The sequence below is a fragment of the Periophthalmus magnuspinnatus genome, chromosome 4 (genome assembly GCF_009829125.3).
Source record: "Periophthalmus magnuspinnatus isolate fPerMag1 chromosome 4, fPerMag1.2.pri, whole genome shotgun sequence".
NCBI classification, from domain to species: domain Eukaryota; kingdom Metazoa; phylum Chordata; class Actinopteri; order Gobiiformes; family Gobiidae; genus Periophthalmus; species Periophthalmus magnuspinnatus.
Window position 1 is genome coordinate 14,668,652 of NC_047129.1, and position 144,179 is coordinate 14,812,830.

At 41.0% G+C, this 144,179-nt stretch overlaps 1 protein-coding gene across 8 annotated transcripts; it reads left to right on the forward strand.

The window, feature by feature from the left end:
* The first annotated feature begins 19,993 nt into the window (after positions 1–19,993).
* Positions 19,994–78,211, forward strand: LOC117393984 (ephrin type-B receptor 3-like). 8 transcript variants are annotated; one of them, XM_033991966.2, is made up of 16 exons: positions 19,994–20,640; positions 48,905–48,969; positions 52,535–53,207; positions 58,483–58,638; positions 59,648–59,983; positions 63,119–63,243; positions 64,445–64,607; positions 65,620–65,728; positions 66,881–66,933; positions 67,284–67,556; positions 69,166–69,413; positions 69,812–70,027; positions 70,739–70,888; positions 71,572–71,771; positions 74,344–74,499; positions 76,647–78,211. In XM_033991966.2, exons 1-16 carry the CDS (start codon positions 20,538–20,540, stop codon positions 76,753–76,755), a joined length of 3,135 nt encoding a protein of 1,044 aa, XP_033847857.1. In that variant the 5' UTR covers positions 19,994–20,537; the 3' UTR covers positions 76,756–78,211. The 8 variants fall into 8 exon arrangements, with proteins under 8 accessions (XP_033847857.1, XP_033847861.1, XP_033847860.1 ...); XM_033991970.2 differs by having other exon boundaries at positions 67,284–67,472; XM_033991969.2 differs by having other exon boundaries at positions 67,338–67,556.
* The last annotated feature ends 65,968 nt before the right edge of the window (positions 78,212–144,179 follow it).

A 144,179-nucleotide genomic window follows, 5' to 3' on the forward strand; every position in this document is an offset into this window, starting at 1 on the left:
GACATAAAAGCAAACTTTGATGTGCCGCTGTCCCACAAAAAAGTAAAAAGAAACAACACTTGGAACATTTCCCACAACTCCGAAAATAAAACAGTGCTGCTGATGATTAACTGCAATAGAATGAGCTCAGGAAGCGTATAAAAAGGCTTGCGCAGACACTCCAATTGTGTGTGAATGAGAGCTAGAATGTGTCAGTATGGCTCGATGACAGACAGCGGCGGTGTAGTCTCTGTCAGTGTGAAGGCATGCACTAACACGACAGTCTCTTATCACGCAGGTGTGATTCAACCAACACAACCAGACTCTACTGTTTGGGGAAGTGGCTGCAGGGATGAGTCAAACACCCTCAGGTCAAATACGGATATTTTTGTATCTGTGTGCACCATTCACGTTCACTCCTAGACTTTATGAAGCTAACTAAAGTATGTAAACTGTGACAGTGTTTAGGTATCGTGTGTTTTTGGTGGTGCAGTTGCAATTGTTCAGTCTTGTCTTGCTTATGTGATCTTAGTTGAAGTCTGCAGGGTTCTGGCAAAAAGCAGTGTGATGTTGGATCTCATAAAAGCTGACGTAACGCAGCGCACTCTGTTTCTTCACTTTGTCTTTCTTGCTGAATCAACAAACTTCTGACAAATACTGTTCACATATTTATACTGTGAGACTATCTCATCTGAGCCTCAAAAAACTCATTGGGGTGTGAAGAGAATAAACTTAAAGCAGGGATTTGCCCAAAGAACTATGACATCTGCCTCATTTTTCTCAAGGGTTTATTCTTTGTGTAATATCAGAATTCAGCTCACAAGAACCACTACTTTGCATTTGTTTATTTCTTGGAGACTAATACTAATACTAAACCCTATAATCTTAGCCTATTTTAGCCCATATCTGAACTGATGTGAGTGTGTACACAGGCAGTCCCCACACTGTGATAAATACCCAGAAGACCCATTTTCTTAGTTCCACAGCATGAAGTGTTGTTTATGTTCTCCTTATTGTAATTTGAATCAACTATCAGAGTGAGACTATTTTGTCTATTCTCTTGAGTTAGTATTCCGCCCCCTTGTTTCGCTTCATACTAGCTTAAATTCTTCCTTTGAAACCTAATCTAACTCTAGATGACAAATGTCCTTTTTAAATTCCCACTTTAACACAAAGCAGCAGACAGGCCACTTTCTCTTATCACAGTGGACCCTCAGATGGACAATATGAGTGCACGGCCTCTGCTTTAGCTCCATATGAGCCACCGGCCTGATGACAGGTTACAGCGTTCCATAGGGACAAGGACAGGCAGTCTTTGACACTCACCATGCCTCTGGACAGCACCACCTCTGAGCTCTGCAGTAATCCACGCGTATACCATTACACAGTGTATAGACTAAACACACAGCCAGGTGAGAAGATGACAGAGTACTTGGTTCAGTTAGTAGCCTTTAACTAGGGGCTATAATTATGCATGGGAAGTTTTTTTTTTCAGTTGGTTAAATTAGTAATTTGTTAAACCCAGCAAGGTCAAATATAGTTTGGTCAAGTATAATATGCATATTCACCTCTTTGCAATATGTCCACATTTAGAGTTGTCTTTTTACGTGATTAGGTCAAATGTGCCAGTAAAAATAATAAATTTACATAGAAAGAAATGGTTACAATCATAATGCAGAATTATGTATCTCTGTATTTTTATACATATTTATCAGACTTTTTTTTTTTTTTTCCAGACTAAAGTATTGAAAAAGAGTGTATTCCGGATCCCAGGCAATACAATGCCAGGATATATACATGTATATATTACATTAGAGATTTGGTCTGTAACATGTAGCAAAGCATGAATATACAAGGCTCATTGTACAAATTGTTTTCCAAGTGTATTAATTAAATTAATAATTAAATTTCAGTTAAATAAACACACCAGGAAAAACTTTGAAAAAGGTTTATTCTTACCTATTTTAATATAATTTCATCACGTTCGGCGGGCCAGATTAATAAGCCCAAAGGGCCGTGTGTGGCCCCCGGGCCGTAGTTTGCCCATGTCTGTTATAGAGAAGCAAAGCTATCAACAAAAATAAGACACAAAACAGGACATAAAATCTAACCAAATGAATGAATAACTAAAAAAAAAAAAACATTTCACAGTATTTTACAAATTTTCACTGCACTTCCCACCTACAGTCTGTCTGCAGCTCTTGCTCTGGATATGCGTGCAGTGCTTGTGCATGTGTAATGAAGACCAGGCTGGCCTTTTACTCCACAACATGAAAAAGTCCCAGCTTGGAGGCCACTTTGAAATACCAGGTGCTCATTTGGCAAATCCAGGCGACCGGGGTGTTTACATTTCAATGACTGAGAGAGAAAAAGACCAGATGCCCCGTCCAGCAGCTCGCGGGCGTCCACCTAGAGATCACTCACATCGCCACGGGTGACACAATTGTGGGAGTGGGACGCAGGGTCTGTGTTTTATGCAAGGGGGGAGAGGATGTGGGGAACGCTGGCCTCAGTCACTGAACACCTTGTGATGACTGCTGCGATGAAATTATGCTCCAATGCTCACAACTGCCCGGCTAGATTTGGTTGGTGAATAGAAATGTTTTTGTTTTGTTTGTTTGTTTGTTTTTTATCAACCTTCAAAAGAGCAATACCCCCTCACCACTGTAATATGTGGCCTCCCACTGTCCTGTTTAGCTGGTTGTTTTTAACTATTTTTATTATATTCATACACAATTCAAAACTTATTTAAAGGTGAACTATGTAACTTTTCTGGTGGGGGGTCTGCCACTCGTTTGTCCTGCAGATTCTGATACCAGGTCAGGGTTAGGATTAGGGGTAGTGTTAATGCTAGGATTACTGGTCAAATCTGTGGAGAGTCAAGCCTGCCTCAGCAAGCTTTTCAAGGCTTTTTTGGGCATTAGTAGCACATGTAATTCAACAAATACAAACTAGATTTTCTAAGCAAAGCAACATGGAGATGATAGACCAAAAATGTTATACACTGCACTTTGTATGTAAAAAAATGATATAAAAAGTATTTATAAAGTGCCATCATTTGTGAACACAGTTCACAAACGATGGCAATAAAAGGATTCTGATTCTGAAAAATTGACGCCATAGATTTTTTTAAATATTATTTTGCATTCGCCACCAAATATGACTATTTATTTCACAACAATTTAGACGAATTGCTTTAATCATATGTGACTGTCAAATAAATTACACAAATATTTAGGGCTCTAAAAAGGTTTTTATAGTTCACAGAAGATATCATTGCAGTATTTGTGTTTGTGTTAGTAGCATGCGAACGTTGCTAAATGCTGCTGGAGATTATTCACTTGTTCATGTATTGTAACTTATTGTAATTGACAAATGGATTCAGAGGTTTTAAAAGACGTATAGCATGTCCATATTGGTGAAAATGGACACAATTAATGGTAAAAGTGGCTCGTTAGCAGTTAAAGATGAAGTGTAAATATTAAAGCCAGGTGCTTCTCTAAGTAGATTATATTGGAATTATTCCTAACTACAGTAATTTTGGTAGAAATTTAAAAAAGCCTCTAAAATAAGTATTCTAGGATGAAAAAGTAGGCTATACTATAACAATCCTATCAAAAGAATTAGATTTACCACTATACTGGAAGCAGTGTAATAATATTGTCTGGTTTCGGTATCGGTAAGTACTCACAGTGAAGTACTAATGCCCGCGCTCATTTTGGAAAAAGTAGTATTGGTGCATCCCTAACATTCTTCATATAGTTTGCAGTATATGTGTCCTATAATGTTTGAGACTTGATGTATTGTACACACATTCTTGTTCCATTATTTAGTGATTCATTATCTGTCATTTTAGCCACAGTAAATTTTGCTCTGCTACATTTGCTGTCATTTCTTCCCTCCAGCACCTGCTCATAAGAAATCATGAGGCTCCGTGATGTCTTCTTGGCTCGTGTTGGTCTGGGAGGCGGGCGGACATGACGTGTGATGTGTTGTGTGTGAGCTGGCACTGGGGCTGTGACGGATGGGATCAGCACAATGTGTCATCACTCGTAAACAGGTAAAGGGAAAGAGTGTAATCATGAGGTGTCTATTGACGTGGTAAATGGCAACCTTCCACAGAAATCAGACAGTGACATAGAGCGATAATAAAACTTGTGTCGTGTCACTTTTTAGTTCTGAGTTCTAAGATTGGTATGGTTTTTCTCAGTACTATATGGATCTTTTTAGCCAAAACAAAACCCCAAGGAACTGTGTATCTCCAAAAAATGTTGTGTAATCCCAAACAGTGCCAAACACAATCAAATGCATTTCTTTTGGGGCCATTTACCATTTTTTTTACACTACACTCCCAGTCCAAAGTTTGAACACATCCTTTCATTCAATGTTTTTTTTTCTTTTCCTTTTTTACAGCTTTCTCCATTTTAGATACATATAGAAGACATCGAGTATATGACGTAAGATATATGGATTTATGTAGCAAACTTGTCTTCCATATGTATGTAAAATGTAGAAAGTTTTAAAAAGAAGAAAAAAAAAAAGAATGACAATGCTGTTTAAACATACACTATCAGTCACATAGTAATTCAAGAAGTAAATAGAATTTGGTGACACTTGTGACATTAAGCTGCCTCTGTCGCCACAACTGTCCTGGGGCAGACAGATTAAAGTGTGGCTGGTCTTTGCACAAGAACAAACATTAATAGGCTAGTGCAATGAGCATAAAGGCGTTGTACAACTACACAACAAACCACAAGGGCCTCATGTATCAAGCATTTGCTCATGTGCTAAACAGCTAACCACGCTAAAAGTGAAGACCTGAAAAACCTGAAGCAATTTCTCACAGAGACACTAAAGAAGACGCAGCACAATTTTGCTTCTATGAGTGAATGAATATGCAAACGGATACCTGGCCGGCTAGAGCCACATGTACAAATGTTTACAGAAATGAGTGGGTCTAAAACTATGTCCTGTCTCCCTGATTCCAGAGGGTGTGATTGACAGACAGATTAACCAATCAGAGAGACGCATTCTCTGTTCCGATAACAACAAGTAAGGAGTAAAAAGGAAAAAAAAAAAAAAAAAAAAAGAGAGAATTAACAATGGAATGGAATTAATCTCAGTTAAAAGAAGATTTAGTGCTGAATCTTCCGCATTTGAGAGACGTGATACAAATGATCAGCTGTGGTTGGACTGTTCCACATTAGGACAGAGTTTTTTACACTCTGTTTGATTCTGGACCCTTTTGGGGTTAAACTGAACATAGAAGGGACTGGCTGTAGTCCCTGTCTCTGTACCACTCTGATGCCACAGGTGCACGTTTACGTGTGTGCATTTCCATGATCTGTCATCCCACCCTTTTTTAAGTCCTGAATGAAAACGATAACACTGGTTAACCTACAGTTGAAAGTCCCTGTCAGAAGCTCCTTAATCCAAAAGCTATGCAAGAATGTTCTGAAGTAGGGCAAACATTCATTTGCACAACACAACATTTCAACAATTCAACAGTCCATAGGAGCAGAGGCAGGCAAACTTTTGCACTCGCCGAATGTTCTCATTTACATATCAGTTTTGTGGCAGAAATAATACATGCACTTCCCAAAGGTAAATCACACACAACACACCCACAAACTGCACGAGCTATTTTTCTGTACAGACTCACAGTTTAGGAAAAAATCTTCTTAAGTAAAAGTACTTGTTTAAAAATGTACTTAAATAGTAAAAAGTAAAAGTATTTCGTGCAGATTTTGAGGCCTTATAAGGCTTCAAATATAGTGAATTCAATTGAATCAATATGTGTTTTAGCAGTTTTTCGTTGTGTATTTTTGTTCACTCAAACTATGACCCCCTCATCCTTTTCAGCAGGTCTTTTACTTTTCAGTTCAGTTAAAAAATGTAGTGGAATAAAATAAAAAATAAAAAAACGTATCCACTTTAAAATATACTTAAGTACAGACACCTACAATTTATACTTAACTGCAGTACTTTACTACTTTCACTTTATTACCTTGCACTGCTCTAACTGACCTATAGTGACCTTACGAATATTCTCTGCAAAACTTAGAATCATTGGATCTTGCCCGTGGACTTTCTGTATGTTACCGTGTGTCAAACCATGTTTCCTCCTGAAGCACACATCCAGAAGCGTGCCCACCGTGCACTGTACAGGCCTGTCTGTGCATGGCTCTACCTTCTTAAATTACATATTACCAAATGACATTCTTTTAGCAGAGACGCGGCTTTCTTCTCGTTCTGCTGCTGATCACAGAATGAAAAGGACAGACTTGCATGCTTCAGAATGACCGAACACCCCCGCCAGCTGTAGGACCCATTTAGACCTAAAACTTTGATTTTTGTGTGGCATTTACACGGTACATGAAGTCATAAAACACAATAACATGTTTGACAGTCAAGCATAGTTTAAAATACAAGAGCTTTTATTGTTGGGGGGGATGGTTTAAAATTCTCGTAGTTAAACTTAAGATCCTTCACTATAGGACCAAATGGACATTACAGTTTTGCAGTTTTCAGTATAGACCAAAAATAGCAGAAGCGTATACACCTGTATCTATGGCAGCGGGCTGTTTGTGAGCCACATGGGAGGATAGGATGGGAGCCATGGTAGCGGTGATTTGACTTGTAGCTCTAATAAAACCTGATGTAATCGTGGGTAAGAGCACAAACATGCAGCCGGCTCCAGGCAAAAGCAGAATATTGTATTGCGAAGCTTTCAGGATAATGCGTTTCATCGAGAGATAGACTTTTATGGATTGACAGGTTTCCAATTATTGAATGATGTCAATGTAAACGTTTGGTTACTAATATGGTGGAAACTGGAAATGTTTTGAGAAATACACTGTCAATATTTTTTCAGCTGTCATCTAGGACTGTTAGATCTAAAATGTTTATTTATTTAGGTATTTATGTATTTTAAAAAAGTAAAGTACTGTGTTTAAACTCGACTTTTCAGAGCTTCTAACCATGTTGTAGTTGAGTTGTTTTCCCTTCATGTTTACCCTCTCGAAGTTGTCGTTGGCGTGATTTGTGCACGTTTGAGCAATCTTTAATCAAATCGCTTATTTCCAAGACGCCATATTTCCAATCAATCTCCGTTTTCAAAGGCATACGTCCACTGGTCTGTACTTATTTTGTTCAGTTTTATTGTTATAGGCAATTACACATGTAGGATTCAACTGCATCACATAGTCATTTTGGTGCAAAAAACCCCACAAAATCTGCATTTTTTGTGATGTTTACGGTGATACCAGCTAACATTGCGCACCACCGTTTTCTAACTTGTTTTTAGTCATTTTAGATGAACATTATGATTTAAAATGTGAAAATTACAACCCAATGATTCACTGGTGTCATAGATTATAAGTATATAGCAGACACAAGCAAAATAGACCTTATTTAAAGTTTTTTTTTTAAAAGTACAGCGTGGCCCAAAAGTCACTGACAGTTGAAAAAAAATCATAACTCTTTTGTTTCTAAATATTTTTATTTTATTTTTTCAGAGCATTTAGAACGACCCTTCCGACATAAATATGAGTAAATATAGCACAGAGGAATGAACCCTCATTGTACAGTGGTACTTTGAGTCACATGGGTCAAATTCACAAACCCAGTGGTGTCACAGTCGACATTTTAATACCAGAAATGGCCCGAGCGTAAATGCCATTAAAGGAATAATAAGTGTTTTTCAAAGACAGGGGGCAGTATGTGATCTCCACAGACCTGACTAGTCCTGATTTCTTCCTGTGGGGCGAAGGTGTTTTTGAATAAACCTCAAACAATAAACAACTTAAAACTTGATATTGAAGATCAAATAAGAGCCATAAGCCCAGAAATGCTTTCAGATGTTATGCAAAGTGTGTTGGATCGGGCTATTCAGTGTGAAAACGAAAATGGTGGACACTTAAAAAACATTATTTTTAAAAATTAGGTCATTTTTTTCTTCCCCTAGTTTAAGTAGTGATAAGTTCAAGTGTAAATGAACAATTATAACCGTATATATTGACAAAAATCTCAGAAGGTTCAGTTTACCTACTGGTAAAACTTGGTGAGTATAACTCAAGAATCATATGAGCTATTGAAGATTTAAAAGTGTACTTGTTAATACATTACTTTAGATCAGGGGTCACCAACCTTTTTTAACCTGAGAGCCACTTTATGGGCACTGAGTCATACGAAGGGTGACCAGTTTGAGACGCTCTTCTGAAATAACACATTTTCTCAGTTTGCCTTTAGTTTTACATTATTAATAATGATAAATGATAATCATCTATGTGAACACACTGATCACGTTGCAAGACACAGACACACATTAATGATTTGTGAATAAATTTGTGAATGATTGTCACATTAATGATTTCTCAAAACAATTATCAACAATGAGCAAGGAGGGAAACAGATATCAGTATTCAGCACTTTAACTTTACTAATCTTAGTAATTGTTACATTTCCAGATGACACATCACTACACCTCATAGGAAAAGTGTCCCATTTTCACTATCCATTGACAAACCTTTTTAACAAAACATAAATAATACACATTGCACCGTGTTTCATAAAGTTATCAATTATGTAATGTTAAAGAAAAATAAGCTTACATATTTTTAAATAAATCTCGGTTGCGTTGTGTGACTTTGACTTTGTGGTGAAAAAAGCCTGTTGTTTACCCAAAGCTGCGTTTAGCTCTGGGCTTGTCCTGCCCATAGTGTGCGTCCCTGTGGGTAGTTAGTGTGGAGTTTTGTGAGACGTAGTGAAATGTCCCTCCACATTGTGTCGCTTTGCCGTCACCACAGTCGCTCTGCAGATGAGATGACTACTGACCTTTGAAGTGAGTAGGTCAAAGTTCACCTTAACTTATCTAAACTTCACGTATAATGAACATATGTTTAAGATATGGTAATTTTTAAATCTATATAAACGCAAGGGTGATAAAAAAAAAAAAAAATAGCAACAGAATAAAATTAAATTTTAGATGCAGCTCATTAGTGAGTTGTGCTATTTTTAGAACCGGTCTGCGGGCGACTCATGTGGGGCTTGGGGGCGACATGGCGCCCGCGGGCACAGGGTTGGTGACCCCTGATGTAGATGTATTTGACTATTCCAAGTACACAACTAGTACATATCACCTCTACTGCTACTGATACTGATGCTTTTTACTCAGTGTACTTAGAAGCAGCTCACTTTCACACTTGTAATACAATACAACAAAAATTGCTGCTATAAACAAACTCCCTTAGGATCTTTTTCTAAAAGATCTTTATAATATCTGGCATGTGATGAATCGAGGTGCGTGTTCATACATACCATATACTTAAACACGCACTTGTTGGCGCCAGGTCTTTTTTCTATAATATCTGTAAAACACTTACTTTAAAAGTCACTAACCCAATCAATTGTTAAATAATGATTACTTTCTCTTCGCCTCAGGCACACTGACGTTTTCTGCTATAATTTAAGGCGTTGTTTACAGGATGTTAATATCTCAGTATCAAATGTTGCGTGAAGAATTAAAGCCTTATTTCACGGCTGAGTGCGTTTTCTGACAGTTATACACCTGTAGAAAGATGAATGATGCCTGTTCTTAGCATCGGGGGCATTCCGGTCCTCCTTCTAACTAGTACTTAAGCTGTATCGTCTGGTTAAAGGGAACATGCTTAAGGACGAACGCATTCACCCTAGCGTGTCGGGAAAATTACAGAGCTGGCTGCATTACGCATAAGGTAATAGGGAGGTGGCATGCACAAACACAGACCACCTCTTACCCACAAAGATGAGGTAAGCAGAAGACTTGGCCTATAGGATACTGGGACTATTCATAGAAACACTACAGTTCACACAACTGTAGTGTTGTAACACTTTTACAGGAAGTTTCTGTAAAATAACAAGAAAGAAAGTGTTAGAGCATCTGCGTGCTACATGGCACCAATACTGATACTATACTGAGACTATGCTTAAAGGGTCTGGATTATGCTATTTACTGATCTATGATGTAATGTTGTTTCCTCATCACAAACACACTGTACCTGGAGTTGTGTTTTGTTTCATTCACACATGCTTAACACACAAACGCTGCATATTTAGGCTGAGTTCTTCTCTCAAATAGAAAATACTTTCTTCCAGCTTGTGATATTTCTTATGTTGTCTGATTTTTCCTGTTGTGTCTGATTTTTCCTGTTGTGTCTGATTTTTCCTGTTGTGTCTGATTTTTCCTGTTGTGTCTGATTCTTCCTGTTGTTTTGTTTTTTGTGTCTTGGCGGCACGGTGACTGAGTGCCATCACTCATGTCTCACAGCAAGAAGGTTGGTTCGATCCCCGGGTCACCAGGCCTTTCTGTGTGGAGTTTTTCATGTTTCTCCCCGTGTCTGGATGGGTTTCCTCCGGGTACTCCGGTTTCCCCCATCAACCAAAACATGAACGCCCTTCGAGACAACTGTTGTTGTGATTTTGGGCGTTACAAAAATAAATGAATTGAATTGAAATTGTGATGTCATGTGGTAATACAGGAAGTGCTCCACTGTGTTTTTAAACTCCATACACCTTCACTAGAATCATTTGGATGATTTCAGCCTTGGAATTGCCAAACTCTACTGAACAAAAGGTAAAAAAATAGCTGTTAGCTTGAAAACTATGGCTTCATTACATCACAAGGTGGAAAAAAACATTTTGAGCTTTGGAGATGTAGACAGACTAATAATAAAGGAAACAAAACACTGCTCCAGGTATGTTTTTGAAGAGGTAACAGCATTATAACATGGCTTAAACCTCACACGAGTACATTTTGCGTAGTAAGTTTTTTTTTTTTTTTTAAATAAATGTTATCTGTTTTAGGCGGTTTTGTATTATATTACATTATTTATATTCTATTTTTTCTTTTCTTTTTTTTTTTTGTTTGTTTGTTTGTTTTATCATTTTTTATATTATTTATTTAGCCTGCACATATGGTTGACGTTTGATTTTTTTCATAAATAATAGCTTGTCTAAAAATCCCGGCTATAATCAAGATATCTCTTTACACTTCCAAACGATATGACGGAATGTTCCTGTTGAACTCGGATTACAAAGCGACTCAACTGTTCCTAAATTTACTGCCTTTCACTAGTTAACATAGAGATGATTCAATAGTGGTTAAACCTCTCTGCATCTTGTTACACCGCACTAGGGGCCGTGGTGTGTCGTACAAGAGTGGTGTGATCCTGCCCCAGTGAGAAGCAGGAATCAAAGCCATATTGGAATGGTAGCTCCACTGGCCAAACTGGAACCATGTGCTTCTGCGGTGAGCCTTTTGTCATGACTAACTGCGTCAGGAAGTGCTAAAGCAGCTCCGGACAGTAAGAGGGGAAAAAAAGGCCTTTTAACTCTGCCGACAGTGACTAGACGGGGATGATTTGTAGCAATTTGATGCTCATAAAGCGTTAGTGGCGTAGCTATTGACCTCTGCTTGGCAAGCTAGCTTAAAGACAAGTCTATTTTGTATCTTTTTCCCCACTATGAACGCTACTGACCTATTTAGTAAAATATCTCACGATCATTATAAAAAAAAATAAATAAATAAAAATAAATTTAAAAATAAAATCTGTAGTATTTATGTATGTTAAGATTACTTGAGATTTCACTACTAGGACATTTGGTCCTTGCTTGGGATCTAGATGGTTCTCTGCATTCTCTGCCATGTTTGTTTGATGTGTTTCTCTGATTGGCTAATTCATCTGTCAATCACAACTATCTGAACATAATAATATCGAGTCCCAGGTCCAAGAAAAATCTGTTTATTCCTACATTTAGCTACTTTTTACTACCTCTGCTCATTCAGTCGTCACAACTGTATGCTACTAAAATGTGAGTTAAGTCTACTATTTCTTTATTATAGAAATATACCATAGCGTAAATAAATAGCTCGATGGTGGAACATGTACAAATATCATCCAATTTATTTGTCTCTTTAGAGCTTAAAGAGACAAAGTTGTTTGAGTGACTAGAATTCCCAGCAAGTAGGGTGAATATTGTCAAGTGTTAGGGTTAAGGTAAGTATAGAACTGTAGAATTAACCACAAAAGTAAAGAATTGTCATCATATAGTTTTATTTGAAAGATGCAAGTCAGATTGTTTGCAACTTTTTTAGACATCTGACACATAATTTTGTTTTAAACCACCCATATTACACTATTTTGGCTGAGTTCGTCTCCTAAACTTTGGGTCTCAAACTCAAATTATCTGGGGGCCGCAGGAGGCAGAGTCTGGGTGGGTCAGGTATTCCACAAAAAAACCTTTGTCAAAATTTTCTCTGTCATTGCTGTTTTCAACATACATGAGGAAATATGCCAATTCTTGTGGCTTTTTTGGATATGCATTGTTATTTGTTGAATCTTTTGTGATGGGAGTACACAGAGCGAGTGACACGTGTGTTTGGAGTTTACCGATTTGGCGTAACCTTTTACACGCAACACGGTTATGCCACACTAACATTAAACTTTCATATCGTCCTGCGGGCCACAAAATATCGTCTCCCGAGCCACAATTGGCCCCCGGGCTGCGAGTTTGAGACTCCTGTCCTAAACAGAAAACACTCCTTCACATTTGAACTCCTACAGCGTCACTGGAATTATTTGAATGATTTTTGCCCTGGAATTTAATCCATACTGAACAAAAGGTAAAAGGAGCTGTTAACTTGAAAACTACCGCATCATGACATCACAAGGTAGAACAGAGCATTTTGAGCTTTGGAGATGTAGACAGACTAATAAACCAGGATTACGCATGTGTGAATGAAACAAAAGCAACTCTAAGTGTGTTTTTGATGATGTAACAACATTATTACGTATCTTAAAGCTCACAAGAGTCTATTTTATGTAATATAGAAACTTTAAGAACAGCATTTGATTTTACCTTTTCGATGCTCACAAAAACTGCAGCTAGCTATTGACCTCCTCTTAACACAGAGAAGCGAGCTACAACTCCATTTTGCCTTACACTCCTCCATCTTGACCACCGCTAACCTACATCACAAAGTATCGGCCACTATTTGCCACCGTTCTGAACCTTCGGGGGCACTCTCTTAATGGAACGCTGGAAATCCCGCAGCTGTACACATTGGCGGGTCAAAGTTCACGACAGGATTTCTGGGTAAGGAGGAAGAGCCGAAGCCCGGGAGGGAAGACGCGGTGTTGACATTAGGTTTGGACACTTTGAACCATGTTATCTCAGACAGTGTGGGGTTCGGAGCCAATCAATCATTCTGTTATTGGGCCAGCTTCGGTCATTTTTCATTCCAGACCTTTGATACGAGCCCATGTCAAATGCGTCTTGTGCGCGCCCCGTTTTCCTCACCCCGAAGTGAACCGCGGACCTGGGAATTTGCCTCATGTATTTCCTTCGAAGCATTTGTTTTTCAGCCTTGGGAGGAAAATAGCTAAATGGCATGTGGTTATAGGTTTCACAGTGAGACCTTTGACCAGATGAGACAACAATAAAGCAGGCACATTGCATTCTTTGTATTGTGTAGTTGTTAAAAGCTTAATTGCTGCGTGTCTGCTGGGGTGTGAGGCTTGACATTCCAGTTTACAGAAAGAAAACTAAGATGGAGTAATAGAATACAAAGTGGTTTAGTTGTAGAGCAGCAGCTACCAACCTTTAACCTGTAAATAAACAGTACAGTTTTTCCCTTTTGAAAATGCTAATTTGTTAACGATTCAGTGACCAAGAATTCAAGGACATCTGGATTACAATTTACCAAACAGATCTGAAATTACGGACTGCACCGGTGAGGGCACTGTAACATCTGGTCTTCATGGAAACCCTACCGTAAAAGTTCCACAGTAAGCATTAAATTTGTCTTCTTTTACGTGTTAATTACCTTAAAACACAAGCTTTCTTACCGTGAACAACCTCGCCTCCTCACAGATCTGACCTCACTCGGCAGCTTGGTCACATGCTTGTCTCCACGCCATACTCTCCGTGCAAGCAGGCCGCAGACCCGCAACCACAAAGTTCCTTGGTGCAGCTTTAACTTAAATGTAGATTATTTGTTGTTGGGAACCATTGGAGAACCTTTTATCAGTTTGAAAATTCTATAATCGCTGATATATTCAAATCTTTAATACATTTCAGTTTTGTTTTTGATATTTGGTGTACCCGCTTCCCCTTCAGAGCGCTATCACATTGTACCAGGTTTGTGAAGTTGTAGTGTATGGTTTTGTATCCTGCTTTTGCACGTTGTATGTTCTGGATAAGGGAATAACATTATAGCATAGTATAAATAGTAGATTCCGCATAATACCCCACTACTCTACATTGCATCAGGTTTGTGAAGTTGTAGTGTATGGTTTTGTATCCTGTTTTTGCATGTTGTATGTTTTTGATGAGGAAATAACATTATAACATAGTAGAAATAGTAGAAGATTCTGCATAATACCTCATTACTCCACATAGCATCAGGTTTGTGAAGTTGTAGTGTATTGTTTTGCATCCTGCTTGCGTATGTTGTATGTTTTTGATCAGGAAATAACATTATAACATAGTAGAAATAGTACAATTTGCATAATACCCCCTCTTTAAAATTGAATGACTGGGACTGAGATCGACGGTGCGTTAAACTGCTCCTTGCCGTGTATTTATTTGTATGCTACATTCTCATAGACAGTGGTAAGGTTATCTCAGATCCTACTGCCATATATCCATCAATACACCCGAGGCAGCCACCCGTCCCACCCTATACAAACACATATTCCGATGCACCGTCTCAGCTCCACCTCACATCCTGTCACATTGACGGGCCATTACCTTTCATTTGCGTCCATACGTAACCCCTTTGTCACATGTCTGTTTTTCTAGATGAGCGTTACTATCGATGACTGGCCGTCTGCTCCGCTATCAGCTCACTCACAGCGTGTTACGGGGCTGACTCATGAACCCACGTGCGGAGTTGACATTCAGGTTTTTAACTGTGAGGTAGTGGACCATCAAAGTCGACAGTAGCTGTGGGTGACAGAGGCGGGGAGGCGTCTGGAGGCGGTGACGGAGGATGAGTGCGATGGGGTGGGGGGTGGGGGGTGAAGAGGGGTAGTGTTACAGGAAGGGAACCGAACGCCAGAGAAGACATGGAAAGTTGGGTTTGTGTGACGGGAGGGGCTGCTGGCTGCTCTTTAGGTGTTGCTGTAGACAGTTTGAGTTGAAATGTACGGTTTTATACGCACAAAAAGAACATTGCATTATCGCCGTGATTTGTTGAATTTCAGTGATTCTGTGTTGGTCTAGTTTTTCTTCAGGTGGAGATTGGGGAATGGGGCACACCACTAAGAGTAATGAACAATTTTAAGTACTCTAAGTGTCAAAGTAATATTAAAAAAACATAATAAAAAACAGCACTAAATGTATATTCATATGTTCTCTGTTTGTTGTTCCTTCCATATTTCTTCTCCTATAGGACATCCATCCATCCGTTTCCTTCCCCTTATCCGGGGCCGGGTCGCGGGGTCAGCAGTCTAAGCAGGGACTTTGAAACTTCCCTCACCCCAGACACTTCCCCCAGCTCCTCCGGTGGGACCCCAAGAAGCATTTGCTTCGTCTAGTGTATGTGAGGATAACTGGTCAAGTGAGCATTGCTACTTGTGACTAAGGATGTCATGATATAAAATTGTAGTGTTACAGTTATTATGAGAAAAAAAAAAAAGTGCACAATATTATTAACAAACAACAGGGAAATCCTTCATCCAGTTTTATTCACTCCTGTTGTTCATGAGTAGCTTTATGTAATCAATCGTTCTGAAATATTAAGTAAAATTAATGTGACATAAACAGATGTATAATAATTGAATTTTGCCTCTTAAACAACTACATCTTTCTTTCGTTCTTACTTTATTATATTTATATTGTGACCTGAACGTCCCAACTTGTGACTCAAATGCGTACATCACATCACAAAGCCTCGCCGTATGATTTAAGCAGTCGTTGGGTAACTGTTTAATCTTACAAATGTGCAGAGCTATAGGTGAATCACTAATAGCTTGAATGCCTGCCACCGTAGACACGTGAACAAGCGAACAGACACGAGTGGTCTAACCCGTTTCCTGAGTGCGCACTATACTTGAAGTGCACTGTGCATGTAAAAGTAGTGTATGGTGAATGTCTGAAGGATTAGCCCCCCCCCCCCTGCATCCTCCACCACCACCACCACCACCACCACCACAGCCCCCCTGAGAACAGAGCTCTCTCCCACACACTCGCACACCTCCCTGGGCCTGGAATCCATCTGAAGTGGGTGAGACTGTCCAGAACCACCCCCTATAGCACATCCTCCCTCCCCACGTCCCTGCCCAGCCCCGGTCACAGCAGTGCTCTACAGGACTGTAACACGGGCCTACAGTTCCAACATGGCCGACCTCTCAGACCTCGTAGTGGGAGAGGAAGCAGGCCACGCCGGTTCTGATGCCGAGAGCGTAAAGAGCAGAGAGAGTGTGGTCTCCTGGTCTGCGCTGTGTATGTTGTGTAGGATGTGTCTCTAATGTTTCGGACGTGTGTGTGTGTGTGTGTGTGTGTGTGTGTGTGTGTGGGTTTGGACTGGTAGGTCATAATTACTTTACTTATTTTATTCTACTATTGTTCGTTGTGCAAAATTCCCAGTGCTTTTTGTTCACTTCCAATAGACAAATGAATTCTTACACATTTTTATAAGTATGTAATCGCCAGTGGTGGAAGTTAATGAAGTACAAAAAGTAAAGTACTATACAAAAGTGGAATTATTAGGTATTTTTACTTTACTTAAGTACTTTTTGCAGTGGATACTTTTATTTCACTACATTTGAGAGCAGGTATCTGTACTTTCTACTCCACTACATTTTTAAACCGGACTGAAAAGTAAAAAGTAGTTTTCATATAAATTCTGGGGTTAATTTTATGTTCATGTCTGTGGTAACATCCTGACTTAAGGTTTTGATAAAAAATAAATTCACAAAACTCATTCAAGGAAAATTGAGAAATTTATTTGTATTTCTGTTGAGCAATATATTATTTTTATCACTACATTTAACACTTTAACAAATTAAACTTGTGTGAAATACTTTTACTTTTTACTCTTAAAGTACATTTTTAAACAGGTACTTAAATTAAAATTAAGTTACTAAGATATTAATTGTCACATAAAAAAATCTACTTGAGTAACTTTTTACCTCTCTATCGGTACTTTTACTTAAGTAACAAAACTGAGCACTTCATCGACCCAATGCATTTATTTCATGATGGAACTATGTCTGGTTCTTAATATATAAATATGGCCACAGGAGACAAAAAGTTTAGATTCATGTTTCATGGCACACACCAAAGCACTTAAGATGGCGCAAAACAATTAAATGCATTTGTCTTTGTCTAGATTTATAAATAAATAAATAAACAAAGACAAATGCATTTATTTCATGATGGAACTATGCCTGGTTGTTAATAGAAATGTAAATATGGCCAAAGGAGACCAAAAGTTTAGATTCTTGTTTCATGCCACACACCAAAGCACTTAAGATGGCGCAAAACAATTAAATGCATTTGTGTTTGTCTAGATTTAGAAATAAATAAACAAATCAAACTCAGACATTATTTGGTTTCATTTACAATGCGACAGTCTATACTACAATAATACATTATATATGATGTGTAAATTGTTTAATTTCATTCATTTTTCTTCTCACAGAGACACACACTTGGCCTGGGATGAGTAGGACAAAGGACAAATGAGGTTAACAAAGGTCTGGCCTGAGCTGAAACGGTATAAGCTTGAGAAATTTCCACAGGGCAGTAAAATGTCTGCCACTTTACTTATTAAGTTTTTAATGTGCGCCATGTGCCGCTGGGACGTTCTCATGAACACTGCTCATTCTCTGTTTGGAATGTGTATAGATGTGTTTATTTTAGGTTGCATTGGGAACCAAATAAAAGTCGATCTAAAACAGAAAAGTGCTGTGGGAGGAAACATGCAGACCACTTACATGAACTGGTTTGACTGGCAGTGCCGTCACATTTAGATTTGAGTAACACAGAATAATAGACACCTCGCCCAGAGCTCTGAATTCTCAAAGTTCCTTCTAATCCTAACTTACAACAGTACCACACGCTGTACGGTTTTACTGGTGCCATTCATAGACAGGAAACGTTCCCCAGTCAAACAGGACCCGAACGACTCGCACTATAAAACAACAGGAAAGAAAAATAAACCTGTACTATGGGTTTTGTAGAAACTCAACCTGTGCTGTAAAACACAGCTTCGTCCAGTTAATAATGTTTCACGTTTGCTCTGCACACTGCTGCTTTTGACAAGGGAGACACAGGAGTAAAAGTTTTATAAATAACCAGTACTGGATTTAAAAAATATATATATATTTTGTAACATCACACTTGAAAGTATCCCTCAGTATAAGTGATCATAATTGTGCAAGCCCAGAGCAGTTGCAGCTGTGTTTATGGTTGGATTTTGAGTTCTATTGGATGAGACCGGTGGACCAAGAAAATTAAAAATAAAATTAAGATTTATAGTTTTATTTAAAATAGTCATAGTTCTATTTTATTTAGTGAATGAATGATTGAATGAATAAATACATAAATAAATAAATGTTCACTTATTGTTAATAATTGTAAAATATATTGACATATGCCTATTAACAAATGGCTTTATATTAATGAAAAAAAAAAAACAGCTTTTAAAAATAGCAGTTGTTTTGTTTCAGCTGAGCCAAATGGAGGCTATAAAGTTCTATTTCTTTATCACAGGAGGGGCATCACTCACGTGTGAAAAAGGTGCGTGCGCGTGGCTCATGTGGTGACATTAGCATTAGTCTGCTGACAGGAAATTACCTCTATTTCAGCTTTTAACACAAGACTCCTTTTGGACTGAGGCTCATACTCTTAACACGTCCGTATATTATTTGTTACACCTCGTGCGTAAAGGTAATAGTCTGGTTGTAGCCTGACAGTGCCACGTCCGCGCGCACAGGCCTCGACTTGACTCATATTAACGACACGAGCAGTCACCCATACGCTCTGGAATATGTAATACTCCCCAAGAACAGACAGATGAAACTACTGAGTGTCTAGACGACTTCTAATAGGCCTGCCAGATTATTATTATTATTATTATTATTATTATTATTATTATTATTATTATTATTATTATTATTATTATTGCCAACCAAAAATAACGATGATATTGAGACGTCTTCAAATTCAAAGGGCAAGTGTCAAGACAGATGCGTAATCGTGCGTAATAATTTAAGGAAGAGAAAATAACCACGACGTCTACACATTTGAATTTGCGCTTCATACCAGGAAAAGTAGGTCCACGTGCAAGAGGTGACTTTTCTGTAACAAAATAAAACCCACTTGACTGAATTCACTTTTAATCTGTCTTTGTACTGGACATGTGCGTGCGTAAAACCGACAGTGCAGCAACAAACGCAGGGAAGATGACGCACAAAATGACACATAACTTGAAAAAGAAGTCTAAAAAATTGAAAAATAAATAAACTATAGGCGACTCATACGCTTTGGATTAGAATTGATCCGCAAGGAGGCGCTGTGTGTCCATCACTGCGCCTGCACTCAGAGCCCAGACTGTAGACAGCCGAGGAGTGAGGAGTGAGAGGAGTGAAATTAAGAATAAAGTTCACGGTGAATAGATCATATACAGGTATAGGTTTTGCAGCTGGTAGTATGAAATAAAAAATGATTTCACATATATCTTGCTTTGAGTCGTTGTGCCTCTTGTAGCTCTGAGAAAATAGTTCATTTCTAGAGGTGATTACAAATTAGACCGTCAAATGTAAATGGTTTTATTCATGTTTTGTGACAAATGAATGTGTTTTATTTTAATCATGAGCGTGTGTGTAAATGACAGTCAAGGTGGACATGTTTTGCATAGCAGCTGCTCCGAGATAACCCCTCCTCCCTGGCCGTGCGCGCTCTCTCTCTCTCCTTTCCTCGCTTCTCGTTGCGCCGCCGTGTGCTTCATTCCAACGCACCGCGCCGAGCGAAGCGGACGGCTCTCCAGCAGCACCAGAACACATACACTAAGGACTCATTCGCTCAGGGAATTACATCTATCCACAACTGAAGATACATACTGTCTGAACCTTGGCTCAAGTGCTGCTTTACTGGAATAACTTGCTCTGCGGACTACAACATGGTCTGCCTTGTCCAAACGCGACCGTCTCTGCGTGCGCTCTGACCATAAACTCTGAAGGATCACTCTTACGGACACACGAGTGGGAATATTCTCCTGGATGGTTACCACGACCTGGACTACGGCTGCGTGAACGGGACTGGGGGCCATCCATAAGCCCCACACAGAGTGTGCTTTTAAAGTGACACTTTGGAGCACAGTGAAAAGGCAGAGAGGCAGCTTCTTTTCACGCTGTCGGGTTTTATTTTCACCTGGGACACTCAGAGCGAGGTGAATGGGGCTGGAGCTGGGGGACTGACACAGCGGTGGGACACACCAGCGGGACTCGGGCAGCACTTGTGCGCTGTTTGGGGAGACGGATCAGCCTGAGGATTCTATTCCCTACTCTCTTATGTGCTGGCTCTATTTACATGTCCGAGCTGCTCGCTTTATGACAATGGATTACTTTCTGCTTTTATGCAGCTTCCTGCTGCCCACCGTGTCCGCTGTAGAAGGTAAGATAGTATTTTACAGTATTTCTGTGCAATTTAAACGCGCAGGATCCTGCACAGAGGCGAGTGCTCCGTGGAAGGTAATGCGCGTGCCAAAATTCGCACTGTCGGACAAAACAGTTCAATTAGGCCTCTATACAGCATTACTGTGTTTTTTAGTTTCTATACGGGACACAGGTTTTAGGAGCGTTTTTCAGCGATACGCTCCTGTCAGTCTCCCCACGCGAAGTGCAGCCTTGAGTGTGCGCGTTAACAGGACTCATACATTTCAATGGTACTTGTGGATTGCCTTTTTTCTGACACTTAGGAAGAAATTAGTGGAACTCTGTGCCGGACTCATCGGGGAGTCCCGACCCCTGAGCCCCCACAGCAGCTCGGCCTCGTGCATTTTAGTGGTCACTTTGGTCATGTACTGACAGTTGAGCAAGTCACATAAACATTAGTTCAGTATTTAAAAGCAGCAACGAATCGTTTTTTACAATGTATAAATTAATAATAACGTTTAAAACAGTGATATAGAAAAGTGACGTAGATATTTGTCACGGGTTTGCACAAAATCTACTTTAACGCACAACTGCCTGAGCCTCCAGTGCGTCTGAAGGCGTCTGATTTTGGAGGAGACACATAAAGCTACTGCGGTCCTACAGTAGGCCTACACTTTAGAATCAGAATACGTCTTATTCTGTAGGACTGAGTGAATGAATCTCAAATGTCGAGTCTAGAATCGAATCTGTGATGATGCCAAATGAAAACTGGGACAATGTGCCGTTGGCCCAGAATAGTTTGATCGTGCTTTTTCCCGGAGCGAGTTGTGCATTTTGCCGTTTGAAATCTCTGTCTCTCGTAATTTTGAGGCTTGGAAACTTTCAAGTGGGATAATGTGATATACGCACAGACTGTGGGTCAGGTAGACGTTTTTAGTTGGGCTTTGGGGATGTTATTAAAGACAGGCGGGCTTGTTGTCATTTATTACTGTTATTGTGTTGTTCTGAACCAGGCTCGATGCAGCAGCTCTCTGTGTGTTGACTTGACATGAGACGGCAAGTTTGTAGTTTTGCGCCTTTCCTTGGGGAGACAGGGAGTCGTCGTGGCTTCGTGAGGTCCTGAATCAACATTTTGGTTTAAAGTGTTTTTCAGTCAAACCGCACTGTCGCTTCCCGTCTGGCCTGAGGTGTCCAAACATACACTCACGGTGAAGGGAAAATAATCTTGCCCTTATCTAATCAAACGGCTTGTTTTGTTCTTATCTTTAGATAACAAGGCGAACTATTAAAACTGGAGCCACATCCTTTTTAGATGACCCCTGAACCACTCAAAACAAACTACACAGTTATTGAACAAGTTGTGTCAAATTAGAGAATACATATTTTACTGGCCAGCTGGGTGTTCAATTCTCAACTTTTTCCACTAAGTTTTGGTTTCTAGAAAATCGATTTCTCTCACCCCCAAAGGTCAGCGCAGCCCAGCCTGGAAACAGCCACTAAAACCTGGTTCAAACGAAGGGCCCCTGTGGGTAAATGTGATGTGCAGGGACAGGCCCAGTGAAATGCCCTGTGTGAGTGTTGTGTGTGACGTGTGCGCTCTGTCCTGTGTTCTTTGTCTCCCGCAAAATGTATCCAAGTTTTCACCAGTCTGACAAAAGTTGTATGAAGTTTTGGTTCGTTTATTGAATGTTTGGTACTTTTGTGTGTTTGCATGAGTTTTCAAAAGAACGTAGTCTTGTGTAAGCTCCATGGCCTGCGCGCATATCCCTCCACCCGGGCTATAATGGCCCAAGAGTTGCCGACAAAGTTTTTGTTTAGTTTCATCTACAGTTGGATATCTTTATTTTTTGTACTCACACATTGTGTTTTAGAAACTTGTATAGGGCTATACCACGTGACGGTGTATGCCTTTACCTTATATTTTATTTATAAAACCACCATTACGCACCCTTTTAACTGACTTTGTGCATGGATGCCTAGCAGGTCTTGTGTCGTGTGTATATCAGTTTTGTTTTTTTGTTTTTTTTTTTAGGTATAAACAAGTTATTACATTGTTTGTATCTTACTCTTTACGTTTTTCGTGTAAATTATGAAATCTACACTTTTCAGTTATGCCCAGTTTTACTAAGACTAATCTAAAGTAGAAACACACAGGGTGAATACATTTGCGCATATAGAACCGTTCACCTTACAGCTGGTCTCACGTTGAGCCGATGACAGTGGCGCGTAACAGGGCCACCGTTTTTTCTGACGCAAAGATGAAAACTACTCATTATTTATTGTGATAAACATAGAGGCCATTATATCGACACTATTTAACACAAGAGCATTTGCATAATTAATCATCGAGGAACGTAACACTTAAGTCTCGATCAAGTTTACGCGTTCTTCAGTCTGTCCTCTAACGAGCAGCTTTCTGTCCATAAGCAAAGGATTCCCCCGTGAGTGCTGTGCCCTTTCTCCTGTCTAAATGTGGAGACACTGTGGAATAGCTGCCATGTTTTATGTGGGTGAGATCACACCTCCATAGGACTTTTCCTGTGCGTTTTGCGTTTTACAGTTGGCAACATGATTATTTTGGCTGATATTTAATACACCAGCCCAGTATGTACTTTTGATCGTGTGTTTTGTTTGGTTCGGTACAACAGTCCTGTAAAATCACACACAAAGTTAAATCATCTTAACATCAAACAGTCTAATTCCCAAATCTATTAACCAACATCGAGTGAGTAAAATAACAGCCCTTCAGCCCGTTGACTGCTGCAGCAGGTTAAGTCTCGCTGAATTCCTGTTACTCGTCGCCGGGCCATGTGTCCGTTTGGTCGGGGCAGCAGGCCTTCATGTGCCAGGCGTTATTTATGAGCGCAGCAGCAGCAGCTTGTGTGGCCCGAGCCCCACTCAGTCGCTCACAATGCCGCCCTCACATAACCGTGCGTAAAGTTAACTCCGGGAGCTCCTCTGCATAAATTCGCAGGCAAATCACTGGGCAAATGTACTTAAGGTCACAATTGCGGTGACAAAAGACGCCATTAGTGATCCTATGGTGGCAATTACACTCAGCATTGAGAGGGGGGAACTGCGCTAAAGAGACGCTCGATTTGCAATAGAAAAGCAAAGTCATGGCACAGACGGAACAAAACACGATTCAGACTAATTAGTTTTTGTTTTAAAATCATTTGTATTTTTGTTTTTATTAATTAAAATATGAACAAAGTGATTTGGTATTACAGCCTCTTAAATAAGGAAGCACACTATTATTGTTATTATTTTTGTGACTAAATATGGATAGAAATGTCAGTGTAAATATATTAGGTGCAATAATTATTTTTCAGCCCAGTTGTTCACGTGTACTTTATGAGCCAAAATATTATAACAAAAACTGAGGTACTTTTTTACTTATATTTCATTTAGAATAAACACAGACCGTATGTCTCTGTCATGTCAAGATCGTATTTGCTTCACTTACAAAAAAATTATTAATGTTGATAAATAATTTAATAAAAAATAATAATATAAGCACAAAAGCATCAAAAAGCGTTACCGTATCTTTTAACATGTACGATCAAATCTATTTTTAATTTTTTTTTCTTTATTAGTAGTATGCAGTGGCGGCAGATGGTTGACCTAAAATGTAGGCCACAGTCCACCCCATAGACAGCCATTTTGAACAGATGCACTGTAACTTCTTATAGGCTGAGGACACGGGCAGCGCATGACGACATGTTGAGTGCCTGGTGAGATGAAATGTGGGGAAAGCAGCATTGTGGCATTAACTCTGAAATATAAGGGTAGACCCATGAGAGAGCGGGGAGCAGTTGACTGACTTAACAGACATGGCTCCAGGACGCCTCTCCGGCACCTACCCTTAGTTTATGGCCCAAATGGTGGCACAGAAATATTCACCGAGCTGGAATTTCACATGAGGGCAAGCAGCAGCCATGTTCCACCAGACCAGTGTGCGCAGTAGGAAGCGTTAGTTAGATTTGTGAATGGTTAATATATAATACGGTTTAGACAGTGTTTTTAGACATCCAGGCTGAAGAATACAATTAAAGTACGTTGTTCTTGAAATATCGGCAATATTCTTTATGAATTCAAATTGTGACATGATGAAATTTCAGTACGCATTTAAAAAACAAAACAAAACTGTAATCTTGATCGCCGTCCTCGAAGTTTGTCCTGAATTTGAACTGAAAGTGACAAATATTTCACTAAACGAACTTAGAATTATATTATTTTCGATATTTACTTACTCTTTACTTCAATACCAGAGATTTATATTCAACTAACATAATTCGTTTCCACAAATCTGAAACCACATTGACTGAATCTGAGAATGCATAACTTGTATCATGCGCAAAAATAGCTCACTTTTCGCTGGCCCAAAGCCCAAACACTGACTGGAGAGAGCTTTCGAATTACAGTAGCAACCTAAGATATATAGAATAAATCATTGTAACCACAGCGATCGCTCTAAATCCCTTCTCATATGTTTTATTTACTTTTGCAAACACACTCATGCACATTACAATCAGAGTAAGTCCCTTAGCTACCGCGTTCGTGTGTGTGTGTGTGTGCGCCCCGTTTCCCTTTGCGCATAGGGCCGGTGCATGTTCGCAGGTCAGCTTAGCGTCTGACACGGGGGTCTTGTGAGATGGCAACTCTGGGACTCACAGTGGAGTGGAGGAACAGGGGAGAAGGAGAAGAAGAGGGGGAGGGAGAGAGGGAAGGAGGGAGCGATCCAATGTGTCTAGGCCTGCCCCCTGCTGCACACATGCTGCTGCTGTGTGAACCCGGCCAGCCAGAAAGAGCAAGACAGAGAGAGACAAGGGGGATTGGACCACAGTACAGCGAGGGTATAGGGGATATCTTTGGTAGATCTTTTTCTCATTAAAAGTACAATTCATACATGCATTTATTTCACTGTGTTTGACATATATGGGTTAAGTTAAGCCTTTGCGGAACTAGCCAAACACTACGACTTATGATGATCATTTTGTGACAGGTTAACTGAGCCATATTCATTCATTTAAGTCTAAAAAGAAAGTACCAAAATCTCATAACTACAGCTATTAACGGCTATTAGACTTTATATGGATTTTCTAAATACAAGTTTTTCCAAGGCGGACCATTTCCCTTTCTTAACAATAGTTTTCTAACACAATAAAACTCCAGGGATTATACTATTCCCGCAGCAAATGAAAATAACCCTTTTGAGGATGTGTGTATGTAAAAAGTCCAACAATTTGGTTCTCACTGGCTCATTGAAATGCGTAAACACCTAAAACAAACCAAAACAGTCCCAGGCATGGTTTAAATGCACATATTTTTTAACATGAATACTGAAAGACTGATAAATGTAACAGGTCTACAGTGGTCATACACATCTCATGAGCAGAAACGTTTTTTGACCTGTGGTATTTGTAAGGGACGAGATCAATTAGGTACCACCACCGTCGTCTTTATAAGTTACAGATTCTAGTAACACGCCTTGAGCTGATGGGGCTAACAGAGCTCTTTGATATTTGTCTTGTCTGGAAATAGCCAGTTACAACTGCCTTGTGATTGGATGCTGGTGTAAAACATCGTGCCTGGAGGGGAGAGAACAGTGGTATCACCTGGGTTTAGCCTTGGTCGGGCTTGTTAAAAGAGAAAATACAGGGGGCCAAAAGGGGGAAGTGGAAAGGAGGTTCTGTCCAGAGTTTTAGACCAAATTGATGGACTGCATTTTTGGTTTCTGATAGCATGCAAATGGTTCACAGTGTCCAAAGAAGGATTTCTCTCTATTTTTAGATTATGGCTTACTTTACTTAACTAATTTTCTCATTACAAAATTGGAAAAATATCCCTGATACAAACAACATCGAGTAAAACCCACTTGGACCCACTCCTGGACCTTGTTCTGTATATTCACCATAATCTGGAAGTTGCCGTGGGCGCCGCCATCGTCATTTGGGTTGCATTTTTTTGCATGGGGTTGCCGATCTTGACAACCAGTAAAAGCACAAACATTTTACACAAATCAACCAAATGTATTTCATATTTTAAAAACTTTTCCCAAATTTTCAGTTGAAATGGGATTTCCACTGAACCTGAAGTACCACCACAAAGAAAGATGAATGTTTAGGCCTTTTCCCCCTTGACTTGACGAAATTGGCACCAAACCTAAACCTATTTATTTTCAAAAATGTAAAAATACCTTTCTTTGTAACGTTCTTACTTTGAACCAGTTCGCACAGTGAATCCATCATAGCATTTTCAGTGGCAGCAGTTCCAATCACACATGACCTTTTGTCCTGATATTTACACATTCCCCACGGTTGGATGCGACAGCCTCCGGGACATACCACCAGCTGTGTGGGAGCTCTTGTTTAAAAGTCTGAGCTAAAATGACATTGTCGTGACTTTAATGTCTAATTGAGTGCAATATTTAGAGGATAATAATACACTATCAGGAAGGAAGCCAGCCAGTGAGAAGACCAAATGTGAAGGTGCAGACTGGTATTTACGGCCCATGAGACACCTGTGCTGCTGGAAACTTTGGAGAGGCGTGAAGAAGCGCATGTGTGGCTGTTTTCACAAGAGGTTACGAGCATGCTTTGAAAATATTTGTGAATGGGAGGTGCTATGTAGAATGTTCGAAGTTGTTTGAGTGACTAGAATTCCCAGCGAGTAGGGTCAATATTGTCAAGTGTTAGGGTTAAGGTAAGTATAGAACTGTAGAATTAACCACAAAAGTAAAAAATTGTCACCATGTAGTCTTATTTGAAAGATGCAAGTCAGATCGTTTGCAAGTTTTTTTTAGCTATCCAACGCTATAGCCCCTTAAACAATAGAAAGTTTTTGTTTTAAAGGGATACAGAAAGTGCTCCACTGTGTTGTTAAATGCCAAATACCTTCTCTAGAATTTCGTTCAGCTCTGAAAAAACGGTAAAATGTAGCTGTTAACTTGAAAACCACCACTTCATGACATCACACGGTGGAACAGAGCATTTTAAACTTTAGAGATGTAGACAGATGTAGACAAAACACAACTCCGGGTGTGTTTTTGATGAGGCAACAACATTAAAACATGACCTAAAGCTCACAAGTGTCAATTTTGCGTAATGTAGGACCTTTAAATCGCTCATTACCGTTGGAAACACTGGCCGATAACTGCAGTTCTGTCGTACCATTTTCCAATTTGAGCCTGACAAAATACTTCCATTATAGTTTGTGCACAAGATAACGCTCTAATTATTGCATGGTCTGACATATTTCCCCGACCCAAATTGCCATCCTTATCTATAGCAAAGATTTATATATTGCCTCCGATTTCGCTGATAGCCAAATCCTTAAATGACTTCACTCTATGAAGCATGCTAAAAGCTCTTATCTTACATCTGCGCTAGCGAGATAGCGATTGTGAGCCGTGATTTAACAGGGGCTCGACAAAAAAACTACAAAAGACTAATTGCAGCCAGTGAGATGAAAAGTGTTGGACAATATAGGCTGCTGACCCCCTCCCTCTGCGCCAAGTCAGCCTATAAACAGCCCCCTCGGTTCCCCTGTAACGCCCTATGGAAATTCCAGTTTGACCTCTGAACTCTTCTCCCACACACACACGCAGACTGCTGTCGCACACACACGCATATTACCTCTTTCCCATACAAAATAGACACTCTTTAAGTTCTAACGCCGCTCTGCTAATGAATCAATCAAGCTGGTTCCATTCAGTTGGCTGCTGTCAGGGCCAATCGATCAGCCCGTGTCCCGGCAGAGCAGCGGGGGGCTTAGAGGGAAGAGCGAAGGGTCTTGAAACACCCAGTTCAAAGACGTTTCTTATCTAGTTTGGTCTGAAAGAAATATTGCGAGCAGCCGCGTGTATGTGCGGACTAAAGTGAAAGAGTAAAAGAAGGGATTAAAAAATAGATCAAGAAGGAAGGATGTCATCTGTCGGAGTTGTGCGCATGGAACCTGACCTTGATGTTACCTTTATAGGGGGAATCGGGTTCGTATGGGTAGTTTAAGGCTGAGATAAATCTGACTGGTGGATTTTAGCCAAGTGAGAACTAGGGAATGCACATCTTTTCATGATGTATTCACCGACTTTGCAGCTTCACCCTTTGCATTTTGGCTCTAGGTGAGCTGTGTACTTCATGTGTCCAAATCTCGCTATGCACTCTGCCGATCCCTACTGTGTCAAAGTCAAAGAAGGTATCAGTTATTCAATGTTGAAAAGTTGGATGATATTTGGGGTTTCTGTGAAAGAAATACGAGTTCAGCGTATTTTGGTTGGCAATTTTTGAGATTGAGCAAATACAGTTGCAAGGTTGATGGATGATTGAACTTGTCAAGTCAAGTTAAGAAAAAAAAACCCTAGCAATTCTTTTTAGTGGGTGCCTGGATTCATAACAATATCTGTAGGTTTTTTAGGTTGCCAGGCAGTTGAACTTTTATGCCATGCAGTTGAACTTTTATGCCATGCGCCTTCGTTGTTGTACAAAACCATGATTTAAAATAATAGGTTGGCAAAGAAAGAAACCATTTATATGCTATTTACTCTGTCTTCTTCCCCACCCCAGGAGTCTCCTTGGCCTTGTCTGTTTCACCTATAATCTTTCCAGTCACATCTTCTAACTGCGGGCTTATCCTCTTTCATCATATAGTCCATTTTGTTTTGCATTCTGCGCTCAAGCTCCTTCTTCTGTAACCCCAGTTTTGCTCGATTACACAAATTGAAGTATTCTTATCCCGTCCTTGTTATCGTGAGCCCCTTTGATAGGAAAACCTCAACAACCACAATAAAAAAAGCCAGGAGACAGATGCTATTTACCACTGAGGGCCTTTGTTGTTGCCTAGTGCTTGATAAGGCCTTGACTGTCACAATGACTCTCCGGAGTGTAATGTTTCTCACATGAGCATGCCAGGAAAGCAGAGCATCATTTCCTCTGATTAAGATGTCTTTCCGTGTTAAACACCAGCCAATGTGGATTTCGGTTAAAAAAAAAGGGGGAAAATTCCAATCGACTGTGGTGTTCTAGGTCTGTCACGATCATATATTTTTAAAGTTCGGTTAAACGATAATATTCAACCTCATTTATGCCACGGACACAACCTGAACGCAGATTTAAACCACAAAAACTATTCTAAATCTACCATATTGTTAAAAAAAATTATGTACTGCAAAAAATAAACAGCAGAATGAAACACTTTAGTACTTCGTTTGCATCTGTAGTGAGTCATAGAAGTTATTTATTCAACCTTTTATGGCTTAAATCTTATCATATAGACAAAAAATTACCAAAAACTGACTGAGTACAAAGAAAATGTACACACAAAACAATATTGTTCCAACTTATATATATTAAACGTCCTTTAGTTGTCAAATAATCGGTTGATGGAGACTCACATGGGCCATAGCTGAAAGGAGAATACTTTGAGTGAGTTTGCAGAAGTTTTGCGAGACTGGACACTAGACCTGTAATGATAACAATTTTTTGATAACAAAGTACGATATATTGGGGAAAAAATTTAGATTTCCCCCCCAAAAATCTATTCTGTACTATGCTATTCTTTAAATTCTACAGTTTTTTTAGTGAACATGAGCTGCAGTACAAACTAAACACTTAATTAGTCATAGTCAAGTTACTAATTCAACCATCTACTGCTTAAATCTTCAGAAAAGTAGAAAAAAACGTTCACCACTAGTACAAAGAAAGAAGTACCCGTGATAAATGTTTGCCCTTCTGTCGCGTATTGCCTTAGTACTTATGAAGATGCTGTTTACATATACTTTACATATGCATAGTAGTTTTTACACAAGATTTGGAACACTTTTGAGAGCGTGCCACGTCACGTACCCTTTTAGTTGAGTCACTGATGCACTGGCCATGTCTTTAGTCGCCCCACAATTTTCTCGACTACAGCCCCAGTGTTCTTTCTCAAAAACACAATTTTTTGTTTTGTTTTAAGAGATCAAAGTCAACTAGGAGGCTGCAACCCAATCTCTTGCCTTGGATAACAGCGGGATCCTAAGTGAGAGAAACTTGAGGTGTCGAGGTTTAAAATATCTGAGACGCACCACCTCAGAGTGTGAAAACAATTGGCAGATAGACAAAAGTGCGAGCGCAGAACCCACAGTGGTGTCAGGTAACCTCGGGCCAGATGGGAGCGCATACAGTCGCAACATGGAGGGGGCTGTGTGGGCTCAATGTTTATGGCGCTAATGTCAGGAAGGGGAAGCTAGAGCAAGGCCTCCTGTGCCACATTTGGCCTCTGTAAATCTCCAGGGATGCCCAAACTAAAAGGACGGGTGATGATTGGGGAATCAATTTGGCCTGCCATCAATCAATGCCGCAGAGATGGACAGGATTGCTGCGGAGAGCCCATCCCTTGGAATCAGATTGGGATCCGGTCTCTAGAGATTCACGCCCTTTTTTCACGCTTTGTTAATTAAGCGCCCAAGCTGCCCCTCGCACTTACTTATTTATGAATCTTGGCTTGAACTGATACCGGAGCCCACTTGGACCTCTCTAATTAGTCCCTCACGAATGGTCTTGCGTTGGGATAATCCATAGAAATTCAACTGCGTCCACCGGTTTTTCTATTCTCTCGGCGCACACTCGGACCGTGTAACGCCCACTTGACCTTGGCGTTATACAAGCCGCATCATATGGTGTTGGCTTTCTGTAGTGCGGGATAAAGTGGCCCGCTTGGGATAATGAGACAACACTTAAAAAAAATCAATTTCCATCTGGGTCTGTCTAAGTAATTCCTCACCTGTTCATTATGACTAAAATAGAGCAGTGTGGATGTTTTGGGTCTCAACACTTATTAGTAATAAATGAGCCCCTGACAGAGTTTTTTTCTGCTTGGATTTATCTGCTTGGCAACACTCACCCAGAGAAGCCTATTTTATTTTATTTTTTACTACAGTTAGGACTGGGTGATAAATTGAATATGAATCAAGATCGAGGTTCATTCCTAATCTTTTTAATCGAGAGGTCTGCAGCCAACCCTCTGTCAGTAAAAGCATGAGGTTTGGAGCAGAGTTCAAACTTTGGAGGAAGAAATTGGATTATTATAGTGTCAAACAGCAACGATTTGTACAGGAAATGAATATTGAAAAGCTTTATTTGCTTTTAATTAGACGATATAAAGTTGAATCAAGTCGTGATCATTCCAAACTCAAACTTTTTGTCATTTCGCCCAGTTTTTATTACGGAACAAATTGGAATCAGATTACCCTACAGCGCTTGCATTTTTTTTTAAACTATATGCCTACCAGTTTGCCCATTTACTGTTAAAGTCACCGCTCAGGGTCACTCAGCCCATCCCTGTGGCCTTGTGCTGTGTGGTTTGAATGCCGTAAACACAGAGCCAGATTTACTGTGCCGAAGCCCTGGGGATTCATTTGTATTCTACCCACTTGGGCTGTTTCAGGGTCAGGGCTGATGACTAACCAGGTCAGAATTAACCCTGTCTGCTGCATTACTGACCCCACCTGCTCGCCTGGACCACCTGCGTGCCTCCCGCAGGTCAAGGGCGATTTTTACGGGATATATTTCAACACTGAGTATATATGGGAAGCGCTGGTATTTTTGTTCCAGTTGAAAAGATGTTGTTTTCTTTCCAGACTTCCTTGCCACTGGCCTGAACAGATCCTTTGCTAATGGTTGAGTTTAGGCATAAACACTGGGATTGTTATTTTTTAACTATGTTGGCTGCGAGCTATGTTGGAGAGAACAGAGTAAGCCAGGTGGTTGGTGAAAGTTTCAGTCAGTTATAAAAAGTTAAACATTGTTTTTTTATTTTTATTTTTTTCATAATTCTACAAACTAAAATAGCCAACAGATTCCTCAAAACTATTCAACCTATTTTTAGCGTGCTTCAATTTAAGTTACATTGTAAGCTAAATCAGCAACGACGCGCTATTGATGTTCTAGTGTCTGACCTTTTTACCCATTGACCCCTAAAAAGCTCTGGGCAAACAAATCCATGCACTTTCGATTTACTTTCAATCATCAGTTTTTACTTAACAACTTGAAAATCATCCACCTCTGTAACTATTTTACTATTTTATACTTTTCATCTCTTGGGTTATTGTGTAAGTGGCGAAAATCGGTTTCAATATAATCGTTTATTGTCTATATGTCGTTCTTCAGGTTTTTTTTATCGTGACAGGCCAAGTTAATGATCAACAATATATCATACGAGTCATTTTCTAGCCTTAAACAAATCCTTAAACCTTACATTTCGAGAACCAGTCGTTGAAGTTCCCATAGTCTGACCCCAAAGTGTGAAATCCGGAAGCCCACCTACAAACACATGTAAACACCACAGGAGCTTGCTAGTGCTAATGTGTCACCTCTCCTCTACTCCTGTTGCCTGTCCACGTCTCCATTTGCCGTCCTTTGTCTCAACACAAGAACAAAACGGCATAGATCTAACTCTCGAACTCATAAGGAGCAAATGAACGTGCAGATGAACCAGACTTGCACACCTTGTCAGGACATAAATCAATAGGTGCCCTGCGGTGCTGTGGCCAGAGCTCGTGTATGTGTGTGGTGTGTGTGTGGGTGTGTGTGTGTGTGTGTGTGTGTGTGTGTGTGTGTCGCTGTGGTGAGGGAGGGGGTCATTGGTGATACCCGGCTCCTTCTAACCGCCAGCATTAGTTACACATCAATGAAAAGAGTGAATAAAACATTAGCTAGAGTTGGCCCATAGTTCTCCTACGTGTCCCGCAAGACTGGTATGAGCATAATACAGTAACAGATGACTAAATATCAACAATCGAGTTATGTTTCACTCCATTTGGGTTAGTGAATAGTAACCATGTTGGTGTCAATGAGCCTTGCAGACTAGACAAATTATAGTTTTGTCTACGGCTAGCTAGCTTGTTGAGTATTACGCGTTTTTTGTTGGATTTGGTTCATAATAACTAGGAAAAACGTAAAAAAAAAAAAAAGAAAGGTTTACCTTATTGGAATACACAGTTTGTCATCTTTCCCTTTACAGTTGTATGTTGATCCAAAGCAAGTCATTTAGATTTTATAATAAGGTATTTAAATTGTACGTATATGCTCACTGCTGACCCACGCCCTGCCCCTGGATAAGAGAAAGAAAATGGAAAATGGAAAAATGGGGTATAATTTATTCAACAATTGATTTTTTTCTGCATATTACAAAAAATAGTTGTACAGATTCTCCATTTTCTTTTATCTAAATTGTGTTTTTGACGAAGTATAAGCCAAGCCTTGAGCGTATAGTCCAAGTATGTTCTGCATGTAAACATACTGATTAGGGTTAGTGAGACATTCTACTTAGGGGAATAAACTCAGCCTAAGCCTCTCTGTGGGTTAGATATAAAGATAAAAGTCCACATGTGTATACTGTTGTGTAGTGCCAGTGTGTGCGGCAGTAATGGTGCATTTGTGTGTTGGCCAGCGCCGCTAACCGCTACATGATTTATTCCTTCTGTCTCTGCTGTTGCTGTCTGGGGCCCTGAGTGTGTTATGCCAATGCACAGAGGTCTTTATGTAATTGAAGTGGGCCCGTGAAACCCCCCTGCCATATGGACCTTAGCAGCTTTGGGTGTCTCTCTGTCCATCCGTCAATTTCTCTTAATTGCCAAAAACCTGGACAGTGTGCGACGACTAGCGATCGCGGCGGTTCTCCATAGGTTAAGCACATTAATATTTCATAGGACAAGGGACAAGCCCGATCCCTGGCCTCTAGGACTGACCAGATAATTCAAAGCTGAGGAGAGGTAATAGATTTACAGTGTCATCCCCAATATTGATGTGCGTCTACTCTGTTTGGGCAGTGAACTGAATAACAATATAAAAAATATAACAAAGGACTGTTTGAGCTTTGACATGACATGATATGACCACAGGTACTACTACGAGTACACCCACTATTACTATCACATCTACTACTATCACCTCTCCCACCTCTGCCATCACTACTACGACTATTACTACCAGTACCACCACTACTACTACCGCCACTACTAATATGACTAAAATTACTACTATCACCTCTACAACCATTACTACTACTACCACTACTACCAGTACCAGCACTACCACCACTACTACTACTACAACTGCTACCACTATTACTACTACTACTACTACTACGACTACTACTACTTCTACCACTACTCCAACCACTACTGCTACCACAACTACTACTATCACAACTACTAATATTACCACTACTACTACTACTACTACCACCACTACTAATACTACTACAATTATTACTGTCAGCTCTACTACCATCACTACTACTGCCATTACTACTACTACCAGTACCACCACCACTACTACTACTACTACTACCATTACTACCACCACTACTACTACCACTGCCACTATTATTACCACTACTACTATGACTAAAACTACTTCTACCACTACTACTGCCACCACCATCACTACTACTACTACTACTACTACTACTACTCCTCCTGTAGTTTCTGCGATGTTAAAATCAGGTCTGATGTTGTAGAAGGTACATGGCCCTCCTGGCACTGACAGTGTCACGTTTTATGGATGGCTCCGCTCTGTTCTGTGGTGGTGCCTGCTGCTGCTTCATTACTGTTTCTTTCAGCCGCTAAAGAGCGAAGTCCATTTACACAGAGGAGGTCTAACAAGTCAAGTTATTACCGCAGCCAAGTGTGAGATTAATTAACTTGGTGCCGATTAGGAATGCAGGTCCAGGGAGATTTCAGTGAAGGGGAATGCGAGAGCAGGACAAATTTGGGATAATAATGATTTGGTAAATACACTTTTTTCACAAACTAACTGGACACCTGAAGATGTCTCCCAAGAATATCTACTGAATACTGAAGAGAAGCCTACGTTTTCTTTAAAAATCTTCATTGGTTCCATCCTCAGCCAATCAGAAATATTAAAAACACAAGTCATCTTACTGACAAAAATGACATTGGGAATTACAATATCGACCTGCTCTTAATTACGTTACTAATTTGTGAAAATCTTATCCAAACCGTACCATCTCTTTAGAATTAGACCAACATATAGAGTGGTGTTTGGAGCAGAGTACCACACAAACGCCATGCTAATTTCTGTCTAACGAAAAAAACAAAAAAACAAAAAAGCATTAGCATCTCGAGAGGGGATACATTTGACAGGAACGGGAGCGGCCACTATACAATTTATATGTCATTGTGTCACCACGTAATTCCTATGAATAAAAGGAAGAACGACAAAAGCAGCTAATCCGGCCATCTCACTGTTCGTTTGATATAATGACAGCTGGTATGCCGGCATTATCTCACTATCTATTTATTCTTGTCATCTGGAGACTCTCATATTCCGATTTTAATTGTTTTCCGAAATGCGCCACTCCTCGCTGCTTTCCGTGTCACCTTACAAAGACGAGCATATTTGGTGTATGCGATCCCTGTGTGATTTGCGTGGCGGTTAACGAATGGGGCGTGTCTGACCTGGTTACATTCCTGACTCCGAGATGTTTCCCTATAGCTTCCCCCTTTGTTCTTTTCATGCCTTTGACCACAATGGCTAATAATGACCGTGCTAGCAGGTAAAGTGTAACAGGCTCTCCGCATTCCTCGCTAAGCCCGTAGGGGACGATTTGAAGTCACCTGGTCCCTCTTATTCTTTTAAACAGAGGTTAGTGAAGGGGCTAAGACATAATTACTCACCATGCTCAATTCCCCATATGGCGTTCTGTCTTCCTTCGGAGACACTTCCCCTAATCCTCCTCTCAGGTAAATGAGGGCATACCTGGAAAATTAACATGACCGCTGGAGATAATTGACTTCATAATTAGCCTGCAATGTCTTTATAAATCACTGATGTCAGGTAACTATGTGGGAAAAGTCATGATTAAAGCGTATTTAAACATGTGGGCAAGAGTTTTGAGTGAGAGTGAACATCCTTCATTGTTAACTAAGAATTCATATGAAAATGTAAGGTTATTTTAAGAAATAAAATCGGGACACAACTAGGGAACTACTTCATGAATCTGGTCACTGTATAGGGTGTACCACAGCTAACCCAGTGCTCTAGAATACTGAATACTTTTTACTTTTACTTCACTACACCTGAGAGCAGGAACTTTCTATCTGTACTGCTATCTGTGCTGCTACATACTTGAACCGAACTGAAAAATTAAAGTATTTTTCATTATTGTTTGAAACCTGCTGGAAAGGCTGAGGGTTTATTTTTAGCTTGTTCGTAATTTGAGCAAATAAAAATATAACAAGAAATATGCAAATAAAAACAGCTAGAATAAAACGATGGACAAATGTAGTTCAATTTTCACTATATTTTAAGCTTCATTACATCTCAAAATCTCCACAAAATACTTTTACTTTTTCCTCTTTAAGTATATTTTTAAACAGGTACTTTAATACTTCTACTTAAGTTGTTTTTTCTGTGATACTTTTACTTGAGTTTTTTTTTTTTTTTCCCCTCTGGTACTTTTACTTCAGTAACCAAATTGAGTACTTCTTCCACCACTGCTCCAGACTACAGTTACTCATGCACTACCAGTGGGAGGAACTACTACACTGACTCGTTATGCTTCAATATATGATACAATGTGATGGAACAATATTTTTTTTTGTAATGCAGTAACATTTAAGTTCTATAGGGTCCAATAAGTAACTTCTACAACCCGCAGATAATAACTTACATGTTTCATAAAAGGAGTTTGGCATCTTCCTACTTATATTGTTGTGTAGTTCCAATATTACTGTTTGAGATACTTTATCCAGCACTATATCACACTTCAAAATGTAAACAGCTCAGTTGACAGTTCGAATCCCACTTTCGACATAAACGTCATTAGTTGAGAGGTCAGATCCAGCTCCCACAGATGAATGCTGTTGTTGTGTCCTCAAGCAAGACACTTAACCCACCTCACCCCCAGTGTCTGCGTACACCGGTGTGTAAATGTGTGTGCGAATGTGTGAGTGAATGGGTGAGTGGTTCGTTGATGTGAACCGCTTTGAGTGCCTTGAATGCGGAAAAGCGCTATATAAAAACATGACACTTTACCCCTAATTGAAATGATTTCGTCATTGTAGCGTCCATGTATAATTTATTTTAAAATTCCTTATTGACGGCCTCCATACACAGCATCAGAGCTTGAACTTTTTCCTCTATGAACAAAAACAAAAATCGCAAAGTGCTCAGTTTCCATATCTATTCCTTTTGAACCAAAGCCCATTGAACCACATGTTATTTTAATTGGGAGACTGTATTATAGAGATAGTGGTGCATGGGAGAATACTGCTAGATTGACTGTGTGTTTGCGGAGAGCGAGCCTATTCAAACAGAAAGCTGGCTACTAAGCCCTTTTCTAATGCAGCTTACCCATTCAAAAAGCCAGGGTTTTCATTCAGTGCTCGGTCTTTCTCTTTTATAGGCCGCTCCCCTTGTGAACAAACACCATTTTATTTGTGTATGTGTGAACCTCTGTGTCATTACCCAACCCCCTTTTTGCTTATGTTTTTGTGTTTAAATAATACTTATCTTGATGGGTGTGCATTATGTAAGTATACAGTAGGTTTCCCATGTGACTGTGCTGTTGTGTGTTGAGTCAGCCATTGCCGGCGCACACAATGGCTTGAAACCTGCTATTAGAGACGTGAGGTAAGAGCTATGCACAAGTGGCAGCAGGCAGCACAATATACAGGGTCCCATTGAGCAAAGTGTCCCAGTGTTTATACTCGCCTCCCGAGAACACACGTAATCACCAATTTCCCCCCCAAGTCCCTCAACACTGACGTTTTAGACAAGTTCCTTCTTAAAATGTACGCATCACGGCTGACGAAGGACACGTCACTTTGATCTTGTTGCAACTTGTGACTTTACTAACATTTCAATACTTGATTTGGAGTGATAATAAAAAAAAACCTCTCTTGTTTTTTACTATAGAAAGTGATATTCAACAAAAAATAATGCCTTTTCTTACCATTTAGTGTTAGTTTTGGTCTATTTCGCAACTGCTATTTAAAAAAACGATTCAAAAATGTGTCCCATATTGTGTGTCAGTCAGTACCTGTTCAGTACAGTATATACTTTCAGTAGTTTTAGTATCATTTAGTATCTGGCAGTGGTGGAAGTGCTCGATTTGGTTACTTAAGTAAAAGTACATATGCCGAAGGAAAGATATACTCAAGTAAAAGTATCACATGAAAAAATCTAAATATGAAAGTACCCGTTTAAAAATGTACTTGAAGAGTAAAGTATTTTGCGTAGATCTTATGAAGCTTCAAATGTAGTGATTTTGGTAAATATTTGTCCTTAATTTTGTTCAACAGAAACAACTGAATTGATTTTTTTTCCCTAACTGTTTTTCTTTGTATATTTTTATTTGCTCAAACTACAAATTCATTAAACTAAACCCCCAGCTTTTGCATCAGGTCTCAAACTATAATAAAAATACTTCCAAAATGTAGTGAAGTAGAAAGTACAGATACCTTCTCTCAAATGTAGTGAAGTAAAAGTTAAAAGTATCCACTTTAAAATCAAGTACAAATATCTAAAACATATACTTAAGTGCAGTACTTTACTACATTTAATTTGTTATGTTCCACCACTGGTATCTGGGTCGCAGATTATGACATGTCTACCAGTTGCTATCACATTTTCATCTTCAGGCTCCAGTCAGGCCCCATCAAAGTATCTTATACCATCATCACTTCGGTTTTGGCATGTTTTACCCGAGACGCCCTTTCTGGCATATCAGTATACTACACAGAAGGCCAGGCACTGTGCTCCAGCTCTCCATCCTCAACCTCCCTATTGTTACCTTGGCTTTTTATCCCTATTTGTCTGCTGTCCTGCTTTGTCTCTCCATTGAATGCGTTCTGTCCCCTCTCTCCTTTCGTCTTTTTGCTTGAAATCTATGGAGACTGTTTTTCTAAATGCACTGGTTACATCACAGCCCACCACACCCAACGCTGGGAATCAATCTGTTTCCCTGCTAAACTAAATCTGCTTTGCTAACCCGGGTTTCATCTCTGCAAATACACTTAAAGACGCTATTGTCCAAAAGTTTTAGAGTGTGTATAACTTTGAACTATAAATCAGAGATGCACAATGATGTTACTCACCGAAAACACAAATAATTATAGTTTTAGCAAAAGTTGTCATTCAAAGAGATTATTTTGCACTGAACTAGGATCTTCAGATTTCCACAATAACTTTACTTTTCTCTTTAAGTACTTTTTTGTAGATATAAATTTGATTTATTGGGTCTATTTTCTTAAAAGCTCATCTTTTATCGCTTCCGTTTGGTTAACTACACCAGAATAATAAGAAATAGGCGCCTTAAAGTTGTAACTAACTGTGTAGCGTTCCTGGTAGGGGTTTTGCTTTACCTGAAATGTTACACCATATGGCATTAATGTCATGTAGCTATTTTTTTCTGGTTATTTTCTGAACACAAGGGCTACTGTTGGCCATAACCCACGCCAAAACAACAACAAAACAACAGCAGCAGTCTCAATTTACTAGACCCAGTCTCCAAAACAACCAGTAACTGATAATACAACCTTCACATCAACCTGTCGGCATAGCAACCAAGTGTCACACACAAAAGCCGTTACATTAACAACAACACAACAGTTACGAGAACAACAAAAGGCGTCAACTCAGATCATTACAATACGTGTAATGCCATACTGCAGAAAATTCCAGGTAAAGCGCCAACATTTTCCACGGAGACAGGCAAGCGTCAGACCCTTCGTCGAAAAAGATGCGCAGTGAATCTTTAATTACTTTGTGAAATTGTTGTTTCCTTTCTACATGCATACACTGTCCTATCAGAAATGACTTTTATTTTGCTTAGACGGCAGTTGCACTATTTTGCATTTACAAACCTGACAGGCGCCAAGGTATTGCTGCCTCCACGGAAGCATGGAGTGAGGCAGAATCAAATGAACAGCTGTTGTAATACACAGCGCAGCCTATGCACAAACACACCCCCAAATAGACAGTCCGATTACCACGGCTCACTTCCCATTCGCGCTTCTACTAATACAAATAACCACAGCAATAGACATAGCAAACCTCCGACAGGGCGATTCACATTTCCATAAGCAGGAGCGTGGCACAACGGTGAACCTGAATCTCTATAGCGTGTTTGCATTTTTCAGTCGCAGTTGGCTGAGTCATTTATGGAGAAATCTGATGTTGGCATCTCAGCATCTCACGCATATACACACGGACGGGTATTTTGATGTATTCACACAACACTTTTTATTTTTTTCAGATTTAGAAATACATCAGAATGAATAATGACTTGAAGAATACAAAGATGCATGGGGTTTTCCTGGATAGCTTAGAATGTCATGCACGCTTCATTTATAGCAAAACGTTGAGGCAATACTTTCCATTGTGAGAAATAAACAGGCTGCAGGAATCTGGTCCAGAGCCCAATCTTGGTGGTTTTTAAAACGCCTACAGAGCTGACCATAATCAAGAACATTTGTTATCTTCAATGAGGAAATTGTAAATCTATTCAAAAATGATTATAACTCTGTAGTGATGGATGTGAGGCTAGCTCAAATGTTTAAACAATTGAAGTGGAAGTAGATGGTCCACAATAATTTATGCAGAAATCTCTGAGCATCTTAAATGACTGAAGTTGGTGCTTGGACTGGTGCCGTCATGATGCTTAATTTTAAACTAAATCAAACTTGATTTTGATTTTAAGAAATAGGCTGGAAACCCAATACCAATTTTGATACCACAATGATAATGAAAAATGCTTTACTGACTGTAATTTTCAACATAAAAAATACTGCTTTCCTTATGTTATCATGTGGTTTTACAGCAGTTCTAATAAAGCTCAAGATTATTCTATAACTGTTGACAAAGGGTTACATTTTTTTTTAGCAGTGATAGTTAAATAGTATCCAGTTTCAGTCCTAGTATTGATTTATATTTGATGAACTATAACAGGCAGATTGAAACATATTTGAAGTGAAGGGCCACGGACTGTTGGTCACTACCTCGAGTTTTTCAGAATGATGCAGTTTACAGTTCTGACAGAGCCATTGTACCTTTAACGAGAACTGAAACACAGTACAATAAGACGTTATTGAGGTTATAGAGATAGTATTACTTAAATCCTGTAAAACATACTGCCTATTATCATTTGGGCCAATTCAGCTGGAGGCTTGAGGGCCAACAAAATTTTATCTAAGGACCGCATTTGGCCCACACGCCATAGTTTGGACGCCACTGATATATACTTTAAGTACAACTATAGGAGTAAACTTACCATCATGTAGTCAAGTAAGGCTGGGGTTTGCGGAGTGTTATTGTGCATTTATTGAAGAGCAGAGGATGGATGTAACCAGTGTAAGTAAAAAGGACAACACACTGTAATGACACGAGAGAATAAGGAATGCGCCTGAAAAAAGAGCTTTTTACATTCCACCTCAGAATGTTGTGTTAAGTGCAGCTCTCACTGTACGGGAACATGGAAAGGTTGTGGGTTCAAAGTTGTAACTCAAGTAATCCACTGGAGTCAAGTTGTCAGAGAGCTTTGGGTTGAACCTGTTGTTAAGGCAATCTCCTTTTATCTGTTATGATTACACCCTAGACTGCAGAAAACAACTACAAGATCTTTAGAAAACTCAGTACTATATGATTTAGAGATGTCATACGCCTACATTTGGGTTTCGCAACAGTTTCCAATGACTGTTAATGAGATATAAGTATGGATTTGTTTGTAAGGAAAAAATAAATTGAATAGGTTGCGTCTTTGAACATTATCCCTTTTCTTTGTCACAGAGAAAAATAATTGCATGATCAGCTGTAGAATGAAGACCTGTACTATTATTAAATGGCTGTACCTGTTTTTTTTTTCTTTAGTTGCATGCCAGTGTTTGTTAGCATGCAACTAAAGAAAAAGCATTAGGAAAGTGAAGAATCGCTTTGGACAGCTGCATCCTGTTTGAAGACAGTAAAAATCCGGCACAGTACCTTTAACTGCACAACAGTTATATAACAAAAGTAGTTGCAGCTTTATCTTATTAAAGAGATTTGCTCATGGTCTTTGGGCACATTAAAACCCGGTGCATTCAGAAAGAAAATCAAACCCTCTCCACAGTCACAGAGCAATTAACCAGTTAAACGAGTAATGGCGGACCCCAGTAGTGCATGTGTATGTGACGACTATGTGTTGATCTTTGTGGTCAATAGCAGATGCTCAATGAACTCGGGGGACAATGTAAAGTGAATGCTGAGGCCCGGACCAGGCGAGGAGTAAACCAGAAATCTGATGAATAGACAGAGCTAAATGCGCATATTGACATACACACAAAGGACTGGACATAAAATAGATTTGGCAAAAGATGAATGAACGTACCACAGAGGTCAAAAACAGGACGATAATGCCATAAACAAAGTTAAACAAAGCAGGAGCTCGCTTTCAACCACCTACGTTTGGTCTTATGCGGCAATGACTCACGCTATAGCACGGAAACCCCGTAGTCACCATTTAAGAGCACAAGATGCTGACGCACAAAAATGCACATCTAAACAACACACACAGAGAAGCACACCTGGTTCTACAAGACAGCTGCCCTCCAGGCCTACCTGTGTCAGAGCCCCTGCGCTTTATAATTAGTGGAGTTAGTGAGAGAGGAGGACTGGGAGGAGCAGCGCTACAGAGGGAGGGGTCAGGACAAAGGGGGCTATTCCTTCAACAGGACAGGAACTGAGTTAGACTTTTAAGAGCTTGTAAGTATTTTAAAAGCAAAATGGCCACACAGATATGTTGTATTTAGGTGTGTTTTCAAAGTTTCATGAGTAGTGCTTTTGGGTAATCAGTGGTGGAGGGTAGAAGAGTCGAAACTATGTAAGTAGAAGTCTGTGTAATCCCTCAGTCATCCAGGTATGATCCATTGTAAAAGAAAATACAAAATCTGTCAACTGGACAAAAAGTTTCGATGCTCATCCAAGCCTCTTCTTCATCTTTGGTCAGATTAGTGGTGGACACTGCCTTATATCAAGGCTTATATAAGTAGAGGTTGAGATTAGCTAACAACAAAATAAAAATACAGATTGTAAACAATTCCCGGAGCATTTATATTATGAGTGAAAATGCAAGTCCGAACTGACTAACTATTACAAGAAACCTGTGAATTTCAGAACACGTTTGTAGAGGTCCAATCTACAGGTACAACGAGATATTACTATGATCCAAATACAGCTGCAGCCTTTACTATTAGGTGTGTCCATGCAAATTGTGATTTCGATTAGATTTCGATATACCGGGCTGCCCTCGTGTTCACAGAAGCGTGATTTATTCCAAAAAATATCCTGCTAAATGCAATTAAGTAGTAGCTCATTAACATTAACATTAATTAATATCAGCTTACTAACCATTGTAAATCATTGTTGAGGATCAGCTGCTCCAACAGTCTCAAAAGCCCTACAGTAGCGCAAGAAAATATAGACAATGTGAAAAAACGCACGCCACAGAAATAGTATTTGGCCCTGAGCTATCTCTTGATGAGTAGAAAATAATTGAGGCCAAGGGAGCTGTTGGTGACAAATGCACTGGGCGACGACTTCCTTCATTACACCAACGCAAACTACAATATGGACAAGCAATCAGTCGGTTAGGGCAACGGCAAGACAAGAGAAGGTCCAAAAGGTAGAAAAAGGAGCTCATTTGCTAGCCGCAGCCGTCGTAACCCTGTTAGACGCACTTATTGTTTGACAGGCATTGTGTTTTGAGTGACAGCGAGTGCTACAGCCAGTGCACAAGTGTGTATGTGCCATTGGGGGTGGAGAATTTTGGAGGGGATTGTCAATTGAAGCTTAGGAATTCCACAGAGGAATCACCTTCTTGGCCCGTTCATGTCCCAGCACCCAATTACTCTGGCTGTGTGTCTTGCTAGAGCATAGAAAAGGGGGGGACCTCTCCTAATCATGCCACTCCGGACCCCTACAAAGGCAAAAAGGCTGCACAGGGCATTTGAATTTGAATGGCATCTCTCCTCCCCTGTCCCTCTTCCTCTTTTTTGTCCCTTCAATGACTAAAGCAGGGGCTAACAAAGATAGTCCACAATGCAATCAGGCTAATAGCGCTAATAAGTTGAGCGCCAGGTCCTCAGCTCTCTGTTGACACATTTCACTGTTTCGGTGGCTAAACAGAAGCTCAAGTGTTTGGCAACCCAGATGTATAGAGTTTAATGGAGTGGCCGCCCCATGCCAGGTTGCCATGCGCTTGCTCGTTTAACTATATAGGTGAACCTCAAGCAGAACGATTGCAGATAAACCAGTACAGCGCCTATAGGGTTGTGGAAAGTCGTCATTATGGGTCTTTGGAAGGTATTTGTCATTATTTATTTCGAGGCTGAAAGCAAAATTCTCCTGTCAGTGTGATTCATGTGCAGCAGTTAGCACTAGCATCAGAGACTTACCCTCATAGCGGGTCAATAAGCGGATAGGTATCCATCACAGTGACAACAAGATTTTCTTTGAAAGTTGCTCTTTTGCTCCTGCCTGTGTTTTTTGGGGACTTTGTCGAGACACATCTGATGTTCTGCCTGGGGGTGGTTCGGGTATCTCTACTTGTCATCAGAAAGAGACCTCGCTAACAAAGATGCTTAAAACGTCTGGAAACAAAATCCAAGTAAAATCCCTCAACCGTTTGTCTCCTTTGACCCATATAGCGACCAACAACCTTGAAGTAAAAACATTCGCCTCACTGACTAGTCGGCTTTTTATTTTGCTTTTTAAGTCGTCTGTTTGAACAAAGAAATAGTTTAAGAGGCTTGCAACTCTGCTGTGTACTCATGTGTGTTGGATGCGGCAGTGGGGCCAAATGCTCCAGTCCCCTGTTATTAGGCCTGCCCTATCATTACTGGATTAGATATAGGGCTTGGTCTGAGTGTATGTACGTGCGTGTGTGTGCATTGTGTGTGTGTGCACGGAGGCATGTATTTACTTGCTGAACACATCTTCCCGTATTTCTTTATTATTTTTCCACACGCATAGCTAAACAAATGTCAGCGCCACTTTCCCCCTCCTCGTATTTGTTATGCTAATCCCAAGTGTATGTGACCTCTCTTATAAATAACACTTTACTGAAGCGATTCGCAGGTTATTCAAACAGCGAATTGCTAATTGAATAGTGTTTGCGAGCGGCGGGGAGGCTGAAAAACATTTGTGTCGTTCGCTGCGAGTGACATCCATCATGACGCAGCGGGGAGGCTCAGATATGGAGAAATTGGCAAAGGATGAAAAAAAAAAAAATAGGGGGGTGGCGGTTGGAAAGAGGTCAGACCTGTGTGACTTCCTTGGAGGAGGATGGTAGTGAGAGAGGATAGAACACTGGGATCAAATGAAGGGAAATGGAAGATTGTGGAAGCGTGCAAGGGGAGCTGGATTAAACAGCTTGGTGCATTTCTGAATCCTCATCCAGTTCTGCCTCGTACATCCTTACGCTTCACTTCCACCCTGTGCTTTTATTCCACACACCAATTTGCATGTTCATGTGCTCAATTTACCCCATTTAGTGAAATACTGAAGAAAGACTTTCAAATTCAAACTAGGCCCGACTATCTCTTAACTTGTTCATCAGGTTCCTGCTCTTTGTTGTATGTGATTAGTAATCCATTAACCTTTTTACAATAACAATGTTTTCTTTTCTCTTTGTCCCTCAGTGATCTATGAGCATTTATATAATTGGGCCTGTTGCCTTGGCACACACACCTGCAGGTGAATGACATTGCTAGGTCAAAAGGACTTTCTAGTGTCTTGATACTCGTAATATTATTGCATTTGGAATCTTTTTTACTTCCTGAATGCCTTGAGGACAAAGTGCTTGGTTACTTTGCCTTGATACTTGGTCTTGTAGGTTGGCAGTAGTTGTCAAGTGAGAAAAACTGCAGTACATAGTAGAAACAGCTTTAAGTAGTAGCACCTGCAGTGGAAAAAGACAGCGTAATGTCGCAAATATTACCAGCAGTAGTAGAAGGTAGCTTGTTTTGCACATGTTTTCTTTTGCGCTATGGTGTTCACCGCACGCACAAATAAACAAGCTTAACCAGCGTCTAGCACACACCAGTATGCACACCAACACACAGGGCGACAAAGGGGAGCGGTCCGGGTTAGGTTCAGGTCAGCCTCTGCTTTGCTCTGCCTCATTGACTCGGGATCTACGCTCCACTTTGGACGACAATACACGGCTTAAGCACCAGTGCATGTTCACACTTTCTCTCCCCAATGACGATGCATCCAGAAGGGAGAGGGGCGTCCACGGTACTGCTGCCCCATGCACTTCTCTGGTCCAACCTCGACACAGGTGCTGGCTGATTCTGTGTGTGCTTTCAGGCAGTCATTGTTGTTACTGTGCAAGGTCAGACGTAATGACAAGCCGGCAGTACATAGAGTCTAGTCATAATAATAAACAGCACGCCGGTGGAGGTGTATCATTTTCACCCCTCTGGCTTATGCTTATGCCTATGTCTGGCAGTAACAGGTCCCAAATCACACTTGCAGCACAAATCAGGGGAGGTCCCATCGCTAACATGCACTGACACAATTTCAGAGATGAAAACGGTAGTTGTGTTTGCCGGCGTGTAAAATATAGCTCCAAAGCAAAAGGGTGATTGCTAACTATTTCTGTCTGAATGGGAGTTGAATAAGTAGCGGAGATGGCCTGACGTTGAGATTGACCCTTGTTAAAGCAGCTTGCTGTACATTTTACTGTGTAGATTCACTTATAACACGTTTTACTCTGATGTGAGCGTTTGATGTAAACAGCAACTCAAGTTCAACAGTATTTTTTACCGTAAAACAAGCTGAAGTTTTTATTCCTTTCTTAAACCACAATGCTACCTGGGAAATAACAGTAATTGAATAGAATGACAGTGTTTACAGTAATCTAATATAAACTGTTGGTTGTCAGCTGGAATGAGACATCTTTACTTTTGGGCATAATGTTCCTGACTAACCTATTACATAAACCAAAGTCTCAAATACAGAATAGAGATTGCTGCTAAGACAATTTTTCTGGGGATAGCAGTAGAATTGTTGGCGGAAAAGGCTGGGAGCAGAATTTGACCCTTGCTACTGCAACATGCTATTCACTTAAGCCTCGAGAGCCACTCCCAAAAGACACTTCTCATTGTGTTATTGTGTGAACTGGCTGTGTGAAGTTTCCAGACCATTTTTCCCCGAGGCGTACAAGCCACAGCAGCATTTGAAATCTCGTCGTGTGTAGTCGTGTTTTTTTTCACAACAAAGAAACAGTACAATCTTGAAACATTTTTTTTCAGATTTTTGTCATGTCACTGCAAAGGTAAATGAGAATTCCCAACTCTGCTGAAATCTTCCGGTTGTCCTACAATTAATGTTGGAAAGTTTTGCGTTATTTATGAAACAGGCATATTAGCTATACTATTCAATCCAGTTCTGCTACATTTTTTTTTGTCAAATTTGCACGAAGGCATTCAGCTGAACAGAAAAGAAAGAATTGTACTGAACGCTAATGTACCATGCTAATCTCATTAAACCAAATAAGGGATAAAAACAGTACACTCCTGTTTTCTGTCTGTCTGAGCCTATAGTCCCGCTTTTTCGGCATCTTTTGCTGTCTTGTACTACAGAACAGCAGTCGAGATCATAACGGTGGCTACTTGCTGTGCCTTGAGCGGCAGGTAGCTAAAGACTCTACATTTATAGTGTTCCTTGACTTCTTTTCAGAGAAGTAATTTTTCGCAAAGAGGACAGATAGTGACAAAAATGACCCTTTTCTTGGTGTTTTTTGTATGTGTGAAGGAGGTTAAACGTAACGGCTATGTGTGGTGTCAAAGTTAAGCCGCTGTCAACCTTTGCAAGAGCCGAGAGCTTCCCTTTTGTACCAACTAACTTTATTACCCCGTTTCCATTCAAGCCTTTTGTTGGGTTGTATATCTTGTTGAGTTTTACAACCTGTAGCACACCACCACATGTGCGTGTGTATGTGCCATTTCGAGTGCGTACACAAGTGCTAGTGGGAACCTTTCCACAGTATGACTTGCCTTGGTTTCCTAAAAAAAAAAACAGGTCTAATTGCGATTCCAATAAACGCTCACAATAAACCCTCTGGTATCTAGGCTGTCTATAACAAAAGGACATGATGAAATCTACTGTCATAAACGCACATCAAAGCAAGAATGTTGTTTATGAGTCTTTTATGGTGTCTGAGGTTGTAAAATTATCAAAAGTTGTATTGATCCTGTCTGCTGCTTTGTTCCTGACAGTTGTTTCGTTTTCTTCCAACAGAAACGCTTATGGACACAAAATGGGCTACGACGGAATTAGCATGGACGGCGCATCCAGAAACAGGGGTAAGTTTTGTCCATATTTCAAATCTAAACGTAAAACGCATCAACATATCATTTTGAATAACCTGATTGCCTATTACTATTCATCAAGATGCGCTTTTTAAGTCTGAAAAAGATCCCTGCCAATTTGATTTCACCGACCCACCCCAACACAGATGTTACCTTTCGTCTTGCTCACTTAAGACACAAAAATCCTCATGAACGAACCATTTGGACACTAAAATATATCTCTATGTTGACCTTTCGCGTAGGCAGGCATCCAAATCTACCACACACAAAGTACCAGTGACAGGTCCGCATTGCGTTCCCATGTGGTTCCTACAAAGGGTTCCATAGAGTGGCATTAAAGTGCCTCCACCCTCCTAGACCATACTTCAAATGTAGCAGGCGCTCCTCCTCTTCGCTTTTGTCTGCGCCTTCTGACTTGGACCTTGTTTTTTTGAAAGATGGCGCTCCATTTTTCCTCCATTGTTTTTACCTCATTGCCCTCACTCCAGATCCCACCCCAGCTGTTCCGAGTCACCCAACCTTCTTATTCGGCCTTTGCTTAAATTCAGAGTAACTAAGCGCTAATGAAGCCAGCCACACCAGACACCAGAGGAGCGAACAATCAGAGGTGCAGCCCTCCTTCGCATCATCCTTTCATAGCCTCCTAACCCGTCCCTCCTCCTATCTGTCCATCTTCGGGCTAGTTTAAGCTGCCATTCAACTATGATCCCACCAGCCCCATGAAGACAAACCCCTCCTTGCGTCTGTCAGCCAAAGTAGCAACAGATGCTCCTTTTGAAGACTTGTGCATACAGTGGAGCACGGCGCACACTCCACATTTCCCATTCGCAAAGACAGGCAGTTGGTCTTGTTTATTCATTGCGGTTGAATGTGCAACAGTCAGTGCTTAAGCTTCTTTTTGTAGACTAGATTTTCAGTGTATTTATGCAGATGCACAAAACTTATCAATGGGTCCTATGAACTCTCCGCCAGTCCTGAGTTTAAATGAATAAACATATCACTCTAAAATATTTGCCAAATCAATATAAATTACTTGGAGACCTCACTAGAGAGTCAAATGCAACCAGTATCTACATCCATAACTGTATAAGCGTAAGGATCAGAACTGAGATGGGAAAAAAAGAGACCTTTTGGCTGTTTTCTTCACAAAAATAGAATATATTTCAAGGACAAGCAAAATTGGATACTTTGGTGCCACAAATGCAACTTAATAATCCAGTAACAAATGTTTATACTCACATCGCCACCTGCTTTTAATGTTTTAAAAGGACTTATGTACTTATTTGGTTTCTGTTTGTATTTTTTCTGTATTGAACAGGGAGTCCATGAAAAAGAGAGTCTTAAGCGCTTTCATTGGGTTTTCCCTGTACAAAGAAAGATAAATAAATACATAAATAACTTTTCTGGAGTCCAATGAGGTTTCTTAAAGGTCTGCCCGTAAACCAGGAAGTAATTCTTGTGCACTGTTGGCATGCTAGTCGTTATCATGATGGCAAAACTCTGCAGTTGTAAAAAGTGCGTATAAAGTCGTTGCGGTGAATAATTAGCACGTTAGGAATGTCTCAGGAAAGTGAAGAATAACTTTGGACCGCCGCAAACCGTTTAAAATGAACTCTGAGCTCTGTTTTTCACGTTTTCAAGACAGTAACAGTGAGTGCCTTTAAAGACTGAAATTTAAAAAGCTATTAGAAGTATTAATTCTAAATTTAAACCAGCTGACAACTGTGAAACACAAGCTAAAATACACAAACAGCAATTTTCAGGTAGTATTAAAGCCATCTGCGTCTCTGCGTCTCTGCTTCGGCGTATCCAAACGACCAAACACATCATGACATGTCAATTTGTTACAGTCATTTTATTTCCATACTTAATGCTCCACATCTGGATTGTGCATTACTTCAACGTACAGTACACAGGGAATCACACCTCATCCATGTATCAACTACGGATGCTTGGATGCTACCGCTCAAAGTACGCAGGCGATATCGAGTAAACTGCAAATCACATGTAATGATCTTGGCTGCTAAAATCAATGCCTTGAAACTTGACCTTTTTCACATGACCTGCTTAATTCATTGAGGATTCACAAGTAGATGGTCGCTCGTGCACGCCTTGCTAGGTCTCGGAGTCATCCCGTACACAACAGTAGCGGTACGTTCTGCATATATTCATAGCTGTATTGCTCTTATGCAGCGGGTGATTTATGAGTCCAAACTAAATAGCAATTGACACTTTATGCTTTTAGCCATCTCATTGACCCGGCTGGAGATTATTGATTCCCTATGGTTGCTTCTTCCTCCTTCTCTCAGGCTCTTGTCGGGCCATCCCTTCCTCTCTCTCTCTCCCTTGTGTCCTCCAGGGTCTTGGATGAATGGCCTTGTCTCTGCCACATCCATATCGCTGGCCTAATTAAGATGCCCACAGCTCACAGCAAAACAACGATCAGTGTTTTTCTCTGCGACTAAACGTCTTGTAAGGCAAAGTTTTATCCCCTATAGAACAACTGCAGACATTTTATTCAGTTTGATTGGTTAAACTTTTAAAATATAGTATTTTTATGAGGTTAGATGTAGAAGGAAGTTACAGTCACGACGCGTAGTCCCAGTGGATAGAACTGGACAGTGTATTGAATTATCACTATCATTGTTGTTTACAAGTTATATTATATTATATTTCCCCATTTCTCTTAGATTACTAAAATATCTACTATGGTTACTATGGATATCCAAACTCAGTCGCTTTAAGGTTAGGATGGACATCTGGATGCAAAACCAAAAATAAATGTCCAAAATGGAATATTTGGCGGACCTTAAAAACAATATCTCAGGTATTATGCATCAGTGCGTCACATTAAAACAAAAACGTTCTCTGTGTCTCACTAAATGATTTAATCACATTTGCTATTCAAGACTGAAAAATGCATTACAGTTTGCCGAACCTTTTACATTCTACTTTGCAGACGCTCGTTTACCCCTGTTAGTAATCATTGCCTGGGAAATATATCGCATTTTGTCTTAGTGAGGCATCCCCAGAGTCTGTAGCAGCGTTTTAGAGAAGCAAAGTCATGTAAAGACAGAAAACATGAAGGTTAACTGGAGCCTTTCGTCCCATCATTAAAGCACGTTGTGATCAGTGCTCTGTAGATCATGTGTAATTGGTTGTGAAGGAATGTAGCTGCTAATTTCACACAGATATGGGGTAAACATGTTATGATAAGATGGTGACGCTTACTGTAATGGTGATGAATTCCCTGGCATCAATTCTAATTTTTCACCATAATAACCCAAGATGAAAGGCGTGTCCCGGCATAAGAGGGGGAATGAGTTTTGATATTACTTAAAAAGAGAAAGAAGAAAGACATTCCTTGGCTGTTGTTGCCCCGGGTCACAACCTCTGTCATGTTACTTAACATTCTTCTATTATGTAATGCTCATACAATTTGAGCATGAGATGTATCACAGATAAACACAAGCCTTTTGGTTACAGACATATATTGCTTTGGAAATGTTTTCTTGTGCATGTCAGAATAGGTTACTGATTGTGGTTATTTTCTTCGCAGTGGGAAGAGGTCAGCGGCTACGACGATGCCATGAACCCCATCCGGACATACCAAGTGTGTAATGTACGTGAGCTCAACCAGAATAACTGGCTGCGGAGTGACTTCATCCCACGGAAGGATGTGCTGCGTGTGTATGTGGAGATGAAGTTCACTGTGCGTGACTGTAACAGCATTCCCAACATCCCTGGCTCCTGCAAAGAGACCTTCAACCTCTTTTATTATGAATCCGACTCAGATTCTGCCACTGCCACCAGCCCCTTTTGGATGGAAAACCCTTATGTCAAAGTGGACACGATAGCTCCAGATGAGAGCTTTAAAATGCTTGAATCTGGTCGCGTGAACACTAAAGTCCGAAGTTTTGGACCGTTATCTAAAGCTGGCTTCTACTTGGCCTTCCAGGATCTTGGGGCTTGCATGTCCCTGATCTCTGTTAGGGTGTTTTACAAAAAGTGCTCCACCACTATTGCCAACTTTGCTGTTTTTCCGGAGACAGCGACAGGAGCCGAGGCCACTTCTCTGGTGATTGCTCCTGGTACTTGTGTTCCTAATGCCTTGGAGGTGTCGGTGCCACTCAAGCTCTACTGCAACGGAGACGGAGAATGGATGGTTCCAGTCGGAGCATGCACTTGCTCAGCTGGATTTGAACCAGCCATGAAGGAAACACAGTGTCAAGGTGAGTTTTACACACCAAATATCAGTGACATTTTGACATTGCAAAAATACGTCATATGCTAAACCCTCTATATATATATATTTTCTGTAGGAATAGGTTAAATTGTCTAGTAAAAAGGCAGCTTCATTTCCAAAAATAGAATCAACGCTCCATCAATATGAATCCTTATAATCCTAACAAAATAATGAGTCAACTAATTAAATAAAATGTAACAAAAATTGGTCAACCGATTAATTGACTGAACGACTGAAGGACTACAGCCCTACATGGAATAAAAACAATATGCCGTGAATGTGTTTTAAGGCTTTTTGCCCCATCAATAATGTATCAAGTTACAGCTAAGGAAGTGGCATTTGCATTTTGCGTGGACTTGACTGCGTGGAGAATTACAATGAGTAGTAAGTCATACTGAAGGACACTTGATCTGCCCTGTAATAGGATGCATGCAAATTGTAAAAGCGATCTATTGTTTCAAATCCTCCATCGATGGGTAATAGTGGTAAACTCGGGTTCCTTCATCATCACAAACCGTTTAGTCGCCTTGTTTCATTGACACACTAATCCGTAGAACACACGCTAAGATAATGGGCGACCCTGGCTAGCTCTTCTCGCTCCTCTGACCCTACTTTGCGCGTGGCAGCTGGTGCAGGTAAATAAATGGAAATGAAAATACGAGCTGGTTTGTGTTTATGAGAACCGCTGCTGGGAGGGAGCGTGATGGTTTCAGGTTGGATGGGGAAAACATGATGGGTTCACGGAGGTTGAAGGCAAGGTGAATTTAAACAGCGAGGTCTGGGCTTAAACGGAGAGCGGTGACAGCGAGGGGGTGGGGGCAGAGTGCGGGGTCAGGGGGGCGTAAAATTAGGCTCGGGGTGCAGATGGAACCAAGACAGGAGACGGAGGGAGAGAGATGGGTGGAAATATTGATCGCCCGAATGGATTGCACTGTGGGATGTATGAAATTTGAAAAACAAATTAATGTCAGAGATATCAATATTTACCAGTAGCATTGCAGTTCAAATATATATTGTGGTCAAAATATGCTTAGTTCCCTAACCCTAACAACACAGATTAATTGTGATTTTGATTAGATTTTTATTTTTATGTTTTTATAATCTATGACACCCGTGGATTTTTATGCTATAATTTGCACATTTGGGGTAAACGTCATCACAATGAGGCGTCCAGGTGTAACTGTCGGCCCCTCTTATGAATAACGAATAGCAAATTAAAAAAAAAAAGGGTACCAAAATGACTACATGACAATGCCGAATCCTACGTGTATCACCGATTAAGAAAATAAAACTAAAGTAAGTACAGAGCGGTGGGCGGCGGCAGTGAAAACGGGTCGATCAGCAATACGGCGTCTTAAAATTAACCGATTAAAGATCACTCAAACATGCACGAATCACTCCAAATACAACTTCGAGAGGGTAAATGAGAAAGGGAAACAACTATAACATGGTTAGAAGCTCTGAAAAGTCGATTTTGCATAATAGGTCTGCTTTAAAGCTGCATAGAAATAATTGCTTCACTTGTTGACTAATCGCATTCTAGTCGCTAATTAGCTTGAAATAACTACCTAAACAAATGAATGAAATTAAATCATTAATCACTAGTTGCTACAATTAGCCATTAGTCATTTTTTGTCATTATTCTGAACACAGATTGGTTTAAGTAGGGCTTACAGGTCAAACAGCAGGTGGACGCACGCTGAGAGCAGGTTGTGTGTTTTGGTGAAAAGAGCACAGGTCCACAGCACACACGGTTGAAAAGTCATTGGTTTTGTTGTGACAGCTCAAGGTGAAAGCCCTGGTGACCGCCGCCTGATAAAACCCACTCTAATCAGGCCTCCACTGCAACCACATAAGATAAATCCTCAGAGTTCTTCTAGTAGCAGACAATTGACAATGGTTAATGGAGCTATAAGGATGTAACATAATGCAAATCTCACAGTACGATATCATCACGAGATTAATTCAACGGAATGATATTTATTGCTAACAGAATTGAAGAAATGCTACTTTTTCTTTATAAAAAAAATCTTGATGAGACTGGTGCTATATTACTGTGACACTCCAAAGAATTAAGATAGAAAAAGTTCTTTACAACAGTTATTTCTTCATACTCTGCACTGAAATGGAGCGAAAGTTCATCATCAGGTCTAAGTACGTAGTTCTCCATTTACACAAAGAAGCTTATTCGATATATTGTGACATCCCACGATATTGTGAGACTTTTGTCGATACGATATGGTAAATAGTGTCACATACTTACTTAATAACAGCTGAATCAACTAAAACTAATCATTGGGCAAAGTGGGATACATTCAGTTGACCTGCGCTTAGTACAAGTAACACAGTTATCTTTATTTTACTCCTGTTTGTCCTTGTTTCACGTTCTCTCCCATCTTCACCATTCCTCTCCCATCCGCTCCCTTATGTCTCAAGGCTGTTGCTCTCATTAACACGCCACCACAGTTACAGTAAGGATTCCTGCATTAATATTAATTGTTCAGTCTGTTTTTTTCCCCCTACTTCTTACCCGTCGCTGCGGCACATTTTTCGCCCCAATATTCTTTACTTTTCTCCATGCTCCATACTTTTCCAATTTGAGCATACATTCTAATCAGTTCCTTAAGCTCTATGTTCTGCTTGAGAGGATAAGACACAGGGGAGTGGGTACGAAGGGGGGCTGGATTAGCATTTTCGGTTCCCCCACCTTTTCCACCTCTTCCTCCCACAACTGTAGGCTCTTGTTTTCCTTTTTGCCCTCTCCATTTTTGGTGGTTTCTCTTTGGGGAAAAGAATGAAAGCAGTAAAATGACCCGACCCTGTAAGAAGCAATAATGTAATGAGCCATAATGTTAGACCTGCAAATAACACACAGAAATACTTCAATGGAAACATATTTTTGCATAGTCTGCTAGAAAAAATATATGTTTTTTGGATATATCAGATTATAATTAGGGGTAGGCAAAAATATAATAATAATAATTTAGTTTAGCAGTTTGGTGGAAATGTGATCAGATGTGCCTGTGTATGTGTTGGGTGGTTTGAAAACTCTGTAAAACTAACCCCAAACGTGCGGAAATATTAACTCTACTTTGAAAGGTTATAATACAGTTTTCTGTGTTTTAATATTTTTTACACTTTTTGCAGGTTTTTCATGTAGGTGATGATATAATTATGTTGAAAGTACTGCCAGATCTAATTGTCATTATCAAAAACTTGCAAATTTTGCTAGAATATTTAATATCCTTTTCTAAATAGAAGTGATTGATTGGCTGTGGTGGAGCGTAGCAAAGTAAAAGTAGTAAATTTACTGTACTTAAATATAAGTTTTAGGTATCTATACATTACTTATTAGTCAGTTTTAAAGTGTACTTCTTACTTTCTGCTCCACTACTAGATGTACAAAAAAAAAAAAAAAGTACAAATAAAACCAGCTAGAAAAAAAATGATTGATTCAATTGTTTCATAACCACAAATTTCACTACTACTTTACAAGACCTCAAAATATTCAAGAAATACTTTTACTTTTTATTCTTTAGTGCATTTTTTAATGGGTACTTAAATATTTTTACTCATGTAGCTTTTTTCATGTTTTAATTTTTTGCTCCTGCATCTGTACTTTTACTTACGTACCAAAATTGAGTACTTCTTCCCCCACTGTTGATTGGCACTCCACTGAAATAAACTGCTTCTGTTTAGTCTCAGTTTCTTCAGTGTCTTCCATTAAGGCTGCATGTAAAAAATGAGTTTATAGTTTACTGTGGTGACATGAACTCAAATGAACCCGTACATCTCAGTGGCAGAGAGGGGCGATTCTCCCACCTGTTGAAAACCAGAGGATTTCTTATCTGTTTATAAAGCGTCCTTCCTGTTAGCCAGTGGTGTGGATGGTTCTGATTAATGGAACCAGAGCAAACAGTCTCAGCGCTAATGTACACGTCGCTGTCAACCTCGGCGCTAGTGCTAATATTGAACTTAAAAAAATGAGAAAGCAGCAGAAGCAAGAAGCCGTCTGTTGTGGGTTTGACCTCCAACCTGTTTTAACCAGAGAGTATATATCACTCAGGAGGACAAACATGGCGAAATGTGCCAGTAGGTCAACAAATCACGAGTAGCCTGTGAAAGTTTTCCCTGGACACTTTGTTCTTTTACCGCCGTGTTTTTTATGAAGTGTCACGGTTTGCTCGCAATCTGCAACTTATCATAAAAGCTATAAAAACAATGCATCACCAACAGTATCAGGGAAAAGAATGTAACAGACCTATGCACACTCAGGATCTATCTGTGTTAAGATTAAAATCACTGTTTACACTAGAGGACTGTAGTCGTTTGGCCGATTAGTCAATTAATCGGCCAATTGAGTCTCAGTCGGCCTTACACTTTCTTAGTCTATAAATATTTTTGTTAGGATTATATGGATTTATATGGATAACAGTAGAAAGGAGAAAGCATGGAGTGAGTGAGTTGTAGTTTTGGGAGTGTCTTTTCTCTCACAAAGATACTATTTACTATACTACATTGCTGTACACATTAGTTTATGATCCTAAAATCTTTGAGAGATTTTGTCAGTATCATGCCACGCCCCCTTTTAGTCAAGAATGACTTCAATCGACTGCAGCCCTAGTTTATACCTTGTTTAGGACCTACATTCACGGGTCATGAATTGGACATCAATTGCGTCTTTTATGTACATACAAATATATGTATTTGTTCTCTTTTCCATGAATACTTGTGCAGTACATGATTGGCAGGCTGTATGTGTATGTGCACATTTATCATTACTGGACCCCGATGAAAGCTCCAGCCACAGTCGCGCCTCCATAGGCTGTGCTGATGATGTGGGCTGACACTGGTTTCACATGAGCATTGGTTTATGCAAACAGCGACAGGCTGCTTTAAAGCTCTTTACTTGTGCACACAGCGCTCAGGCCATTAGTGAGGAGCCGTGAGAGAACAGGGAGCATGTGGAGATGGAAAAACACATCATTTGCATGTGCACATAGTTACTAGTTGTAGGCATAAGTTTTCAGTATAAAAATGACCCATAGGCTCTACATTATGGTTAAGAATGATTATGTTTTCCAGAAGGTATTGGTGTATGAATACACAAAAGTGACGTGAATGTTCACCTCTGCCAAGGCACTGTTTCAATCTTACAGTGCGAGGATATGATTATTTTTATTGTTTAGTGATTTCGTTTGAGTCTGAATGCTACTGTGGAGTTGGCTTATATAAATGATATCTTTGTTGTCTTTCTCTAGCCTGCAGCCCTGGAACCTTCAAGTCCAAACAAGGAGATGGCTTCTGTCTTCCGTGCCCTGCCAACAGTCGCGCCACATCAGGGGCAGCCAGCATTTGCTCCTGTCGGAACGGCTTCTACCGCTCTGACACAGACTCACCTGAGTCTGCCTGCACCAGTAAGTAACCATTCAAGTGTTTAAGTGAGCTAATCAATACTAAAACTAGTAGGGAAAGTAGATATTTATTTGAACTAGTATTGATACTGAAAACAATCACATCAATTTCTGTTAGTGACTAGACCGTGGAGCTCACTACATTACAACAGATATCTGCAGTTTAGCTGTATTAATTCTAGCTGCACCTCATCCATATGAAATACTATTGTTCTATAGAATGTTGTGGTGTCATTGGAAACCCAGCAACAAATCTGGATGTTCCCTGACTCATGTTATATGCTCTTCATGTATATCACAACCACATGGTAATATTAAAGCATCATGACACTATATTCTGTTCGCTTCTGCTTCCATAATGATGTCCTCTAACTACTCAGCCTGTGTCAACACTGGCTGCTGTAAAAATTAACTCCTACTGTAAACTGTATCCGCCCAGACTTCCCTCTTTGAGTTGTAGCGGCTATAGCTTTTTATCAGCCTACAGGGGTTTGTTCCCACCACGCTGCAGAGATAGCAAACAAATCTGCCAGCTTTCCCAGCCTTATCCTTACAACCTTATCAACCTATACCCCTTCTCCCCAACCGCCAGAAAGCCTATCTCCTGTTAATTCAACCATCTTTTCTGCAGAACAATTTTGGGCCATGCTACTTTTACTTTTCACAATTGCAGAAATATTGAATCTGTGAGTAGAGGTTTTTTCAGTATCTGGAAGAGTCAGGTTATCCCACTGTGCTGCAAGAGATAAGGCAGTTTTAATTGGATAAGACTTACCAGAGCTCTGCTGGTATTTTGTCACTTTGCGCACACAATGCTATTCAACATTGAACTCATCTGGCACGCTGAAAAGTGAAGGCATAAAAGATGTATTAGTGAGAGATTTCTTGTATTATGTTGATAGCTGTTCACTGAATTCGCAGATAATCAAATGCAAACTCGTACTGTTATTATCCCATATTTATTTTCACCTACAGCACCAGGCAATTACATTCAATCTTACTTCCATTCCAGCTGTTCCATCCCAGCCCCGCAGTGTCATCTCCAGCGTCAACGAAACCTCCCTGGTGTTGGAATGGAGCGAGCCTCGTGATATGGGCGGACGCGAAGACATTTTCTACAACATCATCTGTAAGAAATGCCTTCCAGAGAGGGGCATGTGCACCCGCTGTGATGACAACGTGGACATCGCTCCTCGCCATCTGGGACTCACCCAACGCCGCGTAACCGTCCGAAACCTCCAAGCCCACACCCAGTACAGCTTTGAGATCCAGGCCGTGAACGGAGTGTCCAACAAGAGTCCCTACACCCCGCAGTTCTCCGCAGTTAACATCACCACAAATCAGGCCGGTAAGAATCTGCTACAAAACAAGATACAAGATCGAGGGCACTCTATGTAATTCTTAGATGCAGTGATTGTTGTTTAGAGTGTGTGGGAGTGTGGTATATTTTTCATTGAACATGGATCAGGAAAAATCTTCTGAATGAGCTCAGAAGGGGGCCTTTTTTCGCTCGCCTACACTTCGCCTCTGTATTAACACAATACTGCAAATAGCAATAGTTACCCAAGCTTTGCATATTGGAAGCCTCCTGGAGCTGCCCACTTACAGCAACCCACCAGCTACTGTGGTAACGAGCCTATTCAAGATAAAATGCAATTCAAGTGTTGTGTTGTGCTTGCCCAACAAAAATATATCACTAAAAGTCGTTTTCAGTGTTTCGAGTATTTCAGACGTTTAAAATGGAAGTACGGAGGTTTACAAATTATATTAACCACACGGTGTTCTCATTAGAATAGTGTGGATTTGATGCTAGCAGTAGAAGTAAAAAGACATTAATCAACAACTTAAACTAGCTTTGTAACATTAGAGAAAGACGTTTTTTTTATTATTATATGGGGATGCATGTTAATCACAAGCCTTCAAGTATAAATGAAAATAAAAGAGGCATTATTCTGAAACTAAAACCACGAAGCACTTATCAGTCACAGTTATCATTTTTATGAGCGGAAAGTACAGTAGCACAATGCAAATATTTGTAATAAATGAAAACGATCGTCTTTGTGAAACGTAAGCTGCAGGCCTCGTATGATGCCATTTAGGCCCATAAAGTATGCAGTGATGTTTACCCTACTTTAAAATAAACGCTTTGTTCTTTTGAGGTGCTGTCCCAGGTTTCTAACACTGTGATGGATGTGTTTAGTCACTAAGTTAAATTTGCTCTTGGGCCTGCCCCACACACACCCGGGATTATCTTGTGCACCAACCCCCATCTTTTCTGTTGTCTCCTCTTGGGCCGGTCCGCCTCACCTTTACCCTCTCTGTCCTCTGCCTTTTTCAAACGCCTTCTGTTGGAACTATAGACCGACACTGGACAGAGTGAGGGGCTACAGGCTTTTGTGTTTCAGATCAGGTTTGGCTGTGGGCTGACAACAAGAGTGGTATATGGCACTTATTCTCAAGCATTAGAGTATGGATCGCTATGTATAGACACTTTTTAGTTGAGTTAAAATAATCTAAAATAATCTAAGGGCTGTAAAAGTATAATGGGGACCCCTCTTTAGCTCTAATTTTAGTAATAGTTTTGATCTGTTTTAAAATTCCTGATTGAGACTGGGCACAGGCTTGTAACTTTCATCACTTGCATGATTTCATAGGAATACAAAGTTAAAACCAGACTTTGGAACATTCTCCATGGAGATACAAGTTTTAGGCCATACTGTGGTTTATTATAGCCAGGAACAAAATTTCCATGGAGACAAGCAGTCTGCTGACAATAAGGACACATGTTTTTCAGTGCAATTAAAAATATCCAAAAATAAACTTTGACTTTAGACTATTTTTGGCTAAAAAGTTACACTGTGGGGCTTTACGTCTTGCCTTAGACCTTGATTTGGTGGGTAACTCTTTTAGTCATGGTTGTATTTTGCATAGTCCTGTTCTAAACTGTATTACTATATAACTTTATCCTTTGTATTAGCCATGATAGTTAGGCTTTACGCTCATTTTAGCCAATTAAAACTGAAAAAGCAATATTTTTCTGAGGTGGCACTTGCTGTGAAAAACTGAAGAATTACTTTCAGAGGTCAGTGCAAAACTAGCAGTGGGAGGAAGGGGCCAAGAGAGCATCAGCTGTGATCAGATTATCCCTGTGATTGTAGTCCACAGACCATCTCCGACATGCAAACTCACCTTTTAAGAAGCAAAATAAATACAACGGGGGTGATAAGCTTCAAGGCCCACCTACCACAGTTAACACAAGTTCTTGTCCCAACGGAGGACCCCCCTAATCCCGTGGCTCGGGTAACCAGGGGATTTACCCAGGAAGCATTGTCTAGTGGAGGAGAATGAGGGGCACAGAGAAGTGAAGGCAGAGACATAGAGGGACGCCTAGCCACAAACTTAAGCAGCGAGGAGGCAGAGAAAGGAAACGCAAAGGGAGGATCAAAAGAACTGAAAAAGTGGGGATTAAAAAGCCTTTAACAAAACTAGTGAGAGTAGGAGAGGAGAGGGGGAGTGGGGAAAGAGGGGGCTGGAGGAGATGGAAGCCTTGAGGAAAGAGCTGACTTTGAAAGGAATGAGACAGTTAATATCGTACCACTGGACAGTTATAGTTAAAAAATGGACCCCATGCTGTGAACAAATGCGACTTCAAACCAGTACAATTTAAATTTTTACGTTTATATCTAATACTACTACTCACTGTCCTACCACTTCTGCCGCTACCACTTTCTTTACGGCTTTATACTACGCTATCTATCTATACTACGGCTGTTACTTTTAAGGTCAGGTCTCAAAAGTAATGTTCTTCTAAAATGTAACACTGTTTAAATAAAATATATTATCTTTAGGAACCTTATTAAGTTGTTAAAATTTTAAAAATATCTTCTTTCCGCCAGTGCTGCGTCGAGTTTACCCGTAGAGCAGCTAGACTAGTGCGCAAATCTTAAAATCTCTGCTCGACAAAACTGGCACAAGTCTATGTAATGAAAAGGTGGATCATGTTGAATTGTTTGCCCACAGATTACAGGCTCCTGTATTATAAGTTAAATAAACACGGTATTCCCACAAATGCATACAGCTCCTACTTTTCCTCCATAGTGGTTGTACTAATTCCTATAGTACTTCTTATGCCATAACAACAGTACAAAATTGAACCTCTCTACTTGTCTATGTGTGTGGCGTCGCCTGCAGCTGGTATAGTATAAAACTCAATGTACCGAAGATTGTTTATCACTTTTGCCGTTCTTTCTGATGTCGCCGGAGAATTACACGTCCCTCTAGCCTCCCCAAGGACTCCGGGAGGGGACAGTCTGCGCATTAGTGGGGAGTGGTGGTGCATACTAACTACCGGACATACTTCCTTTCAAAGTCTTTTTCAAAAACTGGATTTGGGCTTGTATGCATATAGACAATGGCTATAGAATATGAATAGACACGGCATGGGAAATACATCTAACCCAATGTTGTGTTTTGTCCCGTGCAGCGCCTTCCGCAGTACCCACAGTTCACCTGATGGCGGCCACGGCGAGCACCATGAGTTTGTCCTGGTTGCCCCCGGAGAAGCCCAACGGAATAATTCTCGACTATGAGATTAAGTACCATGAAAAGGTAAGCTGCAGTGTTGGTTAATTTGATCTAGTTCATTTAGCCCGGCCGTTGTTTTATTTATGCTGTTCCGACTGCGGGGAAACAATGCCTTAGCTGATAAAACCAAAATTCCAAGCATTTTTCTTCTTGTGCTCCTGTGTGATCGCATTCCCCTAATTAGCTTTTCCGCTACCCTATCTGCCTCAGCTGTTTTATGTTTTCATTATGCATTGTCTATTGATAATGCTACCTTTGTTTCTACTTCTTATCCTCACTGCGGCTCAGTCCATGTCTTATGAAATAAAAGCTTTATTTTAGGTAATGTGGAATAGAACAGCACAGTCTAATGTAAAATAGATTTTCTGTGACAAGCATAATTGATAATAAATTTACCTTGACGTAGTTTATTTCAATTTAAAGCCCTATATTACATTAAATTGTCTCTTGTGAGCTTTAAATCATGTTATAATGTACCTCGAGTTGAGTTGCGTTTTGTTTCATTCACATGATTGAGTTACTATTTGTCTGTTTACATCTCCAAACATCAAAATGCTCTGTTCCACCTTGTGATGTCATGAAGTGGTAGTTTTTAAGTTAACAGCTACCTTTTACGTTTTATTCAGTAAAGATGGCTGAAATGATCCAGATGATTCTAGTGAAGGTGTGTGGAGTTTAAAAACACAGTGAACCACTTCCTGTATTACCACATGACATCACAAAGTGGAACAGAGTGTTTTCTGTTTGAGAGATGAACCTAAATATGCAGGATTTTTGTGTGACATGTGTGAATGAACAAAACAACTCCAGGTCTGTTTTTGATGAGGAAATAACATTATAACATAGATCAGAAAATAATTTAAATTTTAAAGATGCACTAAGGAATTTTTCTACTAAATTTTTCTTCTGTTTCTCATGAAAATATGTTTTCTTTGTCTGAAATGTTCCACAGCATCACATTTAACATATCTGTCTCAATGGAGACAAGCAACTGATGACACCAGGCTAAGTTACTGGTCAGATCTGTGGATAGGCGAGCACACTCACAGTAAATAATTCTTTTCGAAAGGTTTTTAAGAAGTAAAAACCCCTCAAACTGAATGAGTGCAAGACAGATACATTTGAGGACATTACAATAATCTGATCTATTGTGCTGTAAAACTTGTGAACTCGAGATCTGTTGGCACGATCTAATATTTTACTTTTACTTTCTACTTTTTTCTAGGATCAAGGAGAGGCCATTGCCCACACCATGACCGCTCAAAGAAGCAACGCTCGCATCGAAGGCCTCAAAGCGGGCACTCCCTATGTAGTCCAAGTCCGAGCTCGCACTGTGGCGGGCTACGGCCGGTACAGCAGTCCAGCAGACTTCAGCACAAACCTCCAAAGTATGCATTATTTATACATGGATATTTGGGATCTGCAAAGAAGCGCTTTTGACCCAAAGCATTGCCTTTAATCATAAACTGCTCTGCCCCCCAAAAGGTTAAGAAAATATTCAGACAGCTCATTATCTGTAGTCATTACTATGCAATGACATCTTATGAACTGCATTATTTAAGAGCAGATATCTATCAATTCATTTTAAAATTGATGAGACCTCAGATATGGAGCCTCAGTAATGATTTCAATTATGCAAGAAATATTGTGATTAAAAAAACATAGGAATTTTGGGAAGAGATGGAAAACTTCTTTAACTTTTACTCAACCTACTTGGAGTTTATTAATCCCTAAATATCATTATTCATGTGGTAAGAGAGCTCCGCAAATTACAAATACACAAGACACACTGTAAATATTCTTCAGATGTATTTAAAGAGCCGATATTATGCCATTTTCTGATCTATGTTATAATGTTGTTTCCTCATCAAAAACATATCCAGAGTTGGGTTTTGTTTCATTCACACGTTTAACACAATAATCCTGCACTTTTAGGCTTTTAGGCTTTAGAGGCCTAGAGTTCTTGCACCTTGTGATGTCATGTGGTAATACAGGAAGTGCTCCACTGTGTTTTTAAACTTCATACACCTTCACTAGAATCATTTGGATGATTTCAGCCCTGGACTTGCCAATCTTTACTGAACAAAAGGTAAAAAGATAGCTGTTAACTTGAAAACTATCACTTGGAACAGAACATTTTGATCTTTGGAGATGTAGACAGACTAATAATACAATATTACTCAAACATGTGCGAATGAAACAAAATGCAACTTCAGGTATGTTTTTGAGGAGGTAACAACATTATAACATGACTAAAAACTCACAAGAGTCAATTTTGCATAATATAAGGTCTTCAAGTATTAATATTTTTCCCATTAAATATGTCTTTTAGCTGTATTCTATTTTGAAATTTGTATTCAATTTTTATTCCATATTTAATACATTTTCTTCTTTTTTCAGCTGATCCACCTAAGACTTGGCAAGAGCTGTGGCCTCTCATTGTTGGATCAATCACTGCTACCTTTGTCTTTATCATTGCTGTAGTAGTCATTGCCATCGTCTGCCTCAGGTAAAAAAAAAACATGTGCACATCCACGCACAGTGCCAAACCAATTGAATAAGCCTGTTAGGACGAAACGAAAAAATGTTTAATATTTTAGCATCACTGTCAACTGTACCCCAATCACGTTACAAAAAACCTTTTAGCGGGTTGCGTTGTCCTTTGTGAATCCTCTGAATAGCAGATTAGCTCTAAGAATCTGTGAATAGCTGTCATCTTTGGCCAAAATACTTAGTCATTGCTGAGCGGACACAGCATGGAGGAGCAGATGTTTGCGCCTGATAGGTTCGCCCTCATCTGCCTGCGCTCACAATCAACTGTTCCCCAACCACAATGAGCCCAGATGCTGCCCTGTCCACTGCTCTATTGACAGAAAATGCAACTCCAAAAATTGACATCGCATCAGCTAATAACTTCTTTCCTATAGCCCTCTTTTGTGCGTGTGTGTGTGTGTGTCTACCTTATGCGTATACAATAGTACCCACTGGGTCCTCTCCAAACACCCGTCCAGACAGTGTGGCTGACAAGCGTGGACTGCGGTCATGCAACACTGAATAATAATTTCCTTCTCTTCCCTTACATTTCTTGTGTCTCTCAGAGGGTGTTAGCATAGCCGCTATCCTCATCTGGACTGCCATAGACGGAATAGTAATAATACAAAACACAGAATCGGCATATTTTTACGGAAACTAAATTAGAATTTGAAATGAGATGCTAATGCACCGTCGGGTATTATTGCCCTGGATAGTGGTTAGACAACAAAGCAGCGCATTAACATGTAATTTCTACAACCCGCCCCCATATCACTGCTGCTGCACCCTTGCCCAGTTCATATGTAAGAATGACAAATTAGATACGTTATTGTATTCAATGGAATCAACACTGTATTGAAACCCCGAAAACTGCTTATTTAGCTGTTTAGAGAGTTATGTCTCTAAACAGCTTTTACTTAGAGACATAATTACTTATTTTACTCAAATTCATCATAGAAATCTTTATACAACCAGACAGTGACGCAGCCTATTATCCTTCCATGCAAAAGTCCCATTGTGTTTCATTGTGCTGTTCGAACACTGCAAAAATTAGACTTCACTTGTATTTTTTGTACCGTACTGTGCGGAGTCAAAATCACTCATTTTGTGTTTCCAAACGTCTCAACAGGAAGCAAAGGAATGGCTCCGAGTCAGAGTACACAGAAAAACTGCAGCAATACAGTAAGTCTCTGAGCTGAAAAGTGCTGTTTGTGTACAGCAACTCTATACAAGCATGGTCTTTATTCAAATGCATTTTACTAATTAATAAACACGGCAATGTAAAGAGATGGAAGATAATGGCATTTATCATCAAAATAACCCACTTGGCTTTGTACTAATGATGCTACTACAGTTGCTGCTGGTACTAGTGCTCTACTACTATATTGTTGTTACTACCACAATGATGACGACACTTCAAACAACAAGTATGACAAGTTTGTTACCTTCCACCTCTGACATTGTGCTCGATGTTATTAACTGTATGCAAATGCCGCTGCAGAATGTTAACTGGGATGTATATCTGGTGTTAGATCATCAAGTTTTGTCTGGCCGCATCGATTCACTTTCCCCAATTCTCGCTACTGAATCCCCCATAGTAACGCCGGGCATGAAAGTCTACATCGACCCCTTCACCTACGAGGACCCCAATGAAGCAGTGCGCGAGTTCGCCAAGGAGATCGATGTTTCCTGCGTGAAGATCGAGGAGGTCATCGGCGCAGGTAACCCACCCAAGCTCCTGAGCTACAGGGGGAAGGCTGCTAGTCACCTCCAGGCCATTCCGTTAGAGGACTTCACACCAAGCGGTACTTTGATTCAATTCATCGCTAGCTCATCTCGCCCCTTCCTCTATACCTTCACCTGTCACCTGCTAAGACTCCCCAAATAGACACTGTCATGTGGTTAGTGTGCTAGATGTGTAGTTTGAGTTAGCCTGATTCCCAGTTGTAGCATCCCTTTGATACTATGCGTTTTGCATAGTATATAGTACTTTTCCTTATGTGTTGAACACTTGTTTTTACACCCTAAAGTAGAGTCCAATCCTGGAATGAGAAGCCAGTGCATAACCGTAACCAATAATGATCTGCAATTACAGTCAATGTATAGTGATGATTTACTTTAGATCAAACTGAAACATAATTATCTAGAAACATTTCAGAAATAAAATGTGTTTTTAATCCCCAAAAGGTTGTATTTTCAGGGCACTTATAGCCACCGCAGTGAGTAAATCTGCTTACTTACTTACTTGATGATGTACATGGATGTTCTCCAAAGATATGGGTGTATTCATAAACACCCCACAGCAATGCAAAAGCCTTTAAATAAACATAATCAGTTTGAACCCATCAGATGCACGCTCTTCCAGGATTGGCTGACTCTGTTCTCACCCACAAAAGTGAACGGAAAACATGGGAACACTTTTATTTTGTGCACAATGTGGGTGTGTCCCTTTTTAAAGTAACTTTGATGATGTAGTCAGTGATTTATCTTTTGTATACAGTTTTACATATAGTATATAATTATTGAATCATATTTCTGCTCATAAGCTGCAGGGTTGAGTTGTTAGAATTGTATCTGAGGCCATTTTGAAGGCAGAGATGGGAGAACCCTGCTACTTCTGCTACTACCAATACTTCTGCTACTGCTACTACTTCTACTGCGACAACCTACTACCTCTTCTACCGCTGAGGCTACTACTGCTTGAAAAGCCCGTCGCTTCCCAGCAATCGCCTTAAAAAGTGACAAGTCCTCAACCCCTTTCCTTCCCCCTTGTCCCTCCTCTCTCTGCTCTGCCCCTCCCTCAATCACTCCACCCATTATCACTCCATCACAACTTCCATATCCATATTGTCACCATTTCCTTATCTTTTCACGTTTTGGCACACGCTTGGTTGTAGACTCTCAACGCAAAATGTCCTCCCCTGCCCCCAAGCTGCTCTCTCCACCTCTTTCTTCCTCATGCGCTCGCTACTTCAGCCAATCTGAAGCTTAGACCATCCATCCCCCTTTCCCCCCCTTCCTCCTTTGTTTTTATATTATTGTATTAGTTTTTTTTTTTTCATGCTTTTGCCATGCTCCCACCTGCCATCATTACGCTTCATGCCAGTCGTTTTTTATTACTTAATCATAGCCTAACAGCACCCAGCGCACATTATGTTTGTCCCCATGCTAGCACCCATCATCCTGTTGACAGTGGCCTAGGCTTATTTGCAGTCCTTCCTCTACCCCCTTTGAAAGCCACCCCACCTTTTGCTAGCCCGTCCCTTGCTCCTTGGTTCTAACCAGTTAACTGTCCCCTCTCTTCCCCCACTCTCCTCCACTTTTTTCCCTCATGGCCTCTCTCCTTCTCCCTCTCTTTGTCTCTGTCTGTCTGTCCATCGTTCCTCTGCCTGTCCCACATGGGCTGTATCACAGGGGAGTTCGGAGAGGTGTGTCGTGGTCGTCTCAAGCTGCCGGGACGTAGGGAAATCATCGTAGCCATCAAGACTCTGAAAGTTGGCTACACGGACCGGCAGAGGAGGGACTTCCTGTCTGAAGCCTCCATCATGGGACAGTTTGACCACCCCAATATAATCCGACTGGAGGGAGTGGTCACCAAGAGCAGGCCGGTCATGATCGTCACGGAGTTTATGGAGAATGGAGCGCTCGACTCATTCTTGAGGGTACGTTTGTGCTTTCTTGTGACTAAGGCGATTGGGTGAATGTCTCTCCCAGCGCTTTACCTCCTTTTCAAGGTTAAATCTGTAATGTTTAGTAGATAAGTCGCTAAAAAAACAACCGCAAAATATTCGATTACAATTACGATTAACTTCACTATAAGAAACCATGGATAAGTTTTAAATTATATTTGTTCTACACTTTATGTGCTTTAAACAGGACAATGAAACATCTACATCAGGGGTTAAATAATGTAATCCTTTGTTTTTCACTTTCTAATGTGGTATTAGATGAGTAATTCTTTTCTCTGAAATCTGTGACTTCCCCAGAACGGATTACTAACACTGCAATAAAAAGTAGTGCACGTTGCCAAATCTGAGTGTGTTGTTTCCTCCCTTTACAGTTGAACGACGGTCAGTTCACTGTGATCCAGCTGGTGGGCATGCTGCGTGGCATTGCGGCGGGCATGAAGTACCTGTCAGATATGAACTACGTGCACAGAGACCTGGCAGCGCGCAACATCCTGGTCAACAGTAACCTGGTGTGTAAGGTGTCCGACTTCGGCCTGTCGCGCTTCCTGGAGGACGACCCCACGGACCCAACTTACACAAGCTCTCTGGTGAGTCACACCCGGGAATTAACAAGAATCATAACATGTGTTTTATCAGAGGCAGGAAAGAAGAGACTAGAATTCATAATGAACCAGTTATGTTAATTAAAAATGATTCCGACTTAGTAACTACTTAATTAATGCCCTAACTCCTAACACTGACCTCTTAATTAAAATGTTACTAAGCCCGATTCATATTTATGATTTATGATTTAAGTCTTAATTTTAGCTTTATGAAGACTAATAAACATGTACCTAATACTCAAGTAAAAGTACTGAAGAAATGCTACTCATGTACACACAAAAGTACTTGCTATTACTATTCCTGCTATTGCTACTGCCATGGTTACGACCTTACCTCTCAAAAAGTTTTCAGCTTTAGATTTTATGAACGCACTTCATCTCCAAGCAGTTTTGTAGTTTGAAATAGCTACCTCTGTCCCCTGCTCGACTAACTCCTATAAATGTTTAGAAGAAACTATCTTGTAGTCATGGTATTCCTATAAGAATACCATGCCGTGTACATACTGTGTAACGCTAAGCTGTATAGTCCATATATTTGTCCATATGCTCATACCATGTTTTGTACTAACCTTGTGAGTGGACCCTTGTGTTTCCTTGACTTACCCTCTCTCTTCCCTCTCATGTGTGTATGTGATCCGTGTCCGTGCTCCATCCCTCCAGTATTTCATGCTCACCTACTCATTCGCATATCCACAGGGAGGCAAGATCCCCATCCGCTGGACCGCTCCCGAGGCCATCGCTTATAGGAAGTTCACCTCCGCCAGTGACGTGTGGAGCTACGGTATCGTCATGTGGGAAGTCATGTCGTACGGCGAGCGGCCATATTGGGACATGAGCAATCAGGATGTAAGTTTTTGTTGTGTTTAGCTGTAAAATTAAAAGTGCGCTATGTAACTTTTTTTTCCGGCGAGGAGTCTGCCTGTTGCGTGTTTCCATGGGATTGCTTTTGCTGCCGAAAAATAACTTGAATAACCAGCATTCTTTGGGGTGGCCTGTAACTTGGTCTGGTAGCATCACCTGCTCGTCGCCAAGATGATAAATGAGTTTAATGCCATACTGTGGAACATTCCCGACAACACAAGCAAGTGATGTACTCAACACCAGAAAAAAAAAAAGTACATAGTGCACTTAATAACGGCTACTGCATTTAGAACAGTGAATTTCATTGCATGGCCACATTTTTTTTTTTACTTCAAAATATTTCTAACTGCCGTGTCTTCTAGTCGTGTAAGGAAATTGCATTTGAAAAGACAAAAACAAGTCTTACCCTGGCCTGTTGCCTTTTTGCTTGAAGAAAAAAATACATATTGCATTGCAGAATATGCCCTGAATCCTGTCTAAGTAATTAAATCTAAACTAATAAAACTGCATTCTGAATTCACGCCACCCTAAAATTTGCAGTAGAAAACACGTTTACTCACTTCTTTCTTATATAACTCGTTCCGTATTTTATTTTCAGTACAGTCCCGTCCTTGTCCCTACTATTTCCAGCCAAGCAAATTGATTGTGATTCCTATCCTCCCTCCCAGGTGATAAACGCAGTGGAGCAGGACTATCGACTGCCTCCTCCTATGGACTGTCCCACAGCACTGCACCAGCTCATGTTGGACTGCTGGGTCAAAGAGAGGAACTTACGACCCAAGTTCACCCAGATCGTGGCCACACTGGACAAACTCATTCGCAACGCGGCCAGCCTCAAAGTGGTCACCAACAGCACACAATCCACCGGGTAAGTTTGCTACGATCTTATACAGCTAAATATAGACCAGGAAATATATAGCGTGACAAATGGTGCACTCTCACTTTAATTAGACTGAGGCATTTAAAACTCCAGGCGTGTTTATCCTGTTGAGATGCTAGATAGAAAACAACATTAAGTACTATTATATCCAATTACAATGAATGCGTTATAAATTGTAGCGGCGAGACAGTTAAAGCATCTCCGGAACAATATGGGATTTTTTTTTGCCTACGTTGGTCAGTATTTATCAAAACTGTGGTAAACCAAGGTGACAGATTTGGACAGAGAGCTTTTTAAGTTAAAGCTAATATTGATTTTGTAAGGTAATTGTCCGCAGCATTATATATGTAATTATACAACTCCAAAAGTTTATATGAAATCTTCCATTATACTCTTCAAATTGCAAGTTGTTACGAACTGGGATGAAGTGGAGGGGTTGTAGACTGAATTAGAGGCAGTTGACCTACCTACCCATCATGCCGCCCGGGTCTTGGTGTCTTAGGGGAGGGCTCCAGACAATCCTGGCACAGGCTCAAGAGGAAAGCGGGGGTCTCGGTTGGCTGCCGGAGTGACGTTCTTGGAAGATTAGGCTTGCAGTTAATTAGTTCGATTAAGGCGATGCAAAAAAGAGATGGTAGCGCCTTTTAATTAGCCTCTAACAAGATTTTAAACGGGCCAGCAGAGAGATGGCCTCCCGCTGAAAGGCCCCGACTGCTGTTGGAAGTGCACACGCATAGAATATACAGATTATTAGAGCGCTTTGAAAGATACACATTTTAGATAGAAGCTAAACATTTACTTTTGGCATCGATCTTCATATGTATTCCTAATTTATTTGAAACGTCTAGGTCTTGTGGCTAGTAGCATTTACCGCAGAGCTAGACTTTTTGTATTATAAAGGTTCACAATGTAACTTTTCACCTTGGGGATGTTGTTGCTTTGCCTGGAATGTTACATAGTATTGAAGGAAAACTTGTCTTGCTTTTATTGAATTGCACAGTGGTTTTATAGTTCAAAAATACCTTGGAAAAACATGCATTTTTAGTCGACTTCATAAAGAGCTGATCTTTAACATAGCCTGGTTACGTCACTTGCTTGTTTCCAAGGAGATATGTACATTTAACTCCGTATTGTGAAACATTCCAGGCAAAGCAATGACATCTCTATGGAGACAAAGAGGCGGCTGATCAGGCACAAGAAAAAATACATTATACACCTTCAGTTAAAGATCAGGACATGAAATAATTAAAGGCAGATGTACAGTATTTAGAGGATTTTTTTTTAATGAGAGGAAATCACTGCAAACTGAATGTCATAAATGAGTTACGTACACGGCAATGTTCATGCTCCTACACTATTCTCACACAAGATCCTCTAAAGCTCTTGACCTTGAATCCCTGTACATGTGTGCTCCCCTCCCTGTTCTGCCGCTCCAGGCTCACATGTGGCCAGCAACTGTCTGGACTCTTTTGAAGTGCGCTTTATAGAAAGATGCCTAACAATGCTCCATTAAGACAAGCCAGAGTTGTGCGTTAACAACAGCCCGGGGGCCAGGGTCTCCCCAGCACAGCCCTTATTAAAAATCACTCCATCTACACCACTCAATGGAGCCTCTGTATCACTCTTATTAAAGCACGGGCTCTTTTTTTGGATTTTTCTTTTTTCCCCTGGTCTTTCTCTTTAAATTGTTAATGAATCTAATGCCATCAAAAAAGGATGACAGGATCAGCAGAGCACAGCAGAGAGACAGTGCTGCTCTTTCTACTCCCTGGTTCAGTAGACACCTCCGGGTCACCCTCATGCCTATATACGCGCTTCACCCACTCTGCTTTGCTCCATAGCGTGCAACCCAGACTTATTAAAACTCGCACGGTGGCCTCGCTATCTGCAGCCTTGATCAAAGTAGATTTTATGGAATGGTCTTTTACGCTTGTCAACAGGTGTGCGAAAAGCCAACACTTTAAAATAGTGATAGCGGTTTACAATCTTAGTTAAATTTAAATTCACTATCCCATCGCATAAATCATGAAGTGTGTCGACATCCAAGCAGGCCGCCCATTTGTTGCTATCATTCTCTGGTCTGGTCGCTGAGTCAACATTTTTCCCACACATAAGGCAGCCACACGCAGACATCTGTGTTTACATAGCACACACATTTTCACATTTTGAAGAAGCGGTGGCCAAATGTCGTTCCATTTAGATGAAAATGTGGAGTATAAATCATTTTGTCCCATCAGAATGCTATGAACGGAAGCCATTTCTATACATTTTGTTGGTGTTTTATTGGTGCATGTGAAATCTAAAGCTGTCCATCTGTATGAAATGAATGAATAACTCCAAGCCAAGCCTCCAGCCAGTCCCCACAGTGACCCCTACCCACCCTGCCCTGCCCCCTGCACACAGCTCCTTACACAGGGAGACCAGAGGAGGAGGGGGAGAGGAGAGGGGGAGAGGTGGCACTCAGCTGGGGCGTTTGGGTGCGAGGTTGGCCTGGCAGAGACACAAGACCCTAACCCTCTCTCTTTCTCTCTCTCCCCCTCCCCTCCCTTATTAATTGTAGGGTCTCTCAGCCCTTGCTTGACCGCTGTGTGCCTGACTATACCACTTTCACCACTGTGGGGGACTGGCTGGACGCCATCAAGATGAGCCGCTACCGTGACAACTTCGTCAACGCCGGATTTGCGTCGTTCGACCTGGTGGCCCAGATGACAGCAGAGTGAGTCTGAGAGGGGGTGCATATAATCAGGCCTGGAGTGATGGACTCAAATTAGACTTATATAGATTGACCTTGTGGGAATTAGAAATGTGTATGCTAAATTAAAACGGATGATGACATTTTAATACACAGGGAATCCAGCCATAAGGGCCACAAGTTGCTATAGGTCTGAGGAACTAAGGGGTAGGCTTGTGTCTGGAAGGGCATCTGGTATAAAACCTCTGCAATTAGAATTGAGATCGGGATGCTCTGTTGACACGGATCACAAGAAATGTTTTTTTTTTAAGATTCTGCGGCACAATATTTTAGTTTAATTAAAAGCTTTTACATAGTAATTACACAGAGCATTGCCCCAGCAAATGTTTATCCGGAGGAGGTTGTAAAGAACTCCAATAATGTTACTCTGGCAGCCAAGAATAACAAGAGAGGGAATGCCAAGGAGCATGCAAATCACATTTCCTCTGCAATGGAAAAGGTTTATGCAATAAGGATGAGGCTAATATCACCTGCTGCACCAGCTAACAAGTCCTAATCAACACTAATCATTGAGCAGGTTCCTTAAACTGTGGTCACTGGTCGACCTTGGGCCTCCATGCGTGTTTACAAACAGGAAATGATGTAATGGAATCTTTGGACGAAATTGCGGGCCGGTGATGATCAAATGAATGAATTAGGACGATAATGATAAATAAATCTTCCTCATTAGCTGCATAATAGGCGGCGGAGGCGGGGGTAATTTGTTTCAATTTGAGCAGTCTGACAGGTGTGCTGTACTGTGGCTCTCTGCTGCCCTTAATGGCCAGTAATTCCTCTAATAGTCCCCATTTATTATCATTTCATCCTCCATCGCCGCACTGATGGGGGACGCTTAAAAAAGTATTTATTATTATTGTTGGCTTTTTGAGAGGGTGAATATGCAGATGGAATATGAATGCTCGAACTGGCACTGGCTTATGTTTGTCCGTGTTTAAGTGCCCACATTGAAAGATAGGCAGTCATTGAGGAAGTCCATGGTAATCACGTGTAATATTAGATTATACAGTGTGTGCGTGGATGAATGGGAAGGACGCAGACTGTGGCAGAGAACCAACAATCAGTTAATCGCAGGGCCCAGACGCCAGACGCTTTTTTGCTTCACTATCAACGGGGGAAATCAAACAAGTGAGCGGAAAAGCGCGGTGTTAAACCAAACAAAGCCTTGGTGATTAGATTGTGTTGTCTGACTAATGACTCCCAGTGTAGGTGCCCTCTCCCATGGCATTTTACCGGTGTAGTAATATTAACTGTATGTCAAGGTTGTATGTAATAGGCCACATTTCAAGACACTTTTGTGAGGTCGACATTGACACGATATGATTAGAAATGTACTTAAAATTAATCTTTTGACAGTAACAAATTAATGGTCTTATATTACGCAGAATGTACTCTTTTGAGCTTTAAGCCGTGTTATTATGCTGCCACCTCATCAAAAACATACATGGAGGTGGGTTTTGTTTCATTCACACATTTGAGTAAATCTTTGTCTACATGTCCAAAGCTCAAAATGCTCTGTTCCACCTTGTGATGTCATGAAGCAGTAGTTTTCAAGTTAACTGCTTTCTTTTAGCTTTTGTTTAGTAGAAACTGGCAATGCTAGGGCTGAAATGATCCAAATTATTCTAGTGAGTCTATTTGGAGCACTCTCTATATTACCACATGACATCACAAGGTGGAACAAAGTGTTTTCTGTTTGAGAGAAGAACTCAGCCTGAAATTGCAGCATTTGTGTGTTAATCATATGAATGAAACAAAACACAACTCCAGGTATATTTGTGATGAGGAAACATTATAACATAGATCAGAAAATAGTGTAATATGAGCCGTAAAAGGGCATCTCTCTGAGTGGAGTCAGTGGCAAATTGCTCTGTTAATCATTACCAGTGACATTATAGCTCTTTCGCATCTGCCAAGCAACGAACATATTCTGTGTTCCCGAGCATCCACTAACATGAGAGTCTCTGTACTGTTGACTTACCCACGAGAAGCACATTTATGGCCAGTGTTTGTCCCTGTTTAGGCTGTTATCGTGTATATTTGCTCTCAGGTGAAAGTGAAATTGTTGACTTCTGTGCATTATCACTAAGCCACCTGTTCTCTCTGTCTCACAGGGACTTATTGCGGATAGGAGTGACGCTAGCTGGACACCAGAAGAAGATTCTTGGTAGCATTCAGGACATGAGACTACAGATGAACCAGACGCTCCCTGTACAAGTGTGAGCCGTGGGACACACAGACTGATCCAGTCTAAGAACAGACAGACTCCAGGGGCTGAACGGGACTGAACAGGGCCAGAGAGAGCCATGGGAAACCCCAGCTGCCTCACCATCTCTTCCAATTAGACACAAAGAAAGGCGTGCAGTGCCTCAGACTAGTCTTTTCTCCTACCAACGCTTCAGCTTTTGCTCAGTTTTATTCACCATGATTTTTTCATCCCACAAGAACTTGTGTGTTTTGCTTTTGAAACAAAAACCTTCCCCATGCCTCACCATCACCTCCAGAGTCTAATGGATTTGCATGTGCGTTCTCATGTGGTTTGCCTTAACCTTCTGATTCAAACCCATCTGCTGTGAACATGGCAGAAATGACACTCCCCAGTTTATGAAAATAACATAAACATCCAGTCAAAGGAAACAGAAGAAGTATTTTGACCCAGACAAGGACAAAATAACCCGGGTACATGTTGTTGCTTTCTCTTTCTAAATGCACATATGTGTTATTTTCCATCTTCATATTGAAGGTGTGTTATCCAAAAGGGCACTTGCTGGGGAGGAGGATTATGATTGGGTCCGGGCGAGGATACAGGTCAGAGGGCAAAGAAGGTAGCCACATCTCTGGAGACTGTTTTTGGCTGCTTCATGACCACGTGACCTGTGCACCGCGGCCTGACTCCCTCAGGTCTTCACTGGGATCATGTCTCCATTATCTCTTCCGTGTTCCATTACACCCTCTCATTTGTCCACATTTTTCTTTTCACTTTTTCAAAATTGGGAGATAAATGACTTCAAAATAAACCAAGTCGACCCCTGATGGACACTTGATGTGCTACAAGAGACTGTACCACAGTGACCGACCACTTGGCCTTTTGTGTGTTTTGTACCCAGTGTGCACATGTGTGAGTGAATGACAGAGGAGAGAGTGTGTGGGTTTGGGAGTGTGTTAGATGCACACAAATATACTGTACAATACAGCTTCCGCTATTTGCCAACGTGGAGAGTTACCGCATGAACTGAACCGTGACATGGAGCAAAAGTTATGCTATATTCTGTGGACAACTGTTAAACTTTTTTATTGAATTAAAAAAAGAACTTTGGACTTCCACACATATAATTATATGTATGCATCATACGGAGAGAAACCATGACGGACACCTTACTTTCTACTTAATATTACCTGGATTTAGAGTAATCAAAATTCTTGTTTTAATTTCCTGCCCTATGTATTTATTTGTACCTCCCCCACCCATTCTCCCCCTGCACCAAAACCAGGTGGACCTTTGGCCATTTGGGACTGTGGAACAATCAGAAGAGAGAGGAATTTCAAGAGGATTCTCATTAAACTAAAGAAATGACATATAAATTGGATATTGTATTTTTGTTGTTGTTCTAAACAGCCTGTAAATGTTTTGTAACAAAAATATGATAAATAACAAATGAAATTCTGTGTTTTGACAAAACAGGTGTTGTGAAATGTTTGGGTTGGGGTGGAATTCACAAAAATCTGAGTTTATGAGTAGACAGAGTATTACATTCATGGACATTAGTGTGCTGTAGTCTGTCTGTAGGTGTGCTTTGACTGGTACCTAAAAGCTGTATAAAACTTGCTGAATTTCAGAGGAGCATACCCCAAAGCACTGGGCCTTCACTAATGATCTTCCAGACACCTTAACACATGTCAGCGATTCATCAATGTCTCTCATGTGTAATATTTCCCATAATTCCTCACGCAGCCAGCTTGTCTTACATACCATAGCTGTTAAACACTTGTAAAACCCTGACATAGTGCTGTGTCAGACTTGTCAACTTACCTGCCAATCATCAGGAGTAGGCCCAGAGGCAGAGCTCCGTCACAGGACCCACGCTTTTTCCAGCTCATCAGAGAATCCAGGAGAAACCTTTTGGTCTCCGCTTGTCAGCTCGATTACCAACGGGAAAGGATCAGGCATTGTCAGGACCCATCGCCATAGAAACGTACAGTGTGACAGCCTGACCTATCATTATCTCTCTTAATTTCCTGTCTGGTGCGCAATCACCGCGTCTCCGCTCAGACTGTGTGATCAGTACAGTGCAAAGTCAACTACTATTCCCGGACGAATGCGTGTACCCCCTAGGTTCCTAAATGATCGCAGATGCATCCGAGTCCAGACTATTTTAGCATTTTGTTAAGTGCAGTGTCTACTATGGAATTTTCAGGGCAGTTTTCATATTGTGTGGGTTAGATCTATCAGCACAAAGTATGTTTCTAATCTGATGCCAGTTGCGCAACCTTTTTGATTTTTATTTAGTCAGTCACATGCACATGAATTATGCATGCCGTACAGATGCCGTTGCTAGCACGAACGTCATGTATCTAGGTTTGGAACTTCTTGATTAGCCTGTTGAAATCGATATAAAGAACTGAGCAAATTAACCCCATACTTTTTTATGTTTGTTGTTGGTGTAAACTGGCAGATTTTGGATTGAGTGAATACATTATCACAGTTTTTTACATTTACTTTTATTTTTTATTTGTGCAAATTGTTACATTGTTACAAAGAAAAAAAAGCAAAAGTTTGAGTTTACCCCCTTTCATAATAAAATTTAAGCATTGATCTGAAGGTTGGCGGTTCAAATCCCGCTCTCGACGTAAACATCATTGGTTGAGCGGTCGGATCCACTGACTCACAGGTTGGCGGTGCGATTCCAGCTCCCATGGATTAATGTTATGGTTGTGTCCTTGGGCAAGACACTTAACCCACTCACCCCCAATGTCTGCGTACATTGGTGTATGAATGTGTGTGTGAAAGTCAGAATAAGTGACCAGAAGTGATTTTTTTTTACTTTTCTTGTATATTAAGAACACATTTACATCCATCCATTACTTAGGTCGAATGAAACACAAGTAGAAACGACAATATACATTTAAAACTATAAATACTACACCAACACAAAAACGTCTTCCGAGATTACCAGGAGAACTTTTCCTCTTGACTTCCTGTAGAGCCCATAAGCCACCCGCTGCTGCAGACCATACATCATGGAGCTGATGAAACAAAGATGGTCCCACTGAGGGGCTAACCAGGATCATATGGTAAAGGTGTGTATGAAAAACGGCAGCACTTTGGAGCCGGTGAACTATTGATGAAGTGCACATGGTCTGCTGTTGTTTTGAGCCAAACCCAGCCGGGCGTGAGGGATGAGCTCCTCTGGCACCAGCACACATCTTTAAATGATTAGGCTGCCAACACATCAACAGCAAACAATTCATCTTTGAGGAAGAGCCTCCAACCCGTCCATGGGAGTGTTTAAAATTTAACTTGGTAACACCGAGGGGGGAAACCAATTTGTTGCTATAAAGAGCAGTCAGGGGTTTTCAAACTATGGGCCCAGGATGTCATAAGCTGCTTTCTACTGGTTGTATTCACAGTTTAATATAGAAAAGGCCAATAGTAGTTCAGATTTGTACACATGTAGCTAAAAAATGAACACAAATAATATCGTAATTCATGTCTTTGCTGCACTAAAAACTTTGAAAAACACACATCTTTACTGTGATTGTATCTTCACAAACCCGACACAGTTATGGCATGGAAAAGGGCCTACATCTGCTCCTCCTGGTTGTCGCCATGGAAACTGTATTGCTTTGGATAAAATGTTCCGAAAAGGTTCTGAAAAATGGTATAAAACTTTCTATTTTCATTAAGTCATGGAGGTGAAGTGTCGCCACCTAAAAGTTACGCAGTGAGGCTTTAAATTGGTTTAGTCCTGGCTTCAGCCTAGTTTTTGTGTTTTCCTTTTGAATGGTGAAAGTCTAAAATTGTATCTTTGTGGTTTAGACCTGGTTTAGACCTAGTTTACACCTGGTTTAGTGGTTTAGACCCGGTTTAGACCTGTTTTAGACGTAGATTAGACCCGGTTTAGACCCGGTTTAGACCTGTTTTAGACGTAGATAAGACCTGATTTAGACCTGGTTTAGACCCGGTTTAGACCTGTTTTAGATGTAGATTAGACCTGGTTAAGACCTGATTTAGACCTGGTTTAGACCTGGTTTAGACCTGGTTTAGACCTGGTTTAGACCTGGTTTAGACCTGGTTTAGACCTGGTTTAGACCTGGTTTAGACCTGGTTTAGACCTGTTTTAGACCTGGTTTAGACCTGATTTATCCTTGGTCTAGTCCTCCTTTTTTATTGATAGGCTATTTCATACCTCCCCCCCAGACCATGGTATGAGTTAGTCATACAGATTACACTTGAAGATCCAAACATTTCCTGAGGTGGTGTCAAAAGTTTGTGAATCACAGTCACTGGTCTCGCCAAACACGTCTTCCAGTGCCAATACAAACTTGTTGGAACATTCCTTCATCTTATCTTCCCATGTTTAGACTCCTCCAACATGCCGTTTCTATGACTGCACTTAACCCTTTGGCTTCTTTTCCATTATTGCCTTTACAGTAGCCGGCAGACTTCTGCTAACAAGCCCAGTGTTTTGGATGGACTTCATAACATGTGTCACATAGAGTATATTATAAAGTAGAGACAAAAGAAAGCAGCTGTCTGTTCGTCTTCGCATTGCATCGCGCAGTGAGTTAATGACAAAAATATTTTATAAATTGCCCTTTTTGCTATTAAATTATCAAAGAAACTTGATCTTGACCTTGACTGTTTTCTTCGTGCATTCACGAGCTGTACAACATGGGATTTATCCAGCAAGTAGCGTTACCATGGCAACAAGACACTATTTCTATGCCTTGGCCTAAGTTACTGTACTATAAAAGGCTGAGTCCAATTTAAATGTGGATTGTGTTATCTCCCTGGTGAGCGGTCTGCAACCTGCGTGTCCATGGCGATGTTATTCCTTTGCTGAATGTCCCACACTAAAGTGACAAGTGACAGTATCAATCCCCACGGAGACAAGCACGTGGCTCCATCCGGTCAGATCTGTGAAAAGGCGACTCCGCTCACAACGAAAATGTATGTGTGTTTTTCGAACAATAAAAGTGTCTGTATTTGAATAGACGTGAGATAGATACGTTTAATCCCATACTGTGGAACATTTCTGGCAAAGCGGTAATATCATGGAGACAAGCAGGTCACGGACAACAAGAAAAATTACATACTGCACGTTTAATTTGTCGCAGTTAAACAATATGAAATGCCTGGGTAATATATTGTTCTTTTAAACCTTATAATCCAGTGTTAAAGTGATACTGCATTTGGGAGCAAAACATCAGGTGGACACAGGTGGAAAAGGTAAAAATGAAGGTTAGCCAAAGCCAGACGGAATATATGAATGAGATGGATCCGTGCGGAACACTGAGAGAGGCTGAAAATGGTGTAGAATCTAAAGTATACTGGTGGTCAATAGTTCAGAGCCTTAGAGAGAGTTTGGAAAAGATGTGGACAGTGTGCGAGTAATATTATAGAGTATAGAAACAGTCACGATGAAGACACAGGGCAGCTGGCGGTGGGAGAGATGAAGATGGTTAGGGATGGGGATAACAATAAGACCATATGTGTGTGTTTGGAGTAAAAGTAGAGCGGGAACAATCTGCAGGTAGTGACAGAAACATGACGAGGTTAGAGCTTCCAAAGAAATGCGTGTATGTAATAAAAATCTAATTAACTCACTTATTTAGTTAAAGCGACATTGTAACTTTTTGAAGGTGGCACTTTGGAACATTTTGCATGAGGATAGACATGTTTTATGCCGTACACTGGGGAGTATTGGTAGTTTTTGGAAAGTGATGAGCCAGTTTTTCCTATTGATTACATTGTACTTTGCCATGAAATATCCTAAATTAAATGCACAAATGTTGGAGAAGTTGCTATATTACAACACAAATCTGCTACTTAACAATATTGTCCCACAGAACGTTGTGGCGTCATCTCAAACCCTGCAATTATAGCCGAAGGAACAACATTTCCATAGAGACATGCAGGTATAATCCTCAGTCGGGTTTGTGGAGATGCACGTCTACTCCATAAGGACAGATGTCTTTGTGCATGTGTATGACTAAAAAGTTACGCAGTTGGGCTTCATGTTCGCTGAATGAATTAAATTTTGTGTTGTAACCAAGAGAAATAATATAATTTACACAACAAGATGTTAAAAAGTAGCAACTGTATCAGAACATCTCCATTTTTTGATATTCTGGACTAATCCTCCCATATTTCACATTGGACGTTTTTGTTGCGTACTTGACCTTTTTACTGTTCCCTTTCAGTTATTTACAGCATTTATCTCTTTCTAGACATGAAATACCTCCACACTTTTATACCATTTTAGCTTTCTTATGTAAAAATATGTCATTTTTTAATCCAACTTTTCTGATTTGACGTTTTAGCTTCAGACAGGTTCAGAGCTGTCTCAGAAACGCCTGGGGACATCTAAAGTGGCGCTGCATGTAATTCTATTTTTTGTAATGTTATTGCTCATCTTTATAGCTACGGGCGGCTGATGAGTGGATATTGATTCTTGGGAGGAGTTACCCCGAGTTCATCTATTTTTAATGCGCCCCTGTGTGGGTAAATTCTGTTGGGTTATTAGAGCTGCCAGGGTGCAACAGTCAGGTGGATTAAGTCCAAGATGCTATCGTAAACTCAGTCAACTGGGGATGTTTATTATCAGTTTTTTTTTTTTTTATGATGCAAAAATTCTAATTTCTCCTAAAATAAATGAATAAATTTGAAAAGAAAAAAGAAAATTGGAACATAGGAACATAGATTACCACTCCAAAAAAATGTTTCTTGACTCTGTAAAAAATGTTGCTTCTTGTATGACTTTCTTGTTCCAGTTTTTTCCCAACCTCATAAGCAAAATGAAGCCTGTTTAATGCCTTCGATGTCTTGAGTAAAATAAAAATTTTACAACTGGGGAAGGCAAGGCACGTTTGTTTGTATAGCACAATTCATACAAGTGCTTTAGAGCATAAGAAAGACATTAAAATCCCAGTACAACAAATCAAAACAAGAACAATCCACAAATAATCATCATAAAATGAACATTAAATGAGAGGAGTGTAGAATAAAAACCTTTCAGTCGTATGCACAGCTAAACAGAACTATTTTGAGCCTGGATTTAAACATTGTCAAAGTAGAGGCCTGTTTCACTTCTTCAGGAAGATTGTTCCAGGTTTTAGCTGCATAAAACTGAAATACCGATTCCTGGTTTAGTCCATGTTTAGTCCTGGTTTAGTCCATGTTTAGTCCATGTTTAGTCCTGGTTTAGTCCTGACTCTGGGACCAGCAGGAGGTTGGTCCCTGAGATGTGAGATGGTTCATATGGCACTAACATGTTGGAGATGTACTTTGGTGCTAGGCTATGGAGAGACTAACCACTCTGCCAGAGTTCACCCTTTTTGTTTACCACTCTGATTCCAATGTCAAACATCTCCATATTGCTCTGATTGTCAAAGAAGGCTTTCATTTGGATTTACAAAAGCATGGGAGAATTACAGTGCCATCAATAAAGATTAAAACTCCCTCAGTCGATCCGTCATTAGCTTAAATATCAAAACAACCAGCTAAATGTCGAAAATCCGAATCACACAGCTCAAAAACACAAACATTTCTTCTGTTATTTCAAGCTGTAGATCCCAACTCACTCCCTCTTCCTCTTCTGTTTTTCGCAGTGGACGAGAAGTCCTTTGACTGTGCCCTGCGCTCCCCTCTGCTTTCCCTTCATCCCTCAACCATAATCCTCGTCTTTCACATTGGTGCGGCACAACTAATTGGTCACGTCGGCACGGTGACACAGGACCTGACATAATTGCCGGACAAAAAGCGAGGCGTTTAGCTTTCGGACCCGTCTGGACTTAAGCTTGTACACAGCAGCAGCAGCAGCGGACTGGAAAGCCTAATTACCAGGCGTGCCTCACAACTTGCTAATTGGCAAAAATTTCCAGCAGAGAAGAGTGCGGGTCTGTGTGCGCATCTCTGGATCTTGTCTGTAGTTAATGACTTTCGGCGAGCAAAGAAAGAAAAATTGGCATTCTGAAGAAGAATTTTTGAGTTTGTGTCGGCCATCTTGGAAGCAGAGCAGAAGAAGATAGTGGTTCTCGAATCAAAACTCACTCTTTATGATTCGTAAGACCTGGTTTCATTTTGTCATTGCATTTATTTATTAAACAAGACGATCTAAAGTTCCAGAGGACAGCAATGCTACTATCAGAAGCTAATTTTCATCTGCCGTCTTTAGTTCTGGCTTAGATTTGGTTAAAACTCAACCTTTTGAACTTGTTTAAGAGCAAAATTTACCCCTAGTTTGTAAATTCAAGCCAATCTAAAACTTTGAGCTTATATAAACTCCTAACCCCATTGTTTTCATTTTCACAATAAAGGGGTTTTCATCAGCTGTGTCCGTATTACAAAATAATTAAACTCTCCAACCAACAGCCAATCAGAGCGTCCTTGAGTGTGGCAGAGCAATAAAATTCAATTTCATTTTGTGTAGCTAAAACTCACAACAGCAGCCGCTTCACAGGACTTCAGAAAATTGTTAATTTAACCAACAAAAACAGTTAAAAAATCAAACAATGAAAACATCGTCGGTCAATAACATCCTTAGAAGTATAGTGTCTTTGCTAGCGATAGGAATTTCGGCTCTTTTCTGGGAGCGGAATCATTCCAAAGAGCCGTTCAAAACACTGGCTCTTTTACTGTTTATTTATATGACAGAAATCAAAGCGAGAACTCACATTATATGGCGTTAATGTGATTGACTGAGATTCAGGAGCAGGGCCAAGCCTCAACCTCGCTCTCCTCCTCTTCAGCGAATCACAGCTCACCATGACCACACCTCTAATTACCCAGAAGCCCATTTGTACCGGCCTGTCCTTTCAACACAGTTTGTCTCAGATATCTCAACCCCACCCTCCCACCCCCTCTCTCATTTGTCTTTCAACCTTAAGACATCTACTGAGGTGGGTCCTGTACCTGCTGGGACGACCACCTGAGCCTCCTGCTTCATCTCATATCATCCATCAATAAATATCTTCATTGTGTATACTGTTGTGGCGTGGTCCTTGCTAGTAAACTACAAACTAATCACAGAGAGCAATGACCAAGGCTCAGATGTGTTTAAACTGCTTCAAACTGAGAGTGGGAGTGCATTTAGTCTTTCAAATTATGCATTATATAAAGAAAACATCGGCGCTACAATAATAATAATTTAAAAAAACTAACTTGTTAAGATGTCAAATGTGTTTTCTGTGCACAAAGCTCTCCCTCGTGTCGCCTGCTCTGCTTCTGTGCTGATTCTTGTGCTGATTCAGCGTTGATCAGGATAAAAATGCTCAAAAATTTGTAAGAAAAAATATATGATTGTTTGAAAAAATGAGATTCACTTCCAGCCGTGCACATTAAGGAACCGTTTAAAAAAGCCGACGCGTTCGCAAACGTCACATCACTAGTCTTTTCACTCAGATGCCCTTCCTATTACAGCTCTCGTCTTTATGCTTGTGTCGACAAAGAGTACACTCTTCGACTAAATTGCTTCAGCACACATCATTTGACAACTCAGTATCTCCCTGAAAAGCAAAGCGAATTGTAACATACACACAACCGGTGAGCTCCATCAAATGTGCCCTTTTCCATACATGAGAGCACGGCATACTAGTCAATGGGACATCACAGAGGATTATCCCATTCAAAAGGCTGAAAATATTTGACCACCCGCTCACATGGGCCCCCCGTCCCATGGAAAAGAGGGGGACGAGGGCTTTTCTCTGCCCCAGAACAGGCTACCTATTGTTGGGTGTTTGGGCGCAGCTGCAGGCTCTTTCTGTCTGATGCTCTTCTCTGCTCTGCCTGGGGACAATATTCTCCAGGACTGTGTTTGGAATGGAAGGGCCGCTGCATACACGGGGTTAGGTTGAGTTCAGAGCGGGACGGGGTGAGTATGGGGTCTAGTATAAGTCACAGTGTGGTAGACATCAGGTATGAGGAACTGAGTGCAGAGAGACAAGATGTTCTCGTGATGGGTCATGGAGATAAAGCCCTAATTTACTGTAAATATGGGATAATGGACAGACGCTGGTGCAGGAATCTCTGGTGGGGTCGGATTGTGGGACCCTGTGGAGCAGACGTCGTCATGGACATTTTGTAGGGTAATGACTAGACATCCTGCAAGTCATATTTTGCATTTTGATATAATAATGCACATTCTTTCTCTGCAATACAAAATGTTATTGATTGTGTTTAAATGTACTCTACAGGTCCAAGTTACTGCAGCACTATACTCCACCCAGAGCCCACCCTGTTGGCTGCGCCCAAAGTTAGGCTCGAGTCAAGACTATGGAACCGCCACCCTCTCCCTCTCAGTCTTTAACGCGGTTTAAGACTGGATTGAAACCCTACCTCTTCTCCCTGGCATTTAATACGAGCTAGACAGAATATATTTGTGCTTTATTGTTCTTTTTCTATGTATTGTGTTATCTGTACATTTGTTTTATGTTGACTTTTATGTGAAACACTTTGGTCAGCACTTTGGTCAGCATAAGCAAGGGGGGTCTTATTAAAAATGTGTGATAGTGCTGTACTTAAATGTCGCCATCATAGGCTGCAGCAGTTATAAAAGCAGAAATAAGCAGTAGTAGAGGCTATAGTAGCAGGGATATGTAGCAGTGTGGTGTGCATATGTAGTATATTTCATAGCAGTATGTGAATAGTTACAGTCCAGCTAGCATCTGCCATCCTTCTCTCCGCTGCATGTGTAATCCATCTGTCTTTCTCTCCAGTTTATGATAATGAATGTCACACACACTGTACCTGTGTAGTTGGTGGGGACGGTGCCAGGTCAAGGTCATTTTTCCTCTCCATCGCTGTCGTTGCCGCGCGGCCAAACGGAAGGGCCTTGTTCTGGGGTGACATCTCATTAAGCGCTCATCGATATTTATCAGTCTTAATCAGAGCGGTGGCAGGCTCGCGGTGATTGCTTCCTGGACGTTGGAGGCAATCACACCCTGTCCACCTCACTGTCCTTGATTCTCAGGATAAAAAATGTGCGTCATGGCTGAGGAACGTTAAAAATGTGTGTAAAATTAGCATGACGCAGGCGGAGTTGTTGTCGTATTGCACTTGTGGCATTTGTTCAAACAATCGCAAGGAAGATTGAGAAACTGATAAAGATAACGTGATGAATAACAATGATAGTATTTCACTTGTTGGTGTTAAGCCACTTCTGCAGTCACAGTTGTCCTGGGGTAGACTCTGAAGTGTGTTTGTCAATCTGCACCACCAGCAACATCTGAACTGCGCATTAAATTTCTTTCAAGGAGAAAAACTTTGGACCACTAGATTTTGCACACATGTTAAGTATGTTCCCTCAGCCCTTCACCTCACTAACCAGACCAAAGTGCAGCTCGCTAATGTGGGGTGGCAGCCACACAAAGGTGAGGCCACAGGGGGCAGCACTTAATGCGCCACATTCTTGTTAGATTCACAGCTGCGTGGTTGTGGTGGCCAGTGGGTTTTTATGTTGAACTCAGTGTCAGCTCATTACAAACTTGGCTTCAGTTCTCTGCACCATCAATGACCTGTAAACAGCACAAATCGGCTGCATTGTCATGGAACAAATGCGCTCACAGAAACGCTAGAATATCGGACACAGCTGGAGCGAAAATCTGAATGAATCAAAAAGGTCGTGTATATGCTCTGATGACATCATCAGCAGCGTTCTGATTGGATGAAACCACCGCTACGTAACTCCGCCCAAGGCAGACATCGCCATCATGGCAGACAGGGTCACACAAAGTTCACTGCGTTGCATCTTGGGTAAACCATGTCCTCTTTTCGTAGTAGATAGTTTTGAAAGCAAAATGTAGGACAGCTGGAGAAGGGTGAAGCCATCTTTCAATTAAACTAGACAAACAAATGAGATATTCATGCATTTAATCCAAACTGTTACCCTCGTACTGTAACATGGAGCGCTTTGTTCAATTGTTCTATCGTGAGACAAGCCTAAACACACAGCACTCTCTTATTGGTCATTAACAAAGATTTGCATCAGCCTTCATTTGGCAGACTGCTAATCTGGTGCTAATGTGGACCATAATGGGCTATAATCATTTGACACAGGCATAGTTAGCACTGGACATTTTCATCATTACGCCATTGTATTACATGCAGGATATACAGCTAAAGCACAGTGTTAGAGCACACTTTGAAAGCATCAAGCACAAGCTTCAATATTATAAATACAATTGCCTGACTGATGAAGAAAACTAATTGCCAAGTCATATTCTATTATTCCATTTCCTTTTCTATATGCAAGAGAAAACTTGAGGCCTTCTCAAATCAAGATACACTTTTGTATTGAAATGTGAAATCGACAATAGACAGGACACTGATTTATTCATGTATTTATTTTGCCTGTATACAAGCACATGTTACTGTGGACCTAAGACGGTTACATTATAGTCATTACAACCTTTTTTTTTTTTCTTCAAATTTTTTTCCAATCCAATTAGGACTACAATTAGAACATACAGTTCAATGATCAGGTATGTAGCAGCTAAAACTTGCTATCACTTTCCAAATGTAAATATGCGGTTGGGCTGTGTTGACAGTAGCTCTAACTACCCGTGCCATACAGGAGCGGATTAGCAGCAGGTTTCAGAATGCCTGACCTGACATGCTTGACAACGACAATACAAGAACATCCTCCTGCTACACACGCTCCACTGGGCCCACGTGATGTGATAACAGTGCCACCCACAGATACGAGACACGCACAGGCGGACAGGGGCGGACCCAAGACAAGAGCTTGATGGGAAAAATATAGACCAAAAAATAAATTAATAATAATAATAATAATAATAATAATAATAATAATAATAATAATAATAATACATCTGATTAGATTTGAATATGTGTAAAATATTAATATGTAATTTCTTATATATCTTTTGGAAAGTACAAGTATTTTATCTAAATGAAACATTTTAAAAGTAATAAATAAAAGTAAGTCAATACAAGAATACAATCTAAATACTTAAAATATAGAAAAAATTAATTTAGAAAATAATAGCACAAGTTATGAATTTGGCAATGAATTAACATTTTAAAAGTGCCTTTTTAAACATTTATGAAAATAACTTGCATGCAGACTCTGATTTACAAACTCCACAGTGTACTTTTTTACTTTTACATGACTATTGTGATATTTTTTGGCATTGCATTAAAGTACAATCTTCAAACTTTTTAGCCAAAAATAAAATATAAGCATGTTTTCCTTTTTCCCCTCTTTTTTCGTTTTTGGATATTGTAATTACAACGGCATGGAATTAAAACAGAGATCACATGGAGAATGTTGACGATGTTTGGTTATTTAGATACATTTCAAGGACATGCAAAACTGGATAGATTGCTGCCACAAATGCACTTTAATAATCTGGTGATGAACATTTATAATCACACATGCTCCTGTTTTTACTGTTTTAAACAGGCCTATATATTTGTGTTGTTTGATTTGTTTGTATGTTCTGTAGTGTTCGGACTCTCCCTGTGTAAATAAAGACAAACAAAAATGAAAATGAAATGAATGTTCCGAAGTATGTTTTTATCGTTCTATTTCCCACATGCCAACTCTGCTTAGGCCTGTCACGATAATTACTATATCGACTTACATACATACATGAAAGATGGAACATTTATTTTTGGGGGTCAATACTTGTCATAAGTAGTTTTTCTTTGTACTTGTAAGGAACTTTTTGCTATTTTCTGTACTTGTCATGTGTGTGTTAGAATCTGTAGAACGATTATGATCATCAAAATATACAGTTGAAACCAGAAATTTACATACACTATATAAAAAGACACATACGCTTTTTTTCCTCGCTGTCTGACATGAAATCAGACTGAACTTTTCTTGTTTTAACTATAGGTACTGATGAATTGATTCCAGCTCCCACAGATGAATACTGTCATTGTGTCCTTGGGCAAGACACTTAACCCACCTCACCCCCAGTGTCCTTGCACACTGGTATATGAATGTGTCTCTGAATGGGCAATTGGTTTCTTGAAGTAAAGCGCTTTGTGTACCTTGAAGGTGGAAAAGCGCTAAATAAAAATATAACCATTTACCAAACTTAAGTAAAGTGTGGATACCTAAAGAAATCTACTTAAGAACAGTACTTTACCACTTGTACTTTGTAATATTCCACCACTACTTTTTCCATGTCGGTGGTGTGAAGTACCAGTCTTCATGTTCCCTTTTTTCATTCCCAGTTCCATGTACTTACCTTAATGTGAGGCTGGTTACTGGCAGAGCTGCTTTGTGCCGCTGGACATGCATCGTCTCTCTGGACCAGTGATTACTGCCAGACTTTATTGGCTTTGCCCGGGCACATTCCCTGCTTCAACACTTTCACACAGAGGCATACGGTCATAGCCATCCAACGCAAACACACACACACACGCACTATAACTCCCATGATTCACCTTGGGGAGACATCGCTGTATTTCTAAAGGGCCTAGAGGACAAAGGAGGCGGGCTGTAATCGATCCCAAAGACAAGCAATGATTATGGTAATACGTCTTAGTTACATGCGCAGGCGAACTTTAAAATAGACTATCATTTCTGTGTTATTGTTTTGATCCGCCAGGCGCTTACCCCTCCCTCGTCTGGACTCTTTGTTTTAATCTTTATCACCATCTGCCCCCTGCTCCGAGGGTCAAAGAGCGGTCACGTTTCGTCAAAGTGACCAGAAAATATCATGTTTTGACACAAGCCAGATTAAGATAAAGCGGTCTTCTACTTCTGCGCCAAATCTCACATTAATCTTAGTCATTAGTATATATAAAAGATTTTGTAATTAACCAATGTATCCTTGAGCAATATTATTTGAAATTAGAATTTGGACTGACTTCTTGCTTCATTTTATATGCTGCGCACTGCAATGACATAAGGAGAGGCATTCAACTGTGAGGGGTAAGAAACAAAACCGTGGAATAGCTTCCGACTTTTTTCATTTTCTGAGTAGCAGTTTGGTTGTTTCGTAGACTGTATAAAGAAGTGGACAAAGGGAGTGTGATGTCACCCTTAGTATTTGGCTCCAGTCAAATGAAGCTTATTGTGACTAGCAGTTATAAATGACACTAGCGGGAGTGACCTCAGGGAATGAAGGCACCTGATTTGCCGCGTTATTAATGTTCATAGCTTGCGTTACAGACACAATAGCAAAACAAAAATACCAGGATCATATAGAACAGGTAAATACGAACAGTTTAAGACCAAAATGACGAGCCTGAGAGCAGCAGTTACAGAGAGAGAGGAGAGTTTTCCAGTTGATGGACCTGGAAGCATGCCCATAATGACTTCCTATTTGAAATGCAGAGGCTAGCAGGTTATCTATGTACATTTAAATACACAGTGTATGTATGATGGTCATTTTCATAAGCAATCATAAAGTTTTAAAGCTATTGTTAAATTACTAGATGCTCCTGAACATCCCTTAGCACCCGGATTTGCAGCTCTCTTGCGGCTTTTAAATCTGGATATGGACGGGGATAGGAGCGTTCTGACCTGTTCACTGGAGAAATAAGACAAACATTTTTAAAAGAGCACACTTGGAGTAATCTGCGTGTGTAAACGTAGTGCTTGTGTCTTGCCCTTACTATTGTGGCTATCAGCTTTCTGACCTCCACCAACACACTCCCACACAAACACACAGATCGACTGATGCCAACCTCCTGTCCCCCTTGGCCAGACCTGTGGAGACAAGGCCTGCATCGTTGCTACTTGAACCCGCATAGAACTAACTGTCCAAGTAACTCTGAAAATCCTCCAGACTCCAGTTTTAATGTGAAAACTGTTATGGACATTTGTATTGTTATGCTTTTTCAACAAAATGCTATGCTAACAAGGCTCATTCATATGTTAAAGGGCCCATATTACACTATTCTCCACTGTGTTTTTTAAACTTCACATACTTTCACTAGAATCTTTTGGAGCATTTCAGCCCATCTTTACTGAACTAAAGGACATGACATCACAAGGTGCACCAGAGCAGTTTGAGGTTTGAAGATGTAGCCAGACTAATAATAAAAGGTGACTCAAACATGTCAAAATGGAACAAAACACGACTCCAGGTATGTTTTTGATGAGATTACAGCATTATAACACGGCTTAAAGCTCACGAGAGTCCATTTTGTGTAATATAAGGCTTTAAGGACGTTTAATTTTAACCTGTAAAATGTATGATGACCTCATAAGCGAACTTTTGTATTCTGTTTCCTTCATTAGTGAGTGCAACGTTTGGCGTTATGTGGGCGTAATGGTCAAAAACTGTTCAGTACTCTCACATTTATTCAAGTCGAAAACACAGTCAGGCAGTCCAAAGTAGAAAACCTCCTTGCTTGATGTCAAGACGACCAAAAATACTGCCACCATCGACAATAATACAAAACAAATTGGGTGCACATTGAAATTGACTCCAAACGCACAGTAATTTAACTTGGGATTGGGAAATACCACTCGTATTCACACCTTACATGGCTGGGTGCTTGTGTGCCTATCAGTATACGTTTAGTTTCAATGTGGGACCGTTCCTCATTCCTGTGGAGGAACAAAACACATGCAAAGTGTGGAACCAAGGTTGCCAGAGATGATGAATAGCTTTCAATCAGGCCACAAAATGGGTTCACACACCTTTCCACAAGACCAAAGCAGGATAATTGTGCAGGTAAAAAAGGCTGCGGATTACTGTGTAGGACATTCATTACCATCTGATGGGGTTCATCGGTATTATGCATGGAACAATTTAACCTTGCAAAAGATGAAATTGCTTTTCAAAAACATGCTTTAGCTCATTTGTATTCATCCATCAAATTAATTTAGGCTTAAAACAGTGTGTATCCCAAGAATGTGGAAATTAAAACAGATTTCAGACACACACTATTGAGTGATGGAGTTGAGTTTGCTTTTAATTACAGATAAAAAGTAATTTGTCAACCAAGTCTCATTGCAAAAAGTAAAAAAAACAAAAAAAAAACTCATACTGAAACTTTATATTGAAAAATTGAAATATTCATTGCAATTTTGGGTGACAAACAGACATAAAAACCAAGGTCTATTACAACTACTTTCATTTAGCAAGTATAGGCTGTGAATCTTAATACAGCGCAGAAACAACACAGTGTGCCCGTATAACTTTTTCTTCAGTAACAAGTACATTGAGAAACAGTCACATTTAGCCAAAACTATAAACTGCATTGAATAGGTGCCCCCAAGAGGATTAGTCACAAAAGGTTAAACCGATCTTTCATGCAGAGATTAGCAAATGTGTTGCGTGTAGCCCCAGAACAATACATTCAGAGCACCTCTATTTTACAGTGTGCTTCAGCCGTGCCAGTCAGCGTTGGCAGTCTTCAGCAGCTCTGCCCTGTCCTGAAGCTAGAAACCTGTTTTAGATCAACTCCAGTCCTTCTCCCTCTCCCTCCAGCACAAGTCAAAACACACCCAGAGCTGGCAAAAAAGACCCGAAACGTCAACGCTAAGAAACAACCCCTACAAATTTCATGCCAATTTCAAGCATATTCTGGTTCACGTTTCTGCATTTTTTAACATTATTAGTATACTGGCCGTGCTTTGGAATTCATGTGAAGCAGCAGTCAACGGGGAATACGCAAGGAATGCTAATAAGTACGACATCCCAAGGTTAAGGAAGCAAAGGGAATGTTAACCCTTGTTTAGCGCATGTTTATAAGGCTCACGCCGCACATCTCTGCTGGTGGGAAGCATGCAAAGGTTATCAGTGCTGGGGAAGTCAAGACGCAGCATCCTGCTAGCAGCCAGCGTGGGGTTTGGACGTCAAACGGTGTCATGACCTGTGTGGGCCTATCACAGCAGGAGACACCAGCAAAGTAATAGGGTGTAACTGCTGCATTTGTCGTATTTCACTCTAACTGGAAAATGAAATACCCAGTTTCTTACACCTTCACTAGAATCATTTGGATGATTTTAAGTAGTAGTAGTTCCAATCTCTACTGAACAAAATACAAAAAGTAGCTGTTAACTTGAAAACGAAAACTTCATGACATCACGAGGTGGAACAGAGCATTCTGAGCTTTGGAGATGTAAACTCATAAAAAAGGGTTATTCAAACATGTGTGAATGAAACAAAACACAACTCCAGGTATGTTTTGGAGGAGGTAACAGCATTATAACATGGCTTAAACTAACCAAGAGTCAGTTTTGCGTAATATATAACCTTTAAAAGGAAACTGATAATTAATTTGAACTCCACTCCAAGCTCCTCCCAAATGCTCCTCACACTATTTTTCTGGAAGCGCCATCCTCTCTGCAGAGATAGCTCCACCGGTGTGACACTATCGAATGAACAACGAAACAAGGAAGCGTTCCCAGATCTCGGTGTTGCCGTAGTGACTAAATAGAAACACACTTCAAACACAAATTCCACTTGAGCCGAACTTTTAACATTTCCGTGAATTACAACAGCGGCGTCATGATAAGTTGCTTATTTACACATTTAAAACCATTCTAAAACCTCTTACTCAATACAGCCTCATTTCCATCTGTCAAAGCGTGCTACATTATCCAAACCCATTACCCACCTCTTTCCAATCGGAGCTCACTCTGCCCCAAAGTGGAATAAAACACGATTAATGATTTCAATTACTCTGACCCTGGCCGGCGTTTACAGTGCCTGCAGTCTGGGCGAGGGGGAGCGTTGCAGTATAAAGCCCCCGCTGAAGGACGTTTACAGGGGGAATGATTCAGTGAGTGGCCTGGCAGTTAGTGCTGGCTCATCAGAGAGGAACAGAACTTTTCTTTGTGCCGGAGCTCCCCATATCGCTTCACTTGGAAATCAAACTGTGGATCCCTGCTGCCCATCGACTGGCATTATCTTTTACAGGTCTCCAGATTCAATAGCTGAGAGCAGACTGGACTCATCACTTTTTAAACGTCTCAATGGAATACAACATTTTCAAGTCATTTCATTTTTTGCTCATATAACTTTGCTCAAATTGCGTTTTATAATACTCTCGTTATTCATCGTTTTCTTCCTCGGTGGTCAACTCAGGCGCGTGCAAGTACCGCTGCTACATGCTGTTACTGACTTACTGGGCTGAAAAAAGGCGGAGAACGACTTATAATTTCATCTCCAGCTCGTGCATGAAGGTAGAAACAAACCAGCTACGATAGAAAACATATAAACTGAAACACTGTGCCATTATAAACTGGCCTTTTAATACTGAAACTATAGATTACTGACTATTACGGACTGTACTTTGAAACAGCCTACGTTTTTCCTGGCACTCTTACATTAGTATTCTACCAACTGTAACTGTAATTGGTTAAGTTGGTGTAATTAAAGAAGCGATCACAAATGCATGTTTTAAGAAAAGATATGGACAAGAACTGCGTCATCGAGCTTGTTGTGCATTTCCGACTGTAATTCATGTCAAAAATCAAATTGAGAGCGTCCATGGGATAAAGAGCTCTGGCTTTTATCTTGAACAAAGACGATAAACTTCATTCTCCAGACATAAATCAGAATTGCTACTTTGGTTGTTGGAGAGTCTCTGAATTTAATTGCCCCAGCAGTAGCTCTTGGGGAACGCAAACACATATGAGCAAATTTACAGCTGGTCGTCCAAACTGTGCTCAAAAAAATGTGTATCCTTGCGTGACCATGGATCTTTGGTGGTGTCACACGCAACAGTTGATAATGTGCTGCTTTTAATATCCTCAGAAGATAAATTCCAATTCCAAGTGGTCTGGGAAAGGTACTTTTCCAACTGAATAAGTAAATACTTTTGCCATACAAGCTGTACAAGGCCTGTGCGATGTCTCTAATACATAATCAGTTCGGATCTATGAAGAAGCAAGAGGAAGTTTAGTTCTCAAGGCAAAAACACACAGAATTAAATAATGTAAGATTAAATTTCGTTGAACATTCCAGGTCAAAATAGTGAAATCTCCATAGAGACAACAGTGAAGTTACATAGTGCACCTTTAAAGATCACCCACTGGGATATGAGTCAGTTTAGGATGATATTTACCCTCATCTTAAGGTCAGAAAGGTTAGCCCTTACCATTTTCTGCGTCTGAAGCTTTTATTATTTCATGTTCTGCGGCTGAGTCTTATAACTAAGGTATATGTGTGTGTGGACTACTCTCCTCCAGGCCTGTTGCTCGCGCCCAGGCTGCCTGAGGACATGCTGAATGTTTAAGTACAAATAAAATATTACATGGACACAGTGGCAGGGCGAGCTACATTTTCCTAATTACTCCAACTGCTTTCATAAGGCTCTGAGGGGAAAATGATAGGCCATCAGAGCAGAAGGTGTCCCGTGCCACTGCATTAGCGCACTACATAAATGAAGCAATTACAGGTGCAGGTTTAAATCAATTTAAATATTACCCCCGGGGGTTTATTACTTTGGAACAGTCCAGCATTGGAATTTGGCAGAAGTATCTGAAGCGATTGATGGTAACATGGTACGCAGTGGAGTAAGAGTAGTGATACACAGCAGGAAGAGTAGGCAGTGTTCTAAGATTACATTCACTTTTTACTCAAATACAAATAAACATGGACGGCAATAATAATAATCATGAATGAATTAATTGGTATAGCGCGTCTGTAGTCGTGGATGCCCTAGCGTAAACTGACGATACCAATTTGTGCAACAACAGTATCAACAGGTCAGAGCGAGTATTAAACTACTGACTGTCAGGTTGGTGGGCAAACACTCTTCTGATGGTTTAGTATTTTTCTATGACTCAGACGGTTGCCAGTTAAAACCCACCCTCATGTCATGCTGCTGTTGTGTTCTTGGGCAACGCATTTATCCACTTCAACTCAAGTCAATGTATTTTTGTATTAAAAATGACAACAAAATTCAGAAGCGGGTTATCACATTTTCATTTCATTTATCGTTATTTATCTCACGAGAGCCCAATAAGAGCACTCAGACTCTACTTTTCATGGGCGTCTTGTTCAAATACAGAAAAATACAAACAAAAGAAACAAACAAAACTAATAAGTACATTTTAAAACATTAAAAACAGGAGCAGGTGTGAGTGTAAAAGTTCATTAACAGATTATTAAATTGCTTTTGTGGCACCAAAGCATCCAATTTTGCTTGTCCTTGAAGTGTATTCCATTTTTGGGGAGCAAAAGTGCCAAAAACCTGTATCAGTTTTCAACAAGCAAGTGAGATATGCAGGCAGTCTATCGTTGTAGTCCCTTATAAATATATTTTATACAGTGTTGTTTTCTTTTGACAGACAGCGACGGACAATCTACTTTTTCACAGTGTGTACAGTGATGGGTTTTAAATTCATCACCTGTTATCCAGCATAAATACAATCATAAAATAATAATAATTACTACTGTCTCAAATAATACTAGAATAGAAATAAAAGAAATATTTAGCGTCCCTCCTCAGTGAAAGGACATCCTCCTGGTATCAAATTAGTGTCACTGTATCCTCGCCTTTTGTGGGCCGCACTGATTGTTCCGTCCATAGAATGTGATCCCTTCATTCGGCAGGGCGTTAAGTCACTGTGTGCTGAACAATTATTACAAGAGGAAGAAAAAAACCAAACAAAACCGGCGTCTTTTGCCCCGGCTTCACTTCAAAGCTCTCCGGTAACCTTTGAAGTCATGACGTGCCAATAACTGACTGCAACAGATAGACACCAATCCCCATTTGCGAATTAGCCCTTTTCAAAAAGTGAGCAAATAGGAGGAGAGAGAAAGAGATCGCAACACAAAACAAAATGTGCTAAGTGTATTCATTCTTTGCCTGTAATCTCGCGGCTCCCTTCAAATGCTCTTTGGAAGTCGGCGATGTCGGACAGTCACAATGTCCTTTTGAGCGCGGGCGATGAAAGAGGTACGGAGTCATTCGACATTCTGCGTAGCGCACCTCTTATCCACTTATTCAAATCGGTATAAACGCCAATCTGTCATATTAGCAAGCTGGGCCAAACAAGCCGAGGGAAACGTCTTTGAAAATATGGGAACAAAAGTGGAAAGACGTGCAGCCCCAATCCACTTATCCTCCCGAGGTTTACTCTGTGACATCTGTGCTAGGGCGGAGGGGAAAGAAAAGCGCGTTGTTGTTTTTTTATGTGAAGCAGAGGTGGGAGGGGGTCCAAAAATCTAAGCATGCAAATAAAATGTAAAATGGTCATGTTTATATTGCTTTGATGCCTTTTTTTCGTACATAGAACTGCTTCTTGGCCTCTTTTAGCCATGTTATAATATTGTTACCTCCACAAAAACATACCGGAACTTGTGTTTTGTTTGATTCACACATGTTTGATTAAGTCTTTATTATAAATCTGTCTACATCTCCAAAGCTCAATATGCTCTGTTCCACCTTGTGATGTCATGAAATGATAGTTTTCAAGGTAATAACTACATTTTACCTTTAGTTAATGGCAATTCCAAGGCTGAAATGATACAAATGATTCTAGTGAAGGTGTATGGAGTTAAGGTTAGGGTTACTGCACTTTCTGAATTACCACATAACATCACAAGGTGGATCAGAGTGTTTTCTGCTTGACAGGATAGAGGGATTGAACCACCAGGATAGAGAGATTGAACCACCCACCGGCTGATCAGCGGGAGCACAGTGTACCACTTGAGCCACTAGCTTCTTGGATAGTTTGAATTCGACCTGATCAGTCAGAAAAATATATACACAATAATTTACTGTGTACAGTTTTAGTTTATGTTTTTCTCAAAGTCATTACCATCTCTAATGTGAGGCCTTTTATATTCCATCAACAATGCCATCTTTACTTCCCACCACAGACAGGACAGAGGGAGGAATTCTGGGAGTATTAGCGAGGCGGACAAGGGCCCAGATTGCCACAGACAGATTTTAGGATGACAGATGACGCTCCGCAAAAGGAGAACAGGGAAGACCCCGGGAGCAGCGTCAGGAGGCCTGGACATGTCAACAGTAGATCCATCATCTCTCCATATTAGTGAATGCAAGAACTATGAAGCATAATCGCTTATTAGCCTGGGCATGAACTCGCTCTCCATGCTTACAGTTTCCCCCAGAGACCCGTACAACTTGTATTTTTAGACACATGTTTTGTAAAAAAGAGATGGTTGGTTTCTGGTACTTTAGAAACAACGTGCAATACAATAACGTGTGTATTTGTGATTGTGAGTGGTGGATGAAGTAATTTTGTTAAGTGAAAAGTACAGCTACAGGGGTTAAAAAAAAAACATACTCAAGTAAAAGTTTCACATTGAAAAATTGACTCAAGTAAAAGTATTTAAGTACCTGTATAAAGATGTGCTTTAAGAGTAAAAAGCAAAAGTATTTCACAGAAGTATTGTTAATTTATCAAAGTGTTACAAATCCATTTCTTAATTTTTCTCATGAATTTTGTGGATTTATATTTGGTTGCTCAAAGTTGAAGCTTGAACTCAAAAACTTTAGTTGGGATGTTACCACAAACAAGGTCAAAATAACACCTCAACTCATGAAAAGTACTTTTTAACTTTTCAATCCAGTTCAAAAGTGTAGTGGAGTAGAAAGTACAGATACCAAATGTAGTGAAGTAAAAGTATCCACTGTAAAATGTACTGAGGTAAAGAACAGAAAAAAATCAAACCTCATATCATATCATATCATATCGTGATGTTCAGAACCATCTGAAATCATACTTAAGTGCAGTACATTTTACATCGTTACCTTCCACACTTTCTACTTTCCATCTAAGCAGATAGATTCCATATTCTTATCGATATAGTGACAAAAAGCAGGGTCAACCTCTGGAGAAGTGAAACTTACTTTACTCTGAAATGTAAGAGCATCACAATATGACATCAAACCTGCGTTCCACTTTTAAAAATGCTGGAATCTGGAAAACAACTTTCATTGGCCCCTTTGGCTTTTTTGTCACCAGATTTTGTGAGATGATTCTCGGTTTTATCTTCCTGAATAAAAACAAAAGATGCGCAGGGGAAAGAGATAGAAACAAGGGGCCATTGAGAGTTCAGAAACTGTGGCTAAACGGGATTAGCATGGCTGAGAAAAGCGGTAAACAGTAGCGAGCTGCATGGGAGGCCGGCGCAGATAGGAGCTGGTGTAGGCCAAGACAATGGTTAGATTAGCCATCTGTGGAGCTTCTGGTGTTTGGTGTCATTAAACGGCTTAGGACCCCCCCCTCAGTAACAGCAGCAGACCCCTCCAAAAAACACCCCTCACAACCCCAGAATTAAGCATCAAATCTTGTGAGACCTGTCTTTGGATGCCGGGCTAAGATAGTTAAAGCAAACCAAGTGAAGCTCTAAATTGCATAAACAAACATAAGTAAGTATAGGCACACATGGGACACTTAAGCCCTCAGCAGACCAAAGCAGAGAATGAATTTTAACATCAAAAACAACCCACCCCCTTCTCGGATCCCACGTCTTAGTTTTGGGGTACACACTGTGACATTTGCTTTGTCTGGTCCTTTTTGTGTCTATGGAGAAGATGGCTGCCATTTTGCATATGAGTGCGCATCAGTTGGAAGGGGGCACACAGCTTACACTGGGATCTCATTCAAGTATTTACCACAGGGGATAGGGGAGAGGGGGGGCAGGCAGCAAATCTGTCTACTCGCATCCAGACGTTGATGCTGTTTTAATTTCCAAGAGGGAGTGGCTTAGGGGCTAGATTGAAATGCCACATACACATAACTAGAGCAACAAAACAACAGAAGTCCCTCGCCCGCTAGCACAATATCTGAATGTTATTACAGGGCATGCATTTATTATCTTAAAACACCATCATTCTAAAGTACATATTTTATGAAATGCAAAAAAAAAAAAAAAAAATTAAAAAAAATCTAATAATAATATTAAAAAACTAGCTGTACTTTGCCATGAAATACTTACAGTTCTATATTACACTAAATTGACCCATGTGAGCTTTAAGCCATGTTATAATGTTGTTACCTCCTCGAAAACATACCTGGAGTTGTGTTTTGTTTCATTCACATGCTTGAGTAATCCTTTATTATTGGTCTGTCTGCATCCCCAAAGCTCAAAATGCTCTGTTCCACCTTGTGATGTCATGTTGTAGTGGTTTTCAACTTAACAGCTGCCTTTTACCTGTAGTTCAGCAAAGATTGGCAATTCCAGGACTAAAATTATCAAAATAATTCTAGTAAAATTGTATGGAGTTTAAAGATACAGTGAGCACTTCCTGTATTACCTCATGACATCACAAGGTGGAACAGAGTGGTTTCTTTTTGAGAGAAGAACTCAGCCTAAATATGCAGGGTCTGTGTGTTAAACATGTGAATGAAACAAAACACAACTCCAGGTCTGTTTGTGATGAGGAAACATTATAACACAGATCAGAAAATAGCGTAATATGGGCCCTTTAAAGGCAGCAAAACACTGCATTTTAACATTATGCATTATTGGCCTAAAGAATGCTGTGATGTCATGTTTAACCTAGCGATTTACAAGTATGCTCCTAATATTAAAATTGCACGAGCACAGTGTAAATAAGACAATACAATAATCCTACAGTGATGGATAGCACACTGCATACATATAAGAATAGGTGATAATGCCAGTCCTAATCCTAATCCCTGACCATGGACATAAATCATGCATGTCTCCACAGTGCTCCACAGTGTATGTGCTCATTAGGCGTCTCCACCTGTGACTGGTGCATTATGGGACTGTCTCTGTGTGAGGCGGAGTCACACAGGGCCTAATGACTGAGCTACAATTACAGCCATAACCCTGTATGTCAACATCATTTGTAAAAGCAGCTGCTGTTTGTCTCTGCTGCATCATCGTGTGTGCTTGTCTCTGGGAGATCATTCTGGCAGCAAAATTAAGGAATGAATTTGAAATTTCTTCATTATAATATAATTTGTGTTTGTCTGCTTGAGTTAAATCTGTTCTTATTTTACAGCCATTGTCAGATACACAAATACAATATGGGGGTGGAATTCTGATATAAAACAAAAAAGAAAAACATTATTAATACAGCTCCGTTACAAATTCAACATTTGTTTCCATCATAATTTATATTTAGAGTCTTGAGAAAAGCTTATGAGGACAAGAGATTTATTTTTACATGAAATAATCACATAATTAAATACATATTGCGAATTTTGAAGAACATTGCAATGCACTTGAAATAGAGTCGGAATATATCTCAGCGGACTATAGTACCAATATCATTTAATTTACAGTAACTAGTGTTTTGGTTAAGAAGATTATGACGCAAGTTCACACAATGGATGTGTTAACATGTGATATTCACTGTGGTGGTAAACACATTAAAACACAGTAAAGGTGGTTGAGATTCTGGGTATGAACCTTAACAGAAATATTATCAATAATTTAGGATAAATAAACTGTTTTTAACCTAAAATCTGTGACCGAAATAAAACAATTGTTCCATTATCATCACATGGTTATGGGTCACATCTGTGAGAGTATTAATAATAAACAAATGTTGGAAAGCAGTCTAGTAAACATCTAGTAAACATGTCCATTTGATAATATCCCCATCTGGGCTCGTAAGCAAGGTCAGGAAAAACTACACTCTTATTTGTATATCCCAAAATCATGACATCAGGTGCATTCATTTGGCTTTAAAGATGGAACCAGACAACTTCCCATCCTTCTGTTAACGGTTAGGTCGAGACTTTTTTATTCTATCTACTGTCAACAGCACAGTCTTATGATGTTTTTGGGGGCCATCATCATCTAATTCACATTTGAACAGTGGGGTGCTTCTACTTGTACCCCTCCTCCTGCTTTGCCTCCAGCTCCTCCAGTAACAATCCACTTCCATCAAGTACACTAAAGAGAATCCTTCTATTGGCTGGTATCCCTTCTTACTCCACCCACATTTTGCTTTCGAGCTGCCTCATTCCAGCCTGGATTGCCATTCTGATTCATAATTTCAATCGTCAACTGTCAGTCCTTTTGAGTCCATCTTTCCTATGTTCGTCATTACCTCAACCAACTTCTTCTAGCTCATTACATATTTTACTCATCTTAATTCATCCTTTAAGGGTCCTGAATCAGCTCGGCTAACCACCTGAGACAGAGCCTCCACCCAGAGCTTGCACATCTATTCATATCATCAATAAATACCTTTGTCGTGCACTATTTTTGCGGCGTGGTCCTTGCTAGTGAAATGCCTTCTTGTTCTTGCATCTTGTTGTTAACCTGTGAAACCATTGCTATCATATTTCCCTCTTCATACAGATTATTTAGAGAGTAACTGGGTTTATGGTAACATTGCAGTAATTGGTCAGCTGAAACACTTAAAATATACACAACCTATAAAACAACAATTTGATCAACGGTGTGTCCAGGACTAGCATAAACTCTACAATTGCAGAAATGAAACTGTGTCATATTATCTTTTTCCACAACTGGACCTGTTCATCCCAGCTGGCTCTGTACCACATGTAACCTAATGCAGGGTCAGAGCTGGGACACATGTCGTGCACTGTCCCTTTATCACAGGCACAAAAGCAGTGGGTGTGTGTCCCATACATTGTGTCTGCTATTGTCAGCGTATCTGGTAATCCAATCAATCTCCTATTAGTCTTTAGTACAGAGTAAAACATGCCTCAGGATGAATCAAACATTTATCAGAACATGTACTAACGATATTGACCTATGAACGGTATTGAAAGGTCAATTACGAAGGGAGGAACAGTGGCCGTCATTTTTAGCAATTAACTACTATTTTGGTTGTTTCTGATGTCATGATCTGAAGCTGCACAAGTCAAAAATATAAACCGTGCACATAAATGGACATAGCAGACCCGCTAGCAAACCCACTCTGGCTCCAATACACTTTCTATGGAAAAACTGTTGCCCCTCTCTCTATAATTACAGCTGTAAGACTCATTTTGGTCTTAAAATGTTCATATTAACCCACTCTACATAATCTGGGTGTTTTTCTTTAGGCATTGCGTCTGTAAATCAACATAGAAACATTAATAACAGATAAATCAGGTGCTTTCTTTTCCCGAGGTCGCTGCCACTAGGGTTAGCAACAGGTTTGATTGACAGCATTGCTAAGCACCTGCTCCCTGCTAAACCAGCGGTGTGGGTGTGAAGGGGCATCACCTTCAACAGCCCGGCTCCAGATTGGCTCTTTAGTTGCTTGTGGTGAAAATTCCAAATATGGAAATCGGTTCCGAAGTGGCCCCTATACCTGCTCTGTCCTCGATGAGCTTCATTTGGCTGGAGCTAAACGTTATGGGTATCATCACACTCCCTTAATCCACTACTTTATACAGTCTATGATCAAAAGTATACCTCATATTGCTTGCTCATGATTTTTAATGAGTTCTTTTATTCTTTAGACTTTTAGCAATTGAAAAATGTCAAAAAAAAGCCTGAACTCTGCTTCAAACCACATGCTTTTTGTGGCACAGGATTTGATGTGGGGTTTGCAAATGAAAAAGCCCCAAGCTGATCATTTTCAAGTGAATGAGATTAATTACCCAGCCCTACCTCACCAATCTGATCACTTATAACCACTAGATGGTCATAATGTTATGGCTGAACTGTTCCTTGTGATGGTCAGAACTGTCTAATTGCCAAACCCTATAAAGCTTTATACTAACAATGACTTCTAATTGAAGAGGTTCAGTGTTTAGTATGAGTTGATTGTGTCATTGTCCTTCTGATGGAGCTATGTACACTGGAGTGGCTCTCCACAGTATCGTGTCCATGAACAAGGGTGGGCTTAATGCATCACATGATTATTCATTAGCTCTCAACCTGCAGGGCCGTGTAAAAGCACTCACTCACTCCTGCTTTTACCTACCATCCCTCAATCACCTCTCAAGTGGCTTTTCAAGTGCAGTTACACCATTAGTAGCAATGAAGGACTGAGATTAACAAAATTTTAAAAATCTGGGCTCCTTAGTCTTGTTTTTAAAGTTGATCAAATAATGTGGGCTAATAAGTTTTTCCATTTTACCTAAGAACCAAATTTGCCACAATCAGCAGAACAAAAAGGGTGTATCTTGCAAATTATAGTACCAGAAAATAACACTGCAATTTAAAGCCAGACAGAAAATACTGTATGTTGCCTGGCAAATCCAAAATGATATGTATTTTTTCATACAGATTAATATCAGTCTGGTCCCCACGTCCTGCTGAGTCTCAAACCCAGTCAAACGGGATCATGCAATCAGATCCATTTTGTCAGTGAAATGAAAAAGCTCATTAGTCACCTATGATTTACAAATAAAATCTAATTTATCTCACCTCAGAGTAACAGAATTTTGTGCTTTGCTCAATGATTCTGCAGAAATCTGTGATCTTTTTCAGCCCCGATAATTTCTTCCTTTATTTTTTCCGAAATAGACATACCATGCCTGTCCCTGATTCGCTAATCCATCTGTCAATCACGTCATTTAAAAACGTGGAGATTTACCAGCGACCAGACTTACATCTTTATAAAGTATTGAAGATGTGTTTATTCTGGCAAGAAAATATGTCAAATCACGACACAGTAATAATAAAATAAAGCTATGGAGTAGTTTTTGTGAGTGTATAAGTTCTATTCCACACTGGTGATGTGCATTGATGTGCATTACCTCATTTATACGTCTCACAGATCTTGTCAGGTAACTTCTTTCCATTTTCTTTCCATTTGTGTCTATTTTTGCTTTTATGATGAAATTGGGGTCAAGAGTCACAAAAGGCATTTAGTAAATTACCAGAGCTGGGAATCAATCTGACACAGATTTGTGCAACAGCCAATGAGACTATTGTGAGTCACATGACCTTTACTTCAAAAGAAATAAGAACATCACTAAAATCGATAATGTTCTTTCAGAGTCCGACATGATACAAAATGATTCAACACTGTATTGTTTATTTTTATTGAATTTCAAATTCAATGAGTTTAGAAGCACTTTTCACAACTCTCAGTGACTGGTAACGCTATCAACCACTAGCATGCTAACATCACACTTCCTAATGATCAGACAACTAAATGGTTTATAATTAAATGCATACAGCTCTGTACTTTGCTCAAAAACATGGGAAAAATCAGGTAGGGCCTTTAACAGTTTAAAGACCTACATTTGTTAGTGTAACTTGGCTTGTTTACCGATCATTACCATCTTCTTATCTTGATCTGCATGTGTTATAGATTGTTGGTAGATCTGTCCTCAGGTAGCAGACGACACCAGGTTTCACATAAGCGAAGGCTCCGTGGGGAATAGTGGGGATTAGGTGTCTCTCTAGATTAAGTCTGACAGGCTCTGTGGCTCATCCCGGCTCTCCCCTGGGTATTTACACAGAGCTCAGCTAACCCACAGGTAGCTAATGCTTGGTTAGCTCGGCCCTGTATTTCTCCACCAAACTCTGTGTACATATAGAAGTGTAAGTATGTATAGAGAGGAAAGTGATGGAGTGGAGGAGAGTGGTGATCAATCAAACAAACATAAAGGTGTGTGTGCAGATGTTTGGATGAGTTCACTCCAATAATTCACTGAGGTATGTTACACAGTGCAGATCTATGGGGACCTAGATTCTTTTAACACCTGTATCTACACTCACTTTCAAGGTAAAAAGACATCATAATGTTTTCATGAAATGCAAAACGTTATATTTCCAAAAGCATTTAACATACTAATTATTGCTATAAAAAATGTACGTTTAAGTAATTCTTAAATAGCACTCAGATTTAAGGTTCTATTTGAGATTTGAGGCTAAATAATAAAGCTCCATTGTGAAACTTTTGTATTGTAATGAAGTACATTTAAAACAGTTTATTGAGTTAGAGCTGTATGAGATGCTATGTGGCGCACTGAGATCAGAGCTGGCTGGCGGTGCGTTGGTGGTCCAAAAAGCCCCATGTGCCCGAAAATCTCATGCATGTAAATAGTAGTGATTTGCCAAAGGGATTGTGAAAAATAGTTAGTAGTTAGACTTAAATGCCTCCTCCTTTCACGGTTGGAAAATGTTCTGTGGTGGAACAAACATGTAAAACAGCGGCAATTCAGCCAGAAATTCAGAAAGTATTTATCCGTTGTGATAAACAGTAACCAGCAACCAACCAGCAACCAGGAACCATCAACCAGCAACCAACCAGCAACTAGCAAGCAACCACCAACCAGGAACCAGCAACAGTCAACCAGCAACCTCACTGTAGAATATACATATTTGATTTGTTCATGAGGCCATAGACAAATTTCACCAGTGATGGAAGAAATACTAAATTTTGTTACTTAGGTAAAAGTAGATACCAGGGAAAAAAAAATACTCAAGTAAAAGTATCACATGAAAATATCTATTTAAGTAAAAATATTAAAGTACCCTTTTAAAACTTTACTTTAAAAAGTATTTTGTGCAAATTATGAGGTCTTTTGAAGCTTCAAATGTAGTGATTTTGATCAAGATTTGAAGAATTTTGTTCAACAAAAACAATTGATTCAATCATCTTCTTCTAGGTGGGTTTTTTGTACTATTTTTGTTGCTCAAACTATGAACATATTAAAAATAAAACCATCAATCTTTTCAACAGGTCTCAAAGAATATTAAAAAAAATACTTTTACTTTTCAGTGCTGTACAAAATGTAGTGGAGTAATGGTAAGTGCAGATACCTTCTCACAAACATAATGAAGGAAAAGTAAAACAAATTTAAAGTGGATACTGAATGATTATGTAAAATATGACTCAGGCACAGTTCACACTTTGAGTAGCTCATTAGACCTAGCCAACAAACAAACTGAAAACAAGCAGGTGTTTTAGTTTCAGTGTAGTTAGCTCCTCCCTTCAGACAGATGTAAGACAGTGTCCACCAACAATCTGACCAGAACTGAAGAAGTGTCTTGGATGAGCAGCAGAACGTCTTCATTCAAAATTTTTCATTTATTATGGAGCATACCTGGGCAACCTAGGGATTACACACTCATTACATTACATCATTACAGACTCTTTAAATTTACTTAAGTAAGTTATAGCTATAGCCAGCTCGAGTTGTTGCAGTTGCGTATCTTGTGCTGCTACACAAATATGTGAGCATTAAGCAGCAGAAACAATTGCATTCTTCCTGTCGCGAGTGCGGGCTTGTGCTGTTTGCTACGTCTCCCCGGGGACCTGCGCAAATAAACAATTAATTTCATTGTGTGTTTTTATGTCAGGTCCAAAGCGTAGTCGTTCATCATTTTGACTAAGTGCGACTTCTGTTCAACTTAGCATTTGAATCTGTTACAACTGAGTCAGCTGTGAGAGGAGTGCAGATCAAGAAATCACATGCAAGTTATTGGGTGTAAATACAGGTGAGAATCTGATCATTAAACAAACAGCATAGGAGAGGAGGAAAGTCATCCGTCAGATTGAGAAACGCAGCTGACAGTTCAGATCTTTGTAACATATCTGAGTTGAAGGGACCAGATGTGAGCGGTTTTAGAATATTGTTAGCAGAGATAAGTGAAGGTTGGGTAAGTCCGCAGCCATCTTTCACTCAGTGGGAGAAAACATCAGATCATTTCTCATGGTTGGAGGACAGACATGAATCACCGGGAACAAGATACGAGGCATAGCAGGGAAGCAATGATGGAAGGGTGGAAAAATGTGTCACCGTAAGAGTGATAATTAGGACAAATCGATAGGAAAGAAGTGATAAAAGTTGGCTGCTACAGGTGGACGTGTGCAATTTGGTTTGTAGCTGGCTACGAAGAAGTGTGGACTTGCACTTTCAGGCTGTAGCAATAAGACAAAATGTGCCAAAAAAATACTCAGAGAATGTATGACTGACACAGACATCTACCCAGAGAATGTCACTCACTGTCAACTACAGACTTTATATATAAATGGACATAGCTAACCCGCTAACCCCTGCTAAACCAGAGATGTGATTGGCTCTTTGGTTGCTATGATACTCGCGCTCGGAATTCTAAATATGCAACTCGGCGATAACCCCTCACCTCGATGAGCTTCATTTCACTGGCGCTGATCGCAATGGATGACATCACATTCACTTAGTCCACTTCTTTATACAGACTACACTGTCAACACAATAATTATACTGAATGAAATGAAAAGTTATGATGTATAAACTGTCAAAACGTACTCACAAAGGTATTGATTCTTGGCAGGATATTTCAGAGGACAAAGGGTGTGAGTGCAATACTGCAACACATCCCATAGTAATTCTCAAGTCATTGTCGGAAAAGCTGGAGCCAAAAGGAGCAACTCTTCCTCAGCTTAAAAGTTAACTATAGAATTGTGTTTTGTCTGTTGTCTTAATGTCATTCAGGCCCCGTTCAACTGTGAATCCTTGAGGAGAAGTATTTATTTTCAAAGTGTTGCAGAGTATCAAGCATCTTCTGCCGTGCTTCTGCCAAATTATGACCAGATTTCTAAGTTTGAATCTTGTCAACCACAGTACACTGTCTAGGCCATGCTTCGAAAACCCCGGATCTCCTTTCTGCTTGAGGCGGTTTTATCCTTGGCCATGGAGAGAACAGTGCCAGTCTTTTCGCGCCTCAAATGGAGCTGATGTAAAAGATTGCACATTCCTGTCTATTTTTTATGTGGTGCCAGGAATCAAAGAGCACTGATGCAATAAGCCGTCCATATGGTCCAAAAGGTCTGTGTGAGCCGCGTTCTGATCATTCGCATTAACAAACACTCTGGGACAGGTGCCAGAGCTTCATGTGGAGACGTCTTATCACTGTCCATGACACAGCAGTGTCAGTACAAACTTGCTCTGTTATTGATTTCTCCATCTAAAGTCTTTTGGCAGGTGCTACAGCATTCAATGAGCTTTTTATACAGATATATGTACTGCACTCCAGACCCTTTCCTGCAGGTGGACTGGGCCAAAAGCTGAAGTCTTGTCAATGCTGTTACTTTGAGTCATCTTAGTTGCTGTCTTATTTGCTAACATCCAAGCTAATTAGGCAGCGTACCACACTCTGCACCTGCACTCATTAAAATGGTCAAACATTATATCTGAAACTATACCTCCTGCAGATGGTCTTCTAACTTTTGTTTCAAAAAGTCTCAAAAATAATTTGAAACATGGATTACTGGGAGAGGGGGTCGCCGCTCCAAAGATCTTTTTGCAGATAGCTAATTAACTACACCAATTTTAATCATTCTCAAATACAACCACACAATTGTCCTTAGTTCTGTCTCAAATAAATATCAGGCTTTTGCAGAATTTGAATGCAACCTTTTTGAAAGCAAAAGCCTCTGTACTACAATATCTCAAAAATATTCTGGCACTAAGCAAAAACTTTACACAGTTAAAATGTCCACAGAATAATAACTTGTCTAATGAAGAAAAAACTAAAAGTTGCATATTTTCAAAAACTTTCCTCTAAGGATTATGAAAGAAAACTCACTGACATGTCAGAAAATACCATCTTCAAAGCTCACTTTTATTTTACCAAAGTGGAGTGTAATCCCAAAAGAGCAGCTAACCCAAATTCTCCAAAAACAACAACCTGGAAACAGCTTTCCTAACACACAAGTCTCAACCAAAATCTCTGACATGCGACATGCTCCGCTTCACAGTTGCTCTTGTTGTGTCTAGATGCACAGAGGGATTTCCTACCCACAAGTCACTGCTCTGAGTTTGCTCTCCTCGGCTTGTTCAGTGCGCTCACCGTGTGCTCTGACGCGTCAACAGATGGAAGCACTCTGCTCTGTCGAGAAAGTGGCTTCTTTTTACAAATACATCAGTCCAAACAAGCCACAATTTACAGGGCTGATGGTGCCGTAGTGACACCTTTTAAAAATATCTACGATGCAATATTTATCTACCAGAAGAGAATGTCAGTGTAGACTTCTGTTAGCTATGAGTTTAACCAAATCAAGCTTTGGTGTTTCATAACTTGTCACAAATAAAGTTAAAATACTTATTTTAAAATTGAGCTCAACAGTGACTGCCTTACAGTTCCAGATGTTTTTTTCTCTTAAATTTTTTCCATAAACTTTACAGAAAAACAAAACAAAACTAAAGTTTGAAACTTGCTAGGGGCTAATGACTAATGACCACAAGACCAACACTTTCATTTAAAAACAAACCAGGTTATGGAAATCCGCTACCTCCATTGTGCCATTACACTTTTTATATTAACTCTATTGTTAAGTCTATTGTAAATGTACTTCCTGAACCTCTGCAAGCTTAGAACCAAACACAATTCTGACTTCTTAATGTATAGCTCCGGGTACTGCTTACTACCATTGTGTCCTTGAACCAGACACTTGAACCAGACACTTGAACCACCTTGCCTTTAGTGCTTGCATATAGAGCGTGACTGGGCCAAGGCACAGTTTACTTTTACACCACAATCCCTCAGCTACAATGAGCTAACCTGCTGATATTTCTCTAACATCGCTCGCTGGTCTTGTCGCAAAATGAACCTTTGAACTTGAACTTGGCGACACCGTGCACAAAATAAATGAATGAAGTGAAGAGGCAGAGTGTATTCTTATTGCACCTTTCATTCAGACACTATCAGCAGGCCTAGATAATCACACACTGAATGATGACGGCAATAACCATTACCAGAGCAGTGTGATAGGCCCTGTGGTGCTACTTGTTTACACTTCTTATTCAGCGCTCCTCGGCAGAAAGCATGCTGCACGTTAATAAGACTGAGATTGTACAAGGACGAAGTGCTGGAGGTTGAAGCGTCTCTGTCTGAACACCACTTTGAGAGGAGAGTTGTGGTGTAATTGTTTTCATGTGGATTGGGGTGTCTGTAGCTTATGCATGTATAGCCGGTGTTGTACATATGTGGATGTGTTTTCGTAGCTAGTTCTATTCCATCTGAGGAGAAGTCATCCATCAATCTGTCGGCTCCCCGGCCCAGTGTATCACCTTTCCTCTTCCCCTAACATTCCTCCCATCGTATCCTTTTATCTGGCACCTTGTGTATAGCCTGGCGTATCCCTGTCACCTACTCACGGAGCACTTTTAGGCATTATCATAGTGTCTTAGAGGCGTTAGACCAAAAACGCCCATGTTAAAGTGCTTTGCGAAGGATTTATGGTGCAGGCATTTCGAACAGCAAAGAGCAGACTTTTATGAATGGAGTTAAGCCAGGGAAAAGTTACTGGGGTTGTAAATAATAGATGAAACACAATATTGTTTTGAAAATGCATTGAATATCTGTTGTAATAAATTATAGGACTGCTAACCTTGCTTGAACCTTCGATTCAGTTTAATAAAATTTTTATTTATATAGCACATTTAAAAACAATTTCAGCTGCCCAATGTGCCTCACATAAAAAGCCAACAAAAAACAAATCTACAGATAATACGATACATAGGAAAAGAACAATAAAACACCAAGATATCCTGTACAGCTAGTATTAAATGCCAGGGAGAAGAGGTAGGGTTTCATTCTATAGTGTTAAACTGTGTTAAAGACTGAGAGGATCTGACAGGCAGAGGGAGGCTGTTCCATAGTCTGGGCGCTGCCACAGAAAAGGCTCTGTCACCTCTGGTCTTGAGCCTGGCTTTGGGCACAGCTGACCTCAGGGCTCTGGGTGGAGTACAGAGCTGCAGTAACTCCCTCAAATAAAGAGTGCAGACATTTAAACACAATCATCACCTCATCACAATCACAACCTTTCTCTCAACAACAAGTTTTCATAGTCGTTTGGTGACTCGTAGCCTAATCTGGGAGCTGCTCTACCCAATCCACAGTGTTGGAAAGTAAATGAATACATGTGCCGAGAATACGCATTCAGAATTGGATTATATTTTAAGCAGGGCCCATCAAAAGAGAACCTAAGTGCTCTCATTGGGTTCCCCTGTATAAATGAAGATAAAAACAAAACAAAACAAAAAATCCGTGACTTGGACTTCAATGATGGACCTGATGAAGAAATTAAAACTGTCACTGAAAAAAGTCTATACTTTTACTATAGTACTACTCCAATTGTAGTTCTAAAGACATGTTCACTATAGGGGCTAGCATCATATGTCAAAAAATTGTATTGGCAAAATTAGCCATATTACTACAGAACAAGATTTCCATGGAGCTACAGTATATTGGCAAAAACAATTTTAAAAAGTACCCAAATAAGCTGCTGAGACACTTCTGGTAAATACATTTTTCATTCTATTGTAGGAAAATATATAGAATGCACGCTATGTGGTAATAGCTCACTTGGTAGAGTGTGTCTGTGTACACTGGTGTATAAATGTGTGTGTGAATGGGTGAGAGTTTTCTTGATGTAAAGTGCTTTGACTGACTTGAAGATGGAAAAGCGCCATATAAAGATGTTACCATTTACCATTTAGCATCGTAAAATTACCATCGGTGTAACATTAGACTAACTTTAAATCCTCTGAGCTCTGTGCAGATGGCAAATTGGACAGAGTGATAACACAATTAAAACATAAACGCCGTTAGCCTCACGTAAAACACCACATTATATTTTTTGCATACCATCTACTGTTGTGTAATATTTGCTTGTGCATAGTATCACCATGGCGATAGAAGCAGTCTGGCTCTAAACTGTGTGTGATTACTGCCCGTGAATGTGGCAGTGGCATTTGGCTTGTGGGCAAACATCTCTGTGTAGTCAGACTTTGTGCTGGTGGAGTGTAATAGCTTAATTGAGGAGCGGCGCAGCTAATCACATCATTATTAATATTGATTCTTAAATAAATACCAGCGTGATTGAGTCAGCACTTCATTAACATGCGCTCTTTGTCGCTCCTAAAAGCCGACATCCTGGAGCAGAGATGGCTTGTCTTAAACGCAAGAAGATATTTTTGGTTACCCTCAAAAATGTAGTACGAATATCACTACATAAAAAGGGCATATGATTAAATGAACGTTTGAAAGAATCAATAAATAAATAACATAAAGTGTAAAAAAGAAAGATCAAGGTCTCAAGTCAAGGCAAGTCTGGTAAAACTAAGGACAAAGGCATAAAAACAGTCAATAGACAATCATCATTAATGGTATTTGAATTTTAATGCTTGACACAAAAATAAAATCATCTCGCAACACAACACACTGGTACAGAAATATAGACTTTAATTAAATATTACTGAAACTGTAACCGTAACAACCAAACTTGGTAATGCAAAACCAGATTTAAATGTCATAATAGGTTTGTAATGTATAAAGTGCCAGTGCATTGAGTTTTAGATGTTTAAAGTGCACTGTGCTTGGAGCCTACAAGGTCTAAAGTGTCTTGTGCTAACCCTGAAACAAGCTTCTCCGCATTGCACTAACCGTCTATTGCTCTACTAATCCCCGAACCAAGTCATAAATAAGTGACTATAAAACTACAGCAACTACAAATCAAACACTGAATATAAAATCAAATAACAAGGAGGGAGAAATGAGCAAAATCCAACACAGCAGTGGCCTTCTGCTGTAGCGGAAAGGACACGGGTCAGAATCGACGCTACGACAGTATTAAACCTAACAACAACATCAGCAAAGGAAGTTACCTTAGTATTCAACCAGACATGACTAGAGGCTCTGGGTGTACACCGGCCGTCACCTGGATCCTTTACCTCTTTGCACCCAAACATTATGATCAGTTTTTTATTTACAAGAGATAAGACAATCATCATGTGTCCATCATAACTAACCTGCTAGCTGCCACATTCCAAATAGGAAGTGTTCATGGGCACGCTTCCGGCTCCATCGACTCTGGCTCAAATTCACTTTCTATTGAAAAACTGTCACTCCTCTCTCTGTAACTGCTGCTGTCAGGCTCGTCATTTTGGTCTTAATATGTTTGTATTAACCTGCTCCACATGATCTTGGTATTTTTATTTCAATATTGTGTCTATAAATCATGAAATGAACATTGATAACAGACAAATCAGGTGCTTTCTTTCCCCAAGGTCGCTCTTGCTAGCATTAGCAACGCTATCAATCAAACCTGTTACTAAGCGCCCGCTCCCTGCTAAACCAGCGGTGTGGGTGGGAAGGGGCGTTACCTTCAACAGCCTGGCTCCAGATTGGCTCTTTGGTTGCTATGATACTCGTGGTCAGAATTCCAAATATGTAACTCGGCTCCAAATTCCCCCCTATAACTGCTCGCCTTGATGAGCCTCACCTGACTGGAGCTGGACACTATGGGTTCGTCACACTCTCTTAGTCCACTTCTTTACACAGTCTATGGTCCCCCACTAAAAATGTTCTTAGTTTTAAGCTTCTAGAAATGTAGCTTTACTGTTTAATGCATTATATAATTACATCGTCTTGACTGCCCACAAGCTTGTTTTGCACACCACCAACAAGCCCACAACACGTACATTGTGCTTGGGTTGCCTCGCACGAATCCTGCCACTCATCACAAAGTCTTCATCTGGTTAAGGCCACTTCCTGCACACCTGGGGGCACACGGGAGCACAGAGCAGCTGAGGTCGGTGTAATTGTAGCCCTCTTGATCAATGCTCATTTGCCTCTGTCGCTGCTGTCTCTCCTCCTCTCCTCCTCTCCTCCTCTCCTCTCCTCCTCTCCGGGCATCCATGCATCATTCATAAGCAGAGTAAAGAGGAGCTCAGCAGCTTGTGGAGGCCTTCTAACCTGCATGCTTCAAGGCTGGCCCCTCTGCGTCCTCCCTGAGTTATGTTTGTTCCTGTCTAGCGGTGAACGTGACAAGGTGTTGGGTTGCCGGGCAGAAATGTCATCCCCATGTACCCCGTGGACTGCCAACATACAAGTCTAAAGTTTAGCACAACCAGATCTCATGTGACGTAGATAATGCAACTGTGTATTCTAACACTACATCCAAGTCCTATTTATACCCTGCATGCTTGTTCTTTAACTGAGTTACTTGAGTAACCCAGGGCAAATGTAATTACGGCTGCAGCTGAGTTAGACTACAAACTAATCATTGTAAACCTGGTTAAAGGGTCAGCCTGAGTTAAATGCAACAACAGCGTACACAACAGACAAATGCTAGAGCTAACAATGTCTAGAGTTAGCTGCTACTAAAGAAAATGGAATATTATGTCCACAATATTAAGAAAACCATAAACTCTATGTATGAACAGGCCCGTCAACATGAAATTTGGGGCCCAGGGCAGGAAGGCGTAAATGGCCCCCCCTCTAAAAGTCAAGAGCCCCAAGACACCCTTTGACCCCGCTGTCGTCTCCCCTGATAAACACATTCAGCAAAGGTTCTTTTTCACTCTTTTGGCCAAGTACCTTCAACGAATGGAAAGATATATTAATATTTGAAGAAAATAGAGATACAAGTTGCAAGTTTGTTTTTTTTTTTAATCCAATGCTCCATAGAAACTTGTGAAAATTTAAGAAACTGAGGGATACAGAATACGGGGATTGCTCATGAAAAAAATTGAATTTGTATGAGGTAATGTGAAATGTCTTTATTCTTATCATTCACACCAAAACATAGAAGAGAAAAATAGAAAAATAGAAGAAAAAAAAAGTAGATAATAAAAGGCCTGTGTATTGATCCATTCTAATAGCAGCATATAGCGTCCAACGTACATAATTCAAGCTGACGGAGCAGTGCTGGCTGACGTGTGCAGCTAAAAAGACCAGAGCACATGCCTGACTCAGATGAATGGCTTTGGTTGAAGTGATGAGACAGATCGGCGTCCCGGGCCAGGGCTCGTAGGTCAGGGGTAAGGTTTGAAAGTGTTCTTGAAGAGAGAGGAGGAGAAAGGGAGGGAGGGAAAAGGAGAGAGAGACTGAAACAGAGAGAGAGAGAGAGAGAGAGAAAGGGGGGTAAAGAAAGAGAGAAAAAGAGGGGGAGGAGAAGGGGGCTAAAGGGAGAGAGAGAGAGTGAGGTGCAGGTAGAGAGACAGAGAGAGAGAGAGAGAGAGAGAGAGAAAGGGGGTGAAGAGAGAGAGAAAGAGGGGGTGCAGGGAGAGGGACAGAGAGAGAGAAAGAGTGGGTGCACAGAGAGGGACAGAGAGAGAGAGAGGGGAAGAGAGCCCAAGAGAGGGAGAAGCGATGGTAGAGAGATAAAGAGGGAAAGGGATGGAGAGAGACAGAAAGAGAGAGTGAAAGGGAGGTAAAGAGATAGAAAGAGAGAAAGAGAGGGTGTGCAGAGAGAGAGAGAAAGGGGGTGAAGAGAGAGAAAGAGTGGGGGCGCAGAGAGGGACAGAGAGAGAGAGAGAGAGAGGGGGGAAGAGAGCCCAAGAGAGGAAGAAGCGATGATAGAGAGATAAAGAGGGAAAGGGATGTAGAGAGACAGAAAGAGAGAGTAAAAGGGAGGTAAAGAGAAAGAACGAGAGAAAGAGGGGTTGTGCAGAGAGGGAGAGAAAAAGAGAGTGAAAGGGGGATGGAAGGAGACAGAGAGAGAAAGAAAGGAGGCTAGGTAGAGAGAGCAGGGGGTGGAGAGAGAGGGGCAGGGATTGGGGGAGAGAAGACAGAGAAAGCAGGGAGTAGGGAGAGGGAGAGAGAAAGAGAGAGACCACTGCACTGGAATATGGAACTGGAGACGAGCCACGGGAAAGAGAATGTCTGCAATAAATCAGAAGTTCAAGTCAGTGTCTGAACTCAACGGCAATATACTCCACATACACCACAACAGTATTACTCTGGTAAACTTTAGCCTCTGTTAGCTCACAGTTAAACACATTCAATTTAGTTTTTGTCTGTATTATTTCTGTAGTATTTTTATGCATTACATTAAAACAAATGCATTATATTTAGTAGATACATTTACAATTCACCCTAACTTATACTATACTTTTATAAAACTATTTGGCAAAGTGAATCATTTTGTATGGCCTCCTGATCTAAATAAGTCAAAAGCACCCGCTCATTCAATGTTTTTCTTTATTTTTACTACTTTTACATTTTATACATATGGAAGACATCAAATATATGAAGATATATGGAATTATGTAGAACAGAAAAAAAGTCTCCACCAACTCTACTAAATATTTTTCAACAAAGCACTTATAATTCCATATATCTTGCTTCATATATTTAATGTCTTCTGTGTGTATATAAAATGTGTCCAAAATTTTGACAGATAGTGTATATATACCATCTTAATTTGTCCGGCAAGTTTCACACTACATTACAAATGTCATTTTACAGCATTATTTTATTATTTATTTAAAATCTTTACTAATTGTTACTTCCTCTTTACAAAAAATATATTCAGTAACACTTAAAGGTCCGATATTACACAAAATAGATTTTTGTGGGCTTTAAACCATGTTGTAATGGATAATCTCAAAGCTCAAAATGCTCTGTTCCACCTTGTAATGTCATGCAGTGGTAGTTTGCAAGTTAACAGCTCCTTTTACCTTTTATTAAGTAGAGGTTGGCAATTCCGGGGCTGAAATCATCCAGATGATTCTAGAGAAGGTGTATGGAGTTTAAAAACACTGTGGAGCACTTCCTGTATTACCACATGACATCACAAGGTGGAACAGAGTGTTTTCAGTTTGAGGGAAGAACTAAGAAGTCTAAATATGCAGGATTAAGATTAAGATTTCTTTACCTTATAGCAAACACATCACAACATTAAAAGATCTGTGCATACCCTAAACAAACACACAGGTAGATTCCTTCCACATTAGCAAACATACCCACTCTTTTGATGTGCCCATCCCAAACCATCAAAGTTAAAGTAGCATCTATTGCTCCTCATTAGCTGTCAACGTATAACATCAAATTCCTGGTTTTGTGTCTTGTATTTACCACAACACTCCCACTACCCTGGAACATAAAAGTACGTACAGGCAGGCGAACGGTAATCAGGGAGGTTTTATGTAAATACCATCATCATGTGCTGCGCTGGAGCTGTGCGGATTGAAATGATCCCGCTGTTCCCCTGGTTTCGGTCGTGGTCAGTGTACGTTCATTAGCGCGCCGAACAAAGCGAATGAGCTAATGCTTGGGGCAGGATGGCATCACCCCTCACCAGGTCTGGGGGCTAACGCAATGAAAGGGTCCTGGTTGCTCCGCATGGTTTATGGCAGTTGGATATCCCCCGCTTTGCAGATGTGACGGCTTATATGAAAGGTGGCTGCAGTTTGTTTGCGTGTGGGTGTTTGCGCGCATGCATCTGCCAAGGAAGAAAGGAATAAAAAAATGGTGAAAGCGCTCATAAAACAAAAGCATTCCCGTAAAGATAGTGCAGAAAACAATAAAAGTTGCCTGGCAGACGGAGGAGGCCCTGACTGTACCGCTCCCCCCTCCCCTTCCCCTTAGCTGGGCTTTGATCCGGGGCCTTTCTCCTTCTGTGGCTCTGTGCACACAAACACCGTGTTTTCTCCTCCTCTGCTTTCCTTCAACCCTGCCTTCCCTGGGCTTCACCTCCACTTTGATCTGCATCACACGCCAGCGCGGCTCTGGCCTCTTTCTTCTGGTTGCTGCTTGGTGCTTCATCGTCTTATACACACCTTCGAAAGACAGTATCCATTGTTTCACCCATTGACTTTAAGCTATAAATATACACATAGCCATTACATTAAGCTATGTTCTCGAACTAAACCAATCTTTTATCACTTTGCTCAGGGCAAATAAGACTCATCTATCATCTGCACTGGGGTGGGAAGAAGTCAAAGTATCCAGAGAATACTCTTTTTAACATTCTTGTAGTTGAGCTGCGCAGAGTTGGCTCTGTGCACATCAGTAGCCCGCTAGTTCCACTCAGATGGACAGTCGGCTCGGCCATTTAATATAAGTCAACATTAGCACTGACACACAACAGATGTGTTAGTTTCAGTGTAGTTAGCTCCACCCTTCAGATAGACCTAGATACAAAGAATTGTCCAACAGCAATCTGACCAGAAATGAATAAACGGCTTGGATGAGCAGCGACACATCTTTACTCAAAAACTTTTTTCAGAATTGAATTTTTCTTTTACTGTGGATCATACCTGGACGACAGAGGGATTACACACAATGACGTCCCTTCTAAAAGCAGACGTGTCCCCTGGTGAAGATTGCCTCACATTTGTAAAGTGTTTAACGCGTTGTCAGTGAGATCCGCCCACAGCTCCCTGTCCACTGCCTGATCTGTCAGTACATAACGGTGGAAATGGTCAGACCGACTGTCCCTCTGGACTGGACTGGAACGAGCCAGCTACTGCTGTGCACAGAGCCAATTGAACCATCTCTAATTCCTTCTTAAATAAATCATAACACTCCTAATTTATAATGCAATTTCCATTTATAACAATGTGCTGTACATATGCTGGTACAACAGACAGAAAAATTGATTTACACACAAAATAATCAACAACAAACTGGATATAGATGCAAGACACACATTATTTCTCCCAAAGTGACTTTTCGTTGGCAGAAGTTAATTGAAATTTCAAGAGATAAAGATTTAGGAGAGGATCAAGAAGGACAATGATGAATAACAAGACTATGCTATGCCCCGATATCTCATATATCTGTTCTCCCAAGAAGGCTGTATCCATGGCAACAAGGACAAGGAAGGACAGAGCGGGAGCAGGTTTAAAAGTTAGCATCCCAATAATAGAAAAAGCAACAAAAAACAAACAAACATAAGAGTAAGATGCCAACAGTTAGCATTCAGACAGGTTAGCGTCTCAGTGTGACCCAGGACAGAGAGCATGATTTTGTTGTTGAGTATAGATTTGTGTGTCCCATGAGGACAGTGACATTTGCAGGCATCTCGTCTCCAGGGAAGCAATTTTACAGACTCTGTGTGTGGCAGCACAACTTTCATTTGGTAAATTTGGCCCAGCGGGATCGTAAAGATTCAAGGCCACCTACTATAAGGGGAGCTTTGTTTTGATTCAGAATTCTATCCCATCTTAAAATAAAAGCTTGTCCAGGCTGTATAAGGCTATCTTAAAATATAACATAAAAAAACCCGTACTTGGGTAAATGGGGACATTCTAGTGTTGCAAAGTAAAGTACAAGAACAGCGGGGAATAAAAATAAATAAAAAATAGTATTAATAATAAATTAGACTTAAAATTTTAGAATATGCATTGAATAGAGGTGTGATTAAAAATAATAAAATAAAAAACTGTGCAAGTAGAGTAAAAATATGAGATTACCAAACTGTTACTCTCTATGACTATGTTCAACAAAAACAACATCTAATCTAAGAAACTGTTCACCTAAAATTAAAAGAAAAAAAGTTAATAAATAACAAAAAATGAAATACAATAAGAATATACAAGCATAAATACATTCGGAAGATCCAAAGTAAAATGTCTGTACAGGGCCAATCTGAACTGTCGCCCTCTGAAACTCCCACACCGGTCAGGTAAATACCCTGCTCTTCCAGCTTTAGCTTAAGTACGGCCCAATCTCACGCTGTGCTCAGGTCTTCCTTTAACAAGCTTTTGTCTTGGGGCGGATCAGAGCCCAAATTTAAGGTGAGCCCTCATTAAGGAGAGGGAGCGCTCCGCCTGGCTGTCATTACATGAGCACATCCTCGTCTCCTTCTGTGCTGGAATCCTTGCCTTAGGTTTGACTCTAATCTAAACGGTCTCTTTTCTGACTGCCAGAACGAGTGTAAAAAACTATTTCCTCTCTTTCCAACGCAAAAGTGTTCAGATTGTGCAGCCTTCAGTTCTTTTCATTTCGATTCGGGAAGTGTAGCCTGTAATTCAGCGTTTTGGAGCAAACATGATGTCCTACGGTTTTCCTGATAACAAATAGCTAAGATGCGCACAGGAAATGCAAATCTTGATAAGGACAATTAAGATTATGGAGTGAGATTAGCTATGTTTAGGTGTAATACAATGCAATTTTCTCCTCTGACTATGATTGACGCATACAAGTTCTCATACAATGATTCTCAAACTGTAGCAACTCTAGCAAAAAGTACAAGTCTGACAAAAATGGGCCAAAAATCAGAACAGACCCACTTCTAAACAGACTATTGTGGAATATCGGCTCAACTTGGACCAATTGCTATAAACTAGTCCCACTCCAAACAAGGACACAAAAGTCTGACACACAGTACAACGTCTTCTCTGTCTGAATAAACAAACAAAACTGAAAGTGGCGCCATTATTCAACCCAGAAGACGTGATTGTTGTCAGTTGAAAGGATTTTAAGCCCTAAGATTTGTATTGTAAATTTGTGGAGTCAGTGTCATAGACTATATATATAAATGGACATAGCCAACCTGCTAGCCACCGCGTTACAGATAGGAAGTGAGCATGGGCGCACTTCCGGCTCCATCGACTCTGGCTCCAATTCACTTTACATTGGAAAATCACCTCTCTCTCTCTGTAAATACTGCTGCCAGGCTTGTCATTTTGGTCTTAAAATGCTTGTACTAACCCGTTCTGGTATCCTGGTATTTTTTATTTCTCTATTATGTTTGTAACTCAAAATTTGAACATTAATAACAGTCAAATCAGCTGCCTTCTTTCCTCAAGGTTGCTCCCAGTAGCGTTAGCATCGCTCCAGATTGGCTCTTTGGTTGCTATGATACTCACGGTCAGAATTCCTAACATGGAACTTGGCTCCAAATTCGCCGCTATAACTGCTAGCCTCGATGAGCTTCATTTAACTGAACGCTGTGGGTGATGTCACACTCACTTTGTCCACTTCTTAATACAGTCTGTGATCAATCCCAATCTCCAAACTCTAATCATTATCACATTTAAGAGATTTCAACGTACCACCAGTTCGTGCACCACTATTTGAGAACCCCTCCCTTATTTGCAGCGTGACTTTCCTACAGCTGGTTCAACAAAAATATTTCCCGCACGAGTCTTTGCACAGAAAATCATTGTCGACTTTATGAAACTCTATAAACAGGTTATGGCCAACTGTCGACTGTGCGTGTAATAAAGCTTTTACATGAATTACAAAACTGGGGACTCAAGCAACATTTTAGATTAGAATTTTCATTTTGAGACACTGCCACACAATTTACTTCCCATGCATTTTACTCAGTTCTTTCCATTCTTTCCTCCCTCTTTAACCCATAAAACGGTTTGATTGACCCGGCGCTGGAGTTCACAAACACGCCTGTGAAAGTCGCCATCTGTTCCAGCTGTAGATTGTGAGAAAAATAAATAATTTAACAACTACACGCGTCACTGAGAGGGGGCAGAGCACTGATAGCCTCAGCAGGTCATGGGTATGTATATTGTGTTTAAAATGCAGCTAGCGTGATTGAGCTAAGAAATTGGTTTGGGCTAAATCAGACGGCAGGGCGTGGAGCTATTTGCAGTCCCATGTCTCAAAGCTCAAGTGCTATAAATCAATGCAGATGAATAAAACATGTCAAAATAAAGCTTGTCAAATTACACAGAGTTATTAATAGGTGTAGACGCGGAGACTCCAACCACTTAGCTCCTTCTACGTGTTACTGCATGGTTTATTACGACTTGTCGAGTTTGTCAACCATTCAGGTTAAGAACACTACCTGCTACTACTGAATCTGGGGGCATGATTCCAAGTGTTAGAGGCATAATTTGTAGTTAAAATAGTAAAAAAAAATTGCAGTCAGGGTATCAGTAAATATTGCACTTTTTTGTAGTAACGTGCAAACAGTAGCATGTTCGGCGACAGTAGCTCTGTTGGACAGGAATGGAGGCCTTAGACATCATCTATCCATATTTATAACTCCATCCTCAGACCTATATCTAAACAAAGAAACAATAAGGCTAACCACTATGCTAATATGTGTGAGAGCAGCCATTAAGGGCCTGAATGATTGTGTTAAGTATGACTCAGGCACAGTTCACACTTAATGGAGCTCATTAGACGTTGCCTACAAACAGAAACTGTAAACAAATAAGTGTGTTAGTTTCAGTGTAGTTAGCTCCTCCCTTTGGATAGATGTTTGGAAGTGTCCACCAGAAATCTGACCAGAACTGAAGAAGCGACTTTGATGAGCAGTTGAAAGATTTAAATTTTTTTTCTCCAATGGATTATACCTGGATGAGTGAGGGATTACGCAGACTCTGTTGGTACCGTTTGTCCACTGACCTGAAGGTTGGCAGTTTAAATCCCGCTCTCGACGTAAACATCATCGGTTGAACAATCAGATCCACTGACCCACAGGTTGACGGTGCGATTCCAGCTCCCACAGATGAATACTGACGCTAACACTTAACCCACCTCGCCCCCAGTGTCTGTGTACACTGGTGTATGAATCTGTCTGTGAATGGGTGAGTAGTTCCTTGATGTGAAGTGCTTTGAGAGCCTTGAAGGTGGAAAAACACTATATAAAAATGTGACCATTTACTATTTTTGACAGTAGCCTAGTGGTTCATACTTGTTTATCCCAGAAACTGCTACATGTTTCAGGCTATTTTGTGTAGCAGATTCTCTCTTCAGTGCTGATGAAAGGTAATAAATCTATTTGTGTATGTTTTCCCTCCATTTCCCAAAATGCACAAAATCCACCCTCTGTTGTCCTTAGGTGGTGCTCCTCTGTGTTTTTAAAGCTCGGTCTCCTATATCAAACTAATTAACAGCCTTAACATGAATATGCAAGTGCAGCACAGCAGTGGTAGCCATGCATGAACACTTTTACTCTTTCTATCTATTTTCCTGCATACTTCAAGCCACTCCACTATTTGGAAGAACACAGCCCATCTTCAGATTCACGCTTCACACCCTCTGCTCCATGGGATTAACATTACTGTCACTTATCTTCGAGCAGTCTGTCAAAAAGTGGTATTGTCAATGGCTGTGGTAAGAGTCATTGACAGAGACCGGCTCAGACTCTGCTGCACATAGACCCCATAGGTGGGCAGTGCCAGTACATGCCCGGGCACACTGCAGTCCAATGCTCAGGGGCTTGCTCAGAGTTTCTTGCCAGTTCACTGCTGCCATCCCTTTTCCTGGGACTTAATCCTCCTCTTCTTATTCAGATGGAGCAGGTCTTTGGGCACTTTCTGTAATTGGGACTCACTGGCTCCGGGCAAGGTGTGTGTGCGACAGACATTCTTACACTGTGTTGGAGCTGTCTAGAACAATGGATATTACTAAGCAGAAGCTAAGTCTATGGGAAATAAGCCGGTCTATGTATGGTACTACATTACTTATTTAACTGTTTATTATTGACAGACCCAAGGAGGTCAAGGTTCTTGCGCAACACTACAACCCACACGTCCCATCCATACTCACTCATACTTACAAATATGTACAGAGAGAAAAAAACAAACAAAAAAAAACCCCATAAAGACCACCATAAAATATATTTGCTTGTGTAATTATTCTGATGTCACTATATGGATCAAAGACCAATTCATTTACTACTAAACTAATAAACCCCACATTTATGGAAATATCAGAGGGCAAGACAAGACGAGGTTTTTAAATGATCTGTAACGCATTTATTGTGCAATCCATTTCACAATTTTGGCTTTGCAGTATCTTGATTTATTTTTATATATTTGCTGTCATCGTAGCACTGTTTTTTTGGAACGACTTCTTAAAATATGTAACTCACCCGCACTTGAACCTTTTTGTTCAAGTAAAATGCAAACATACGGGCAAAAAAATCTCATATTTCTCAAGATCATATTTATCTCATGTGATCTTGTCCCATCCGTATAAACCAGCCTATTGTGCTTGTATCTGCTCTATAGTTATAGTCTGTGACACCGTGGATCATTATGTTATAATTTGCGCATTTTAAATCGCAATGTTAATCTAAAATGACTTAATAAAAGAAACAAGTATGCTGACTTCCACGTTAGAAAACTGCAGTGTCCAATGGGAGCTGACGTCGCCATAAACGTCATCACATCCCTGTAGCTGTTGGCGCCCCCTATGGATAGCTGCACATCACACTAGTGAGCAGCAGATTTTTTTTCATTTGTAGCAAAATGACTATGCAACACTGCTGAATCCCACATGTATCATCGACTAAGAACATAAAATTGAAGAATGAAGTAAGTACAGAGCGGTGGGCGTATGCCGGTGGCTGAGAAAACGGGGATTGATCGACAAAATGGCATCTTGAAAATAAGTGATTAAAGATTGCTCAAACATGCATGAATCACTCCAACAACAATTTTGAGAAAGGGAAAGCAACTATATGTCGTAACGGTGCGGATAGGACCAAAGGATGCAGGCCAGAGCAGTTTTAACAGTGTTTATTTACAGCGGTGAAAATGCAGTCTTTAAACAGGTCACAAGAGCAGGTACAGGAACCGGGGAGCGGGAGACGGGTCAGGCGGGTGCGGTGCAGGTAGAGGCGGGCAGGACAGGACCAGGACGGGGATAGAAGCAGGTGCGGTACCAGGGCAGGCGGATCAGACGAAGACCAGAGCGGGGAGCGGGTGACAAACCAGAGACCAGGACCGGACAGGAGACGAGACGAGCAGGAGACGAGACGAGCAGGAGACGAGACGAGCAGGAGACGAGACGAGCAGGAGACAAGACGAGCTGGAAGCGATACCGGGACTGGAACGTGGCGGCAGGAGCTGGGCGAGTAGAGGCAGGAATCTGGAGGGTGCATAAATCCAAATGAGCATTTGCCGGAAAGTACCATATAACAAAGCTTAGCAAGAAACATTCACGTTTTACACGCGGACGGTCTGGCACCGAGTGTAGACTGCCAAGCCTTCTTGTACTCAGCAGCAGGTGGTGGTGATTAGGCTGATGCACCCCAGGTGTGCACGGGAGGAGTCAGGCACTCCACCCAGCTCCAGACACACAGGTAGGGGAGGGGGAGAGAGCACGGGAGGACAGGGAAACTGACATCATGACAGTACCCCCCCCCTAAGGTCCACCTCCTGGTGGACCCCCAGGCTTGTCAGGATGAGCGCGGTGGAAGTCTCTCACCATGTCGGGGTCCAGAATGCGTGCCCTGGGCACCCAGGATCGCTCCTCCGGACCGTAACCCTCCCAATCGACGAGGTACTGGAGGCCCCTACCACGGCGACGAACGTCAATCAGGCGGCGGACGGTGAACGCCGGGTGGCCGTCAATGACTCGGGCGGGCGGTGGGGGATCGGCCGGAGGGCACAGGTCGCTGGTCCGGACTGGTTTAACCTGGGAGACGTGAAAGGTCGGATGAATCCGGAGAGACGGGGGTAACTGGAGGCGCACCGCCGATGGATTTATGATCCTCATGATCTTAAACGGTCCCAGGAATCGGGGGGACAGCTTACGGGAGTCCGTCTTCAGCGGGACCGTCTTGGCGGAGAGCCAAACCATCTGGCCAGGTTGGTATACGGGCGCCGGGACACGGTGGCGATCGGCCGTCGCCTTAGTGCGCGCTCCAGTCCGAAGAAGGGCCGCCCTGGCCTTCTTCCAGATCCGGCGACAGCGCTGGAGATGGCGCTGAACAGACGGGACGGCGAGGTCCCTCTCCTCCGTGGGAAAGAGAGGGGGTTGATATCCCAGCGATGCCTCGAAGGGGGACATACCAGTGGCGGAACTCACGAGGGAGTTGTGAGCGTACTCTATCCAGGGTAGGTGAGTACTCCAGGTCGCGGGGTTGGCGGAGGCTGTGCACCGTAGGGCCGACTCCAGGTCTTGGTTGGCCCGCTCCGTCTGCCCATTAGATTGTGGATGGAACCCGGACGTGAGGCTAACCGTGGCCCCCAAACTGTCGCAGAAAGACCGCCATACCTGAGAGGTGAATTGGGTCCCTCTGTCGGACACGATGTCCACCGGGATGCCGTGGAGTCGGAAGACATGACTGGTCAGCTGGTCGGCAGTTTCTTTGGCTGTGGGGAGCTTAGGCAGGGCAACGAAATGGGCGGCCTTGGAGAAGCGGTCCACAATGGTGAGAACCACCGTGTTCCCCTGGGAAGGGGGAAGGCCCGTCACGAAGTCCAAGGCGATGTGGGACCAAGGGCGACGAGGAACTGGGAGAGGATGCAAGAGACCAGAAGGGGGTGAGTGGGAGGCCTTGGCCCGAGCACATACCTGGCAGGCGGCGACATAAGCCCGGGTGTCTGTGTCCATCGTGGGCCACCAGAAGCGTCTCCTGAGGAGGGAGAGAGAGCGACCGGCACCAGGATGGCAGGCGAAACGGGAGGCATGGACCCACTGGAGCACCTGAGACCGGACAGAATCGGGAACAAACAGTTTATCTGGAGGGCCGTTACCTGGGTCGGGGTCGTTGGTCTGGGCCTCTCGGACGGTGTCCTCGATATCCCAATGGACCGCGGCCACCACACACGAGGAGGGGATAATTGTTTCTGCGGTGACCGGGCTATCCTCCAGGGCGAACTGGCGGGAGAGGGCATCTGGTTTGACGTTCCGAGATCCGGGGCGGTAGGTGAGGAGAAAGTTGAAGCGGCTGAAGAAGAGGGACCAACGAGCTTGACGGGGATTGAGGCGCCTGGCGGACTGGATGTACTCCAAGTTTTTATGGTCGGTCCAGACGATGAATGGTTGCTCCGCCCCTTCGAGCCAGTGGCGCCACTCCTCCAAGGCCAGCTTTACGGCAAGGAGCTCCCGATCCCCCACATCATAATTGACCTCGGCCGAGGACAATCGCCGGGAAAAGAAGGCGCAGGGACAGAGGCGGTTGTGGGGGTCGAACCTCTGCGAAAGCACGGCCCCCACTCCCGAGTCGGAGGCGTCGACCTCCACGATGAATTGCCGTGAAGGGTCGGGCTGGTGCAGGATGGGAGCGGAGGTAAATAGTCTCTTAAGCTTCTCGAAGGCTGTCTGCGCCTCAGGAGACCAGGCAAACGGCAAAGCAGGAGAGGTGAGTTTAGTTAAGGGCGAGATAACCCTACTAAAATCCCGGATGAAACGTCTATAAAAATTGGCAAAGCCGATAAATCTCTGGAGCTGTCTCCGGCTGGTAGGAACGGGCCACTCAGTGACAGCCTGGATCTTTTCAGGGTCAGCTCTTACTTGGCCCCGCCCCACAATGAAGCCCAAAAAGCTGACCTCCTCTGCGTGAAACTCGCATTTCTCAGCTTTCACGAACAGTTTATTCTCGAGGAGGCGCTGGAGAACCTGGCGAACGTGCTGATGATGCTCCTGGGGGGACCGCGAGAAAATCAAGATGTCATCCAAGTAAACAAAGACGAATCGGTTAAGGAAATCACGGAGCACATCGTTGATGAGGGCTTGGAATACGGCAGGGGCGTTGGTGAGACCGAAGGGCATAACCAAGTATTCGAAATGTCCCAGGGGTGTCTTGAAGGCCGTCTTCCATTCGTCTCCCTCCCTGATGCGCACCAGGTGGTACGCATTCCGCAAATCCAACTTTGAGAAGATGGTCGCACCGTGGAGGGGCGTAAATGCCGAGTCCAGTAAGGGAAGCGGGTATTTATTCTTTACGGTTATATTGTTCAGACCCCGGTAATCAATGCAAGGCCGCAGGGATTTGTCCTTCTTAGCCACAAAGAAGAACCCCGCTCCCACGGGTGAAGTGGACGGGCGGATGATTCCGGCAGCCAGGGACCCACGGATATAGTCCTCCATTGACTCGCGTTCAGGTTTAGACAGGTTATATAGCCTGCTAGATGGTAGTGGGGCACCCGGCAGGAGGTCAATGGCGCAGTCATATGGACGGTGGGGCGGTAAAGAGAGGGCCTTGCTCTTGCTAAAAACCTCCCCCAGGTCGTGATATTCAGCAGGCACCGAGGACAGATTGGGGGTGTCTGGGGACGGATCAGCGACAGGAACGGACCTCCCGGCCGGAGGGAGGGCGGACCGAAGGCACTTGGCGTGGCAATCGGGACTCCAGCCCGAAACTCCGCCCCTGGCCCAATCGAAAACAGGGTTGTGGGCGCGTAGCCAGGGGTAACCAAGGACCAGAGGAGAAGCGGAGGAGGACAGGACATGAAACTGACGGTTCTCTTGGTGGTTGCCGGACAGAATCACGGTGACAGGTTCTGTGATGTGAGTGATGTGCCCCAGAAAACGTCCATTGAGCCCCTGGGCATTTAAGGGGCGTTCGAGGGGCTCCAGGTAGACCCCGAGCTGCTCCGCGACTTGGGCATCAATAAAGTCCCTCTCAGCCCCGGAGTCGATAAGGGCGGAAACGCATAAGGTCTCTGTGCGAACGCACAGGGTGGCGCTGAGCCGCAGTCTATTAGAAGAGTCCAGGATGTGTTGCTCGCCCACCAGTACTCCCAGTGCTACTGGTGGGCCCCCCCTTTTGGCCGAACTGGGCAAGTGACCACATAATGTCCGCGCTCACCGCAGTAGAGGCAAGCCCCGGCCAGACGACGCCTCCGTTGACGCTCCTCGGTCGACACAAGGGTCCTGTCGAGTTGCATGGGCTCATCCGGCGGGGGCGGGGCAGCGCGTGGCTCCGGCGGGACCGGTGACCGGCGTCTCTCTCGGCGACGAGCCCGTAGGCGGTTGTCTATACGGTGAGTGAGGGAGATGAGGGTCCGCAGGTCGGGGGGTTCGTCCCGGGAAACCAATTCATCTTTCAAAGTCTCGTTCAGGCCCCGCACAAACACAGCCCGCAGCGCGCTGTCCGTCCAGTCCAGCTCCGCCGCATGTGTCCAGAATTCAATGGAATAATCCGCTACCGTCCTGGAGCCCTGGCTGAGAGTCAATAACCGGGAGGCAGCATTGTCCTGGTAGTGCGGGTGGTCAAACACCAGCTTAAACGTGGACACAAATTCATTAAAATCCAGGCTATCCACAGACGTCTTCATTAGGCGCGCCTCTGCCCACTGGAGAGCTCTGCCCCGGAGTAATCCACATATATATCGGATCTTGGTGGCCCCCGAGCTGAAACGAGAAGGGCATTGCTGGAACATGAACTCGCACTGGAACAGGAATCCGCGACAGAGGTGAGGTTGTCCAGCATACGGCTCCGGATCCGTGCCTCTCGGCTCCGGGAGGCATGGTGGCGCTCCAGCTGCAGCAGGCGGGGTGACGAGGAGCGCGGCCACCTGGTGGTTAAGCTGTGCCACCTGCTGGGACAATGTCTGATTTAGCTCCAATAGAGTTCGAATGGATTGTTCGTGCTGACCCAGCACCGCCTCGGGGTGAGAGTGCGTGAGGCGGCGCATCTGGTCCGGATCTGAGCCTGCTTGGTCCATAGTGGCCAGACCGTTCTGTCGTAACGGTGCGGATAGGACCAAAGGATGCAGGCCAGAGCAGTTTTAACAGTGTTTATTTACAGCGGTGAAAATGCAGTCTTTAAACAGGTCACAAGAGCAGGTACAGGAACCGGGGAGCGGGAGACGGGTCAGGCGGGTGCGGTGCAGGTAGAGGCGGGCAGGACAGGACCAGGACGGGGATAGAAGCAGGTGCGGTACCAGGGCAGGCGGATCAGACGAAGACCAGAGCGGGGAGCGGGTGACAAACCAGAGACCAGGACCGGACAGGAGACGAGACGAGCAGGAGACGAGACGAGCAGGAGACGAGACGAGCAGGAGACGAGACGAGCAGGAGACAAGACGAGCTGGAAGCGATACCGGGACTGGAACGTGGCGGCAGGAGCTGGGCGAGTAGAGGCAGGAATCTGGAGGGTGCATAAATCCAAATGAGCATTTGCCGGAAAGTACCATATAACAAAGCTTAGCAAGAAACATTCACGTTTTACACGCGGACGGTCTGGCACCGAGTGTAGACTGCCAAGCCTTCTTGTACTCAGCAGCAGGTGGTGGTGATTAGGCTGATGCACCCCAGGTGTGCACGGGAGGAGTCAGGCACTCCACCCAGCTCCAGACACACAGGTAGGGGAGGGGGAGAGAGCACGGGAGGACAGGGAAACTGACATCATGACACTATAACATGGTTAGAAGCTCTGAAAAGTTGCATAATAGCTTTAAGGTTTCTGTTCCATTTGAGGTATGCAAGCAATATGCACAGTGTTAATCAAAAGACTGGCTATAAAGCATTTTAAGCCAAGTAAAGTTGTTTTCAATTTAGAATTCTTCATTCTTCTGGTCTCTTATTTTGGTCCTAAACTAATTAAATTCATGACCACAAATGTATTTATTTAACAAACAACAAAACAATTTCGTGGATTTCTCCAGTTTCTCAACCCAGATTAAAACAAAAAGTAGGGCGGAGTCACAGTTAACACGTTGCAAAGTAGTGTACCATATTTTACCTGCCTTTGACTACACCAGGTCTGCGTATGACTGGTTTTGCCAATAAACAAACCAGTTCTTTTGTTGGCCTGAGTGATGAGTGAAAGATGGCGGCTGCTCTGATGTGCTGCGTTCTGTTTGTGTCTTTGTCTGTTTATGTCTGTGTGGGAGAGAGCAGTTACCTAAGTGACTTGGCACCAGAACAAAGCTACACATCTTTACTGTGCGACAAACATGTCAAGGTGTGAACAGGGCCTTAATAAGAGCCTCCACCGCCACAAAAGAAAGATCCCATTTCAGGAGTTTTCGGAGCGCTGTCTCATGTTTTCACATCTGTCCAAAGCAGAGCTGAGGCAACACATGGACTTCTCCACGCCTCTGACAACATCATAGACTGTATATATAAATGGACCTAGCTAACCCGCTAACCACCGTGTTCTAAATAGGACGTGAGCATAAGCACGCTTTTGGCTCCATCAACTCTGGCTTCAATTCACTTTCTATTGAAATACTCTTGCCACACTCTCTCTGTAACTGCTGCTGTCAGGCTCGTCAATCTGTTTTTAAAATGCTCATATTAATCCGCTTTTAATGATCCTGTTTTTGTTTGTAAATGAAGACATGGACATCAAAAACAAACCAGTGAGGTTCCTTCCTTCTCCAAATTCTCTCCCTCTAGCATTTGATGTGAGTGTTTGAACAGGTTTGATTGACAGCGTTGCTATGTAAGAGGCGTTACCTTCAGCAGCCTCGATCCTGATTGGCTCTTTGGTTCCTATGAAACTTGTGTTTGGAATTCCAGATATGGGACTCATCTTTGAATTGGCCCCTATAACTGCTCTAGCCTTGATGAGCTTCATTTGGTTGGAACTGAACACTATGGGTGACCTTACTCCTTTAGTCTACTTCTTTATACAGTTTATGGACAAACAAATGGAGAAATGGAAAAATATTGCACTGGATACACAATGGACTGCTACAGTACTACTACAGTGTACTACATATGTGATTTAAAGATAATACATTCTGTTAAAAGTCAAGCTTTTTTCACATCAAAAATATACTTGGGAGTTTCCTTTCAATGATATATCTCTACCAGGATGTTGCTAAGCCATTTGGTGTCAAAGGAAAGTACAGTTGTCCCTCACTATAACATGGTTCACCTTTCACGGCTTCGCTGTTTCGCTGATTTTTGTGTGCAATTTTGCATGCTTTTATTTACAGAGTATGATCGTGCATTGTGTTCTGCGTCCTGATTGGCTGAGGGACTGTAGACCATTGTCCATCAGTCTCCTTTGTATCGTGTTTCCTGTACAGTACAGAATGTGTTCAGACAAATTTACATAAATGTTGGATCACAGTGTGACTCTTAAGTGCTGTATGTTTGGAAGTTTTCTCCCTGACAAAACCCACACTATCGATGAAACGTTCTGCACCGACAAAGGCGCCTATGAAGGTTTAAACTTTGAGAGTGTTTAAACAAGAGAGAAATGAGAGAAAATGTTAATGCCTGTTTGAAAAAAGTGTATAAAGTGTGTGGTGAGGGGATTTACAGCTGCAAAACATATAGAATAATTGCTCCATGGATTTCGCCTATTGCAGGTTATTTTTAGAACGTAATCCCTGTGATGAACGAGGGACCACTGTAGTTCACCAGACACATTATGATTTAATTTCAGTGCTCAAATGCTTTGTGATGCCTTCTAGCAGCTATTGTTATTTCCCTAATTTGAGCTTCTCTTCCCTCAACTTCTCAGAGTGCAGTGTGTGTTCTTGTGCTCAGTACGCATTTTAATCAGTAAAACATGAAACGCAACGTTACACAAAATGCTGAAAGTAAGAGACTGTGAAAGAATTTGGTGTTTTAGTGCATAAATGTGACAGTTTTATTGGCAATGGTTGTAAACGTCCAAATGTTGTCCTTCAAACCAGTTCATCATTATAATTCTAGTCGTATTGTCATTTGCGATTTCAATGGTTAACTTTAAGTGTGTATTTAAATATGTCTTCCACCTCTTCACGAGACAAATTAGAAATCCACATTAGAAGTCATAAGAAACACATTCACAGCTCTAATTATTCTTCAGTCTCCCTGCACCATCCACCATTACTTCCCCTCCGTAGCGATTAAACAGGCAAACAGAAGGGGTTATAATAAATCTATTGTGCGAGTCTAGCGTGTGAGCAGGTACCGAATGTGGACTCTAATTAAAAACTGTCGGCTCGAACTTGTGCTTTGACAGGCGTTTAGTAATGGATATCCAGCCTCCTTGATGGACGAGAGCGCTCCGTCAATCTGACACACATCTGGGAGATTTTGTGACCGCGTACGGCGCCTAGTGTGTCCAAACCACTACAGCCACCAGCGCGCACTCTTCACTGCCTGTCAGCTACGTGCACGCTCACTCACTGTCAATCACCAGCTTCCAACACGCCACGAAAACCCAAAGATATCAGCTAATTCCAGAGATACTATCGCTTTTTTGCAGCCGAGGCATTTGCAGATATGATTGAAAAGTCATACAGCGAGAACATATTGGAGTGTAGTTTTAGTGTGACAAGTGAGCCGGCTGAAGAACGGCTTACACGGCTTACTTTGAGGAAATATTATGAGTAAGTGAAGGAAAATGTGCTTAATTAAGAAATGCGCCTGTCATCAGCTGGAATAAAAGTTCCGGATGTCATTAATGTAGCATGAAGACAGGCAGTGTTTGAATTTGTAACAATTAGTTTCGCATGGATCAACTACGATGAAAAGTTAATTTACAAGGGAAAAGGTATCACATGGTATTTATTTATTCCAGATGGATTTGCAGTACCAAGTAAAAATAGAAGCACAAAGTGGTCCAAGAAAAGACTCAAATAAAAGTAAAAAATATATAATTGGAGAAACTACTCTAGTGTTATAAACTGTATAAAGAAGTGGACTGAGTGAGTGTGACGTCACCCGGCTCCAGTCAAATGAAGTTCATCGAGGCGAGGAGTTATGCCAAGTTCTATATTTGGAATTCCGACGTTTAGTATCATAGCAACCAAAGAGCCAATCCGGAGCGAGGCTATTGAAGGTAATGCCCTTTCCCAACTGCACCACTGATTTAGCAGGGAGCTTAGCAATGCTGTCAATCAAACCTGTTGCTAACGCTAGCGGGAGTGACCCCAGGGAAAGAAGGCAGCCGATTTGTCTGTTATTAATGTTCATACTTTGATTTACGGAAACAACAGTGAAATGAAAATATCAGGATCATGTGGAGTGGGTTAATATGAACATTTTAAGACCACAACGACGACCATGACAGCAGGAGTTACAGAGAGAGAGGGGAGAAGGTTTTTCAATGTAAAGTGAATTGGAGTCTGAAAGCGGGCCCATGCTCACTTCCTATCTGGATCGCCGCTGGTAGCAGGTTAGCTAGTTCACATATATTTACATACATTTTAAGTAACGCTTTTGTCACTTGTAGAGTAAAAAAAACTTAAACAAGAGTACTGTTACACCGTGAAATATGAAGAGTTAAAAGCATACTGCCTAAAAACTACTCTGTGAACTGCAGTTATTAAAAAGTTACTTGAGTAGTTGTGCTTTAGTAATTGTAACTAATAATACCACAATGAGTACTGATTTATGTTTACGTTTTGATTTCGCATAACATCACATTTGTATTCCATGCATCTTTCCCTTTAATGATCACACAAACTTGCCTGAACAACTCCCTTCATTTTGTTATTGTGTATGCAGATGACATCACTTCTTTAGCCTTAGCCTTGTCAGTAATATGAATGCTCCCCCATAACTTGTGCATGTTTTGTGATTACCTCCGTGTCCTCCCTCTACCTTCCCTCCTCCCTCCTCCGTTCTATCGCTCCTCCATCTTTATGTCTTGTTGTCAGTGGGGAGCTCACTGGGGAGATGTATTGCTTAAGGCAGTACAAGAGACTACCTATTATACTTTCTATCTCTTCCTTACACTGTCATCTTCTATTTCTGCCTCTCTGTGGCTGTCACATCCCTCACCTGACAGGACACTCGGATAAACTGGACCTTGGATAAACATCTCAGATCTTTTAAACCGTAATGTAGTGCTGCCATCTGTCTAAAATGTATAAATTTCCATCAGTACTTGCTAAAGGGGCTGTACCAGATTAAATATTTGCTTGCATGTTATAATTGGCAAACCAGGAAGTGCACTGTTAGCATGCTAGCTTGTTGTTAGTCCGATTTTGGCCTTTAAAAGTTGTGAAATACACTTACAAATTGTCACGTTTTTATATAGTGCTTTTCCACCTTCAAGGAAACCACTCATCCATTCATACCCCGGTGTACATGGACACTAAAAAGTTGGGTTAAGTGTCTTGCCCAAGGACACAACAACAGTATGCATTTGTGGAAACTGGAATTTGCCAACCTGTGGGTCAGTGTATCTAACCCAGGGGTGTCCAAACTTTTCTCATTAAGGGCCACATATAAAAACACAGCTGAGGGCCGATTGACCCATAAACTGCTCACCAATACAGTGATTACTTCTGCGTGTTTATTACAAGTTAGACTGAACCACTAGATCTTTATTCACGCTTACATGCTCAGTGGGACACATTAAATATTTGATATGGGTTTGTTACTGTAAATTTTCGGAAATATTCTGTGAAAAGTGCCGTTTAAGGTAATATGGGCCAATTCACCTGGGAGCTTGAGGGCCTAGAAAAATTGGTCCGAGGGCCGCATTTGGCTCCCGGGCCACAGTTTGGGCATGCCTGATCTAACCACTCAACCAATGAGGTTTACGTCGAGAGTGGGATTTGAGTTTAAATCTGTCTCAGTGGCTGCAGAAGTAGCTCACCATCTTCAAATGTGACAAAGAACGAATCAACAATACCTGCCTATACCTTAACGTACTCACGCTTTAACCCGTGAATACATTAAATACTGCGCAAACTTATTCCTCTCAATCCAAAGAGAAAAATAAAAGTTCACAGTCAAATTATACTAAGCTTAAAACCACAAAGAGTGAAAGTGTTGGATTTGTGCTTCAAATGTAATTATGGTACTCCATGGATAAAGCATTGTATAAACTGTGCTTTTGAACAGGGACTTTATCCATTCCAAATATGTGGTTAACCAGAGGGTGCGATAAACCTGTATTAATGTCTTCCTTTGCCGCGTGATGAGAATTGTGAAACCCACATTCTTGCCAAATATGGAAACCGTAGTGGCGAAGATGGCCAGGAAAGATAACCAATTATATAAACATTGGCAACACGCCTTAATATTAAGTAAAGCATGAACAAAGACTTAATTTGAGATGAGGAAATAGCTTATTAAGAATGAGTCAGGATTAATAACTACCTGCCTGATAATCTAACTCTTTACTCTTATGCCCCTAAGAGTAGTTACTACACCTGAGCCATTCTTAAAAAAACTATTTGTTTATATAAGTAGGTATTTATTCAGGCTAAAAATGTGAAAAAAAAAACAGATCTAGTTCATTTTAAACGATTTCCAGTAGTCCAAACGTATTCATCACTTACCTTATGCATTCCGAGAATCCTAATTATTCACGATGATGAGTTTCTAAGCGCTTTCCACAGTTTTCAGAGCTTTGCCGTCACTGTAATGCTAACAACAACTAGCATGCTAACCGTGCATGATTCTTGAACAACAAAATACTTAGCAGTCTTATTTTGACCTCAAGGGAAACTTATACAATATATCTGTACTGGAACAGGACACATTTTGGGGCAACAGTAGCTCAGTTTAAGTGTTGATCCGAAAGTTGGTTGGAATCCCGCTCGCGACATAAACTGACCACTGACCCACGGGTTGGCGGTGCGAATCCAGCTCCCACAAATGAATACTATCATGTCCTTGGGCAACACACTTAACCTACCTCGCGAGTAGTTCCTTGATGTAAAAGCGCTTTATAAAAACGTGATCATGATGTTACCATTTTATATTTTGCTTAAACACATGGAAAACAGATCTGGTACAGGCTCTTTACAGTTGCAGTATAGCTGTTACAAAGTGGTACCAAAACATGTGATTATTGCTTATGCAGCTGCCGTTAGCGGGTAGAGATTTATTATAAGTTGTGTGTCTACAGTGGAATTTCAGACATGACAGTTGCTTCAATAGTTCCCACCATCCATTAGGCTCTTCTGTCAGCTCACCTGCACACACACACACAGCCGGGCGATGTGGACGAACACCAGAGCAAAATGACGATGACTGATGTCTAAAAACAAGACGCTTTTTCACTGAGGAGATAATGATCACCTTCATGACACACAGAAGACTCGGCGCACAAGAATTCAGCTCAATAGGACATAGTTGTATAGTCAAATATGAGCATTAATGAAGCGTGGAGTAAATAGGTCGGCTGTTGAAATATGTCGAATGTAGACACAATTTAACCCTGCAAACATTCAGTGTTTCTCAAATTAATGGTGTACTATGCAACTTTATGAGTAAGAGGGCCCGCACCTGCGTGACTTTGTGGGGAATGTACCACTGTAGGGTTTTAAATTAGCCATCTTTCATTTACATCATTATACCTTAAACCTTTTGCCTTTAGTTTAGTAGAGATTGGCAATTCCAGGAAAGAAATTATCCAAATGATTCTAGTGAAGGTGTGTGGAGTTTAAAAACACAGTAGAGCACTTCCTGTATTACAAGATGACATCACAAGGTGGAACAGAGTGTTTTCTGTTTGAGAGAAGAACCTAAATATGCAGAGTTTGTGTGTTAAATCAAACAAAACACTACTCCATGTTTGTGATGAGGAAACATTATAACAGAGATCAGAAAATGGCGTAATATTGGCTCTTAAAAAAAAAACAAAAAAACGTGACTTCTTACTGCGAGTTGCCTCTTCACAAACTTGACCTGTAACTTAGCGTTGTTGCATTACCTGCTCGTTTCCATGGAGATACATACGTTTAATGTCATACTGTGGAACATTTTAACAAGGCAAAGTAGCATTATTAGTACCAACCATTTACATTTACAGTCTAGGAAACCAAAACATTGTAACAAAAGAGAATGCAATTTAAACTCTTTTTACTCTCTTTTGAATGCTTCTGGTTGGTGACTTTTCTACCCTCTACCCGACTTTTTCCTATGTATTTAAGTAAAATTGGTCTTGCCTCAGATATATTGTAAAAAGCAGCTGTTGAGGTCAAAAGAAGTCCACCGCGTGCTGTCTGCATTTAATTAGAATGCATTTTACTATCCCAAAATCAGGAAGTGCGTGTTAGCATGCTACCTGTCATGGAAAAACTCTGCGTTGGTCTCGGAGCGCAGTGAAAAGGGCCTATAAACTTTGTGCGGTGAATAATTAGGATGTTCGGAACGCATAAGGTATGTGAGGAATAACTTTGGACCGCTGCAAACGTTTAAAATGAATAGTTCTCTTGTTTTTGTTTTTAAGAGAGTAAAAGTCAGGTAGAGGTAGGTTTAGTCTTTAAACCCCCACTGATAAGATAAATGGTAACCTCACGTCACCCGCTCCATTCACACGAGTAAGTCAGTGACCAGTCAGACTAGCTTCCTGTAAACAAAACAGCTGTGTTTAAATGAGGTGTGGACAGGATTCATCACTGTTTTGCCCCTCTGGCTTTAATCCCCACACCGCCCAAACCCCACACACATTTGGTGAGCTATTGTTTGTACAAGAGGTTACTGCACTGACATGTTGGAGAAGGTGAATCTTCACTTAGGTTTTTTTTTTTCAATCTGGCCTCACCATGTCCAATCATCAGTTTTATGGTTCCAGTTAATTTGGAACATAAACGTGTGGTTCAATCATAGACTGTGAAGAAGTCGGCAAAGAGAGTGTGACGTGAGCCATAGCGTTTGGCTCCAGGCAAATGAAGCTCATCGGAGCCAAGATGCATGTTAGGGATACCGCCCGTGAGTATCATAGCAACCAGAGAGCCAATCAGGAGAGAGGTCATGAAGCGTAACATCCCTTCCCATTTAGCAGGGAGTGGGCGCTTAGCAACGCTGTCAATCAAACCTGTTGCTAACGCGGGCGACTTCGGGGAAAGAAGGCGATTAATATATACAGTCTGTGGTGCCAATCCAATGTTACAGGACAAGACAGTAATTTATACTTGTTAATGACCTTTTACTAATAAACTTTGTAAGAGATCTTAGTCAGTGATCTAGTAATGACGCAAGCACAGGTACAACAGATATGGTGCAAGGGATTACTGAAAACGTGATTTCAATGGAAAGACTCAGCCAGACATGAAAGAAAAGTATTAGTAGGCTTTAGTGAATGAGTTATCTTTGACGTTCAGACCCCGGCAGAAGACACTGTGATGAAGGGTGTGTCAGTTTGATGATGTTTAGGAGATGTGTTCCCCCCAGGGTCTGGACACTGGGGGTGGTAGACGTGAGGCTGAGGCAAATGAAGGTGATGATGAGATGATGAGAAGCCAAGGGAGTGCTGGGAAGGAGGTGGGGCGGGGCACAAACTGAAGAGGGTTTAAACTGGGCAGACTGGGAGCAGATTGGATGAAGACGAGGTGTGGCGAGCAGCGGTGAGGAGTCATAGGAGTGAGATGATGAAGGCCGAGGAGAGGAGGTGAAGTAGACGGGAGCGCAGTTAGGTCTTCCTGGCTGAATTTATGCTAGCTCCATTACCACTGCTGCAAACATAAAGGAGTGACTTTATTTGTATAGCACAATTCGTACACAAAGTAATTCAAAGTGCTTTACAGAATAAGAAAGAAAACATAATATAATCATAAATAATCATCATAAAATTAACATCAAAATAGAAGAGTGCAGAATAAAAACCTTTCAGTCATGCGCAGCTAAACGGCACTTTTTTGAGCCTGGATTTAAACATTGTCAAAGTAGAGGCCTGTCTCACATCTTCAGGAAGACCAGGTGTTCCAGGTTTTAGCTACATGAAACTGAAACACTGATTCTCCATGTTTAGTTCAGACTCTGGGCACCAGCAGGAGGCCGGTTAAAGTCTATTCTCTGAGCCACAGGAGCCAGTGCAGAGACCTGAGCAAAGTACTAATGTGCTCATACTTCCTGGTTCTAGTCAGGACCCGGGCAGCAGTGTTCTGGATGCACTGCAGCTGTTTTAACGCTCGTTTAGAGAGGCCAGAGAACAGGCCGTTACAGTAGTCTAACCTCCTCGAGACAAATGCATGGATACGTCTCTTCAAGTCTGGTTTTGACAGTATAAAGACCCTACATTATGCAAAGTCATGTTATAATGTTACCTCCTCAAAAACCTGGAGTTGTGTTTTGTTTCATTCACACATGTTTGAGTAACCTTGCAACCTAACCCTTTATTATTATTCTGTCTACATCTCCAAAGCTCAAAATGCTCTGTTCCACAAAGCAGTAGTCTTCAAGTTAACAGTTACCTTTTGTTTAGTAAAAAATGATATTTCTAGAGCTGAAATTTTCAGTATGAGAGAAGAACAGCAGGATTTGTGTGTTAACCATGTGTAAATGCACTAAAACTGTAGATATGTTTTTGATGAGGAAAACTACATTATAATATAGATAAGAAAATTGTGTAATATGTGCCTGTTAACTAAAATAATAAGATATTTATTAATGCAAAAAAATAAAATAAAATAAAATTTAAAAATGCACCCACGTTTAACTGAAAACAAGAGCAACCCAAGTCCCTGCAGTGACTTCCTGTCTGCCATTATGTGAAGCAGACCAGTTCAACAAGGTGTCCTTTGTTGCTGTGTTTACCATGAGTGGCTGCTGTTGTCTTTGCCCCCCCTCTGGCACAGGCACAAACTGCTCTGTTAGTCTTTTATCTGATGGCACCAAAACCCCACAACTTCCTACTGTCTCCATCTACCCCCCTCCGTTATACTGCCCCCACTGTAAAACTAATGCTATGACGCTCAACCATCATCTACTGTATGATATGGGATAAGTCACAGTGTTGCTGCAATGGTGAAAGAAGTACTAAATTAAAGTAAAAGTACAGAAACCGGAGCAAACAAATACTCAAGTAACATAAAAAGTAAAAGTATTTAAAGTACCCATTTACAGATCTACTTAAAGAGTAAAAACTACAAGTATTTCGCACAGATTTTCAGGTCTCAAAGCTTCAAATGTAATGATTTTTAGAAAGATTTGTGCTGAATTTTGTTCAACAGAAACAATTGAATCTTTTTTTTTTTCCCTAGCTGCTTTTATTTGTACATTTTTGTTTGCTCACATTAAGAGCGTGTCAAAAAAATAAACAAAAAATCATACTTTTCAGCAGGATTCAAACAAGAATACAAATAAACAATAAAAAAAATACTTGTACTTTTCAATCCAGTTAAAATATAGAGTAGAAAGCACAGAAACCTGCTGTCAAATGTAGTGAAGTACAAGTAAAAAGTATCCAGTTTCAAATGCACTAAAGTAAAGTACAGATACCTAAAATTTTACTTAAATACAGTACTTTACTACATTTACGTTGTTATATTCCACCACTGGTTGTATGTTGGGAGCCCACAGAACAGAGGTAAGTTGATCTTGTTAGGGCATGAAAATGTTTCCTGAATGTAATAGGCCTGTACTTACTGAGTGCTGCGGGGCGAAAGCGTCCTAACAAAGCCACAGTGTTTGGGAGTGCTGCCTCACCGCTCTCTTCTTTAAATGTCAGTTTGATCTCATCCTGCAGGATCTTCACTGTCTGTTTACCAGGTCTCGTGAGCATTTGTCTGATCCAGGCTATTTTAAGAATGTGTAAATTTGGATACACACAACAAGAATCTAAAAGCATGTGGCAGACCGCCTACCAGAAAGGTTACACTGCGCATCTTTAATATTGAAGTATTAGTTAAAAGTCCCATATTACGTAAAGTTGACTCTTGTGAGCTTTAAATCATGTTATAATGTTGTTGCTTCCTCAAAATCATAGCTGGAGTTGTGTTTTGTTTCATTCACACATGTTTGAGTAACACTTTATGATTAATCTGTCTACATCTCCAAAGCTCAAAATGCTCTGTTCCACCTTGTGATGTCATGAAGCAGTAGTTTACAAGTCAACAGCTACATTTTTACCTTTAGCGCAGTAGAGATTGACAATTCCAGGGCAGAAATCAATCAAATGATTCTAGTGAAGGTGTGTGGAGTTTACAAACACAGTGGAGCACTTCCTGCATTACCAGATGACATCACAAGGTGGAACAGAGAAGACCTCAGCCTACACAGGGTTTGTGCGTTAAACGTGTGAATGAATAAACACAACTCCAGGTCTGTTTGTGACGAGGAAACATTATAACACAGATCAGAAAATCGTGTAATATAGGCTCTTTAATTACAGTCTCCAACTTACCCGTCTCCATCGGCCCCTGGGAATATCCTGGGGCCCAAAGAAAGGAAATTGCTCCTCTTCTTGTTATTATTAAATGTTTGAAAATGAAAAGAATGTTATGCTTTTATACCGTCAGGTGAGAAGCAGACTTGAAAACTGAACCTTTCCAATTTGCGGTTGCTATTTGTAGAGCAACGACAAAACAACAAAACAAAACCTTGAAATATATCTCACAGTATACGGGTACTCGCAAATATCCACTTCACCTCATCCTTTTCCCATG

Excerpts from the sequence above, each read along its gene's own strand:
- LOC117393984 (XM_033991966.2), top strand. The coding sequence starts at position 20,538 with ATGTGCTGGCTCTATTTACATGTCCGAGCTGCTCGCTTTATGACAATG. Across the intron at positions 59,984-63,118 it reads CATCACCACAAATCAGGCCG|CGCCTTCCGCAGTACCCACA; the intron begins GTAAGAATCTGC and ends TGTCCCGTGCAG. Across the intron at positions 64,608-65,619 it reads CTTCAGCACAAACCTCCAAA|CTGATCCACCTAAGACTTGG; the intron begins GTATGCATTATT and ends TTCTTTTTTCAG.